Raw genomic sequence first — 144,179 nt, 5'->3', positions numbered from 1 at the left:
AAAGAGAAAAAGAGAGAAGAAAAAGAAAAAAAGGGAGGAGGAGAAAAAGAAAAGAGAGAAAATTATATATATATCTATATATCTATATCTATATCTATATATATATATATATATATAAAAAATAAAAAAGAATAAAATGAAGAATAAATAATTAAATAGAAAGGTTTGGGTTTCCAACTTTCTAGACAGTACAGCTTAATATCCTAGCGTATTTTTTTTCCTTAATTCTCTAAATTGCCTTCATTAATTCTAATAAGAGATTATATAATTAAAATAATTTGCTATTTACATACTATATGTTCATATTAACTTTTTGAGTCCATTCCACATATTTAAAAAGGGGTGTCCAGTCCTTTTGAAAGTCTTCCATATTTTTATCGTTTAGTTGGTCTGTTAGTTTTGCCATTTGTGCCAAGTTTAGGGATTTAAGTATCCATTCCTCCACAGATGGGATTAATTCTTCTTTCCACTTTGTGGCATAAATAATTCGGGCCAAAGTAATCGAATACAGTAGAAGTTTTCCATAGTTTTTTTCCAAATCTTTGTTCATAAAGCCCAATAAGTAGAATTCCGGTGATTTATCAATGATCATTCTAGATCTTTTTGTCTGTCTGTCTGTACACACACACGCACATGCACTGTCGATATAAAATTTTAGGCAGTGCACTTTTTTCTCTTGTTTTACTCCTTGCAGAACTCAGATGAACTCATCTGGTGCACAAAAGCTGAAAGAAATCAGTAAGTATCAGTGTGTGTAGACCTTTAGCTTCTAGTTACTACTTGACAACAAAGACTGATGTTGACATTTGCTGAGGCAGGATAAATTCTGGGCAGCAGAATTCATGAAGTACCTTGAAATGTGAAGCATGTAATGCACAATAAATTGTAGTGTGCTATCAACACACACAGCCTAGCTCAAATGTATTTGTCATTTACAAAAATATTTTGGCATTACATCACCAAGCTGAAAAAGCTCATTTTTCTCTTTGATAAGAATGTTCATGTTTACATTTTTTAAAACAAATACCCCCCTTATTTACTCTTTATACCAATGTACTGTATGCATTCTTTCAGATAAACTGAGAATATATATCTATTAATTGCTATCAGCTTAGTACTAATTTAAGTATCATAGAATATCCGAAGTTTTCTATGATATGATGAGTTGGATGTAGATTCTCATCCTTCACAATGGCTCCTAACCTGTTTTATGACAAGTCCTGCAAACTATAAATTAAATTGTTGCATCAAAGGAGCTGTTAAACCAATTTAACACTGCAGTCCTATACCGTTTATGTCTTATGAGAAGTAAGTCCTACAGATTCAGTTATGCTTCCTCCCTTATTCCATCCTTATTCCTTAGATTGCAGTTCAACTATAGCACATCATGCACAACAAACATATTCTGTCTTGGATAATTATTTTTAAAACTTCCAGAAAGGTGGATTTCAAGGCAGTGTTTGTATCCTTGCTTAAAAATACTCCTGTATATCTGAACTTCTAATTATTGAAACTACTGTACGTTAGAATCTTCCTTCATACTGAGGACAGAATGTTCATCTAGGAAAGACCAGAGGAAAAAGATGAATTGTTAATACCATCAGCAATATATGTAATTGCAGATTGAAGGCAAAGTTGAACTTGGCTTGAGATAAGCAAAATGAAAGATTTCAAAGAAAGCAGTCTTGCATACAATATCCCTCTGTCCAAAGATACGTTTCTTTTTGCAACTCTCCAATATTTATGTTTAGTACTAAGCAAATTTTTATTATATCCAACTATCAGGATTAGCAAGCATAAATCTCTGCACTTCATGGATGCCCTTGTTTGACCCATGTATGTGATGTCACCCAATAAATGCAGAAGCAAACTATGACAACTGAGCTGGAGAGAAATAGAAGACATTTTCATTATGAATCGCATGCTGAATGCTTAGTTCTTTCCTTAATGGAGTTGTTTTGAGATGGCTGGCAATGCCTTGCAATTCTGTTCTTTTGCTCAAATGTTGGCAGCAGTTCTGCAGATACCACTGGGGGCATTAATTTCTCTTCCTACTTATTTCTTTAATCCCTGTACCAACTTTTTCTAGAGAAACTGAAATCTTAGCTATTTAGAACCAAATGAGAAGGTAGGCAAATTTAGCTTTTGGTGACAATTTGAAATGAATGCACAATATAATCGTAAAATAGGCCAAAATGAGTTGCTACACAATGGAAAATGCACAGGCAGAAACCCATTAGTTTCAGAAAAAGTTGCACCTGAAGCAAAACCAAAAATATCCTAGCTTTTTGCTCCTGGTGGAAATCCACAAGGACTAGAAACTGGCTATGTACCAGCTTTATTTAAAAATGTAAAAAGCTGCACAAACTTTAAAGACCGTAAATAAATATACCTGTAGCAGAATCCATGCAACTTTACTAAGAAGTTAATCTCAACAGAACTTTTAATTTGGTGCAGGATTGTACCTTAGGCGGCAGCTGTGGTTCTTATTTTTATTTATTTATTTATTAAAATTCTCTCTACCTTTTATCTTTTAAAACAGTGATCATTTATTTTGACTTAACCCATTCTTTATTTTAGTGTTTATTATTTATGTAATATGTTTGTATAAGCCTTTCAACAAAAATTATTCTTTAAAACGTACAATACGTTATTGATTTCTCTACTTTGGAGGCATTCGTTGTAAGTTGTCTAGAGTTTGCTTTTTGTTTTTAAATAGAAAAATGGCATAGAAAACCCTTCCATACTTCCATCAATTACAAAAGACCAAGCATTAGCCATATTGGGGCTAATGTAAGTAAAATATTAATCCAAGGAAAAAGCATTATGAGAATATTTCAGATCAGAACTTGCAGGGGTAAATTCATTTCAAAAGTTGCAGGATGAAAGGCAATCCAGCTATCATGTTTTATTACGTGAAAGGCACATCCTGTTCCAGGGTTAGACCATCTCCAGTTTCTACTTATCTAAAAAAGTAGCTGATACACATAATGCATTGTATCTTTTTCAGGATGTGCTCTCATTTCTCCTGTTGGAGATGTTAACAAATCAGCATGCCTCATTTAGCATATGTATGTGTGAGGAAGCTGTTTGTTGCCACTCCTACTTCCTCTCTCTCTCTTCCTCCTTCTTCCACTGACTGAGGAGGCAGCATGCATGCTGCTCTCTCTCCCTCCGTTATGGCCACATGCTTGGGCCTTGAAGAAGGATTTTTTCCATTTTCTGCGTGCAGCTCTTAGCAGCTATGTGGGCTAAGAGTTCATTAAGTTTAGAGAACAGAAGAAACAAAGAATCTTCATTTTTCCACCAAAGATGGATGTAACTGAATAAAATCAGTAAGACTCTTTTTACTTTTAAACCTACTTTGTCTAAGTGTGTGATTCTTTATGCTTGGGAGGGCTGAGTGTATAAGATCAGTAACTTGTATTTCTAACGTGCTCATTAAAGCTATTTAAGATAATATTCTTTTTCTGTGCACAGCTTCTCCACTGTGTTAAGCTCTGCTCCATTCAGTGGTCCTAGCTGTCCACTAATGGCTTCATCTCCTACACCTGATCTGAGAAAAGGCAGATAATGCCATTGCTTTCTGCTGTCCTTATTACTCACCAAAGATCTAGTTGTCTTTTATAAGTGAATAATGAAAGCTGAGGATCCCCTGAGTCCTGCAGCGGGGTAATCACCAGTACATATGACAAGAATACCACTTTTTGTGAAATTTCTAAAAGAGACATGCATGCTCTATTCCCAGCATTACAGGTTCAAACGAGTATATAATAATCAGGAAACCTTTCAGTAGGGAGGATTTGGGGCATGTCAGTTAGAACATTGGTGGTATTGAACCTATTTTGAGATGCTTCCTGATCTTTTAAGCATGCTGTGGGGGATAGCTGGCAAGACAGCCATCTTCTTCAGAATTCATTTGAAACCATCATTTTTAATCTAATGAGCTCCTCCAGCAGCATTTCAAGGTTGATATTTTGGGTGGCCTTAAAGCTTCCATGGCTTTAACAGGACACAGCAACTAGCTCCATGCATAGAAACCAAGCAAGTAGGGTTTCTCCACCCACTAAGGTATTGTTTGAAAAACAGGAAGAATAAATAGTAAAGACTATATAAAAAGTGGATGGTTCATATTATTCTCCAGTTAAGAATACCATCACTGTTATGGCAACAGTCTAGAGGCAAGACTGGGGGTTTTAGAAGTCTCTCCTTTAAAGAGCCCCTTTTTAATCTGAATTCGGCAGTATTAAATGGATCCATTGGCAATGATTATCCAGCTGAATATGTTTCCTGAGTTGGTATTAATTCATCATTACTTGATTATACAGCAGTGTCAAAGAATACTTAAGTTTACAGTTGCAAATCAATTTGACAGGGATCATTTCCCAAACATGAGCCTACTTTAACTGAGGCAGCAAATAACTATGTACGAAACAATTTCCTTTTAAATCTTTAAACCGCCCCCCCACCAAAAATAACCAAAATCCAGAGAGGCACATCATCCAGTTTGCAACCGATTCACCTGATTATCTTTTTCATCCCAAATGGCAGACAATCTCACAGCAATAATGCTGTGGAAACGATGTCAATAATCCATCCTGACTTTCCCCAGTGGCTCCCATTTTGAATATGGAAGGACTGGGTTTAGAAGTAACGGAACACAATAAAATTAAGCTTTGCTCAAGGGCTCTGAAATGTAATGGTCTCTCCAGCAAAGTAATTTCAAGACTTGGGAAGAAGGACCTACATTCAATTGCACTGTCTTCAAGCCAGTTTAATTCTTCCCCAAAGTTTTATGAGTTATACCAGTATCCTGACTCTGAAGAACCTGTTTTCGTTTACTAGATAAGCTTTTCATCATGCAAAGCATCTTATATGATTATTCCAACATTATGCTTAGAATGGCCCCCACCTGGTCATGCAGAATGGGCATGCTATGAACCCTGTCTGCAAGAGAATTCCATCTGGCCGGGTCCAGGAGGCGGGCCTTCTCTGCAACAGCTCCCGCCCTTTGGAACATCCTTCCCCTGGAAGTGAGGTTGGCCCCCTCTCTTCTGGACTTCAGGAAACGGCTGAAGACCTGGTTTCGTCACCATGCTTGGAGTGGGGAGAGGAAGAGCCACTCTTGGGGCTGGTTGGTTCCCTAGTCCTGCTGGGACCAGCCTTATCCCTTATGGGCTGAATCTGATCTGCCCTTATTTGGATTTTACTGTATTTTATATTTATTGAAATATTGGTATTATTTATAATATTATTGAATTTTAAATTGATTTTACTGTGAACCGCCCAGGGTCCCCCATGGGGGGGAGATGGGCGGTGATAAAAATATGATCAATCAATAAATAAACGCTTACACTGTTGCAGTTCACTGTTCTAATGGTTCAGAACTTTTTCAGCTCCTCTGTGCTGAGTGCCATGATTTGATTCATCTACACTATCATAATAGTATGATGAATATAGGCACTTTCTCCAACAGTTATTAATTCCCACAAGGCTTATCATCCTAATCTGAAACAGCAAGGGAGGCAAGTGCTTGTAGTAATAGCCATGTGTGGAACAGCAGTGCATGACATTTTTTTCAATTAAGGGTGGATTATTATTATTATTATTATTATTATTATTAGCATCAAGGATCACAGAGTACATTCTGGTGACACATTAATTTCATGGGGAGTGTGGCCTATATTTCTGAGGCCATTTTTTTTCATGAGCTGGGGATTTCAGGGGCAGAAGGAGTACATGAAGTTTTGCAGAAGCTTAATGCATTGATTTGGCTCCACTGCTAGCTTTTAACAAAACATAAGCAACACAGGTTGTCAAAATGTGTGGGTTTGCTACTGAAGTTTGGTACCGCAATCTAGAGGTAGGTCTGGGACCCTGAAAATGGGGTATGGCGGCTGCCTACCCCGATTTAGCGATTTACAAGTGAGATATATTTGAAATCGGTTAGAACTGTGCAGGGAAGGGAAAACCACCCCTTTCTTCTGCTTCATCCATTGCAATGCCAAATAATCCAATGGTTGAGACCCTCAGCATGCATTTTTGCAATCTCCAAGGTTATTCCAGTTGAGATAATCCCATGACATTTCCAGTCCTGTACTTAAAAAAAAAAAAGAACTCTTCTGCAGTGCTCATATATTTTCCCCTTCTTTGCCCTAAACCCTCATAGTGTGATATACCAAAGATTGAAATGAGCTTTTCAGAAAGTAAGGGTCATAAAGTACTGAGACAAAGTATTCAAGTGTGATTAGGTGACTATTAGTGCTATTTCATATTCAACCTTTTATCAGTTATAGTTTCAAGACCCTTTTATACTTATTATTGCTAAAGAAAGTGTCCATCATCTTATATATCTGTAATTGCTTTCTTTTTTTCCTAAGTAGAGAGATTTCTTTTCATTCTCAATATTCACTCTGTTATCTGTCTATTTCTCCAGCTGGTCAAGATCATTTTGAATTTTGTTCTTATGTTAAAATCTTAGGTATCCTGTCCAGTTTTGTGCCATCTGCAAATCAAGTAACTAAAGAAACTATTGGAGAGTAGCATTCCATTTGATACTTCCATCCAACTGATGAGAATCCATTGCTGGCACCCTTCAAGTATGGTTTTCAAACCAGTTATGGTGCCACTTAATGGACTAATTATCCAGACCATCCTTTGTTATCTTTGGTACTTCCACAAATGCTTTGCTGAGATCAAGATATTTGATGTTCACAGCATTTCCAAAATGTATTACAGAATTTCCCAATCAAAAATTGAAATAAAGTTAATTTGATAGAATTAATTCTTTACTTAGCCATTCTGACTTCTACTAATCACTGCATTATTTTCAAGGTGCTCATGGATCAATTTCTTTATTATCTGTTCTAAAATATTTGCAGGTATTAATCAGACTAAATAGTCTGTCGTGTCCTGGATTCTCCTTTCATCCATTTTGAAAACTGAAATGATTATCTGGTATTTCATGCATTTTCCTTGGTTTCTCTAAGTTAATAGAAGTTCAGGCAGTCCCTTAGCAAATCCCTTTAATATTCTAGAATTCAATTCACCTGGTCCTGGAAATGTAATTTATTCAAGAGAAATTGGTACTTCCTGATTTTTTTTTCTGTCAACCTCAAGGTGCAATCCTTCCCCTTCAGTCTCAAATCCCTGCAATCCAGTAATCCTGCATCTCACAACTGGGCAAAGGAAGCAAAATAGGACTAGATTGGTCTTTTTGTTATGTTAGCGTTTTGCCAACTTTACCAGGCAGCTGCTATTCTGTTTCTTTTCTCTTCTTTTTGTTTTAAGTATATCTGAGAAAGGAGTCAGATTGGTGTAGTGCTTAAGGCACCAGGCCAGAAACCGGGAGACTGGGAGTTCTAGTCCTGCCCTAGGCACAAAGCCAGCTGGGTGACCTTGGGCCAGTCCCTCTCTCTCAGCCCTAGGAAGGAGGCAATGGTAAACCACTTCTGAAAAGTCTTGTCATGAAAACTGCAGGCACTTGTCCAGGCAGTCGCCAGGAGTCAACAGTGACTCAAAGGGACACGTGCACACATAAAGAATAAAACTGAAGAAGCCCATCTGATTGACTTGCCAACGTCTGCCAGCCTCATGCTCATAATGAACTTTAGTTTTCCTGATATTTAGCCTTGCTAGAATTCCTAATATTTTGCCTTTTTTTTAGGACCTTTAAGGATCTCGCTTAAAGCTCTTACTGCTTTTTCTTGGCATCACAATGGACTACCATTTTACACATATACAGTGCTATTTTGTGTATATGGCACCCTCTCCCTCATTAGTCCATTAAATTAAAATTGAGGACTTAGTTGTAATTACAAATGATGTATTTGTTCTGAATAAATTTGAGATAGTGAAATGCTTTTTTTGGGAGGGGGTGCCTTTGAGTCAGTTTTCACTCCTGGTGACTGCCTCAACAAGTCCCTGCAGTTTTCTTGGCGACATTTTCAGAAGTGGTTTGCCATTGCCTGCTTCCTAGGGCTGAGAGAGAGTGACTGTCCCAAGGTTTCACAGTCTCCCAGTTTCTAGCCTGATGCTTTAACCAGTAGACAAAACTGAAAGTGAAATGCTATAGACCAGGAATAATTTCCATTATGTTAAAGATATTGAATGCATGGAAGTAACTGATTACTGAGAAATCACCAGTATCATGAATACAGCTATGACTTGCAGAAGACAATTAATGATGGCTATTTCACAAGGACAACTGATCTGCCAGAAATAACCTTTTTCATCAGAAAACTGGATCTTGGTTGGGAGAAATTCAGCCATACATATGGAAACAGCTTGATGCATGAATTCCACTGCTTTGCATCAGTGACCACTACTCTCCATTTTGCCCCATAGTGGAGCTGTGCCACCTTTCTTCCCACTCTTATCAATATAAGTTAAGGGAGAGAGAGAGAGAGAGTCCTGTGGCCCCAAACATCTTGCATAGAGTCACACATTATTTGCAGCACTGTTGTGAAAGTGATATCTTGCTATCTTCCAGCTCTGGTAACATTCCCTTATGCCAAAGTACACCACAGCTGGCACATTCATCTTTCTATCCTGATCATCTTCTCTCCTCTATATCCAAGGTTCAAAGAACATATTCTGTGGAGTTCCATCATTCTTGTTCTATGGTAGTTACCTCTGTCCCTTGTGAAACACCCAAAGATAGGCAACATCCGTATGCAACAAGTGCAAAGTAGAGAATGGCTACCTAGTTCTTTCTTCTTTCATAATTATGAGCTCCAAACTGTTCTTCACAAGCTTTTTTTCCCCTTTTAGCTTGGGGGCCAGATGTGGAGAAGCTATGAGATTTTGTATTTTTTACCTACTTGACGTAGAGAGAGTTATGTTGGAAAAGGACCGAAGAGGAATTACTGAAGCAGCTTCTTTGAGTGTACTTTTCCTCTGCGTCCCTGACTGTACAAGATCTGGAATGGGGAAAATCATAGAGGTAAAAATCATAGAATTTATATAAAGGATACTTTGAATCCAGGTCATGCCATGTATATTCATGAGAGCATCAAACATCACTTGTAAATGGCAGCATGCATTCTGACTGAACCACAATAATTAAAAGAAAAGGTAAGGCTTCCCATAATCATTGAACTGCAAAAAAAAGAAAAGGAGGGGGGTGGACAGGATTCCTTGGCCTTTCACATTTGCACATGTCACATGTGGGAAAAAGAGATTGGGAAACTGTAATTCTGCTACAATCTTATTATGAGAGCATTGACTTTTACAGCATTCTTGATAACAAAATTAGAAGGAGAAAAAACCCAATAAACTTTTCATTTTTAAGTGTAATTGATATTGCAGGGTCTGAAGTGATAAAGCAGGTATCTGAAATTCCGAGAAGAAGAAGAATGGAATGAAATTCTGTTCTAATCACCAACTTAATTATTCTTGTGTTTAGGGCCTTTTCTCATCTTATAAAGTTATCTCAGTTGTTCCATGATAGCATGCTTTATAAACAACAGAAAAAACTGCTGTCTCTTCTCTTCTCTTCTTCTCTTCTCTTCTCTTCTCTTCTCCTCTCCTCTCCTCTCCTCTCCCCTCCCCTCCCCTCCCCTCTCCTCTCCTCTTCTTCTATTCTATTCCATGCAACATTAAGAAAACTAGTTTGCTTATATCCTTTGGCATTTTCATGTGAATGTGATATGCGCCCCAGCAGATATGGATTAGAACATGCTACATAAAATATTGGAACTGAGATATGTTGAGCAGAAGTCAACACTAGTTGTGATCTCTGAATGAAGTGACTGATTCCATGTGGAGCAACCATCACATATATCCTTTAAAAAACTATTTGTATTGCTTTAATGCAAAAAAAAAAAAAAGGGGTGGGTGGGTGGGAAACAGGGAAACAAAATTTGGTACAAAAGAAAGAGAAAAAGGAAAAAAAATATCTTAATGAAAAGCAACAGACAACAGTATATATTTAAAAAAGAGTAACCATTCCATTTTAAAACAACAAACTAAACCTTGATTGAAGAAAACATATTGTCCAGTTCTTCCATTGTATCAATAAGGAACTCATTCAAAGTCTGACAGACGACGCCTTTCTTCAAGTGTACGTTTAGTATCTGGTACGCAAGTGTCTTCTCAAAAACACATAACCTCCTTTTTCTTAGCAACAACCCAGGCATGCTAGACCCTGAGTTCCACCTCATTTGGATTCCTTAGTTTTAACAGATAATTTTATTACTAAATGGAGAGGTTCTATTAAGCAAAACTAAACCAATACATGTTTCATAAAAAGCTCTATTAACTCTGGGCTATTGTCAGGCCATGGCAGAGCTAAGGCAGAGGGACAAGAAATTAAAAAAAAAAAACCTCATCTGTGAAAAAGGATTTATTTTGGTAGTCAGCCTATTATATCCAGTGTGGCCAGATATTTAAGTCCAAGTGAAATTCCAGAATACAGGAGAGTTATATCGTTATCATGCTTTAAAGTGCAACCAACAGTTGAACTGGAAGGGAGATACAAGAAACTCCCACATGAGGATTGGCCTTGTCTGTGTAAATTATGGCTTATTTTTGCTTAGGTAAAGGTAAAGGTTTCCCTCGACGTAAAGTCCAGTCGTGTCCGACTCTAGGGGGCGGTGCTCATCTCCATTTCAAAGCCGAAGAGCCGGCATTTGTCCGTAGACACTTCCGGGTCATGTGGCCAGCATGACGACTCAGAACGCCGTTACCTTCCCGCCGAAGCGGTACCTATTGATCTACTCACATTGGCATGTTTTCGAACTGCTAGGTGAGCAGGAGCTGGGACTAGCAACGGGAGCTCACCCCGCCGCGCGGTTTCGAACCGCCGACCTTCCGATCGGCAGCTCAGTGGTTTAACCCACAGCGCCACCGCATCCCTATTTTTGCTTACACTGTATTTTTCATAAGGGCGTTCGAGCACAATATTTATTCCCATTAATAGGTATGTTTCCACGGCTTTCAGATGGATTCTATCTTCAGTATCTATTATCAGATAAGGATGATATAATTTCATTAAAATTTCTAAATATTGAGATGACTCCTTATTAGTATTGATATTTTTACTGTGGCTCATTTTAAATAATTTAGCCAGTTTTATGTTTGCATATCTTTGCCCACTGATTGCAGTAATAAAGAACTCAATGAAGTATATACATTCCAAATTTTAAGAATATAGTTTAACAACACATTAATATATTTAATCTGCCTCTTTAAACCCTTACTGATTGTACGGAAAATTTCTACCCAGAGAGCATGACCAAATCATGTTCATTAAAGTACCTTAAATTTTATTGTGTTTTCTGCATAGAAAGGTAAATAATAATTTCTTTTCAAAAATCCACTTAGGACCCAACAGCACCCCAAAACATTTTTTGATAAATTGGTCCCATCCTAAGAACATAAGAAACCTATTCTACCTTTTTTAAAATTTGAGACCATTGACTTGTTACAGTTGGATTCTTTATTCCAGCCCTCTTATAAAATTATCAATATTTGTATATCCTGAATTCCTTCTGCTATTTGTTTTCCATCCCTTAAATTAACAGAAAATCTGAAAAGACTCCAAGCTCCAAAATATTGTCTTTGGGACCAATTTCCCAAACCAAAAATGTACACAGCTTTGACTAAGCAGTGTCGAAACTAAAGTTCCAAAGAAAAGAGCTTTCATTCTAGTCCTAGTTATTCTTCTGCAAAACAACTTAGGGCCAAACTGAACTTGATCCAGAATATATCATTACAAAGCACATTCCTCTGCCTCCTCCCACCTTTTAAAAGTCAATAGCAGAAAAGCATTTTCATGGGATTTACAAAAGGTAGGAAAGAAGATAACCTTTCCTGACCCCTATTATGCAAAAATATTAAAATGCTCCTCGCACAATTTGTGCCTCAGATCCTGCCAAGAGTAAATTTGGCTGTTTTCCTGCCAGTACATCCAGCTAATATTCATCTTTCCTCAGAAAAAATTGTTGCTGGGTGATTGATTGATTGATTGATTGATTGACTGATTGATTGATTATCAACCAGTGTTGACTCCTAGCAACCACATAGATAGATTTTCTCCATGACATGAAATTACACTTCCTAAACTTCACAGCAGAGATGGGTAACTTGTAGGCAATGGGTGAGATGCAGCACTCCCAGCGGCCCATGTTGGCATCCAAAGCCCTCAGAGATTTCCCAAGATGGGTAGGACGAAAAGATCCCCCCTTTTTGGCATTTGGAGGATTTAGGTAGTTAAAAGATAAAATGAATGCCATAAGCATCCTCTTTTGCATCTGGAAAATGGACATACCTCAGACTGTACTTACTTTTCCTAGTCTGGAGAGTTTTGAATCCCCCAATCCCTAAACAATGCAAAATCCACCTATTTTCATGACGATATGGCATCATTATAACTTCCAATGGGCAGGCAAAAAAAGATTATCTGCTCCTGTTTTTCAAGGTGTTCTTGGAGTCTGTTCCAGTTTTTTTTTTTTAAATTTAAAGGCTGGCAGATATTGTACAATGTCAGGTTCTCTGAAAAGCCTCTTTCACAGTGTTTTATAGAAAGGTTGTGTGACCCTTTGTCATAATGGTTTTAAGGTATGATTCTGTTCCACTCTAGATTCCATAATGAAGTTATGAAGTTACAATATTTCTAACAATTTCATTCCCATGTAAAGTCTGGCAGAACTTTAATCTTTTGGTCTAAAAAGCTCACAAGTACTGACTCTGCTTCTTTTATAAGCTCTCAGTAAGCGCCAGATATATGCTTCCCTAGCTTTGTTAGTCAAAGGGTAGAAAATTTTCTAGCAGGAGCGGTATCATAATGCCAACACATGAAATTTTATTTCTAGTGGTTGAATGTGTTCAAATTGCATATTTATCTATAGAGCATATAAGGGATGAGATCAAATAAAAGAGCCAAATTCTTCTGAAATATTACTGGCAATAGCCTAATGTTGTTCGGTAAACATTTGCCAGTAAATCTCAAAGAATTTCACGTAAAAATGACAAATTCATCATATAATGATTAACAGATAAAGGACCCAGTTACAAATTACTTAGTGGTTTTGAAATCCTTCTTAATCAAATATGAAATATTAATTGCATTTTTTTTTTAAAAGCCTCTCTCTTTCACACACACACAGACACCCCAAAATGAAATAATACCTTGAAACCTGCAAGGGCAGGATTTACACTGATCTGTACCAATTGAGTTTATCTTAATATTACCAATAGAATCAAGTCATCTTAAACCTAGATTGTAAATAATGTAGACTGGCTTCTTTTTTATGTGAACTGGGACAAAGGAAAGGAAGTTTTGGCTGATGAAATATGTGAGGCAGATTATCACAGCTGTACTGTTGAGTGGCTATGAAGATCCATTAGTTCATTAAGTCTGTTCCTCCCCTCCAGCAGGATATAGAGGAATTAAACTGATTCACTCTTAAGCAATACATGAAGGAAGGAGGAAGGGAAGGGATTAACGGTTCTGTTACCCACAAGCATTCAAAAATTGTGAGTCAAGCACTCCAAAATTATAGGATTTTAAAAATTAATACCCTTTTATTAGGTTTTAAAGCCTTTAGGTTGATTCTTCTTTCTCTCCCCCCAGGCTTATGTACATCTGGAGGGTGCTAAGCTGAATTTTTAAAAGGAGACTATTCTGAAATGGCATTCTCAATTTAAGGACTGGCATCACGAGCAAATTATTATGCCAGCTTTGTGGGTAAAATGGATAAAATGTTATTTTTAATATTGTTTTTAATTTGAAACATTTCTGTCTTGCCTTTCCATTGCTAGGCCTTCAGAGCAATTTGCCACGTAAATTAAAACAATGAGGTGGATCCAAATTTAGTCACAATTAAAACAGCATCATTGAAATCAATTTAAGCGACTCATGAGGTCTACTTTAAGAGGCACATTAGCATGATTCCCCCAATAGGTGTGGAGCACAAAAGTACATTGGCATGTCTTGACCAAGTCATATTCTACCTTGGTAATGTAATGGTAAGTATATTGGAAAGACCTTGGGAAATGGGCCCAGACATGCTGCCTAGGGAAGGGTCAGATAAGAGACAGCACAGCCCGCAGATGGATAGTGGGTGGGTCAAGAGGCTCAGAAGGGACCTCCCTAGTTTCTCAGACTATAAAGGAGACAGTGGGAGGACTGTACTTTCAGACTTGCAAGATTCTGTTAATGTAGCCTTACAATAAAGTAGAATTACCTCATCTGGTCATGTTTCCTGTCTGGTATAGCTAGTAACTTCAGCAAAGAATCATTACCTTGTCGTGGTGCTGGAGCTTGAGCACCTCAGTGATGCCATGAGCTAAACTGTGAAGGGCCACCCAAGACGGGAAGGTCATGAAAAAGAGGTCAGACTAAATGCAATCCCTGGGGAAGGTAAGGGGAACCCACCCCAGTATTCTTGCCGTGAAAACTAAATGGAACAGTACAACCAGAGATATGTCAGTATACCATCGGAAGATGAGACCCCCAGGTCAGAAGATGGTCAAAATGCTACTGGGGAGGAACAGAGGATGAGTTCAACTAGCCCAGACATGATGACGCAGCTAGCTCAAAGCTGAAAGGACAGCTAGCAGCCAACGGTGCTGGTGGTGAACAGCGAATCCGATGTTCTAAGGATCAACACACCATTGGAACCTGGAATGTAAGACCTATGAGCCAGGGCAAATTGGATGTGGTTATTGGTGAGATGTCAAGATTAAAGATAGACATTTTGGGCGTCAATGAACTGAAATGGACTGGAATGGGCCACTTCACATCAGATGACCACCAGATCTACTACTTGGACAAGAGGACCACAGATTCTTCACCTCCACTGCATATTCCTTAGGAATATTAGTGAGCTCATATCTAGCTGACCTGTGGGTCTTCCCTAATCTCTTTAGTCTGATCCTAAATTGTGCAAGAAGAAGTTCGTGATCTGAACTACAGTCAGCTCCAGGTCTTGTTTTTACCGACTGTATAGATGTCCGCCACCTTTGGCTGCAAAGGATGTAGTCAATCTGATTTCGATGTTGTCCATCTGGGGAAGTCCATGTATAAAGCCATCTCTTAGGTTGCTGGAAGAGAGTGTTTGTTATGCACATTGAGTTGTCTTGGCAAAATTCTATCAGCCTATGTCCTGCTTCATTTTGTTCACCCAGGCCATGCTTACCTGTAATTCCAGGTGTCATTTGACTGCCCACCTTAGCATTCCAGTCTCCCGTGATGAAAATAACATCTCTTTTAGGCGTGTTGTCCAGTAGGTGCTGCAGATCCTCATAGAACTGCTCTACTTCAGCTTCTTCAGCATCTGTGGTTGGGGCGTATATTTGGATCACTGTGATGTTAGATGGCTTGCCTTGAATTCGAATTGAGATCATTCTATCATTTTTTGGATTGTATCTGAGCACTGCTTTAGCTGCTTTACTATTAATTATGAAGGCTACTCCATTTCTTCTGTGGTCCTCTTGTCCACAGTAGTAGATTTGGACAAATACCAGTGTCTGAGCCTTATTCAGAGGCAGGCAGCGCATGACATAAAGCTGAGAGTCATAAACTCAGCCTCACCGAGCCCCACCGGACGACAACGAGCCGCGGGAGGAATAGACGGCGAGAAGACCAGCAAGATGAAGCCGGAGCGACGCGGGCAAGGAGGGCGAGCCGCACGGCAAGAGACAGAGGAGGACCGACCAAGGCCAGAGGCACCGCGGACTCCCGGAGCCATGGACGCCCACCCCACCCGACCCGAGCCTCAGCTCCAACCCCAAGGGGAGATGGCGACGGAGGCAACCCGACCGCGGGAGGGAGCAACATGCCTTCCGAAACCAGCGGAGGACCCCGCGCCCCACATCGCACCCCAGCAACGGGCGTGGAGCGACAGCCCAACGGCGGTCAACACGGAGGAGGACGATGGAGACACCCAGCAGACGACGGAGGAAGCGGACCAGCGGCAGAGGGAGGATGAACCCCGCCGGCAACCCACTCCCCGCCTGCCCTGAAACGCGTTGCGAGGCAGGCGGTGGGACAGCAGCGCGGACCACCTCGACGGAACGGCGAAAGCCCCGTAATAATGGCGGCAATCAAACTCTCGGGCGGCAACGGAGCCACCACGGCCGCGGCACTAGTGGACTCGGGGTGCTCAAAAAACCTCATCCACCCCTACCTAGTCGCCAAACTCGACCTCCGCTGCTTCCCCCTCCCCACGCTGCTGGCATTCCACCAGCTGGACGGCTCTACAGCGGGAGGGAAACCAGCCACGCTGCAAACCGAGCCGGTCACCCTGCAAATGGGCACTCACACCGAACGCACATCGTTCGTCGTCACTCACATCGGACAGCCCATTGCAGTCCTGGGGATGCCATGGCTCGCGACAAACAACCCGCGCATCAACTGGGAGACCCGCACCTTCACATTCGGCGACGGCGAGTATCGGGCACCAGTTCCAGCGGGCAGAACCAACCCCACTGTAGGACAAGCGGAGGCGACTACACAGGACAACGCCGCTACCACAGCAGACCTACCGGAACAATACGTCGACTTCTCCGAGGTCTTCGGAGAGGCAGAAGCTGACCAACTACCCCCCCACCGCAAGACGGATTGCCGGATCGACCTACTGCCTGACGTCCCCTTACCTAGACCAAAGATCTACTCGATGACCCCGAAGGAGATGGCAACCCTCCGGGAGTTCATCGATAAAAACCTAGACAGGGGATTCATAGAGCTAGCATGCTCACCGGTCGGAGCCCCCGTCTTATTCCGGGAGAAGAAAGACGGCACCCTACGGCTCTGCACCGACTACCGGGGCCTAAACGCGGCTTCCCTGTCCAACAAATACCCCTTACCCCTGGTGAAGGACATGCTCGCCCACCTGTCCACGGGCAAAGTCTTTTCCAAACTGGACCTTCGCGAGGCATACTATCGCATCCGAATCAGGGAGGGGGACGAATGGAAGACTGCGTTCAACTGCCCCCTAGGCGCCTTCCAGTACAAAGTGCTGCCCTTCGGACTCGCGGGGGCCCCTGGGGTGTTCATGCAGCTCATCAATGAGGTACTGCATGAACATCTGTTCAAAGGGGTCCTGGTCTACATCGACGACGTCCTTATTTACACAAAAACGCACGAGGAACATGTGACCCTAGTCAGGCAAGTCCTCGACAAGCTCAGAAGGGCGCAGCTCTATGCCAAGCCTACAAAGTGCGAGTTTCACAAAGCGCGCCTAGACTACCTGGGGTACCGAATCTCCGGGGACGGCATAGAAATGGACCCCGCAAAAGTCGAGGCGGTGCTAAACTGGGAGCGCCCCCGCAACAGACGCCAACTCCAGAGCTTCCTCGGATTCGCGAATTTTTACAGGTCATTCGCCCGGGGGTTCGCAGAGATAGCCCTCCCCCTAATGGACCTCCTCAAAACCAAAGGGGTGGGGGACACCCGACGCGCCAAGAACCCGGGCACAGTGTTGAATTGGACTCCCGCGTGCCAGACCGCATTCAACAAGCTGAAAGCGCTGTTCACCACGAAGCCAATCCTCGCGCACCCGGACCCAGAACGGCCGTTTGTGGTCCAAGCCGATGCCTCAGACTTCTCCCTGGGGGCCATCCTGCTCCAAAAGGACCCCACGGGACTCCTGAAACCATGCGCCTACCTGTCAAGGAAGTTCTCCGAGACAGAAAGGCGATGGCACGTCTGGGAGAAAGAAGCCTTCGCGGTAAAATCAGCGCTAGAGACATGGCGACACCTACTCGAGGGAGCCACCCAACCATTCGAGGTCTGGACCGACCACCGGAACCTCGAGGCCCTACGAACGCCTAGACGCCTTAGCCCAAAACAGGTCCGATGGGCCCAATTCTTCAGCCGCTTTAATTTCCAGCTGAAGTTCATGCCGGGCAAAAAGAACTTCCTGGCCGACGCCCTCTCCCGACTGCCCCAAGACGAAGAGCCCGCCCCAGACACCATTGGGACGGTCCTATCCGCCTCGCAACTGGGGATGGCCGTGACCACCCGAAGCGGCGCTCGGAGGCAGCTCGACTCTACGGCGCAGCCGACGGCGGGACAACCTGCGACCGGAAGAAGCAAACCGCAACTACCAGGGGGAATGCGCACGGACCTCGCCGCCACCCTCAAAACCGACCCCTGGTTCCTGGCAAACCCCAACAAGGTAACGATGGCACAAGACCTGGCATGGGGGGAAGGCAGAATCTATGTCCCGGACTCGCAACGCCAGGCGATCTTGCATAGGTCACACGACGCCAAACAAGCGGGACACTTTGGGTTCCTCAAGACCCTACACCTAACACAGCGTCAATTCTGGTGGCCCGCGCTCAGGCGAGACGTAAAAGCATACGTAGCGTCCTGCCCAACGTGCGCTAGGGCCAAACGGGCACCAGGCAAACCCGCGGGGCTATTACAACGGGTGGCAGAACCCTCCCGCCCATGGGAGGAAATCTCTATGGATTTTATAGTGGACCTCCCACCCTGCCAGAAGAAAACGGCCATTTGGGTGGTGAAGGACTACTTCTCAAAGCAGGCCCACTTCATCCCCTGCACGTCGGTCCCATCCGCACAACAGCTAGCCAAACTCTTCCTCATCCACGTGTACAGGCTACACGGATGTCCCGCACGTGTGGTGACCGACAGGGGCACACAGTTCACCTCCAAATTCTGGCGGGCCTTCCTAAAGCTGACGGGGACCCAACAGGCCCTATCTACGGCCTGGCACCCCCAGACGGACGGAGCCACAGAGGTTCTTAATGCCACCTTAGAGCAATTCATACGCTCATATACTAACTATCACCAAGACGACTGGGCTGAACTGCTCCCGTTCGCCGAAGTCGCATACAACAACGCCGTCCACACGAGCACGGGGAAAACTCCGTTCGAAGTAGTCTCGGGGCGCGACTTCGTCCCCATACCGGAGCTACCTCAACCCCCGGAACCCCAGATGGACGCTAGCAACTGGGGACGGAAGATCGCGGAATCATGGCCAATAATCACGGCGGCGCTGAAGGATGCACAGGCAGCCTACAAAGAGCAGGCCGACAAGCACCGGCGCCAACAACCGACGTTCCAAGCGGGGGATATGGCCTACCTATCCACCAAGTTCCTAAAGTCACCCCAACCCTCGAAAAAACTGGGGCCTAAGTACATCGGGCCGTTCCGAGTCACCCAAATAGTGAACCCGGTAGCAATACGCTTGGACCTGCCACACAACCTACGGAGACTCCACCCGGTGTTCCACACCAGCCTCCTGAAACCGGCAACCACCTCTCGATGGCACCCAAGCACGCCACAGCCCTCACCGGTGATGATCGACGGGCAACACCACTTCGAGATAAGGGACATACTCAACTCCCGCAAGCAACGAGGAACTCTACACTATCTGGTCAGGTGGAAACACTTCCCCCACCTGGAATGGGTGGCGGCGCACAACGTTAACGCGCCTGACCTGACCAGAGCATTTCACCGGGCATACCCCGACAAGCCACAACCAAGGTCAGCAAGCCGTCCCCTGCAAACCCCCCCCCCGCAGGCCCCCCCCGCCTCCCGTGCCCCAAAGAAAAGGGCCCCCCCCCAAGCCCGCGACTTGGGTGGACCTCCCCCCCCCGGGACTCACTCCCCCCGCCCCGGGCCCACGAGGCAGTGACAAGCGTTCGCCAGCACCCTCCCCCCGCCCCCCGGCCGCGGGGGAGTGGCAAGCAAGTCAACAGGGCAACCTGGGGGCAACGCCCAGGAGCTATAACAAAGGCGATGCACTTTAAATAAAAAAAAGAAGGGCCCTACCTGGAGCTGATAAGCACCCGACCAGCCACGCCTCTCTCCTCGCCGAACTGAGCCAAACAAACAGGGTGTGGCTGGAGCATGCGCACGCCAGGACGTGACCCGGGCATGCGCACTATGGACACACCCTGGGAAGGCACGTGGTAGAGGGAGGAGCAAAGGGAGGGGCGACAACTACTCCAGCGGGAATTTCGAAAAAAAAAAAAAAAAAGTGCCGTTTGACAGCTCCACCGAAAAAAAAAAAAAACCAGAAAACCGGGGGGGAGCACTATTCGGACAGGGGGCAGTATGTCATGAGTGCCGTTGAGCTGAAGTCATCAGCGCAATGGCACACATGACAATAGCAAGGAAACAGGAGAAGGGGCTCAAGATAAGTAGCCATCAACCCACAACGACTAACGGCCAACAGACAATAACTAAACGGATCACGGAGCACACCCAAGCCATCAGCGCCAATACAACGGAGATCGCCCAGCTGACAGCAATCACCGGATGAATAGAAAACCCGATGATGGGCGATCCCGGAACGCCAGCGGGGCCTCACAACCCCTCACCCACCGGCAGGGCAACGTATTGGACAAAGGGGGGTGACGTGACCGCGAGTGAGGGGGCGCTGACCGGCGCGGGGTATTTAAACCCCGCACCGGCGCGCTCCTGTCACTCTCAGCTTTTTTCTTCCGACGCTGTAACTGCGCTGTGAATAAATCAGAGCCTGATCCATCGAACCAGTGTCTGAGCCTTATTCAGAGGCAGGCAGTGCATGACAATATGGCTGTGAGAGCTGGACCATAAGGAAGGCTGAGCGAAGGAAGATAGAAGTTTTGGAACTGTGGTGTTGGAGGAAAATTCTGAGAGTGCCTTGGACTGCAAGAAGATCCAACCAGTCCATCCTCCAGGAAATAAAGCCAGACTGCTCACTTGAGGGAATGATATTAAAGGCAAAACTGAAGTACTTTGGCCACATAATGAGAAGACAGGACACCCTGGAGAATATGCTGATGCTAGGGAGAGTGGAAGGCAAAAGGAAGAGGGGCCGACCAAGGGCAAGATGGATGGATGATATTCTAGAGGTGATGGTCTCATCCCTGGGGGAGCTGGGTGTGTTGGCGACCAACAGGAAGCTCTGGCATGGGCTGGTCCATGAAGTCATGAAGAGTTGGAAGCGACTGAACGAATAAACAACAATAGCTAGTAAGGCTGACAGGTAAGCAGGCCAGAGACAGGGCTGTTCCTCACAGAAGTGATTTATTACAATATCTATACACGTCCCTCAGTCACCAGACACTGGGCAGTTTAATATGGGACATCCAAAAGAAACCATTGTTTGGCAGGAAAAATAGCTACTGTTTGCCTTTGTATTAGTATGTAGGAATGACCTCAGGAGACAGGAGGAAGAGCCTAGACAACTGTCATGTAAAAGGTATCCCAGCCCATAGAGGCAGAAGGGGCATGGGAAAGGTTTCCTGGTTTTCTAGAAAGTAAAAGTAAAGGAGGGGAGAGATACTTTCAGGCTTGCAAGATTCTGTTACTGTAACCTTGCAATACAGATAGTGTTAGTACTCAGTTTGTACTTCTTGTCTGGACTACCTCGAAAGACTGACATCAACATCATGAGACTTTATCTACAGAAACAATTATCAGGCCATCTTCCTGCTATGGAATTAAAAAAAAAATGAATTAATTTTATCAAGATTAATCAATTCATTAATTAATTGACAACATTAAGAGAGTCACAGAGTTGCCCATCATAGATGTTTGTTCTCCACATAAATCTCAATGGTTATGCTGTAGAGTTAGCTGAATCTAGATGAACTTAAGACAATTATAATTATAATAATAATAATGCTTTACCTTTCAATTCTTTAGTATATTTTTCTTTTCATTTATGTACTGTTTTTTCTCCAGATCAACATACTGCATCTATCTTCCTTTTCATTCTTATGATAGTCCTGTGAGATAGTCTGAGTTGAGAAATAGTGACAGATCCAAGGTAATCCAGAGTTCTCCATGGTTGGGTGGCTTTTTTCTATATGAAGTTTGACATATTAAACTGGATGGAGGAAATATGGCCTTGCTAAGTCTGGCCCTCTGTCCATGTTCAGTACCATCACCCATAATATCCTCCTAGTCCCTCTTGATGGAATTTGGTCTTCGGGGCACTATTTTACAGTGTTATGGTCTTTCTTGTTGGGCAAGTTCAGAACATGGTGTTGGGGGATAACCGTTCAACACAGAGGATGTTGACCAATGCAATCATCCATGTTCAACAACTACATCCTTAAGGGCCTAGGGTTCATATACTAATTACTTTAATCAGAACCAAACTATTAGCTTAGACAGAGAATGTACAACTACTTTCTCTACATCATCACCTAAATAATGGCTTGGTCAAGAGTTTGAGGAAAATGCCCAAACTACATTATGCACATTCATTTTCCTCCAACTTGTATCCATGTACTAATCTGTATATGCAAGAGAAAAGGGACCTCTTTTTATATAATGGAACAAGACTCCTTTCTCATCCTATAAGGTTAGCTTTCAACTGGCTACTGAGTTTATATTAATTGGACAATTAGGATAAATCACTGAATCAAGGCACAATTCATTTATTTAAGGTTAACAGCCCTCACACAATCATAATTTTCAAAGTTAAGTGGCATGCTCACATCCTGGTATTTTATTTTTTTTTTAAATAGGAAAGTATCCATGGGAACTGATAGAGGTTCCTCATATATTTAAAAGGTCACCCTGCTCATTCACAATGATATAATAGCTGAGGACAAAAAACCGAAATAACCACTTCAGTGACTTAATTGAAATGGATTGTTTGTGAGAACTCATCTGGTGGATATTGGAAAACACTTTGATAACAAGCAATTTAAGTGTAACACTGACTTTTGTTTTGTTTCGTTTTTCTGTGTTTGGACAATCAATAGAAAGATGCAATTGTAAGTATGAAGAGATCTTAGATGCAAAATCAAATCATCTTCAAGCTTAATGCTGCTTCTGGTTTGTTTTTGAATACAATTCAGACTGTCCAGGCTTGCATTTAAGGTCCTCCAGGTTTAAGAACAGAAATGAAGAACCTGCAATTCTTCATATTGCTGAAACATAATTCTCCACAACTTCATCTAGTTTTTGTTTTTTTTTAATTTGGCTTTCTCATGGTTCAATATATTGTGTGAAACCCAAAATGGGTTGTTTCAATGACTAGGTTAAGCATGTTGCATAGCCTTGGTGGACTTCGGGATGACATCCCAGTATGGAAACCTTCTTCCCAGAGAAGTTCCCTTAACATCTCCTTTGTCATCTTTCAGATGCAGATGAAGATCTTTCCATTCTCCCAGACTTCGAAAGATTTAATTTCTGAGATGGATGTTGGTTTAAATTGCTGCTTTTAATACTGGCATTTGCTGTATCAATGTCATTTGGCCTGATATGGATATATATTTCTTTATATTCTTGTTAATAAGGACTGGGAACTATTTTCATTGAAGGTCAGTACTTTTTAATCATATAGAGCAGCCAAAGCCACCTTCAGGCTTTACTGATGGATGGACGGATCCACTGCATATGGATTTACAGCTGAAACAGAGCTATGTGAGTTTGGATTGGCTGAATAATCTCATATTGGACAAGTAGGCAGCCAGGTGGCTCTGCAACCCACGGCCACATTTCAGAAGGCCTCTACAGGTGATCTCTGACCTCTTATAAACATTCTCAGCACTTCCTCAGGAACGCCAACTATGCTGCAAAAATCCAGACCACTATTACATTGTGGGTTAGAATTTTCTGGATCTCTTTGCTGCCATCTAGTGGTCCTTTGTATATTTGCAGCCCACATATATAGCTCTATTTTTCTATCAGCATTCTGCTGCTTGCAAGGGGAAATGGGGGTGCTGGAAAGGAAAAGAGAAAAACCAGAAAAAGGAGGAAAAGAGAGACTGAATGACCTGCTCCACTACATGCTTGAGGAATATACTCCTGTTATAACTGATCAACCTTGAGGGAATGTGATCCTTGATAGAAAGTTCCCCATCCCTCCTACTTTGAATTAACATCATTCTCTGTAAAAACATAATGCAGAAGAGGAAGGATGGGACACAATTAGAGGAAGGAGCTGTTGCAACTCATTTATATTTTAATAGCCACCATTCTAAGCATATACAGTATTTTCTTTTTGGTAGAGTTATGCTATCTGGATTGGAAAACGTTGCACACTCTGTAGAAGGCAGCAAAGAGGCAGAGAAAATCAACTTTGCCACCCTCTAGCAGTTGTCTGGATAGTTCCAACTTTGATCTTTAGGACTGCTAAGAGCTACTGTGTTTAAAACACTAGTAAACTCTGAAGTTTGCAGAAGCATAAAGGACAACCAGAAAACCAGAAGCTGGTTGGCAGCAGACCTGAACTGAGACACTCCTGCAAAATTGTGAGGATGTACTACAATATTTTGTTCTCAGTTTTGCCTTCTTTGTTTCTTTTTACAGACTTGAATCTCAGGATAAGTTTGGGGATTTGAGATACACCTGTGACTCCCTTCTCTTAACATTTTTTTTTTTCTTGTCAGAGCTTCTCAGGGTGGTTCAGTATGAAACAATATTTAGGCAAGTCATCCCACAAAGCCACATCAACTGAATTATCTCCAGCTCTTAAGACTTCTTTGAAATTTTGGCCAGGTGTCTTAAGACAGACCTAGTCCCAGAAATCTACTAGAAAATAAGTAACATTGTTGATAATTTCTTTCTTTAAAAAATATATCAGTGTCTATTTCTTGCCCTGTAACAGTTTTATATCCATGTACTAGAATGCAAATACTAGAGTTCTTTTACTTTCAAAATTGTTGTGAACACATGACTATTATATGTTTATTTTTCTTATTTTTATTTGTTGGGTGGGGGTGTTGCTTGCTTTTCAGTACGGCCCATGACCAATATGGAAATAACAAATAAACCACATATTTAGCTGTGAGGCAGTCCCTGTTGCCCTGAGGAAAACTGTTTTCAATGACATGTGTTGTTTTGAAAGCCCACTCAATTAAATTAATGTCCTTCATTTTGGACTCTGTATAGGAATTGAAACAAATAAGCAAATATCATCCAGTTCAGAATGAGTTGTAGATTCTTCTCATCTGTCTAAATTAAAAATCACCTAAGCCAAAGCCCTTACCTTTCCAAGTCATATGTCAGTATTAAATGACCAGGCTGCACTGTAATTCTCAAAAGTAATTACCTTTAGCCAATTTTCCAAATTAACGTTTTGGCCTTCCCATCAGTTCAAACCTTGAAAACAAACCCACAATTCAGGAACCAAACAATATAAGTTTTTAATCCCACTGTTGTGGGTAGCCAACCTGCTTTCACAACCCCTTAACTCCTTTGGCATATTTTCTTGTCAGACAGGCTTATATTTTCACAAACTTTGATTCCACACCTTCACAAGGAAGCACCTTTTCTAGCCGGGGGAGGGGGGATCTGTTTCAGGAAAATATATATGTTAGAAAGGATAGGTCAAAACAGAAATATTCTTTAAGATTAATGTTTATTTTGACTTTGTATGGATAAGTCAAATATTTTGTGTCTGATATTTATTTTCTCTGAACAGTAATTATGTGTTTTTAAAAAATGAAGTGGGCATTACATATCTTTGCCTTACTCTATGTTCCATGGTGTATCATCCACTAAATATACCATTTATTCTCAAACAGCATATTTAGTAATTAGTAAATTCCAATCAAAGTAGTTCTCTGCTTTACTTCCATCATATATTGTTATTAACTGCATTTGGGAACCAATCTTCAACTCCATATTTGTACAAAAGCTCCATCATGAAAGCCTATGCACTTTATCATATATTTTCTCTACATCAACAAATGCACAATTAAGTGTCTCACATCCTTACATTTCTCAGTGACCATCTGAAGAGTGAAACTCTAGCCACACTGCATTTCCCAAATATTGCTCATGGTCACTTCTTCTACCCTTTCAATCAGAATTATGCTAGGCAGATTTTACAAACTAATTCCCCCGTAGCTTTTGCATTCATTTTGAGTGCCTTTCTCTATGTATAAGGAAACAATAATGACATTCTTCCAATTGTCAGGTGCAGATGCAGACTTCATTTACACATTAAATATCACACAGCCAGACCATAACAAACTTCATCATTATTTTAACATTTCTCCAGTTACACCATCTACACCTGCAGCCTGACCATTTTTGACAAAAAATATTTATTACCCCCCCTTTTTTCCCTTTTTGGGATAGTTACATTTTTCAGCATTTGTTTCAGTTCTACTGTTTGATATGGCCGTACCATTCCCATACAAATCTCTAAAATACAGCTTCCAGCATTCCCTCATTTCTATTTCATACCAAAAGGTTTAATCAGTTTTTTTTAATTCCATCCGATCTGATACAGACCCCTTCTCAGTCCTCTTCACACACTTTGATTTTTAAAAATTTCCACCTAAATGACCTGCTCCTTGCTATCTTTGACTGTTGTGGTGCTTACAATGGTATCATGCTGAAAATGTGCTTTTAAGGCTAAACTAAGTACTTTCCAGCATATCCTCATCAGCAGTAATAATAAAGCATCTCTTCATTTAAATGAAGTTTAAAAGCTGCCATTTCTTTCTAAATTAGGTCACACACAGTCAAATTAAAAAATAAAAACAAGAAAACCACAATATCAGCCTTAGCAAGTATATAGGCTTGTGATTATTATTATTTTTTCTTAAACTGCTGTAGTTATAAATGACAACTTCAGAGCAGGTGCTGTTTGCTAGAACTCTGTGTATTTCCAAAGGATGAGTAGCAGCCCTGCACCTGTAGTAATTAAATCGGGGTAGAAATCTTCCTTCAGCCTCTTGGGTCAATTTTTGATTAAAACACTACCTTAATTGCTATTTTCTTTTTCTCTGTATGCACATTATATCTCATCCTCAGTTTTTGCAAAACTCATTTTCTTATATGCCTTTTTTCACCATCATCCATATCCTGTTTCATTTCATCATTCTACCAAGCAAACCTTTTCATATTTCCCATTAGCACAGTATGACAGACTTCTGTGGCACCCTGGGACATAATTATCTTCACTCTGTCCAAATAGCTTCCATATCTTCTTTTCTTAAATCCACTTCCCATTCATCTGTTGGGGGATTAATCTGTCTTCTTATGTTTTTTTCATATAGGACTTGCATTTTCTTGTCCTGTTTGCAGTCATTCTTGTGTCCTTGTTTCATTTATTCACTTCTTTCCTTTTCTCCCATGTCCATTTTTCCCAAGATATATTCTTGACACTACCAAAAAAGTGATCTGTCCTGCATCTAGAATTTCTCATCACCCTCCCATTTCTTTACCAGAAACAATCCAATCAACCATGCTTGTAGATTCATATTCATTTGCCATGTGGAAATATGAATAACATATGATTAAACTAAGTGTTCAAAGCGGTGTGGAATGCATTCATTCAGAATATTGCAGTTTTTCATAGAATTCTCCTCTGATTCTTTCACTATTACCACTCACTGGGGTGGTACAACATGCAAATACCACCAAACTGTGGATTCCTATTTTCATACATGTCCACAAAAAACCAGATGGCACCAATTCATACTTACTGACATACATTTTAGGCAGATCTGAAGCAGGAAAGATGATGTAGAGAGTAAGGAAGATGACCTTCAGGAAGATATACAGGAACCATTGCCTAGGCAAAAGGAGCTGAACTATTTTTTAAGTCCAGAACAATGAGGTAGCATTTGGAAGTAGCTCAGGCACATGCCTTCTTAATTCACTGAACTGTAAGTAAGAGGAGTACAATTAGACTTGCAAGATTCTATTATAGCAAATCTCAGTTAAATCTATATCATATCATATCATATCTATCTATCTATCTATCTATCAACTATCATCTATCATCTATCTATCTAATTTATATGGCTACTCATCTCACACAAAGCAACTCTGGGTGGCATACAATAAAACCAACAATAAAACATTTTACAAAACCTATTAAAACACTGAAACATAACTGAAAACAAGATCATGAGAAGGGAATATATCAAGATGTTATACATGATGCTACCAGTGTGGAGGCTCCCTGTTAACAGGAGAATCCCAGGCCTGTTAAAAGAACCATTTTCTGTCTGGTCTATCTAGTAGGGTTGACAGATGGTTTAGATCAGTGTTTTTCAAACTTGGCAACTTTAAGATGTATGGACTTCATGCTGGCTGTGGAATTCTGGGAGCTGAAGTCCACACATCTTAAAGTTGCCAAGTTTAAAAAGCACTGCTTTAAATTCATCAGAAGCACACTTGCTGTACCTCTTGGTGACTTCTTAAAAAAGAAGTTGTATCTTTTCCTGGTCTCACATGGTAGCCATACAGGTCCAGAAAAATACACATTTGAGGTAGGGAGATGTTAAGGAGTTAGTGACACGGTAATACATTTAGGGCAATATACCACAAACACAAGTTAAAGCAAAGCTAGTTTTAACTCAAGGATGTTCATACTATGTTATGCACACTAGGATCTCTAGGGATTCCCTTGCCAACATTCTGTTCCCTGCATCCTACCAAGTAGGAAGAATATTCCACGTACTGACAAACACTTGGGATGCTTCAGCCATTTTTCATTGTTAAAAACAAATCCCAAAGCAGATAATGAAATTGGTAGTCCTTAAGATGCTACAAGGCACTTCTACATTTATGCCACAACAGTTGAACATAAGTACTTTTTTGGAAACTACTTCAAATGAATAGGCAAGCAGGGTAGCAATGAGCATTTATCTTTAGCTTTAGTAAAAGATATATAATTCCGTTGTGTTGTATGCTGATTACAACTGCTATGTTTTTCTCATGGATAACATTTTGTTTTATTTCTGCATAGCAGAATGAACACCATTTCTGAAGGTATATAAAATCCTAAATCAGTTTCTTTCTTTTCTTCTCTCTCTCTCTCTTTGCTCTTAGTCTATTAACTTTAGCTCCCAAACATGATGGATCATAAATTCCATTATATTTATACAGTAATTGGCAAGAATCCTCTTTTATCTGCTTGGCACCTCTTTGTTTGTGCTTCACTTGTAAAGACAATGTTGAAATCATCTCTCCCTGTATTTACTTTTTCTTCAGTTCTATATGAAAGAAAAAAAAAGACAATAACAGCATCAACAACAACACGAAAACATCATTGTATATTTGGGACCAAGCGTACAATATGCAATAAAGTTAGACAAGTTCCCAATTTTCATTCATGATCCGTAAATATTAGATAGATGTCCATAAGTACAGCTCTGTGTTTGAACGAAAAGGCAGCTGTATGTGAGGCTTGATCTTGCCTTCTCTTCCATGAGAAATCAACTGATCTCTTTGGAAACTCAAGGGGGAATCATCAAAGTGTGATGAAAGGAAGAAAAAGGGACAATAAAATAATCCACTTCAAACTGGAATTGAAGAACCAGTGCCCCAGACTGCCTTTTCATTCAGGCAAGCCCTCACACGAATCATGTGTAAATTGACCAATTATGAAAACAGGCTGGCAACCATTCTGCAATCAGCAACATTTTCTCACTGCCACCATCACACCAGAATCATTGCCAGCTACATCCAGAATTTGGTTGTTCGCACAATATAGATCCATAACCAAGGATGTGAGACTAGTGACTGGTCAATGTAACTTGGGCATCTTTTTTAAAAAAAAAAAAAAAGTTTTAATGCTTATTTTAATAGGCAATTCAATGACTTTTCCTCTAAAAATACAAATTTCTTTGCATGTTTTGATAGAGTTATGCATCATAATACTAAGGGAAATTCAGGGACAACTGAGAACATTTTGTATAGATAGAAATTCACAAATCATAGATCCCTTGAGCATTACAACATAGGAGTGTTCACATGGAAAAGAAAATGTTTTGGCACCAGACTGAGGAATAGTTAGCATAGGTACATTTAAATAATTGGATTGCATTAGTAATAATCTGAATCTGCTCAAAGTGAAATGACCTTAGAAGAAAGTGAACCAATCTCGTTCAGGATTTTCTCTAACACCGATGTCACTAGGTCCTAAAGTCACACTCCTGTATCATGTGTTTTCACTGCAGAACAAAGGCAGATAAAAATATTTTTTAAAAACTATGGTTTTTTTTAAAAGGTAAGCTGGGTGTCCAAAATTTAAAACAGATTTTTAAATTTTAAATTGGAATTTTTTTTAACATTTAGATAAGATTTTAAAACTTTGTTTTTGAAGTGCTTCATTAAAAATAAACATACTGTATCTGGAAGATATTATGAAAATAAGTTCTAATTTTATTGTGTTCTACTTGCTAAAGTGGAGTAGAAAGATAATTTAACAGAATGGCAAATGATTTACCTCAAAAACTGCAAAGAAGGCAAGCAAATAGAGAATTTGGATAAATCCAAAGGAAGGGAAAGAAATCAAAATTGAAAATAAGCAGGACACATCAGCTGGTGTTCCAAAGTTCCCCTGAGTAAGCCTAATCTTGACAACAGGCCACAAAAGGGACCATTTTGGGACAACAGTAAAAGTGTTTGTGGGCTTGCATTTAATGGACAAAATTTCTATCAAGAAATCCCCAAAATAAAATACATGCCTGTTGCAGTCAAAGAAGTCTGGATGAAGCACTTTAAGTCTGGATGAAGCACTTCAGAGGACAAATAAAAGCCCATTTTATTTACTTTATTCTCAGTGATTTATAGCATTTCTGTAATTGCCACAATGGTATGATGTGAGATTTAATCAACAGGTAGGAAGAATGGATACCATGCATTAAATCTAGGTTTCACTCTATGGATATGACAGTCCAGCATGCAAAATGCATATGGCACAGCAGACAAATGCAAGGCCTGGTTGCTGAAATGGAACACTACATTATGCACATTGCTCTTTCTTTGAAGGTAATGTATATATACTGTACATTCTTCTGGTTAGTAAATATTCTTATACCATCTAACTCTTTTTCTTTAAGACGCAATCTATCTTCTGAACAGGCTTCTCAAGTTACTAATAGAATTCTCAAAGTTGAATAAGAATGTAACAGTTGCTGTATTACAGTCCTTGATTGCACCTTTTTCTGTTCCACTTTTATCTGTAACATTAAACAAGCAGCAGATACTCTAACTGCACTGATGGTTGTTGTTGTTTTTCAGGGGAATCCATCCTCAAGATACAGAATTCTAATGGCTTTCCCCTTCCACCAGATTTATTGAACAGCAGTACTCCACATCAAGTATGTTAGGAAAACCCCAGAACTGCAAAATAAAAAAATAAACTTCCATCAAGAAACAGGCATAGGTAACTTTATAATAAAACCAATGCATTACAAGAAAAAACTGAAAAATGCTGAGTTTATTTATGCAACAGCCTCTCCTTTCAGTCTGGTTAAGAACACACTTTCTATCCATTGGGTTTCATCATTTCAGCCAGGATTCGGTCAATCCAACAAAGCAGGTAATGCAGGGAAATTACAAGAAAGAAATTAGAAAATAGTCTGTCAGGAAAAATGTGTTACTTGAGTTTTAATGAGCGGACCAATATTCTCAATGCTTTCATTATATGTGCTTGTGTGTCAACAGAAGATTGGGAGGTCTTTCTGACTGCAACAATTGTTGCATCAGAAATACTGAAGTAACTGATATAATTATGTTCTATAAGCATTTTTGTAAATGCTGATGTAGTGGTGAAAGCTATAATACAGTGTTTCTCAAACTAGGTAACGTTAAGACATGTGGGCTTCAACTCCCAGAATTCCCCAGCCAGCATGCTGGCTGGGGAACTCTGGGAGTTGAAGTCCACATGTCTTAAAGTTGCTGAGTTTGAGAAACACTGCTGTAATAAATTGTCAAAGTAATTCCAAACGTCTAACATGCAAGTTTGCAACCAATGAGATTGCAAACAAGTCCAAGATGAGAATGCATGTAACACAACAATCTTTATTTCAGTCCCAGACCAGCATAAGATGACATATAATTGTGCAATTATAAAACTACAACCATTTCAGCAGCAATTGAAACTTAGGATTGCTAATATAATACTGTACCTTTTACAGGTCTAAGTTGTAGTGCTAATGCCAAGCAAAGTAATAAAATAAGGGTAAGATATAATATAAAAATAATAAATGGTATGCTTATTTCAGTATCAATTTGGCTGGAAGTTATAGAATATAAGCATTTATGTAATGTTATCTCAGAATTTACAAAATTTGCCAACTCTCGTTCTCAACCAATCCCTGGTGAGTTTTATGAGCTGGAACGGAAAAAGAAACAGCTTTCCATGGGGCTGACGATTATCAGCCATCAGTAGCATTTGCAAGTATACCGGATCAGGGAGCTCAAGCAGTTTTGTAAAGATCAGAAGAGCCTGCTCCATAATTTCTTTTTTTTTGTCCTGTCCTAGAGGGGCACAGACATGACATATGAGGGATTTTCTTATAGCTTCCCTCTGTGACCGCAGAAGAGAAAGTCTTCAAATTCATGAATGTAAAAGCTGTGCTGAACTTAGGGACTTCTGACTGCGTGAGTTATGTCAGACAGCTTCCTAGTACCTCCAGTTGTAAGGATACAATGAATTAGGCACCCTAGCTAGATCAGATTGCTATTCAGTATCCATGCTGGATGCAAGTCTTTTTGTATCCCCAATAGCACTGGTTATCCAGGGCTAACCCTAAATGCACTAATTGCAGCAGAAATGTCTTCTTCAGGTAGATTGAAAACAGCATCAAGTATTGATGGGTGGGGGTAGCCCCACAAGAAGATAGGACATATTTTAGTTCTCATTACTCTCTCCTCTGAGAGCCAGTTTGAGGTAGCAGTTAAGACACTAGGCTAGCAACCGGGGGACTGTGTGTTCTTGGGTGGGTGGCTTTGGGCCAGTCACTTTCTCTCAGCCTTAAGAAGAAGGACCCCTTCTGAAAATCTTCCTGAGAAAACTGCAGGGGTTAGTCCAGGCAGTCACTAGGAGTCAAATCTGGCACAAAATGAAAAAATACCTCTACCCTCTACTCTCATTGTGCCTGACTGAAAGCATAGGGCCGCATTATTTTGAGACCTGGAGGGCTGATCTTCAAAATTTAACCTGAATAGGCTCTAGTGGTATGAAGCCAAAGCATCTGTGCCAGCGTCTGCACCAACCCCAGTTTCTGTGTCAACACATTGGCTTGAAATAACTTCAGAGCAGCTGACATATGGTATACCACCTTTAGATCTTAGAAGTGTAACTTGCAGCTGCAGTTATCAGGATATTTAGGGCAAAACATAAGGTAGACGCCTTTTTGCAGCCAGAAGAATGAAATGCCACCCCTAGGCACTTAATGTGTGCTGCTGCTCAGTTAGTATCCACCTCTACTCCATATATATGTCCTAGGTCTTCTGGTGAAATTCATAATTTTTGGCTTTTTGTCATTATTATCCAATATCTTGCAGAGCTGCATAACAGACTCTAGGGCTTTTTAAAAACCAATAGGGCTTCCTGGGTGAAAAAAAATTCCTCACCATCTGCATACACTAAAATATTAACAAATCTTTCCTTTATCTTAGCAGGATGGAAGTCCAAAGGATTTTAATATTTAACCAAATCATTTATATGGTAGTTCAATAAGAAAAGAGCCTAAATGCAACCCTGCTTAACTCCCTTATGGGTGCTAGCAGTTGCTGGTAATCATCCCTGTGGGCTGCATCTAATTTTCAACAATGTATTGTCATCTAAAGTGTATATCAAAAATAGCAGGCTTTGATCAGTCATAGAAATCTTCAGCTTTTTCTACAGAGAGAGAGAGACAGACAGACAGACAGACAGAATCAAATGCTGCCTTAAAATCAATAAAGTAAGCTGATGGAGCAAGTAGGATATTTCTCTCCTAGGTATGGCAGGACTAATAGAATTTGAAGACATATCCACATTAAAAGTATTTGATTACAAGCCTCAGGTAAATCACCTTGAAGTGTTCCAGAAACAAAAGTGAATGTTGCAGATATTATACCCCCCCTACTCTCACTTTGCAGCAGTTATTCAAAATAAAACCCTAACCCTAACTTTCTCAGAAATTGTCCAGCAGAGCATTATTTAGATTGTTTGCAGTGCTATTCTGGTGGCAATTTGTGAACCAAATTTTGAAGACAACAATGGAACAATCAGCACCAAAATTCTAAATACAGAGCTAAGGGCATTTTTGATACCTACCGTAAATCTTATTTCTGTGGCAGAATAATAATTTTTATTTCTGGTGTGGCTGGTTTGAAAGAAACTGGGTGTAAATACTGTACAGTATAAGTACTGTCTCCAACTCATTTGTTTGCTAATATTCTCAGGATAAGAATCAACTGCTGAAGGAGTACATTATGACATCAGCATCAAACAATTATCTCTCCATGATATCATAATACCAATAATGAATGTCAGGACAAAGGGTAATTGAGTCAGGAAACATATATTCAGGGATAGTGTATAGGAGTGTGTTTGTTGGAATCACTTAACCATTTGGATTCACAGATTACTGAAGCAGTAATCCAACTTTTAATAGAAGTAACTTTTTATGTTGATATAGGAAGAGGGTTTCTTCCTTTGGAATAATTCATTCAAAACTGAGGAACAATTCAGTAACTGAAATTGCAGGAAAACAGAGGAAGACACAGATGAAGACCTAAGTTCATCACCCTTCCAGTGAAAATGACATTATTAATTATTATTAAAACAATCATTGTTTATAAATAAAAATAATTAAAATTTATCTGCTTCTTTTTCAATAAATAATCTATTTTTGTTTATTAAAGAAAGCTAACCAGAATTAAGAAGATTATGAAAAAAAGGTGATGGTTGGGCTTCATAGTGAAAGTATCTTCCACCCCTTCACAATTAGTTGGAACCAGTGCAGCTCCTAATGATTTATTAATACATAACTCCTTGCATGATCTTAACAACACTTCCATTTGTTAAACGAGCATAAATTTGAGAAAAACCTGACTAAATGATTACTTTATAGGCATCCATGCATTGCTAATCACAATGACTTATTTATTTATTTGGTTAGTTAGTTAGTTATTTTAATTTAGAGGCTGCTGACTCCAGATGACTCTTGGTGACTTACATTAAAAAAGCAAGAGTAATTTTTTAAAAATAACATAGATTGTAAGTACCCAGAAGGCAAACTTTAAATAAGAACAAAACATCCTACAGGGGCTCAACCACCTTACTACCCCAAGTCCTGGGAAAGCAGCCAAGTCTCCAGTGACTTTCTGAACATTATTGGGAAGAGCCATATGGATCTTGGGAGCGGAGGGGGGGGATGCTATTCCAGAAGGCAGGGGCTGTGACAGAGAAGACACCCTTCCTAGATCTTGATAGATGGCCCAGTTTATGGAAGGGACCTGAAACACTCCAACTCTGCTTGATCTCGCTGGACAGATGGAAACAATCAGAGATAGACCATGACCAATCATGCATCACAGCATCACAACACTAGCTCTGTCATTCTGTACTTGCATTGCAACATCATATGTGAGTAAACACACATATTTTGTTCCTTGTTGTCCTTTGCCTCTCATGTAGGTACTTTCTAAAAATGAACTCTCTCCTCTGAGTCTGAAAACTATGTAGCTTATATCAAACAAGAGTAATGCCCCTTTGCATGCATGCAGGTGCAAAGATGTGGGGCTTTTATGGCAACTTGCCTGTTTTCATGCCTTTTGTGAAGGCCATTGACTTTTGCTAGAAGCTGTTAAAGAATCTTCCTGACTAATGAATACATTGCAATATAAACAATTAAACTGAATGAACTGTTAAATTCATCTTTTCCTTCTATTATAAGTTATGAAGGCTGGGACTGAGTTTAATCTGGAAACTCATTTCTGAGATTTTTGTGTATCTCTTTGATAATCCACTTTTTACAGTTTTCCAAGATTGCCCCCAAAATGGTTATGAGAGCATTAATGGGGCAAATAAAAGGAAGGTAAACATCTTCTTTACCTTAACAACTCTTGTTTGCTTTCAGCCATGTTATCAAAATGCTCTGAACAGGAACTCTGATGGGCCGACCATTTTAATCAATGCATCTGAAGAATTTACTGGGATAAACTCCTAATCCCTCTGCCTGATGTCTTGTTCCTGACTAGCTCCACACTTGTCTTACTTTATATGCCAAATAAGAACTTCTACTTCTTGGCAGCTTCTGCACCTGTTGGTGCTCCACCTGATCCAGAAACCCAATACCTGACATATTTGCATTACTGAACATTTAGCTGCTCTATAGTAATTCAGACTTTTATATTCAACATGGATATCAGATGGAGCTAGGATAGTTATGTGACATCAGGGACAAGACCCCAGGAATGCAGGGCTAATATTCCTGCTATACATGAATACTATAAATTATATATTATAATTTCTATGAAGTCTAATTAATGGGAGATTCTTACTTTCTCTGAAGAAATCTTTGTGCCAGTAAGAAATACTGTAGAGGTGAAGACTAGTCTATATGGGAAGAGAAATTCAATGATGCATGGGTCATTGAGGATCTGTTTTGTCAATTCAAAGCATAACTTTATAGGACAATATCCACAGTATCAATTATTCTGACCAAAGTGATAACTTCCATTGTTTACAATGGAAAAACATCTCATTCTCAGGAAATATTAACCATTGCTAAGCATTATGTGGTGTATTGGATTTGATGTGAAATTTTGAATGGTGTTTGGGAAAATGCTCTTTCTTATACGTATACCTTTTGAAGCAGGTCTTGGACCAACGCTAGAAGGGAAAGATGTAGGAAGTGACTGTATGGTCTAAGACCAACTTCTGACTTTGGCTGGGACTTTTGGTTCTCATGGCTTGCCTTTTTTATCAGCCCCTGATTTTGTGGATGGAATTGCTCATACAGCTAGCTATATGGTGATTTATGTCCAAACTCAGTTTGCCTCAAATAACTTGGCTATAGTATTACTTTAACAAAATGCCTCATAAAATGAAGAAAACATCTCCCCATCAGCCATTTCAAACCAAGAGCTCCACTCCAGATAATGGAGGGGGAGAAAAACTGGATGAGTTTATGAACTCTATCCTGAATAGAGAGGATGGGGTAATAACTCCTTCCCAAGTTCCGATGGATTAGATAGAATTATAGTAACACCTGACATATTGCTATCCAGCAAAAACAAATAATGTTCCTTGAATTAATGGGAACTTGAGACTGTTTCTAAACAGATGGACAGTAAATTTATAGGTTTGGAAACTAGCTTATCCTGGATCCATGGAGACATTAAGATAATTAAAGTTCAAGCTCTCAAATTCGACAAATTTGAAAGGACTGAAAAAAAATATTATTATTTGTCATGAAACCAGAAATATGACATTCGAAGAAAATGAACTAGCTCATGATAAACTCATTACAAATTTACCAACTGAGCTATTTAAAGTACATGGCCAACTCATCAGAATTAATTTAAAAATTAACACCTTTGGATGCTGAACAGCAGAAGACTTCATTACCTTACATGGATACATGCCTTCAGGAAATCTCATTGCTAGTTGTTTTTAAAGTTGAGATAATGAATGCTTACAGATTATGAGCAAGAGGGAATACTGTCCCTATAATTGTTAAATTTTTGAAGCCCAGTGCTATAGACCATTTTTTACAACTCTCAAGACAAGCTACCAAACTGAAGTAAAATGGATATAAAACCATGAGTCATCCAAATGTTCTTTTTTAAGTGCTTTACCTAAGGGAAGACTTCAATTTGGCACACACATTGGCAAGAAATAAGAAAGTTAAATACTATTTGTATCCAGCAATCTTCTACCTCTCTCTTGGAGATGAGATCAAAAGATTTCCAAGTCCATCTGCTTTTGTGGAATTTGCACAGGCTCTGCACTTATCTGATGAGTAATAGCCTTGCCTACTTTTTCATTTTTTCCATTTTCTTTAATAGTTGATGCTACTATATGCATTTTAGAAGTTTATTCCCTTATGTCTTTATTCTCAGGGTGAGCTGGATGGTGAGTAGGTGGGGCAGTAAGTCAAACTGTAAGTTTAATATGGATTTTTTTAAAAAAAACATTAACGTAATTGGGATAGGTTCTTTCTTTTTTGTTTTAATTTTTGCATTATATTCAATTTTTTAAAAACCCAGATTCATGTTCATTATTTAAATCTTTTCATTTATTTGTTATTTAATACATTTATCACTGTGCAAGATGCCTCTAATGCTGGGAAATTGATGAATATTTCTTCTACAAAGATGCATGGTACTTAAGTACTCAGCTGGAATGTGAAGAGACTCAGATTCTTTAAAAAGGACAAATTTTGCAACAAGCTGGAAAAATTACAGCCAGATATTATTACGTTGCAAGAAACACATACTCTACTAAGTATGTGTTTCTTTTTGAGGCCTAGTAGGAGCTAGACTGGAAAAGCCTATCTTAGTGGATGCTCAAATTTTAGCCGGGTAATGATTATCTTTCACAGTAACCTTGAAATCGATGTGAAATATCAACTATGGCAGAGAAGGATGCTTCATCTTTTATATAGCAAAGATAACTACAGTCACTATTGCTCTCTGATTAACTTTTATTAACATCCTTATTAAGAACACTTCTGAAATATTTCATAGATATTTCTCTAAACTACATTTTGCAAACCCTAATATATAATTTGTCCTGGAGATTTTAATTAAATTCAGAATTCTCAGTTAGATGGGAACCCTTTAAAAAATACTTTTCTCCAAATTGGAAAGTAATGCAAGCATATATATTGGAATTTAAGTTAATCAATTTTTGTCTTTTCAAAATCCAAAATATAGATAATATCCTTTTTTTCATAAGCAATTCTAGATGGTTAACTGCATATTTTTCTTTTAAGAGAGTCTTCTTTTGTGGAATATATTAAGAACGGGTTTTTAAAAATAAATAAATAAATAAATCGGGGCTGTGCCAATATGATAATTTTCCAAAATGCATTTAAGGCATCCATATGGAGATCATTATTGTTTCCTTCTCAGCAGAAAAGCAACTCAGGGACTTTAATTTTATACAAGTAAAACAGAGAGTTGAAGATTCATTTTTGTTATATGCCAGAAACCATGGAGACAATTCATGACAAGTACTTACAGCAGTAAAATGTAAATTGGGGGTACTACACTCAGAAATATTTGAAGACTCTGTGAAATACAGTATATTGACCAGAATATGAAGAATCAGGAGAGAAATCTGGGAAGTTATTGGCTTGAAACAACAAAATGACGTATTTTGTACCTGGAATTTAAGTCAATGATGGATATGTATTTACTGAGATGGACAAACATCAACTGAGAGAGAATCTATTATCAAGTTCATGATATTTTAAAATATGTATGTATTTATTAAGTGTATTATGGCCACCTACTCCAGAAGATTCTGGGCAGGTTGCAATATCCAAATATACAATTCAAGTTTTGTATTAATTAATGTACAATTTTAATTAATTAATATACAATTTTGTATTCATTTGTACAAATTGGGGACTTCTGTAACTGAACAGCAAAGTATTGATTTCCTGGGAAATATTGAAATAGAAGAGATTTCCCAAGACAATAAAGGTAAACCAGCACAACCATTGATACTACAAGAAATTACCAGGAGTGTACAATATATAAAACTATGGAAAACCCTTGGACCTGATGGACTTCCAGCTGAGTGGTACAGAACCTTCATAGAGTATTGGCTCTTATATTATTCGAGCTCTGTAATCAATCATTTAACCTCTTTATATCCCCTTTCACATTACGGAGAGAGACCTACTAGATATGTGAGCTGTAGACTAACCTTTTGATTAACAGGGATGCAAAAATATTAACTGCAACACAAGCCTAGGAGATTTCAAAAAGAAGTGCCATCTATAACCCATTCATCTGAGTCTGGATTTATCAAACATAGACAAGCCTATGACGATACCCACCTGGTGACTGATTTTTTGGATATTACAGCAGATAAATTGGAATCAACTGTTCTAATTTCATTGGATGCTGAAAAGCCCTTTGATATGATTCTGATTGAATTTATGAAGTGCTTTCCAAGAAGATGTGGGTTTCCAACACCTTATGTTCATTGGATTTCAGTTTGGTACCTTCACCCAGTGGCTAGGGTTACCAAAAATGGTTTTGTTTCTCAATATATCAAGTTATATTATGATATTCCTGATCTCCCTTAATCTTCAGTCTGGTTCTTGGACCTTTGGCTTCTTCTATGAAGCAGTCTCAGGAAGTTAAGGGTATGGTGATACTTGATACTGAATATAAATTGTTCTTACACACTGGCAATATTATGGCTATTCTGTACAATTATGCCATGTCATTACCAAAGTTGTACAGCAACTTGGTTTATGCTCTGATTATACTATTAATTAGAATAAGCCTAAGTTGCTGTCTTTAAACATTTAGAGACTACTGCATGAGGTTAGGATTTACAATTTGTACAGACTCTATAAAATACTTTTAGGTTTTTCTTGACATATACTCCCATTACAATATGTTGAATTTAAAATGTCTAAATCTATAGATGCAATTTAAGCAGATATAACTCGATAATTAAAACTTCCTGTAAGTTTCTGGGGAAAGATTAATGTTATTAAAATTAATATTACTTTGAGACTAATGTGTATTTTAGGAGGTATTCCAATGTTAAACCCCATTGGATATTTTACTCAGAAGGATATATTTATGAGAAAATTTGCATGGTTGACTAAAGCCCTTTGAATATCTTTGCCAATCTGAGGTTACCTTATGATGACAGCAGCTTTATCCTACCAGATTTGTACACTATGTCATTGGGCTTTTATTTTAATATCTGTATTCTTTTGGAATCAGACCTTTGATAATTACTACCTTCTTTGGGCCTACTTGGAGAGTAAGTGTGTAACATCTCTGAAATCTTGTCATTTTTAGGGTCTTTGCTTCAACCTTTGAAAGCTGCCAGGTACGGTATATTAGTTAATAATAGGTAAGCAGTTACGTTTTGATCCTACTTCACATGAAAACATAGATGTTGTGGAGTAACCATAATTTGAAAATAGTGGAGAATAGGTTTTCTTGGAATGTTTGGGGCAAGCAAAGGATCAATACCTTAAATCAGTTGATTTCTAATAGACCTTTCAAAGAACTGTGTTTTGAACATGATTTACCTACAACATTTGCCTGGCAGTTTTTTCAACGGAAACATGTACTAACTAAACATGGCCCAGTTGCTTTAATGGCCTCTGAGGCACCTGCAATTTCCTTAAAGGAGGCAGATCCTGGAGAAGAATCTATCTATGTGGTTACTAGCAGTTGACACCAACTTTACAGCACATAATAAAAAAAAGATGAGCAATGCTAGAACAAAACCAACAATTCAATTTTATAAGGAATTAAAAAAATAACATGAAAGTTAACATTAGTTATAGATCTGAACTGTGGAATGAAGAATTGGAATATCCAGTTTTGGAGAATCAGTGGGCCCACGTGTTAAGGAATGTTAAGTATACTTATGATTTAATAATGAAATTAATTTATCCAAAAATATTATTTTGTGTTTATTGGACCCCTCAAATGATAAGGGTTTGGGCATTAGATTTTTTTTTTATGCTGGCACTGTAAGAAATGAGAAGGCTGTTTAAGTCATATGATCTGATAGCTTCATTTTGCTTCCTAATCATTGCATATGTTAATACAATTCTGGAAAGAAATATTATATACCTTAATGTGATGTTGAACTATATACCAAAAATGAGGAAATTGTCATCTCATGAAAAGCTTTGGCTCTACTGGCATAATTTTATGTAACTGGAAAGAAATTTATCCTCCTGATGTTTAGGAAGGGTTCAGAGTATGAATCTGTCATCGGTTTTTGAAAAAACTTTGTGTTCTAAAAATGAAAAGGGGAACTGATGTTTCTAAACAATTTGGATATAACGATAGGCTCAAAATTGAGTGTATCATGTTAATTAATTAATAATTAATATTATACTGATGCCAATAGATATATAGATCTTTTTTCCTTTAGATTTCCCCCCTCTTTTTTAACATGTCTAAGTCTCTTTCTTGGTATGGGGATACCAAGTCATCTTGTCTGCCTCCTGAGGAATCTGTATAACAACCAAGTAGCAACAGTAAGAACAGACCACGGAACAACGGACTGGTTTAAGATTGGGAAAGGAGTACGGCAGGGCTGTATACTCTCACCCTACCTATTCAACTTGTACGCAGAACACATCATGAGACAAGCTGGGCTTGAGGAATCCAAGGCTGGAGTTAAAATCGCTGGAAGAAACATTAACAATCTCAGATATGCAGATGATACCACTTGGATGGCTGAAAGCAAAGAGGAACTGAGGAGCCTTATGATGAAGGTGAAAGAAGAAAGTGAAAAAGCTGGCTTGCAGCTAAACCTCAAAAAAACCAAGATTATGGCAACCAGCTTGATTGATAATTGGCAAATAGAGGGAGAAAACGTAGACGCAGTGAAAGACTTTGTATTTCTAGGTGCAAAGATTACTGCAGATGCTGACTGCAGCCAGGAAATCAGAAGACGTTTAATCCTTGGAAGAAGAGCAATGACAAATCTTGATAAAATAGTCAAGAGCAGAGACATTACACTCACAACAAAGGTCTGCATAGTTAAAGCAATGGTGTTCCCTGTAGTAACATATGGCTGCGAGAGCTGGACCATAAGGAAGGCTGAGAGAAGGAAGATCGATGCTTTGGAATTGTGGTGTTGGAGGAAAATTCTGAGAGTGCCTTGGACTGCAAGAAGATCAAACCAGTCCATCCTCCAGGAAATAAAGCCAGACTGCTCACTTGAGGGAATGGTATTAAAGGCAAAACAGAAGTACTTTGGCCACATAATGAGAAGACAGGACACCCTGGAGAAGATGCTGATGCTAGGAAGAGTGGAGGGCAAAAGGAAGAGGGGCCGACCAAGGGCAAGGTGGATGGATGATATTCTAGAGGTGATGGACTCGTCCCTGGGGGAGCTGGGGGTGTTGACAACCGACAGGAAGCTCTGGCGTGGGCTGGTCCATGAAGTCACGAAGAGTCGGAAGCGACTGAACAAATAAACAACAAGTTTCTTTCATTTAATCATTGTAATGTATCTAGGTTTTGTTTCTCACTGTACAATCACTATGTTGCTTTTGTCATTATTTTATTATTCTTTGGTGTTGTACTTTTTTTCTTCTATTTAATAAAAAGCAATTCCCAACTTTGGTTAATGTGTGGAGGGACTGTCATAATGTGGCTCTTGAGAACCCATAGGATAAGGGCCAGCTGACAAACCATACTGCAATATTAAAATTCTTAGAATTGTCTTCAAACCAAGTAGCAGCCATAAAGAATATAAACATGATATTCCGTAAGATTCTCTAAAAATAAATGAAGCATTGAAACTCCAAATCACTATTTACTCAACTGAAACACAAGAGATGGCTTTAAAAGTATGAAGCACCTTACCCCTCTCTTCCTAATGTTTAAAGTCTAACACTTTTTTGCTCTTTGTCTACTTCTCTGGCTCCCAAATATGGACCATAATGAGCTGGAGTAACTTGGATTGATTTAAGATCATCTCTTAAATGACCAACAAAAGTAAGATAGTAATCTAGTACAATATGTAGAAGACCCTTCACACACACATACACCGAAAACTCTGAAAGGACTATGCAGCAGATATAGACTGCACCTCAACTAATATCTTCTGCCCCACCTTTCCAAACCCATAACCTCAAGTAGATCAAAACTATCTTTTGCATCTTTTCACCCATTTGCAGTTATTTCAGCAAAATTCATTAAACCCTCTCCTTTAAACAATAAATGTTCATTTCTTAAGACATTTACAAATACAGTAGTTTTATGTTGGAACACTGAACTTTATTTGAAATTGTCAACATCAACACATACTGTAACAACAGCTACAGGAAAGACAAGTTGGTGTAGAGGGAAAAGAAGGGACCCATGCTTTGATATTTTGCATCAACTGGCCCTTAAGGCCATTCTGCCTTACATGTTTTATTTCATATTAACTAGCTTAACTTTCTTAGCTTCCCACAAAACATCCTGAGGATATGATCAGGTGGGGAGTCTGAAGATTAAGAGGTCTCAGGCTCTCATGTACATGAATGGTTTCCTAGGGTTTAATAAACAATGATTGTTAAACTTTTTAAGATCAGGAGCACAAATACACTCTTGAGGGGACAACATTTAAGGATAGAATGGAGGTATAGCTCTTCTGTCCTGGAATCTAAATACTTAGGTTGGGCCTGTGACACATCTGGTCCAAGTAGCTGGACACAATGCACCATGCACACTTTATGATCAGAAGATACACTCCAGCGTCCTCTTCCAGATTAATTTTCCAACTCTATACTTGCAAGCCATAAATAGGGCATCTATTGAGCCTCTGCTAGTTCGTGGTCTTCATTTGCTGGTTGGTCAGATCTGTTTTGTTTAATCAAACAGCAGTCATATTTTACATATTCCTTGTTTTAAATTACTGCCTGAAGGTGTTTTCAGCTATCTGTTGCCACTTAATCTTGAGCAAATTTCCCATGAGAAAACTTTTGAGGTATCTGTGTATCTGGGGGAGAGTCAAAGAAGTCAAAATGGTGGCTGCAACTGCCCAAAGCCCTGTCCTTTTTCACATACAATGAATTTTATAAAGGGGTGGGCTTTGAATATGACTGTCACCTTGATTTTTTTTTACGCTTCTCACATGAACACCCCTGGAACCCTTAAGATAACTTGAATAACCAATTGCATTAAAATGCATGTATTCATGTGTTGAATATAACTTCTTTTGTGAATTAACTATAGCCCTACATTCTCTAAAAAGTTTGTGTCACTTTTGATACCATCAGATCCAGATTAGACAAGATTCTATCATTTGTGATCTCACAATGACCATTCCAGAAGCAGCCTGGAAACTGACCTTTTCTGACTGAAAGGTGAAAGGTGCAAGCACCGAGTCATGTCTGACCCTTTGGAGGGACACCGCTTTTGCGATGTTTTCTTGGCAGACTATAGTGGGGTGGTTTGCCATTGCCTTCCCCAGTCGTCACCTTCCCCAGCATGCTGGGTACTCATTTTACCAAACTTGGAAGGATGGAAGGCTGAGTCGGCCTGAGCCGGCTATCCGACAGAGAATCCAGCTTCTGCTGGGATCAAACTCGGGTCGTGGGGAGAGTTTCAGTTGCAATACTGCCACCTACCACTCTGCGCCACACGGGGCTCCTTTTCTGACTAAGTTTATTGATGATAAGATGATGATGATGATGATAAACGAGCAAAAGCTTATGTCTTTTAATAAACTTTTCTGACTAAGTTTATTAAAAGACATAAGCTTTTGCTCATTTATCATGATCATCATCTCAAGAATATGGGAAGCTGACTTATCGAAACGGCTAAATGTTTATTTCCATTTTGCATTTAGAAATTGGCTCCTTGAAGATTTATGCAATCTAAATCTAGTGTGTGACTACAATTCCCATACAGTCCCCTGACAAAAGAAAGAGCAAGTTGGAAAGAAAGTCAACAACAACAACAAAAAGAGTGGACCGAAAGTATGGAACTGAACTAAAACTGTATTCTTAATCCATCTGCCTTCCTTGAAAGAAACAAATCTTGGTAACTGATGACGATTTATTCCATTTGTTTGGCATACTATTCAACCATCTCTTCTTATAAAGGAAATCTTGGCCCTGTCAGAAGAACTTAGTTTGCTACCTTTCACTGAAAGATTATAAAGTGGCCCTGGTGGCGATTTCCACAAGCTCCTTTGGGGCTTGCATGTGATGTTGCAACATACACAGAAAAGCATCACACTGTGATGACGCTTTTGTCAAAACTGACCCCACCCCTGCCCCGACTTCCCAGTGGACACAGCTGGGTTGAGGACAATTTACAGAGGGACCTTTGTAAAGTCAAAGGATTGATGGAGCAAAGCTGGATGTTGCTCAGAAGAAGTCACACCTGAAGAGCTGATCATCTGCTATTCCTCTTATGGGCCAAAAGCCTTACAGTATTGCTAATACTGTTTGCTTTATCAAACAAATAAAAAACGGCTCCTTTGTGCACAGCTAGCATTTGTTCTGCTAAAGGAAGCAAAGTAGGGAAGAGAAAAAAGAAAAATGTCACTGGATTGGCAGAAGTATATTTAATACTATATACCAAGTTCACAAACTTCCTTTACTGTACAACATTCCCTTCCAAAGTGAGTTTGGAGTTTTTCATTCACCCCGTAGGTTCTCTTCAAAGCCTGCAGCAATCTCCACTGCTTCACAGTCCCTTGTCCATATATGACTGTCCCATCAGCATTCAATCATAAGTTGTGGCGCTTTCTCCTCAAGTAATCAGAGTTCCTCCTGTTTTGTTAAAAAAAATCACAAATATTCAGTTTGTATATATGTTTGACTGTTCACTATCCACAGCAAAAATGGCAGATTCTCCCCTACATATTTTCAGTTCAGGGTGGCTGAACCTCACATGAGGCAGAGCAATGAGATCCAATGAGATCAAGTGTGCTGGTGACATGGATCTCTACAGAGGGGGCCAGAGGAAAGAAATGGCATGATGCAAATGATGTGAATTACATACTTAGATCACAAATGCATAAATGCATCATTTGCATGATGACATCATGATGCAAGTGTCAACATCCTGATGTCGTCCTTGCTTGTTCTGAATGCTGCTAGTAGTGGATCATGACATCATCTCCCCATTCAGAGGTTAACTGTGTTTTGCTGGCTGCTGATAGCAGATGGTACTGCCTATCTGTCAAGCCCTGTGAGTCTAGCAAACTCAGGAAACAAGAATCACTGGATTTCTGGAAAGATCTCTATTGCTAGTAGGGTAGTGCAAAAGAACTGTGAAAGCCTGCTAAAGCAATTTTTCAGATCAATTTATACCTAGCATAATTAAGGCAGAGTTACTCTGAGACCCTTTCTCATAGTTGTCTCCTGCCCTAGGCGGAGATTTCTCTTTTACAATGGCCCTGCTTCCTTCCCCATGTTCCTAGGGCCTGCTAGATGTGCCATCATATAATCAGCCACAGAGCACCACACCTACTGGGTAGGTCTCATGCCATATTTTGGGGAGAGATACAGTTTGGCAGCCTCCACTTCTGCAAATGAAAAGAAGCTCATGGCATTGGAAAGCTAGAGGGTGCCAACCCATGATCAGGATAAAAGGCAGGATATTTTCAGTCACTTCATAATTAAGGAAATTGCAAGAATCCTGCATCCACCAAGAGAAGTTCAACAAAACATTCAATTTTTTAAAAAAATAAAATTTGAAAAAGAAATCCTTCAAACTGGAGAATGGTTGGGAAAAAAACACAGGGGAAAAAAATAGTACAGCATCTTCACCTTTTTTTTATACTGCCCCCCCTACTCCCGGGATACCTCTGAATGTCAGGACATGAGGCAAATTTAATAAAACTTTACAGAAGGAGAGGAGTAAAAAATCAACATGGGCAGTTCTGCTTTCATAATAGCATACAGTTTTGCTGTGAATAAATCACAGCCAGGGCAAAGACAATGAAATCATGCCAGCACATTGTTTGCAAATAAAACATTAATCAAAATACCCAGTATTAGGGCTGTGTAAAAATTTTAAAATCCCAAAACAGTAATTTCAAGATCAAAACACTTCTGAATGGTCAGAACTTGTTTTAAGCTTGAAATGTTTAGAATGCAAGAAATGTTGCCTATCTCTACCCACATTATAATCATCTTTCCCTCCGGAAAGGTATTACAAATCCGATTTAAAAGGTAATACAAATAAGGATAAGAAAAATACAGCTTTTCCTTTGGCTTAACAAGAACATGTTTTTCTACAAATTGTGGTTAACATGAAACATTAAAATGGTTTCTTCAAACCATGGTTTCAAGTTTTGTATAGAAACCATAGTTGTGTGAGTAGAGGAGCGATCATAAGCCTGAAGTTTGCTCCTACTTGTTCTTCTTGCACTAGCATAATTTAACACAGCCATTCCAACCTGGATCCTCTTCAGGAGAGTAGACGTCAGTGACCCGAATTTCCTAGCCAACATAGCTATTGATGAGAATCATGAAAGCTGGAAGTCTACAAATCTAGAAAGCAGCCACAGTAGGAAGTATGGTTGAGCCTGATGTGTACATGTGGCCAGTATAAAGAACACCACTGATAGATCCTCAAGAGGAAGATCTGTTCCATTATCTCCTAGCAAAAATCAAAGTTTGATTCACTGTAACACTATTAAAACTGAATGGCCTTTTAGGTATTTTGAATATTTCAAATAAACACGAAGACCAGTGAGTACCTGCTTTTCAAAAGTTTGATGCTTTTCAGCTAGTTCAGATAATGTTATTACAAGGTCCTCCACACAAGTAAATGCAGATTTATGAATTCTTCCTGCACACCTCCCTCAGTGCATTTTCAACCCAGGTTTTTCCACATCATCTTTACCATCTACAGATGCCCAAATGCATTTAGCGCTGATCTGGAGCTCACTGGGAAGCACCTTCAACCAATCATTACTTTGCCTAAGCTAGCTGATAGCAGAGTATGAAGACGACCAGCCAGTCAGCACACATCTTTCTGCTCTACCACTTGTTCAGCTGATTGCCCCCCCCCCCAAATTCCCACTGCTCCATGAAGCCAAAAGAGGAAATAGCCTTCCGTTTGTGATGGTGCTGTCCTAGCAAGCCCAATACAGTGTTTTAGTGCAGTAAATCCTGATAATATAGTAAATACCAGCAATGTTCACTTGGGAACATTTCCCCAAACTAAGGTTCTGGGATGGGGCAGGCTGTCCAGGGAGAAAGCAAATATTCACAAACACTGGATTTCTTTCTGGGAATGTGAGATTCAGCCACGGCTGAAGCAGGAGGAGAGAGAGAGAGTTTTCAAAGGGTAGCCAAGACATTGAGTTCTTAGGATTTCACACCCTTTTACTGCTGTTTTGCTGTTGGAGTGGATTGGGGTGGTAGGGCTCATTATTCTGAAGTCAAAATTCTTCAACAAATGTGTGTCTTTCAGCTCTTTCATGTATTCCTGATATTGTTTACCTTCTTCCCTTTTACATTACTTCTGCTTGACTTCTTTCCTGCCCAATGAGAAAGAAGAGCTTTCTTTATTTAGAAAATTAATTGTGCAAGATAAGCCCAATGTTCAAGTTTCCTCAAAATTATCCAATAAAACCCGCCCAAATGGATATCAAACAAACGTCAAAACAGGTCTCAAAAGCTGTTTTTCTCACCAATAGCAGAAAAGACAATGATTTTATTCCTTAACTATTGGCCAGGCCCCACCCACCATTAACTGCTAAACAAAGCCCCCATTGCCACTGGACATCTAGAGGACACATCAATGGTGGTCAACGCAAAATGAGGGCCAGACTACCCAAAATAAAAAATAGGGAAATCTCCAGACAAGCAGGAAAGTTTTTGCATTTGTCAAAAGGCCTTTTGGGGATCTCAACCCACAAAGCTAACGTTATCACCTGTGCTGTCCCTTCACTGATTCCCTAAGGAGTACCATGACTCATTACTCTTGGTTTTTTAAATCTTTTTGTTTATATATTAGTGCTAAGGCTTAATGTGCTTTGGCCTTCAGTGCAATACATGAACCTAAACTCTGTGGACTGTAAATCAGTTTATAGGTGAAGTTACATTCAACAAATCATGGCTTAATGTGATGTATAAATGCCATCTTAATTTTCTACCTGCAGTACATGAGAAGCAGGCATGATTCCTACTAAGAAGTTAAGTCTGCAGGCCTGGGAATTCCCAAAGCCATTAATTCTAGTCCAAATCTTTGAGAATAGTCCCATGTAAATAATGGAGGATTTCATCTGGAAGTTGGGATCTGTAAAACATTATTTTGGTCTCCAAGTGCTTCTGTTTTCTGAATAAATGTCAGGCTTGACTTCAGCAGTTTAAGATACTCTTAGAAAATGAATTAAAAGAAAAAAGGATTTATTTTAACAGATCATTCACCATCTTCTGGCTGTTTGTAATCTGGGAAATGCAGGAAATCATTAAAAGAATTAATTAACCATGACATATAGTAAAGCAATTTTTTTATTATGCAACTCAGTTATTGTTTATTTATTTTACTCAGGCTTTCTCACAAATGTCTCTCGAGGCAACTAACAATAAAAAGGGTTTTCAAAAAAAGGAAGTGGGTTAAAAACCTATTATTGAACAGATAGCATCCATCCAACTCAGCAACAAACCAGCTTATATATGGAATGAATGAAAACTTTTTGACATGTCAGTAGAATGAGAACACAAGAGAACAAGGACTTCCAAGGCCTGAAAGCTGCCAGCATGAAGGCCAAATCTCCCATTTGTACAAGACCCTCTCTAGCAGCGGAAGAACTAAGAGAAGGACCTTCCCTTAAACTCTCCCATCTTTCAAGTCTTCCAAGTCACAAAGGGTTTACAGATCATAATCAGCACTTTGAACTGTGTCTGGAAAAAACACAAGTCAGTGGAGCTGTTTTAACCAAAAAGTCTTATGCTCCATGTTAAGGCCCTCAACATGCAATTCTTCGGATTTGAAGGGGAAAGGTGACTCCAGAACATATACAAGCGCACACATACCAGCCATTAGCAACTCCTGAAACCGAACAGTTCTTTTCCTGGATTGTGCAGCACCTACGGAGGGCAAGTCCATGATCCTGTGCAAAACTGCGGTTGATTTAAGGAGTAGTTTATGTGAGTGCTAACACTCTCTGAAGCATCTTTTCCCTTTCAAATCCTAAAAGCTGTGCATCCCTGCTCCTTATGATTCATCCCAATCAACTATCTGTCTGCAATCTTCTGAAAACAGGGTAATGTATATGATAAACCGAATGGGGGAGAAGTTGGAACACCTCTGGTGCTGAACAGGACCCTCACTGCAACATGACCCCTCTAAAGGAACATAAAGGAATCTCATGCAAGGTTACCAAAATATTTATCATACATGAGAACCCAAGAGAACAAGGACTTCCAACGCCTGAAAGCTGCCAGCACTGCCAACAGTGGAATATTGGAAACTGGACAGAAATTATGAAAAAGAGAGGGGTTGTAAAGGAGTTCTTTCCTTGTAACAAAAATCTCGGCACTATCTCTGAAATATGAAGGAAATCACACAATGTTGCAAAGAAGCATTCACCAATACCATTACTACTCAGCCAGTCTTATAGCCACTTTTATAAGCCAGGAAGTGCAAGAATGAAGCATCTATCACCTCTGTATAAACTTTAGAGTCCAGTTTAGCATGAATACAAGCAATTTGATCGACCAAGTGTGGTATGAATTGATTGCGATAGACTGCTGGGTGGTTCATGTCTTCCTCTTGATGGCCAGAATTCAATGGGCTTTTGCACATTGTTGGACAACTCAGTGGAGACAACATGGTGCCAGGAAAAAATGATGTATCCACTACAATCACTGCAACAGCATTGACCTTAAAATGTTCGGTTTGATTCTGTTTTTCATAATGTTGCTGTAGTCATTGTCCCACTCGTTTCATTGTTGGTTTTACTGACAGAAGAGGACACCCAGAAGAGATCCTGTCAAACAAGGGCACTACCTGATTCCAGAGGTCAACCACTACAACTCTGTTTGTCTGCCCCTCAGGTGTTGCTTGGTGCTACAAGTGTTCAAAGGTGAGAAGATCTACCTCCATCCATGCAATCTCTTTCAGTCAGCTATTTAAAATAAAGCCTTATCAGTACTTTTGGGTCCTACATATCTATTTGCTAATCTACTGGTGTTCCATAACAGTTCCTTCAATCTACAGGGACTGCCCCTCAGCCATTAGAGGTTGTCTAGACCAGGAAACTGACTCCACAGTAAGACTAGAATGAAGCTTTATTGAGATAGACTATATTAACAGAATCTTTCAAGTCTGATCGTGTTTTCCTCCCTTCTTCTGATACCCCAGTGAGTCAGGGAAGGGCCAGCCTTAGTCTCTTTCTAATACTATCTCCTTTCCCAGGACCCAAGGAATGCTTCTACACTTTTTGTTTTTGTAATAACTTCTATTTCCCTCAAGACCATCCACATGGCTTTCTGCACTGAGGCCACTTGAGTTACCTGAACTGGGATACTGCCTGGGAGCGTTCAACATCCTGTTGTGCTCTTGTTTCATAACTTAATGTGTCTGTTCTGACAGTATTCCTTGTCACCAGCAAACAAAGTAATCTGGATGTCACAGATACGCAGTAACCTACTAACCTGGGTTTTCACTTTCCTACTCACTTCGACAAGTATGATGTCCCTCACTTCCTGTCAACTGTCCCAGTAACTTCTCCAAACATAAGACCATTTTTGGTGTCTCCACTAATCAGTGGTCCCATAAATCAAAAAATGTCTAGCAATCTATGTTTAGATTGTTTGATCTATACTTGGTTTTATTTGGAACAGAAAGCCTATATGGGAACCTGCAAATAAGTGTAATAAAAGGGAAATGACCTTACAGAACAAACTCTGGTTTTTCAGCAAGCTTCAAGGCCTCATGCATGCCTGCAGCTGAGAGTTTACGGTTGATGTTCCTATATCTACACTGCAGCAGATTGCGGTAGGTGGTCCTCAGGTCCCGATTGAAGAAGGCATATATAAATGGGTTAATCAAAGAGTTGGCATAACCCAACCAGAGAAATGTCCTCTCAACCCACAAAGGGATGCAACTGCAAGAGGTTCCACAGATGAAGGGTCTAGCAGTAGAAAGTATGAAAAATGGCAGCCAGCATACAGTAAAGGCCCCTACAATTATTCCAAGGGTAGTGGCTGCTTTTTGCTCCCTTTTGAAGATAGAAATGTTCTTCCGTTCGTGCTTAAGGAGACGTGAAAAATTGGCACACTCTTCAGATTCCTTGTGCAGTTTCACTACGCCGTTTGCCGAAACCATCCCTTCGTGTTCGTTAGGTCGTGGGAAACCAGCAAATTTGTGCTTGGCTGCACTCTTCTTGGCAGCTTTGTAGATCTGATAGTACATGAATAGCATCACTGACATGGGGATGTAAAATGCAACAGCAGTAGAATAAATTGTGTAGCCAAAGTCTTGGCTGATTAAACAGACTTTGTCATCATTAATATTCTGAGCCCACCCAAACAGAGGGGGCAAAGTAATGGAAGCAGACAGCAGCCACACACAAAGGATCATTTTAGCCATGCACTTCCCGTTTTGTCTTACAGGATAGGTGAGGGGCCTGGTTATGCCAAGGTACCTAGAAAGATAAAAACAAACACCAAGAGTTAGTCTATGTCCGTTATCAGTTTGTGGAACAGAACCATTTATGACCCACATGGTGAACTGGAACAAATCATAATCTGATCAACTGACAAATCTCTCTCTCTCTCTCTCTCTCACGCACACACACACACACACACACACACCTGTGTTCCATATTAGCACACTTCTTTAAACACACACTTTCTAAATTATCAGACTAGAGATTACAAACTGCCTAACAGGGATTCTATCTTTCAGCCTGATGTTCCCCAAATACAAACGGAGAAGGAATCGAGTGCTCCACAGAGAGCGCTGAATTATGCTGTAGTCAACATGGATTCAAAGATTCATCGATATTTCTGGAATGAGCAATTTGGTACCCACCAGACTCCCTGCTCTGCATGACTATTTTTTACTTTTTTTTAAAAAAAGGGTAAAGCTGACATAATCTTTATTTACATGATTGCCCAGATGGGCCACATACACACCCCTAGAAATTAAAAAATGGGGAATGGTTGCAGCTTTGTCCCTTGTTTGAAAATGGTCCCACCTCTCCCCCCACAAAAAAAGAGAAAAGGAAAAAGTAAGATTGCAGTGAGCATTCAGAGGAGCTGTAGGGGTAACAGCGATCCCCTCCCATTTGTTTTCTGCTAAATGGAGGTTTTGTGCTTTTTTGTGTCCATCATGGAAGGCATTTTATGAAAGTGTCCAGAACATGCCCTTAAAAATCCCAATGTTCTCCCCAGTCCACAAAAGACTGCCTAAATCTAATATGTGTTATCTTCTTTTAACATATGAATGACCTTTGGCTTCATTCCACAGCCAATATAGCAAAGGGTAGTAGTTCAGTAGTACAGAACTACTGAAGCACAAGTCCAAGTTTCATCCTTGGTAAGCTGGAAAGTTCCTACCTGAAGCAGTCTTTTGTGGACTGGGGAGAACATTGGGATTTTTAAGGGCATGTTCTGGACACTTTCATAAAATGCCTTCCATGATGGACACAAAAAAGCACAAAACCTCCATTTAGCAGAAAACAAATGGGAGGGGATTGCTGTTACCCCTACAGCTCCTCTGAATGCTCACTACAATCTTACCTTTTCCTTTTCCCTTTTGGTGCAGGCGGGGAGAGATGGGCCTATTTTCAAACAAGGGACAAAGCTGCAGCCATTCCCCATCTTTAATTTCTAGGGGTGTGTATGTGGCCCATCTGGGCATTCATGTAAATAAAGATTATGTCATTGTCAAAGCTATTGTGGTGGGTTTAACAGAGATCTGACCGTTACAGTTAGTCCTTGATTTATGACCATTCATTTAGGAACTGTTTGAAGTTACGACAGCACTGGAAAAAGCGACTTATGACCGGTCCTCACACTTATGACCATTGCAGCATCCCCACGGTCATGTGATCAAAATTTGGGCACTTGGCAACCAGCATGTATTTACAATGGTTGCAACATCCTGGACACACATGATTGCCATTTGTGACCTTCCCAGCTGGCTTTTAACAAGCAAAATCAATGAGGGAAGCTGGATTCACTTAACAACCATGGGATTCACTTTAACAACCATGGCAAAAAAGTTGTAAAATCCAGTTCAGTCATGGGATGCCTCACTTAATGACCACATCACTTAGTGACCAAAGTTCTGGTCCCAATTGTAGTTGTAAGTCGAGGACTACCTGCATAAGAAAGCATTCTGTGTGATTGCTGGGGAATCTTGGCTTTGTCTCCATACCACTTCCTTAGAATAATTACTAACTTCTTAGACCAAGTTGCCTGTTGAGAGGTAAAATGTACATTGTATACTGGCTATTTCCCAATCACAGTACTATGCAATACATTTATGTACCATCCTTTGACAAACATGGTATACCTTATTAATCCTTTGTGATTATCATAATACTAATAATTAAATTTCCATAATGAAACATTTCTGTAGCATTTTTCAGTATGCAGCATGCTTTACAGTTGATAACTCCGTAACATTTGCAAGGCTGCTTAAAAAAAAAATAGGTGGAAGGTCCCCTGTGCAAGCACTGAGTCATGTCTGACCCTCTGGGGAGACGCCGCTTTCACATTTTCTTGGCAGACTAAAGCAGGGTGGTTTGCCATTGCCTTCCCCAGTCGTCACCTTCCCCAGCAAGCTGGGTGCTCATTTTGCCCACCTCGGAAGGATGGAAGGCTGAGCCAATCTGAGCCGGCTACCTGAGAGAGAATCCAGCTTCTGCTGGGACCGAACTCGGGTCGTGGGGAGAGTTGATGAAAGGATACATTTAAGTCCTGTACATCAATCCATTGTGGGATGACCCCATCCTAGTCTGAAACTGGCATCTTAAGTGACATCTGGCACAACAGTGATGAGCCATTCTGTCCAGCAGGAAAAGCAGGAGGTAGGATCAAGGGGCTATCACCGCTCTACCCAGAGCCAAGAGTGAGTGAGTGCACAGATGTCAGCTCCTCAAGGTAGACAGACTAGGAAACCAAAGTCATGCAAGCTAATACTACTTTTACTGTAAGGTAATAGTAACAGAATCTTGCAAGTCTGAATCGGCTTTCCCCCTTTATCTTTGCGAGAACTAGTGAGGGCTTTGTCTGAGATGTTTTCTCAGGTTACATTTCTGCCCTGGGCTCAGGTTTCTTTTATATGATCCTTGCCTTGGTAGCCACTCTTCCTCCTGTCCCTGAAGGTTATTCCTTCTTCCCATTACAAAAGGTTAGATAGCACTCAGTGTCCTGTGACTTCATCATCTATCATGGATTCTGGTCCTCCTTTCTTGCTGCCTATGGATTTCCTTCACTGTTTCCCATTTTGCTATCTGTCTCAGTATGATCCAGCCCTGATGCAAAGAGAATCCTGATTCAGCAGAGATTTGAACCAATGATCTCAGTCGTTAAGCCTAACGCTTCATCCTTAGATTAGTATTAATCTAGATTCAACCCACACCGAATTCTCTGTCCTGGAGTTTAGAAATTAAACTATAGTCTTGGTTAGTCAAAGATTCAGTCGCTGATTCCTTTCCCTCCTCTCCAAAATAAATATAGGTTCAGATCAGAGCATTTCCCTAAGACCAAAACAGGGAAGGAGGGCTCAGTTTCTCTTTTATTCTTAATAATTCAAATAATTATCTGATGAGCATACTGTGGATGTTCTTTAGATTAGAAAGGCTAAGCATATTGAATGCCATGTATTTTGGACTTCAGCTACAGTACACTGAAATGCAACCTTAAAACAGGAAATATTTCCTAGCACTTGAAAAAATGCAATGAGCAAAAACCCTGAGAAAACTGCTATTATGTGTACATTATTTATTTCTGATTGGAGCCCCTGGGAGTGCAGAGTCAACATCCTCTTAATTCTGATGGGTAGTCAGAATTATCGTTATTAATTTAGCCCCTGTTAGTCTCAACACAGTTCAGGAAACAAATTTCCTCCTGTGTTCATCTCCAGTTTGATTTGAGTTAATCCCTATTTTTTTTCAAAACGTTTCATCCATAGCTTTCAAATGAGAATAGGAAAGCTGAGGTTCTCCAGATGTTGGATGGCCAGAGTTCACAGGAGTGGTCACCCAAAACATCTTTATACTTTATGTATTTAATTATTGATTCATGATTGTATATCTCACCTTTCTGTTTATTCCAATTATCAAACTGGCTTAACTAAATACATTAATCTTTGAAAACATTCATCTTTGATACTTAAAAATATCAATCCAAAATGTGCTTAATTTTCATTTTGCTTAAAAGAATATATATATATATATATATATATATATATATATATATATATATATATATATATATATATATATATATATATTGGCATTCTCAAGCCACATTTCTTCCATGGCTTGGTTAGTTCACAACATTTTTTTAAAAAGAATGAGCAGTGGTCATGTGGTTTTTATACATTAGACAAAATGCACTGAAATGTTTTAAAATCACCCTTCTCCCACCAAAAGAAAAACACCAATATTATTCCTGATACTAAGTGCCATTTATTATGTTCTTTAAGAACAGGTGACTTTTGTAATGGTCTAAGAATAAAATTACCATCAAGAAAACTGCACAGATGCAGTTACCAGGAGTCAAGCTCAACTCAAGGGCATCCTTACCTTTTTTATTTCATCAGAAGTAAAGACAGTGTTTCATGGAAATAGCATTTCAAATAGTTACACATATTAATATGATTTCCACAGAAGCAGCTGGGTTTTTTTCTTGCTGCCAAAAATCATCCAGCCACCTTGAACTGCAACAACTGTTTGTCCTGGCTCTAGTGCTGTTGTCCTCAATTTTGCACAATGACATGATCAGCTCCTCTAAATTGCTAAAATTCTCACAATTCCCTATAGGCCCTTTTTGGATTTAGAAAAGCTCCCACACAACAAGACTTTCCTTGGTAGTCATGTTGTCTCACTTTCACTGTTGGTTAAGAGAAGAAAGTGATAAATGCCACCAGGTACAAAGCATGAGCTGGCCCCTCTCATGTTTTGATAGATGTTGTGTAATATTGCTACTTGTCTCTTGTAACAGCGCTCTGAATTTTTTTGTTGTTTCTCCCAGAAAGCTTTGTCTTTATTGACTTTGGCTTCTCTTTTCTTCTTTCGTCATTTGTTCTGACATCCAATTTGCTTTCTTCTATTTCTTGGTCTTTGGCAGTCTCTTTTCACATTCACCCTTAACAACTTGTTTGATTTCATTCTACGGTTCCTCTGGTTCCTATCAGTGAAGTTCAGAACTTCAAAGTGATGCCTGATGTTTGCCTTGAAAATGGCACATCTTTATGCTCAAGATCATATGACTCTGATCTTGTGCATGAGAAGTCCGTGATCTGTTCCACAGTCAGCTTTGGGTCACGTTTTTGCAACTTCAGCAACTAGATGTCCCAAAGGCTTTAATCAAGCTATGTCATAATCACCATTAGCATTCTGAAAGATCCTCAGCTCTTCCTCAGTAGCATGTTGAGAGACTCATCCTTCAGCACTATATTGTCAATTACTTTATATTGTCTATCCATGTCGTTTTCTTGATAACTTACAGGAGAGGTTTGCCACTTCCTTGCCCTGCTCAATGTGAAATGATGCCTTTGCTGTTGTTACTAAAGTGATCATCCACCCACAATATCTTTTTCTGCCTGCTTGCTATAGGTGGGCAGCTGGGATGACCTTCACAACTTGGGTGACCCTGCTGGGATTCTCTTTGCTGGATGGGGTTGCACTACCCCAACAGACCCAGTGCACAATCTGGGCGTCCTCCTAGACTCACGATTCCTGCTCAATGAGCAGGTGGCAGTTGTGGCTAAGAGGGCCTTTGCACAACTTCATCTTCTGCACCAGTTGCACCTGTTCCTGGATCGGCAGGCCCTACTTACAGTCACTCATGCCCTAGTCACCTCCATATTAGACTACTGCAATGTGCTCTACATGCGGCTGCCCTTGAAGAGTATCTGGAAGCTTTAGCTGGTACAGAATGCAGCAGCACAGGCAGTTATGGGAGCTCCAAGAATGGAACATGTTAAATCTCTTCTCCACGAGCTGCATTGGCTGCCTGTCTGCTTCTGGATCCAATTAAAGGTGCTGGTTCTCACCTTAAAGCCCTTCATGGCATGGGACCAGACTATCTGAGGACTGCCTCTCCCCAGTTACATCAGCCTGCCCCATCAGATCTTGCAGAGAAGGTATGTTGTGGATACCATTGGCAAGGGACCTGCACTTGGTGGATCCCAGGGGACATGCCTTCTCTGCTGTGGCACCTGCCTTATTAAACATGCTTCCCCTGAGATTAGAACTGCTCCATCCCTTTTGATATTGAGAAAGGCCCTCAAGACCTGGTTATGTGATGAGGCCTGGGGCTCCCAAGGAGCTGGAGACTTGCTTAGGTGGCTCCATTGTTGAGGGGACCATTTTTATCCTCCCTTGTTTAAGGTTTGTATTTGTGGTTTTTTATGATATTAATTATAGGTTTTTGATATTTTTATCTGCTGCTATATTTATTGTTTTTATCTGATTGTTGTACGCCTCTGGTGAGATGGGAAGCTATATAAATTGGATAAACAAACAAACAAACAACATTCTCTTGGCACACTTTCCTTGAACTCGTTGTTCATCCTTCCCAGGCATGTGCGCACATACACACACACTGCCACAATGAGACAGCATAGGACTTGAGGGGGTTCCTTGCTTTATTGAACTGCAATATCACTTGCGTCCCCAATTCTGGTGTTGATTGCATTTAGATCTCCTAGGTCCAGCCAACATCAATGTCACTGGAAAGCACCAAGCTGTGGAAAACTGGTTTAGTGTCATACAGAGTTCTATCCCAAGACTTGATGTCGATGAATAATTATGACTAGATTTTTTTTCCCAGCAGGTTTTTTTGAAAAAAATTCTTTTAGGTAAGCCTAGTAATAAAGCTTGAGGGCTAAATACACTCTCAAGTTAAGGTCAGGCTTGTGTATGGTACATTTCTAAAGTGCTTAGCACTGCAAGTTAATTCATTCAAATATAAAATTTTAAAAATGCAGCACTATGCTGACATAATTAAAATTATTGCAGTACAAACTTACACTAGTTTTATTAAATGTGATACCTACAATTGAAATGTATTAATCTGTATAAAAATATGCTAAGTTGTTCACTCCAGTAAGTCTATTTCAGCTGCAGATGATCTCTAAAGGCTAAACAAACATCTATCAAGTAGTCTTCAAACTATTATCTTCAATATGTGTATGTGTACACACACACACATATATACATACATATACATAATCTTTTAACCTTAAAAATTAAGATTGTTCTTCAGCTTAATGCAAACTGCTGAGTTGCTTCTCCTGGAAAATGTGCAGAAAGAGGAACACATTAATCAGCCATGTTGCCATCCATGGAGTAAAAGATATTGGGTCTTTCATATACCATCTTAAGAATAATTTTCCTTACAAATAATGGCAGAGGATAGCAACACTTTATTTTGATCTGTGATCTGTAACATTCTATATTCCAGTGCCAACAAGAGTAGCAAAAACATCTGGAGGTAGAAGAAAACATCTGCAAGAAAGGATGGACAGTCACAGTGCCAGCCCTATACACCCTGTCACTATTGCCAATTCCTCAAAGCAGACTGAAGCTAACTAGTGCACTGCCTCTGACTTGGAAATCCAGAGACACCCTATCGTTATTCCTTTCAAATGACCAATAGGAGACTGCAGAGAATAGTATTCAATTGGTGACCTACCTCCATCCATATTTATGTTATTGTTGTGTTTGTTTGTGATTCCTCCTCCCCCACCCCCCAAATCTGAGTGGTGGCTACAAGAGGGAGCTGCAAAGCCATAAAGGCATTTTTTCCTTACCTGCCGAGCATGGCGGCTGAACCTCTCCAAGCAAGGGGAGAGGCTGGCATGAGCCCAGAGCTGAAGACCAGTTGAAGCAAGAGTTCTGGCCAAGCAGGAAATGTCCTGTCCTCAACTTCTTCCAATTTTCAGTGTTTCTAAGGAGAAACTGTTTTGAATGTGATTTTACGTGTATCACAGGGCACTGCAGGAGACCTGAAAATCAGTTGGCTCGGCTGCTGGACACAGATGACAGCCTGAGATTGCCATGGTATGGAGTTGATTTTGGAGGTGCAAAGACTATCTGTGGGAGTGTCCCAAAGCAGCTGCCTCAGGCAGTGCGCTATAGATATTACATAACGGTAGCAAATTGTTAGTTACTTGATTTAATCATCACATCTTTTGATTGCAAGGGAGATAGAACAGGGTTTGTGAGATCTCCTGTCTCACATGACAAATTCCTTAGTTGGCTCTGAGTACATGGCAGAACACAATTTTGGGGTGGAACTGCTAGTCAGTATACTGCAAAATGTTTTGGGTTGTTTACATTGTTCCTCTGTTCCTGGAGACTTTATCTTGTCAAACCTGGACATTCTTCATTGTAGAACAAAATGTGCAAAAACCTGAACAAAGCCAATAGGGATTTAACTTCAAAGTAAATACTAGCTTCAGAAGAGGGATTTGCCTCAATACTTGTCAGCTTTGTGAGGTAGACAAGACAGGAAACATGGTCAGATGAGCTAATTCTGCTTTATTGTAACGCTACGTTAACAGAATCTTGCAAGTCTGGAAGTTTACCTCTCCCCCGTCTCCTTTACAGCCCAAGGAACTAGGGCGGGTCTCTTCTCAGCTTCTTGCCCCACCCACATTCCTGCTGCAGGCTTTTTATCTGACCATTCCCTTGGCTGCGTCTCTTTGCCCTGTCTCCCAAGGTCATTCCCACATACCATTATAATACTCCAGTAGGAGAGAAGGTAGTGCAGTTCCTCCTCCTGTGTCTGTTCTGTGCCATTCATTATCCTCCTCTCTCCTAGATGATGCAATTTGCATATTTTTTTAAAAGAATCAGTTACATGTAAAGAGGCATTTAACATCATAAGCAGTTCGGCCTAAAACTCTTCTGAAAGGCCTCTTGTTTCTTTTTTCCTTGGTAATCAGCTGCAGGAATTACAACCTTGTTGGGAGTATGTACGTATGTATGTACATATAACATTTCTGCATAACGCTTCATTATATCAGTGGGGTAGGGGACATATATAGCAAAAAACAAATACATCAAATAAAGAACATGACATATCCATTTCGGCCAATGCCTCAGCTCCCAAACTGCCAAGATTTTGGGAATATCTAGAAATGGGGATTTCAGAGAACGCTTTGCTGGAGAGGAGGATCACAAGGTTCACAGCTGAAGGGAAGACTTGAACACAGACATTGTGTCATGTTCACTGTTTCAATGTGCCTGGTACATCGTAACACTTCACATGTCATTTACTGATTGCATGTTTGATTTACAGGGAAAGGAGGTTTCCATTGCCCGGACTGTTATCTCTGGGCTGAGGGAATGGAATGTGTTTGGGTTTTCTCAAATGTTCAAGGTTGCTTTACCAGGATGGGTGAAGACGGTTACTGGCACCTGGGAGGGGGGTGATTGGAACGGCTGGGTGGGGGGAGGTGTTACGTTTTGAGCCGAGGGTTCTTAATTTGTATTTGGCGTGCTTTTGCTCATTCTCAGCTTTCTCTGTATTTGCATACTAACCCTTCAATAAACCAGATTTCATAAAGTTCACTTGTGAGTCTGGCTCTGTTAGGTTAGGCAGTCATTACATAAAGCTGAGAATCTTAAACCTTTACCGCTAACATCTATCCAGAGCAATCTGTGAAGAACTAAAGTTAGCGATGACTGAGCCTACTCCTTACTCGGGGGAAAGCGAGTATTCAGATGCTGGGGAGCCGGATTCCACAGCCAAGAGAAGTGGAAAGGCACCCACTCCGGAGTCGGAGGACTTATCGGGGGTTTCGAGTCCCAGTCCTGCGAATGAGAAGGCTGTGAAATCCAAAGTGGTTAAGAAAGCAGAAGAAGCGCCGACTGAACAGGTGATGTGGGATGAGGAGCAGGGAACCCTACCAGGGATGTCGAAGACGTCTTGGAAGCTGAGGTACCCGCTGTCCCCGAATGTAGCCAGGGCCGGTGAGAGAGGGTCAGAGGACTCTGGAACCCCTGTGAGAGCACAAGGGTGGGAAGCCAGGATACAATCCCTAGAAGAAATGATGTTGAAAATATCATTGGCTTTGTGGGACCCAGTCAGAGAGAGAAGGGAACACCATTCCCGACAGTCGTCCCCCTCTCCTCCCCCTTCCCCGGGTGTGAGGATGAGAGATCGGAGAAGGCATTAGGCGGGTTCACCATCTAGCAGTCCCAGACGGTCGTCCCCATCGCCCCCTCGGCATTCAGAGGACCGAGGAAGGAGAACAGAAAGAGGGGAGAAGAGACATCCTAAAGTCAGGATTTCGAATTTCCCCCCCCCCCAGATGGAAGATCGATGGGGTCCAAGAGAAAGGCTGGGCAGAAGGAGAGGAAGAAGAGCCCACTGGGTGCCAGATACAGGGAGTTTACGGTCAAGTTTGATGGGGACCCCACGAAGTTGTCATTTTTCCTGACAAATGCTAAGAGCTATATGGAGGAGTTTGGGACGCTGTCCCCTTCTGAGAGGGCTAAGATAAATGCTCTGGCCACCAAACTGGAAGGCAGGGCAGCTGATTGGTTCGTACAATTAACTGAAATGGAGGCCCTAGAATTGAACAAGTTCGAGGAGTTCTTGTGGGAGCTCAAATTGCATTTTGCTGACCCGTTGGCAAAGGAGAAAGCCAAGGTGGCCCTGAGGGAGTTGATCCAGGGATCAAGGTCTGTTGCGGACTACGCCTTAGAGTTCCAAGCTTTAGCCACAAAGATGGATGATTGGTCGCAGACGACTCTGATAGAAATGTTCAAGGATGGTCTGCGACCCGAGTTGTTGAGGTGGTCGTTGGGGAGAGCAGATCCCACCACCCTATATGACTGGATACAGCTGGCAGGGAACGTGGAGCAAGCCCATGCGAAGTTTGCTCAAAGCAAGAGAGGTCCCAAGCAAATGGCCATGATGAGAGCTGCCAAACCCATGGGCACCGCAGCCAGAGCAGGGCAAACGGTGTGGCAGGAGGAAAGGGAGAGCTGCTACGCGAAGGGACAGTGCCTCCGATGTGGGAAGGAAGGTCACCGAACGGCGGCATGCTTGAAAGGGAAACCTGAGGAGTGTCAGGGGAAATCGTCAGGAAAGTCACCCTCCTTCCCCAGAAAGATGAAGGCGGCCGTAGCTGAGGGCGAAGAAGAAGGAGTCCCGTATTTCGGAGAGGAGGGGGAGCCCGAATTACTCCAGCCGGTGGGAAACGCCAGCCACCTGCTCTAAAGGGCGCCGCTGGGCAGGTGGTAGAGGGAGGGCGCGACTACCTCTTGGTGAGTGGAAACTTTCCTACGTTGTCAGTGAAAGTTAAGTTGGGCTCCCGAACAAGAACTGTTGAAGCATGGGCGTTGGTCGATTCGGGGTGTTCCCGCTGCTTGATGCACCCAGACGTGGTGGATGCGCTGGAGTTGCCCACGTTCCCCCTAAAACATCCTATGATTTTTACCCAGCTGGATGGTTCTACTGCGGGGGGAAGCCAGTCACCCATTTTACGGGTATGGTGGCATTGCAGATGGGCAGCCACCGGGAAGGGCTGCCGTTTGTCGTGGTGCCTGTGGGAGGTCCTTTGGTCATTCTGGGGATGCCTTGGTTGGTCCAACAAAATCCATACATAAACTGGGTGCACCAGACTTTGACATTTGGGGATGGGTTCTATCAAATCCCCATAGAGGAAGACACTCCGCAGGCTGCAGTGGGGAGGGCAGCGGCGGTGACCCCACATTTCGCTGCCGCCCCCCTGGAGGGCCTGCCGGAGCAATACCAGAGTTTTGCAGATGTGTTTGGGGAGAAGGAGGCGGACCAACTCCCTCCTCACCGGAGAACTGACTGTGCAATAGAGTTGGTCCCTAATGCGCAACTGCCCAAACCAAAAATCTATGCCATGACGCAAAAGGAGCTGGCGGCGTTGCGTGAGTTTGTGGACAAAAATCTAGCTAGGGGTTTTATCGAGCCAGCTAATTCACCGGTTGGCGCCCCTGTCTTGTTCTGAGCAAAGAAGGATGGGACTTTGAGACTATGTACAGATTACCGCGGGCTGAATGCGGTATCAATCCTAAACAAATATCCTCTGCCAATCATAAAAGACATGCTAGCACATCTGTCTAAAGGCAAAATCTTCTCTAAGATGGATTTGAGGGAGGCCTATTTCCGTATTCGTATACGGGAAGGGCGACTGGACTTTACGTCAAGGGAAACCTTTACCTTTATACAGGAGGGGGATGAATGGAAAACTGCTTTCAATTGCCCTCTGGGTTCTTTCCAGTACAAGGTTTTGCCGTTTGGGTTGGCAGGGGCACCTGGGGTGTTTATGCAGTTAATTAATGAGGTTTTACATGAACATTTGTTCAAGGGGGTCTTGGTGTATCTGGACGATGTGTTGATTTACACTGAAACAATGGAAGAATATGAGTGTTTGGTGAAACAGGTGCTTGGCAAACTGAGAAAGGCTGAGCTGTATGCTAAACTCTCTAAATGTGAATTTCATAAGACACAACTTGACTATTTGGGGTACAGAATTTCTGATAAAGGGGTTGAGATGGACCCTGCCAAAATTCAAGCTATTTTGGAGTGGGAGCACCCGCGCATGCGCAGGCAGCTCCAAAGTTTCCTTGGATTCTGTAACTATTATCACCCATTCATCCAGGGGTTCGCTGAGATTGCATTGCCTCTTACTGGTTTATTGAAAACCAAGGGGCTGGGTGACACACGGAGGGTGAAAAACCCGGGGGCCTTGCTCAATTGGACACCTCAGTGCCAGTTAGCGTTTGACAAACTTAAGAGATTGTTCACTGCTGAACCTATTCTGCAACATCCTGATCCCAATAAACCTTTTGTGGTTCAGGTAGATGCATCTGATTTTTCCATTGGGGCTCTCTTGATGCAAGCTGATGCTGCCGGTTGCCTTAAGCCTTGTGCCTACTTGTCCCGGAAATTTTCTGAGACGGAAAGGCGCTGGCATGTTTGGGAGAAAGAGGCTTTTGCAGTGAAAGCGGCTTTAGACACTTGGCGCCGCCTTTTAGAGGGGGCTAAAAGTCCGTTTGAAGTGTGGACTGACCATAAGAATTTGGAAGCACTTAGCACGCCTCGCAAACTCAGCCCTAAGCAGGTTCGTTGGGCTCAGTTTTTTAGCCACTTCACATGTCATTTACTGATTGAGTGTTTGATTTACAGGGAAAGGAGGTTTCCATTGCCCGGACTGTTATCTCTGGGCTGAGGGAATGGAATGTGTTTGGGTTTTCTCAAATGTTCAAGGTTGCTTTCCCAGGATGGGTGAAGACAGTTACTGGCACCTGGGAGGGGGTGGTTGGAACGGCTGGGTGCGGGGAGGTGTTATGTTTTGAGCCGAGGGTTCTTAATTTGTATTTGGCGCGCTTTTGCTCATTCTCAGCTTTCTCTGTATTTGCATACTAACCCTTCAATAAACTAGATTTCATAAAGTTCACTTGTGAGTCTGGCTCTGTTAGGTTAGGCAGTCATTACACATTGTGTTGTTTCTCCCTTGCTGCAATGATACAGCACTTAATTTGCTGAAAGCACAAACTATAAACTGACAAACCTCTGTGAACCTTTGCAATCTGGGCTGGCTAAGGATATGTCAAATTGCACACGTTTGCCCACATGCAAGATCTCAACTGCCTGTTCATCCCATCCAAGGCTGACTGCTCCATGCCACCCAGATGTGGCCAGAAAATAGGTTTTAGGCACAACTGGTTTCCCACTCCCATCCCCATCCCAACCAAGTGATGCACATTTCTTTTGAATAGCACATTTACTTAATGGACCCATAAAGATGCAAGCTGGAGCAATCTCTCTGGAATACACACTAGAAATTACTTCCGGTGGGGACTACGGCAGACTGAGCAGTCGTGCCCACAGACTTAGCAGGTGGAGCTGACAACGTGGCAATTGTTTTCGGGCACAGGCAGGTTTTCCTGAAGCCCAGAAACATTCTCCAGATAAAGGAGAACACCTGGAATCATCCCATCTGTCCTCTAGACGGCTGCTTGCAGCCAGAAGATCACAAAGAGCATTTCACATTCGACTGGTAACAGCTAGCTGGGAGGCGGGGCTGTCATCATTTTCCAAGCCGTGCTGTAGCCTTAAAGGGACACTAAGACTGGCCACATTTCTAAGTCACCAATTTGTATTCTTTTAAAGCATAGGTACCCCAGGAGAGGCTTTCTACAGCGAGGAGAAGCTAGCATTCTTGGTGCTTATCGTTATTTTTGGGATTACTTTGTAAAAAAATTCTTTTTTAAGTTTTGGACTTCCAAAACTTAAATCCTTCCAAACATAAAGGAGGATTGAGAGTAAACAGTTGTCTTCCTGTTATTATTTTTGTGCTAAATTTGAAGATATTAGCATTTTCCTACAGGTCGAATCAGCTGATTTGAACCTTCAGCTTTCTGTTTCTACTTTCCCTTGGGAACTGTCTGCCTATCGCACTCTCGCTTGTGTAAATACATTCCGGAACTTTTCCATATCTTCGACTTTCGCTGGTTAAGCTCCTAGGGGGTGCCAGAATCTACTGTGTGAGACATGGAAGATTTTAAACATCTACCAAGCTTTTATGCAAGCTATTCAGGACATCTCGGAAAATATGAGGTCTAAAATGTGCCATCGGGTTGGGGATGTGGTGGATGAAACTGAGGAATTCAACAGTGATAGAAATGTTTCTTCTAAGACTGAGATCATGATTTCTATTGAGATGCTGGATGAAGATCTGATAGTGAAGTTGGAGAAATTTAAGGGAGAGGGTTCTGCAAGCAATAAGTGAAATTGACTTTCTGGTGGAATGCCATGAAAAAGAAGGGGTCATTATGTGTGGGAGGTTTTTTTTGAAGAGAAGTTGGAATTTCTGGGCAGTTGGGCTGTTTGATTTTTTTCAAGAGAAAAGCTCTGTGCACATTGTGGGGATATGTAAATGCTCTGGTTTATTTTGAAGTGGGATAAGGGTTAAATAATGTTTATCTGGATTGCTTTAAGGGTTTGACTGATGTTATTTGCTTTTAAGGATTTGGATTAAGATTATTAGGGTATAAAAATGCTTATTTGGATGGTTTTAAGGATTTAAGGCCACTGTTTTGAATTGTTTTTGTTTCTTGGGTTCATTAAGATTATTAAAACTGTTGTACTACTAAGTATAATGGCAGACAATTTATGTGCTTTTCACTTTGATTCTTATTATAGTAGACAGAAATTTATAGAATAGTAGTAGAAAGGGAATAATTACATAAGTGTTATCTTTTTGGTGGGAATTTGTTTAGGGGGTCTATATGAATTTTTTTCTTTATTTTAATGTAAGGGGGAGTAACTGTACCTAGTGATTTTTATAATGTGTTAAAGTGAAAAACTATTCTAGTAGGATTTACACACTAGAAATGTAAATCCTACTAGAATCTTTCTTCACTGCTTATTCACAAGACAAATGGCCCGTAAAGGATGGGCTGGAGCTCCTCCAGATTCTTGAATTTTAAAGCCTTAAAAAGATCTTATAAATATTACATATGGCTGTACATTTTTCTCAAAATCCGACTTTTAGCATCACTTCAATACTTAAAATTTCCTCCCCTTACTTTACTGCCATCTACTCTTATGCCTTTGTATGGAATGTCCTGCATTCTTCTCCTTAATTATTTCTATAATTGTCTAGAATTCTTTTTAATGCTCCGGGTAATGGATTTTTAAAAGCATTCTTGGTGTTCATATATTTCCTCCATTAAGGCCTGCTTTTTTAAAATTCCTTTATGTCTCATTCACATTTTTCTCCTTGTCACATTCACAGATTCCTTCCTTTCTTTGTTGGTTCCTTCCTTCCTTCCATCTATCCATCTCTTGATGACTTTTTGTCTTTTCTTTCATTTCATCTCTTTCAAGAACCTTTTTCCTTTGGCTTTCATTCCAAAGTTCATTATAATTTCCACTGGGTGACAGAACTGCTTGCACAGTAGGCTTTCCATTTGCCCTTTTCTCTCTGGGGAGTGGGGATGAAACGATGTTTAGTTTTAATTCCCAAGAGTGGTGTGCTGTCCTCCCACATCTTCAGCTCTGCCCCCAAGTTGCGGTTCTCTCATCTTCTTTCTCTGTGACTATTAAAATCACAAATGCATGTATCTCTGTACACATCTGCCTGTCTTTTACTCTTCACTGCAGATTATACAGAAGACTTCCCTTTAGGTAACACAAGAGGGAACATAAAATTGCTGATTTTGCCATGTGACAATCAGCAGGAGAACAGGATGGATGGTAGCCCAAGTGAGATAACATGCTGTTGGCAAGAAAAACATCCAACATTACAAAACACATTCTTTGAACACTCGGCTGTTTGAACAGCTGCTTTTATTAAGAGATTGTCTCAATGCAGTACTATTGTGAAACAGACGCGTACTTGCTCCCACAGCAGCTAACCAGGATTATGACTGTATTGTATATTTTGCCAGAAAGTTAATGAAGAGGCTGTTAGCCAGCCTAGATCACTTTCATCTGCCAGCACCACTGCAGTTAGAAAGCATCATCAGGAATGAATTTTCCTGAAATTAATAGTAGTAAGGAAAGTTTAGAATGACATTTGTCCTTGTAACTTCTTTGGGAACCTGCACCACTTGGACTGCAATGCCTCAAAAGCACATTCAGTCTTAAATTATGTTCACATTATCTAGTTTGTCCAAGCAAATAGAAGGGGAACCTTCTGCATGGTGATGCAGGGAGTCTGGAGCTGGTGTGCAAATGGACTGAAGAACATTCCTTCACTCTACTGCTAAATGAGAACAATAAATTCAGTGAAGTCTTCTCAGCCTCCCTTCCTCATGCTTGGACAATAAAACAGTAACCATGTTTACTTTCAGAAAATGAGTAATTTAACAGTGTTACATTCATTGCCTTTCTCCTCCTCAGAAGACAAAAAGTCTTGTTTGAGTCAAGTCTGACATGTCCATGTAGTTTTCCTAGCAAATCAGATGACATTGCCTTCTTCTGGATTTAAAAAAAATCTCCTAATCTAGCCCACAGCCCTAGGATTTCCTTGTGATCTTCCAACCAATTGCTAACTGGATCCAATCCTATTTAGTTTCTGAGATCGTTCAGTGTTGGCTAAGTGAGCAAGCCCATTAAATATAAAATCCAAGACTAAGTCTGTAATTTCACAGTCATTCATAAAAGCCCAGTTAAATAAAAATGGTTTTAGAAGATTCTACATGAGCCTGATCCCCAATAAATATCCATTAACCTCTTGAAAGGCTGTGGAAATTAGGCCATACAATCTTCACAATATTATACCACTTTTCCAAAATTTTCAACTCTTACAAACCATTTTAGGGTGTCCTTTAGCAAAGTTGGCTTGTTAAACAACCATTAACAGCCAGGATGCCCACATAACCACTTCCCTTCAAACATGAAAAGGCAAACGAAGCAATGATATCAAAGCAGACTCTATGCTATTTAGATATACTGTAAATGAAGCCTTAATGTGCATTTCCACCTGCATCCATTCCACTAAAATGAATCATGCTTAACTGTTCATAATTTAGAGAAAATCCATCTTATGCCACTAAGTGCTGATTTTAGATATAGAAAACTTACATTCCAATCCACTTTCATCTTTGTAACTTGAATGAAAGACTCCCATTTTAATTACAGCTACGTATATACAAAGTACATAATGATGGCACCAATTACTTTCAAAGCAGAAAAGTCCAGCTATTAAATCTTGAGTGGAAGGAACACTCCTAGTCTGTTCTTCCTCTCTGACAACCTTAGCAAGAGGCATTCTGAGATGAGTATCAGCTTTATAAGCCACCACCACCTCAATAGCATTCACACAGACAGCACTGTAAAAGCTACAGTCACTGTAAAAAGAACATACTAATTTCCCGATATATAATAAAATGCATAATTAAACGCTACATAACATCCAGACAATATAATCTTAATTAATTTCAAATCATCATGTCTCAAGACATCCTAATAATACAGATTATTGACTGTGAAAAGATGGAAATTTATGTTGTGTGCCAATATAAATACAGTTGTGTTGGCAGGGTGTGTAAAAATAGATTAATACACCTTTCTTGAAGTGATAATACCACCTCTCATTGAGTACAGCATCTTCTCCAGATGCATATATTAGAAAATCTGTATTATTTAATGGTGGAGAACAGACTAGGGATAAACTTTACTCAGAGCAACCTAGATTCAGATTACCTTCCCAAGAGTCATGCTTACTAAGCAAGAGGTCCTGCTATGTTCAATGGAATTTATTTCTGAATAAATACCTTTCAGACTGCACTTACAAAATAGCTTCTTGACCAATTTCACTCTCAGCCTGAGAAAAACTCATCAATCTAATGTCATTGCATCAGGAAGAGCTACAATTATGTATCCAGACATGACATACAATTCTGGTAAATGGTCCCATTTTTCTAGAGTATTACTCACTTTTTGTCCAGGCAGGGAGCTGGATTGACCTCCTGTAGCAAAACCAGCAACAAATCTTCGAGCTCTTTCAATTAATACATTTGATTATGCCATAGCCAGTCATTTCCAACATAATGCCTCCAGATTATCAGATTGTTTCTCCCAACACTGTTAAGCCCAGGACAATAAGGGGGGAAGGATTGCCTCCGTTTTCATAGAATAAAACCAAAACCATTTCATTTTTAGTTTATTCTTTATGAAATAAAAGCAAAACTTTTAGTGTACTTTTTAACCAGTTTCTCAGCTCTTCTTATGACATTTATTAAATGTCTCACAAATAAATGAGTACAGGAATTACCTAGAGCAGGGATGGGCAATGGGCAATTTTTTAAGAATGGGGGCTGCACTTAATATTTTCAGGAGACTCTGGACCACAATGACTTGATTGAGACCAATATTAGGGGACAATTTATTTTATTTATTATTATTAGTATGAGATTATTATATCTTATTATATATATACAAATCCCCTTCTCACCCCTATGGGTGGTATGTGTCTTCCTCAACCTCAGGTCCTCTACCAGAGGCCTGGGAGTTTGAGGGTTCTGCGCAGTATCTTAGCTGATCCTAGCACTGCACTCTTCTGGACAAAGAGCTCTGATGTTGTTCCTGGGATCTGTTGGAGCCATGCTCCCAGCTTGGGGGTCACAGCCCCAAGTGCCCCTACTACCATTGGGACCACTTTGGCCTTCACTTTCCACATCCTCTCTAATTCCTCCTTCAGGCCCTGGTACTTCTCCAGCTTCTCATACTCCTTCTTCCTGAGGTTGCTATCACTCGGCACCACTACATCTTTCACCACCACTGTCTTCTGGTCCTTGCCTACTACCACAATATCTAGTTGATTGGCCAGTACCTGCCTGTCCGTCTGGATCTGGAAGTCCCACAGGATCTTAGCCCTGTCATTCTCCACGACTTTCTGTGGAATCTCCTATCTGGACCTGGGAGGGTCTAGCCCATACACAATGCCAGCTACTTGGTTGTGTTGTTCAGTGTATGCTGTTCCTGCCTGCATCTTACACCCTGCCACTATGTATTGGACTGTCTCTGAGGCCTCTGAGGGCCCTGTCTAGTGTAATAGACCCCTGCTTCTATGGATCTGGTGCTTAGTGCCTGTTCTTGTGCTGCTATGATCAGTGCCTCAGTGCTGTCTTTTAGTCCAGCCCTTTCCAGCCACTGGTAGGATTTCCCAATGTTAGCCACCTCAGCTACCTGTTGATGGTATATCCTATACAGGGTCTTGTGTTGCCATGGCACTTCCTCTGCTTGATCTTCCTCCCATGCCTGCTGCTGCCTCAGGCATTCTCTCAACAGCTCATCTTTAGGGGCCATCTTACTGATGTACTCCTGGATGCTCTGGGTCTTATCCAGGACAGTGGCTTTGACACTCAGCAGACCCTGCCCTCCCTCTTTCCGCCTGGTGTACAGTCTCTGGGTGTGAAACCTCCGTGCATTGTGAGGAATTTCTGGGTCTTCACATCTGCAGCCTCCATGTCTTCCTTTGGCCAGCTCACTATACCAGCAGAGTATCTGATGACTGGCAGGGCATACATGTTTATGGCATGGATCTTGTTCTTCCCATTGAGCTGGCTCTTCAGGATCTCTTATCCTTTGGTGGTACTTGGATGTTGCTGTCTTCCTTGCCTCTTCATTATGGTTCCCATGTGTCTGTGGGATACCAAGGTACTCGTAGCTGGTCTGTATGTTTGCTATGTGGCCCGTTGGTAGTTCCATCCCATCAGTCTTGACTACCTTCCCTCTCTTTACTACCATCTGGCCAAATCTCTCTAGTCCAAATGACATTCCAGTGTCCTCACTGTAGATCTGTGTCGGGTGCATCAGAGAGTCGATGTCTCATTCACTCCTAGCATACAGTTTGATGTCATCCATGTAGAGGAGGTGGCTGATGGTAATTCCACTCTTGAACTTGTATCCGTATCCAGTCCTTGTGATTATCTGGCTGAAGGGGTTCAAGCCTGTGCAGAACAGCAGCAGGTTAGTTCTATATCCTGCCTTTATTTTCTACAACTCAAGGCAGTGCCAAAGAATGCTCTGCCTCCTATTTTGCCCAGATCAAGTAGGTTGAACAAGAGGGACTGACTGGCCCAAAGCTACCCAGCTGGTGGTCTCCCAGTTGCTAATCCAGGACTTTAAGCACTACACCAAACTGGTCCCCTTAGTTCTTGAGAGGCTTTTGAACCAGCAACTTCTGGGTTACAAGACAAATCATACACCTATTTTAAGTCCTATTCTTTCTGCCTCACAAAGGGGGGTCAGAAGAATTTTTAGGGGTGCAAAACTTGGAGTCCATAGATTGCCTTGCAGCCTCTATTGACCTTGAGCAATTATCACTATGGCTCTTTCAAGTTCAGCCAATGTGGCAATTGATCAGGGAACATGAAAGATGTAATCAAACAAGACTCAAGTTTCAGTTCCTGTTTGCACCTGATCTGTATCATACATGGGAAGGAGTTAGGAGGCCAATTAAAAGTAGGGTTGGATCAGTTCTTCTGAAGCAATGTAAGAGAAGGGTGGATAGGTCATTTCTTGACCACAGTGCAGTCTAGAGCTAAGTAAGGACCATGATTTATTAGCTTGTTTCACACGTATGGTACTACAATGTGACAGGATTTTTATTGGAAGTGAAAGCACATTCTTAACATAAAGTGGTGCAACAACAACAAAAACAACAAGCATTAATAAATTAAAAGCTAAAATTAACTCAAAAGTATTTATTCACTAATTAGGAATATGTAGCAGCCAGAATTACCATTTGAGATGAAATTTATGTAAAAGTCATCATTATAAAAAAAAAGAAAGAGAGAAGGAGAAGAATGGTATTTTCGGAAGTGATGCTTCCTGTTGCTATATCTGCAGTTTCAAAACATAATATTTTCTAAGTGCCAATTATTGCCATATGTTCTCATTAAAAAGCAATGACACACTAGCACCATCATAAGTAAAGAATATAGGAGCACAGTTATTGAGGAGGGTGTTGTGTATGTGTTTATGTGTGTGTTTTTCTGGGATAGAGTAGGGAGGAAGGAGGGAAGAAGTATGTGGGACTCTTACAATTTCAAATAATTGAATGAAATTCAAAGAACATGAAATGTACTTAGTATCTCATGGTGAAGTTAACCAGAAACTGTGCACAGAAACCAGGGCTAGAGAATGCAAGGAGCTGAACATTTTCTCTACCTACAGGACAGCATCAATCTTCCAATACTTCTTTAAAAGAATGCTATCATTTTTAAGGAGTGGAGAAAGGCTAGCTATCAGAAGGAGCACAAAATATATGGGCTCCTGGGCCTTTTTTCATTCTTGTCCTCCTGGATGAATACAGTTGAATTACAATGAAATGTAAACACATTTATATACACTGGGGATGTATACACAGCATTAAACTGTGGTTTGTCCATTAAACTACCATTTACAAACTACAATGCCTGGGTATACCCAACATGTCAAGCCAACATCAATCAAACTGTATGAGAGCACAGCACAATGTGTGAATATTCTTACTCCCTCCATTTCCCCCAGGCTTAACTTTTTCATAATTGCAGCTATAAAGTAAAATTGAATTCGGATGAAACACAGTAAACATGTTTACAGAGAAACATGTGGCAACAAAACCTACTTGAACTAAATGGATTAATTGTTGATCATAGCTGCTAATTCCTTTACCATCAGCTCAAGGAGCAACTTGATCCTCAGCCATCAGCTGTATTCATATCTACTTGCACAAAACTCCCCATCAAGTTGCCCCAGTCAGGACTCAGCAGCAAATTGTTTATCTCCTGACACTTCACAGCTTAGATTTCTTGGCTACACTTGGCAAAATATTCACAGACTGTAGAAAGTAAGGAAGATGACCTTGACAGAGATAGATCAGATCCATTCCCAAAGTGACAAGGGGAAAAACATGGCTAAGTCCAAAACAAGAAGAAGGTACATGCATGCAATTCAGGCAGACACCTCCCTAATTAACATGATTATTGGGGTGGGGTGGGGAGTAAAGCAGTCTTGAAAGATTCTGTTACTATAGCCAATAGGAATAAAAGTGGTTTTAGCCATCTTGTGGAGTGATTTCTTGGTTTGGTTTACATAGTGGGGCCAACACAGGCACAGCTTGGCTAGATTAGAATTTTTACGGTACACAAAAATGAAGCCATAGCCATTAACAATAGGTGAGCAGCCACTGCAGGGGAGAAAATGTAAATAACTTTTATGATCTCAGGGGTTAAACTCAGGCAGGGCCGCAACTAGGGGGGGCAAGCGGGGCATGTGCGGGCACCACACTTGGGGGGGTGCCAAAATGGGCATGGAGTCCATGTTTGCCCCAGGTGACACAGACCCTAGTTGTGGCCCTGAACTCAGGGCTTCTTCCTCTGGGCCTGCTGAATTACAAAATGGCACAGCTGCTAATTGTGAGATTGCTCCCCCCCCCCCCCGCCACCATTTTACAGTCTTGAACAGAGAATGAGTCAGAATGGACTACCTCTGATGAGGGAACAAGCATTATGCATTTTGTGCATCACCTTTCTCTTTGTCATTGCAACTGCAAATGAACTCAAGGTTCATTGGAATGCACAACACTATATCTGTGTGTGTGTGTGTGTATTCCTTTATCCTTGGAAAAATAAATAAGGATATTAAACTGAGAGATTATGACTTCTCCAATAAGTGACTTGGAGAGTTGTTATATTTTATGGCTGAGTAGTTGTTACATATTTATGTGATGGCCTGTCTCAACCCTCATATTGGAAAAAAAAGGGCATCTAAAGCCTCCTAAAGAAATTAACTACTCAGGATGTCTGTTTCTTTCTCCTTTTCTCTGTTTCTCGGCTGACAGTGGCAAAAGGCAGAGAGAAAACAGATATGCACAATTTTATTATTTACAATTATTTTACAAACTGAAGAAAAAGAAGCAGTTAATTACTAGTTTGCAGAAGGGACATGTGAATGAGAGGGGAGACTGAGTAAAAACTAGTACAAATGGGGAATTAGGGTCTTTAAAGAGAATAAAAGACTGGAGGGTGTGCGTTGTGAAAGGGAAAAATGAGAAAGACAGTTATAATTTGGAATCAAGGTAACTGAAGGAAATTTTGCTGTTGATTGGACATTGTGAGAACTGATTGCTTGACTGGATGGGCCAGGGGTCCAATGCAGCAGGGAGCACTCCTTGTGTTCTTAAGATTATGTAAGTATGAGTAACACGGGAATAGAAATGAGGATGACGGGGAAAAAAAGTCAATTGGTAACAAATCCAGTCACACAGAATCACTCAAGATAAATGTCTGAATGTATACATTCCTTCCCACCTTCCCTCACCTGAAGACAAAGCTAAGATCATTGTATCCAGAAACCCTCTCTTCCATCCCCAGTATCTTACAAAAACAAACATTAAAAGATGTTTAATTCCCTCTTCTTTGCAGGGTGTGTGTGTTGTTATAGCATTACCATTTGCAGCAAAGTGGAGCACCCAACTTATCAGAAATGGATTTTCATGGAATATTGGGAACTAGGACAGGGGGGTTAAGGCCATTTTGCCAACTTCAAGGAAATGAAACTACCTTGAATAGCTCCACTCTACTCCAGGTTCAAGCTTTGCCCCAAATCACAACTTAAGCTTATTCTCCTCTACCCAAGGTTAGATAAAGGTTAGATGACAAAATGAGATGGTTCTTGGTTTGTACCTTGCTCTCCTTAAGGTCACACTCATTGAATATACTTCATCCTGAAAAAGCCAACGGGAAGCTGCCCTATCTAGACATCTCAGTGCATGGTCTAAAGAAAGTAATAGTGCAGCTCTGTTGAAGTTGTAGAAGCCTGTACCTCAAGTGTATATCCTGTGTTCCCTAACAGAATGAACAATCTGAATTAACGAAGCTGTTATAGCCCTATGTTTCAACAAGAGAAGACTGTACATCAGGGACTGGGAAATTTCTGGCTTGCCAGACTGACCTGCCCAGTCTTCTAGGCATCAAGGGAAATGATGTTCTCTCTCCTGTCTACCGAACAGAGAAATGGATGTCCTGAGATTTTTTAAAAACCTTTTGGGCCAGGAAAAGCTTGGCTACAGACCCTGGACTGGACAGCATTCCCCATGATTATATGGAATGATTAGTAATGGTGCTGGCTGTCTTGTGACTTTAAGGAAGCATGAGAAACAAGAGATTTTAGCACTCAGCTAGAAAGATAACGACTTCACGCTAGGCTCGACTCCTAGTGATTTCATGGGCACATCCATGTAGTTTTCTTGGCAGCAGTACTGTCGTCCCTCCCAGGTAAACCAGACAGGAAACACGACCAGATGAGCTACCTCTACTTTATTGTTAGGCTACATTAACAGAATCTTGCATGCATGAAAGTACAAATTTCCCGCCCTCCCTATTTACCACCTAACCAGTTTGTTTCTCTGCCCATTACTCAGTTGCGGACTTCTCCCTCTTTCATCAATTCGTTCCCTAGGCAGCATCTTCCCCCATCCCGCACCCCCCACTCTTCCAAGGTCATTCTCACATTCCATGACAAGTACATATCTGGTTAACCATTGCCTTCTTTGAGGATATTTTTCCACTTTCTAATCTAGCCTTCAGATTTGCTATTGTCTGGTAGTCTCCCACCCAAATACCAACCCAGTCTGACCCTGCTTACCTTCCAAGTCCAGATAAAGTCACTTATTTAGATTGGCTAAGAGGAGGTGCTACAAATTCCAGATATGCCTCAAGAAATAGTGAACAATTTATGTATAAAAAACCTATTCTTTGTCAGCCTTTATATCAGTTTTTGCAAATCAGAAATAACGTACAAAGAGCTGTAAGCAGTGTAAATATTATTTAAAAGAATTACGATCTGGGAAAAACAGAAATCATTCTTGTCATGGATATATATACGTATGATATACGTGTGTGTGTGTGTATATACATACAGTGTGTGTGTGTGTCTGTGTGGGTGTATGGAATATTTTCAGAAGTCAAATATATGTATTTGTATAGAGGAACAAAAATATGAAATATTTTCAGAAGTCAAATATATGTATTTGTATAGAGGAACAAAAATATGAAATATTTTCAGAAGTCAAATATATGTATTTGTATAGAGAAACAAAACTGGGAAAGATTTAATATCTGACTGTCCAAAAGAGATTAGACATATTATATGAGTAGATAAATAATATAGCTGATATTAACTCTAAAGAAATATTGGCAAAATAATATGTTCCAGTTAGAATGGTTAGAATATATCCTAATGTACCTATGTATGTTAAAGATGCAGAAAAGGAAAAGGTACATTCACACATATTTGACAAGACTGACCTCAGAATTTTTAAAAATTGATCAGACAGTGTAAGTAAAAGATATAACAGGATGTGGAATTCCACTAAACCCCTGAACAGTATTTTTGGGAGCAATAAACAGTTAAGTCAAAATAAAATGTTGTCATGATCACATATGTTGATAACATGCATTTATTTTCTGTAAAAGAATCTAATCTAATCCAATCCAATCCAATCCAATCCAATCTAATGGGTTTTGAGGCCACCAAACTCTAAAAAACTCTGGGCGGCTTACAATATTTAAATACATAATTCAAAAAACATGACCACTCAAACAAAACTGCATCCATAACATTCCCAAAAGATTTGACAGGGGCTCCACAAGCACCCCAACCCCAGGTCTGGGAACACAGCCAGGTCTTAAGGGACTTGGAGAGTGGATGCCACATCTGTCTATTTCTGGGGGGATGTGGTTCCACAGGGCAGGGGCTGCAACAGAGAATCCATCTTCCCTCCCAAATGTTAGCCTACAGAAAACTGGTAAAATAAAGTGAATGAAAATTATAAATCTGTTTTATAAGAAATTAGTCAGCAAAGCCATTTCAAGAAAACTGGAATGTATTTATTCTATTTTGGAATCCCCAGGTAACTGGCCTCTGTTTTACCAATGCAATAGAGATATTCCATTTTGTGGATTAACTAAAATGTGTTTTATAGCTTCTTTGGTCCTTCTTTGATTATCAAATGGTTGCTTATGTGTTTAAGTATCAGAGTAAAATATTATTTGAAGAACATGACAAGCAGCATTTCAGGGTTAGGGCCACTGTGATGTCACTCAGTCATCAGTCTTCTCTCTTGAAATATTTAATAGGCTTTCTTCTTAAAATAAATAAATTGTAATTAATAATTAATATGTACATTTGCATCCATTTGTTTCCTGATGGGTAATTTTCCTCAGAAGATCACAATGATGTATGTCCTCCATAATCTTAGTAGAAGCACGTTTTTCGTGAAAATAGTAAATTACTTTTAAAACAACTCATACCTCTATCTAGTTTAAATATTTAATTGCTGACTGGAAATAGAGGTACAGATAAAGTATCTTGAATTACAGTGTTGACTCTGTTGGTCTTACAAGAGTTAAGGTGTTTGTTATCTTACTTTTTCTGGCATGTAAAACACAATGAAAGAAAAAAGAAAGCATTCTTTTTAAACTACCTGATTAAGGACTCTTTAGTATCCATCTTTGCCACTGTGACCAAGAATTGGTTGATTTCTCATTTTTACCAAGAAGTTGGCTTAGATACTATTTTTGCTTGTTTATGAGATAGAGGAAGGGCAGGATTTCATGCACTGTTACCTCTCTAGGTCTGCCCAGTTGATACTGGGCCATGCCCATGCATGATGCAAGACATACTTTTGATCTTGTTGAGTTCTTAGTGTTTTCTGAACTTGCCTATCTTCCTGAAGATGTTTTATAACCACACTAATGGTATGGTGTGAGGGGAAGTGGAGTATGTTGTGTGAGGGAGTGGAGTTTGCTGGCTATTTATATGTGGTAGCTGACCATAGCAAACTCCATTTCCTCCTGCACTGATTACATAGTTGGTAATGAAACATCTGCTCAGAGAACACCAAGAACCCAATAAATCAACCTTAAGCTATATATATTCTCCACAATGACATCTTGACCTAATGTTTTGTTTTATACAGGAAGATATTGAAATGGGGGTTAGGATATTGAACTTCCATAAACTTGATTAGAAAATTCCCTGTTTAAGTATACACTTTTGACAACTGCTTGTCAAAGATCTTTTCGCCATGTAGATTTTATTATATTTGTATTTTTACTGTATTTTGTATTGTAATAGTTCTGAATTTTAATCCTGCTTTATTGTCAGCCGCCCAGAATCCCCCCTGTAGGGGAGAGATGGGCGGTGAATAAATTAAATAAACAAACAAACAAACAAACTGCTCGTCTGTCTAAGATGGTATCCAAATGGGATACCTTTTCACCTAGGATTCTATTGATCTTTGGTCAACCTTTAAACAACAGAAATAACTTAGATGGTTGAGTATTCCTATATGTCTGCTTTCCTCAGGGGGAACTCATAAAGCTTTCCATAAAGCTCTCTCATTACCATGATGGCAGCTAAAATGATGATGATGATGATGATGTTGATGATGATGATCATGATCATGATGTCTTCCCTCGCTACTGTATCTGCCCAATTCTATCACGCAGATAAAACTGACTGAACATTCCAGCTGGGATTCGTTTATCAGTGGTGATTCGGGAGGTGATCTGGCTGTGGAGGATATTATTTTTAACCCCCTTGCCACAGTCAGTTCACATTCTGGTGCAGAAGTGATTGCCACCTGGGACCACTTTAGAGGTATATCTATTTGAATACTTTGCCCTGACTGCTTCATGGATCTGGATTATTTCCTGCAGGTGTTTGGGGAGTTTTCCAACAATTTGGTGGGTGAATCTGTTGAGGGGCTAGTTTGCTGTTGGCAACACAAGGTAACCTGGGCCCTGAACAAAATTGCCCCTGAGCTTCCTTTCTCTGACAGCCACAGGGGGTTGTCCTCTCCTCCCTCCTATTTAACATTTATTTGAAGCCACTGGGAAAAATTGGGGATCAGTATCAACAATAGGCTGATGACACCCAGATTTACCTTATTACCTCAGGCTAGAATGGTGATGCTGTTGAAATCTTGTCCAAGTGCCTAGAAGCTGAGGGTCTGGATAGCATCATCAACCCTAGCATGATGGAGTTATTGTTTGTCCATCAGGGTTCTCTGTCTGTTCCATCAATGTCTGTTGACAGGATGGCACTACCCCTGAAGGAGCAGGTTCATGATTTGGAGGTCCTTCTGGACTTGTGGCTCCTGCTAGAACAGCACTTGGAGCCTGAAGCCAGGAGGAACTTAGCCCAGCTTCAGCTAGTGTGTCTCATGCCCTTGTCACTATCCATTTAATTACTGCAATGCACTTCATGTGAGGCTGCCTTTGAGGACCATTCAGAAGCTGCAGTTACTTCAGAGTGCAACAGCCTGTGTGCCAACTGGCGTCTGCTAGTGGGAGCATGTTACACCAGTGCTGTGGACCCTTGATCGTTACCAGTAGCTCCTGAATGCAATTGAAAGTGTTGGTGCTAACCTATAGAGCCCTGCATGGCTTGGCGCCAAGTTACCTTCAGGACCACATCTCCCATTCAAATTGTCTTGGCCAGTTCAGTCCTGGGGAAATCTGCTTGTAGCTACCCACCTTAGGGATGGGAGGGAAAGGGGGGTGAGGCTCAGTGGGGCTGCCTTTTGTTGGCAGCACTGGTCCTTTGGAATGGCCTCCCAATGGCCATCCAGCTGGTTCATACCCTGTCTTCCACAAGCAGCTCAAAACAGAATTTTTCCTGAGGACTTTTGGGTCTGGATTCCATCATGGTTAGGCTATCATTCCAGTAACCATACGTGCTTTATTATAAAGGACAGTCCTTTATTTCAGAAAGCTGACCTTTAGATTTTTAAAAAATTATTTATTTTCTTGGTTTTGCTCTTGAATTTTCCTTTGTAAAGCAGTTATCAACATAAACATTTTTTTTTTATCCTTAAGAACCTCTTTCAGATTTGCCCCTTGTTCAGGTTTATCTTTTATATTTTTCTAGAAAATATGGTCACTGTAGTTATAATACAGGTTTGTTTATTACTTTATGTTTTAAACTGGCCTGGCGACATTCTATTTGTGTTTTTTTAATTGTATATTGTTTATTGTGTACTTTATTTATTTATTTATTTGTTTGTTTGTTACATTTCTACCACTGCCCATCTTCCCCCCAAAAGGGGGACTCTGGATGGTTTATAATAAAATTGACAATTAAAACTACAAAACACATAAATTACAATACAAACAACCAATAAACAGAAAATAAAATAGATATAAAATCCAAGTGGTGAAAGATCTCGTTCATTAGAGAGGGTTCTACAGTTCCATTTTATCTTGTAAACCTATGAAAGTCCTTCAGGATTGTGGTGGTCTATAAGTGTGATTAATAAATAAGAAAAAAAAAAGCATTTGTTTTAAAAAATCACATGGCCAATATTCAGCCCCTTTACTGCTGAATTTTAAGAGTCGACGCCGACTTGATGGCGTGGGATCAATGAATCAGTGAATCATTCTGAGATGCTAGGGGCTATAAACTGAGTGCAGGGAAGCTAATTATGGCTCACAGGCTGCCCATTCTAATACTACAGGAATAGAAGTGGCTTTAAAAAAAGAATACAACACAGACTGCAGGCAACTGCTACCGGTGGCAGTCCCATTTAAACCCACATGTTATTGTACACTGTAGGACTGGGAACAGTTGAGGGAAGATAATGAAGAGAAAGCCCACAAATGGGTTTCTCTTCCTCTCTTTTCTTCAAATGTTTTACGGAGTTCACTGGGTTTGCCCAAGAAGTATCACTTCCTAGATAATCCAAAAAAACTTGGTAAAAGGTTTTACATCCCACCCCACCCCACCCCACCCCACCCAAAGACTTTTTTAGCTACAGGGAACAAAGTGATCAAGGTGATGAGAGGGAAAGAGAGAAAATAGAATGGCCAACTAGCCAGGGAACCACAAAGGGCTTCCCCAGAATCATTTTGCCCAAGGCTACCCTGATAGCTATACTTTTCCTGGGACCAGCCAGTACAATCTACTAGGCCAGTACTTTGCCTCAGACTATTTCCAGGCCCATTTCCAAGCGCTGCATTTTATCTTGTAAGGCGTCAAAGAGCTTGGAACTGACTTACCAACAGGACTATGGTCACCTCTATCCAACTAACTAGAGCCTTAGGTCATTGCCCAAGCTTCTTCTCTAAAAGATTCCATCAATTCAAGAAACGTCTGGGGTACCCAAGAACAGCTTTCAGTGATAGCATCCAATTTACCAACTATCAACCCAGGAGAGACTTGGGGTTATCTTGTCAAGGCCAACTGAAACTCTTTTCATTCCCCTAGGCAGTGTAAAAAGAAAATTATTTTAAATCTCGGCCCAGCTTTATTTTTCCTCCTGAGTTTAGTTTTGATTTATTATATGCTGCCTCGATGTTGTTTTATAAGTTACGTTGTTTTATTATAACTCTTTTCTTGTGATTTTATACTTTATGCATTTATTTATAAATAAATAAATCAAAGTTAGAAGGCTGCCAATTCACAATGATTCTGGGCAGCGTACATGTTAAAAACAGAACCATCCACAAAGAACTGGGTCTCAGTTCTTCCTGAGACACTTCCATTTACACCAGGGAAGGGGGAAGTGGGGTTTGTTGGACTTACAACTCCAAACACATCTCAATCATCAGTAAGACATTTGAGGTAGAAGAAAGTTGGAGATAATGATTCCACCCCTCTGATCTACATAATCCACAATATACTGACACAACCTTAATTTTATTTATTTATTTATTTTAAAGTTATATCCATTTACAGTCCATCACAGAGTTAAGCATGTTAATTATCACTGTTTTCAGGAAACTTAATCATGCTTAACTGTGCTGAACTATGGCTCATATTTGTCCATATATAAGGAATGCAATAAAAGGTCATCCATGTAATGGATAAATAAGGCTAGAACAAACCATTAAATAAATATGCCTAAACCACCAAGGCCACCAAGCAGAACCAGTAAATATCTGTTAACTCAGGAACGTAGAAGAAAAAAACAAGAGTATAAACTTTGGAGAATAGATAGACAAAGGGTTTGAATTTATTCTTGTCTGCAATAAAGATTCTACTCTAGCCAAGCCATGTTTGAGAGTCTTCTTCAGGGTTCATCCATTCCCAAATAAGCACTTGTGTAAGCATCTGGAGAACTGAGATTTATTGCTAAGTCCTGGAATGAAACTTAACAATATTAACTCATCATTTCCAGAATATTCTGGGAAGGATGCAGTCATGTAATCAGTGTAACTGATACTTGACCATGACAAATATTTTCCTTTGAGGCGCCTCTCACAATGGCTGGAGAAGTCATATTGCAAGAAATATTGCAAGACAAATTTAACTTACTCTCTTCTCAGAAGTATTTGGGAAGAAGATAACATCATTCATAAGAAAGAGGCAAGTTTCGCTTACTTGCACTGATTCTGTAGCCCATTCCACTCAGTTCTACAATTTCAATCACACTGGGACAAGTTCATAGCAAAGGATACAACAAAGGGCAAAGACTTGTTATCAAGAAATCATTCCTGAAAAATATCGTGACCTTTCAGAGCAATAAGTGAAACCATAGCTTGCAGCCTCTCCTACTGAGCACAAGGCCTTGTCATCAGTTTATTAAGTGTTTGTAACTATTTTTAAGGGTTACAGAGACTTAGCAATTTGTTATATCCTGTGTTTTTCCTTTGTGGGTAAAAGAATGAGTATGTGAAGGAAAGAGGGTGATTGTCATGTTCCCGTTCCGATGTTTATGGTTCCTCGTAACGTTTCACATGTCATATCTGCAGTTGCGTGCCTGCCTGGCCATGCTGGTAAATTGCCTTTGTGCTGACTTGTGATCTTCTGGAATGTATGTTTGGGTTATCTCTGCTGTTCAAGGTTACTTTCTCAGGCCGATTCTAACGGTTGCTAGCATCTGGGGTGGGTGGTTGCTATGCTAGCCTGAGGGGAGGGTTCGCAACGGGAGCAAGGCTTTTTAAGTTTGTGTTTGGCGCGCTTTTGCTCATTCTCAGCTTTCTTCGTACTTTGCATACTATTCATTCAATAAATTAGTTTTCTCTAGTAATTACTGATGAGACTCCTTTTATTGGAATAGGCAATCATTACATAAAGCTGAGAATCTTTAATATCAGTCTGCTAGCATCCATCCAGTTTCCTGTGAGGAGTTTAATTAGCGATGACTGAAACTGCCCCAACCTCAACCACCAGCTCGGGGGAAAGTCAGCTCTCCAGAGGTGGGGAACAAGAGCCCATGGGACCGCGGAGAGAGGGGACTCTCACGCCAGGGTCGGATGACCTCTCCGAGGCAACGGATTCCAGTTGCGATACGGAGAAGGCAGTGAAGTCAGTGGTAGTCAAGAAGACGGAGGGACCCTTGTATGGGTCGCCACCAGCCCCAGCCAAGCCGGTGTATTCCTCGCTGTTTCCGACCGTGCAGATCACCAAAAGGACAAGAGCAGTGACACCAACGGAGATGGAGACGGAGAAATCCCAGCAGCTGGAGGCGAGGATGAAATCCATAGAGGATTTGTTGGCAAAGTTAACCTTTACCAGGGACACTCAGAAAAAGGAAAAGATGGGAGGTGAAGAAGGTAGTGACTCTCCTGACACCTCCGCGTCCCCAACCCCCCCTCCCCCCATAGACAAACAGGGAAAGCAACGGAAATATTGGGGGGGAGGGCCCCCGCCGAGCAGGCCTCCAAAGAAAGCCTCCTTACCTTCCCCAAGTAGGGAGCAGAAGGAGAGAGGACAGAGCCGGGAGGGGGGGAGACGTGTGAAACTTCGACTGGCAGAGGCTCAAGAAATAGCGCCAGAGGTGCAGGAGGAAGAGCCACCACAGCCACGAAAGGCTAAGCACAAAAAGAGACACGATAGCCCAACCCGGGTCCGATATCGAGACTTTAATGTGAAGTTTAATGGGGATCCTACAAAGCTGTCATTTTTTTTGACGAATGCACACAGCTATATGGAAGAGTTTGGGAGCGTGTTTCGTTCTGAGCGGGCTAAGATTAATGCTGTCGCGACCCAACTAGAAGAGAGGGCAGCAGACTGGTTCGTGAGACTGGTTGACATGGACGCTTTGGAGTTGGATTGCTTTGATGATTTCATGTGGGCAATGAAAATGCATTTTGGTGATCCTCTAGCTGAGGAAAAAGCAAAGGTAGCCCTAAGGGAGTTGGTTCAAGGCTCCAGATCAGTCTCGGATTATGCGCTGGAGTTTCAAGCACTCTCTGGCAAAGTAGAGGATTGGTCTGCCACCACCCTTGTAGAGATGTTCAAAGATGGACTAAGACCAGATATACTACGATGGGCAGTTGTACGGGACGACCCAGCAACGCTGTATGAGTGGATACAATTGGCTGCAAAGGTTGAGCAAGCCCAAGCTAAGTATACTCAAACTAAAAGAGGTCCCAAACAACAAGCGATGGGGAAACCTACAAGGCCAGCAGCTACTGCTAGCAAACCAGTGAGACGGTCGTGGCAAGAAGAAAAAGAAAGCCGTTTTGCCAAAGGATTGTGCCTGCGGTGTGGTAAGGAGGGGCACCTGGCAGCTGCATGTCCCCGCAGGAAGCCAGAGGAACGGAGAGACAGATCGGGGGGGAAATCACCAGTGGCACCGAGGAAGCTGAAAGCGACAGTAGCAGAGCTGGTGGAGGATGTGGACTTGTTTTATGGTGGGCAAGACGAAAAAGAAGCCTCCCAACCGGCGGAAAACTCCAGCCACCTGCTCTAAAAAGCGCCAAAGAGCAGGTGGAAGAAGAGGGGCGCGATCATGTCTCGGTGAGTGGAAATTTCCCAACGTTAACCGTGAGACTTAAGCTCGGTTCCCCTACAAAAACTGTGGAACTATGGGCTATGATTGATTCTGGATGCTCACGTTCCTTAATGCATCCTGATGTAGTAGCTGCTTTGGAGTTACCCACCTTCCCGTTGAAACGTCCCATGATTTTCACCCAATTGGATGGATCTATATCGGGGGGAAAACCAGTCACCCAGTCTACAGCGTTAGTGGCTTTGCAACTGGGTAGCCACTGGGAAAAGTTGCCCTTTGTAGTTGCACCGGTGGGTGGTCCCTTGGTCATTCTGGGGATGCCTTGGTTTGTTCAACAGAACCCTAGTATAAACTGGGTACACCGAACTGTTACTTTTGCAGATGGGTTCTATAAAGCCCCTCCTGGGGATGAGGAGGAGGAGGATACCAATGTGGGGAGGGCAGCAGTGTCAACGCTGCATACCCTCGCTGTACCATTGGAAGGGCTACCGGACTAATACCAGGACTTTGCCGATGTGTTTGGGGAGAAGGAGGCAGATCGGCTGCCGCCTCATCGGAAAACTGACTGTGCCATTGAAATTCTTCCCAATGCCAAGTTGCCCAGACCAAAGGTATATGCAATGACCCCAAAGGAATTGGCTACTCTGCGTGAATTCATAGACAAAAACTTACAGCGGGGCTTCATAGAACCAGCCAATTCACCAGTGGGTGCTCCAGTACTCTTTAGATCAAAGAAAGACGGAACTTTAAGACTATGCACGGATTTCCGTGGGTTAAATGCAGTCTCCCTATTAAACAAATCTCCCCTCCCGGTCATTAAGGAAATGTTAGCCCACTTGACGGGGGGGAAAATCTTCTCTAAATTGGACTTAAGGGAGGCGTATTATCGCATTCGCATTCGGGAGGGGGATGAATGGAAAACAGCTTTTAATTGTGCATTTGGGGCTTTTCAGTATAAAGTGTTACCGTTTGGATTGGCTGGGGCACCTGGGGTTTTTATGCAGTTGATAAATGAGGTCTTGCACGACCACTTGTTCAATGGGGTTTTGGTTTATTTAGATGATGTGTTAATATATTCAAAAACCATGAGGGAACATGTGCAATTGGTTAGGCAAGTGTTAACCAAATTGAGAAAGGCTGACTTGTATGCCAAGCTATCCAAATGTGCATTTCATCAAACACAAATTGATTATTTGGGGTATAGGATTTCAGATAAAGGCATTGAAATGGATCCTGCCAAAATTGAGGCTATTTTAGTATGGGAGCCCCCACGCACACGCAAACAACTAAAATCGTTCCTCGGATTTGCAAATTTTTATCGTCCATTTTTAGAAAAATTTGCTGAGATTGCCTTACCCCTAACTGAATTACTCAAAACAAAGGGTGTGGGAGACACCCGCAAATCAAAGAATCCAGGGGCACTCCTAAAATGGACGCCTGCTTGTCAACAGGCGTTTGACCAACTCAAGCGACTGTTTACCTCTGAACCAATCTTGCAACACCCTGATCCTGACAGACCATTTGTGGTGCAAGTCGATGCCTCAGACTTTTCTATTGGTGCCCTCTTATTGCAAGGCGATGAGCAAGGACAATTAAAGCCTTGTGCTTATCTGTCACGTAAATTCTCTGAGACAGAGAGACACTGGCATGTTTGGGAGAAGGAGGCTTTTGCAGTGAAAGCCGCTTTGGAGAATTGGAGGCATCTATTGGAGGGGGCAGCACACCCTTTTGAAGTGTGGACTGATCATAAAAACTTGGAGTCCCTTACTGCCTCTCGTAAGCTCAGCCCTAAGCAAGTGCGATGGGCTCAGTACTTCAGCCGCTTTGATTTTAAACTCAGATTCATTCCGGGAAAGAAAAACTTTTTAGCTGATGCACTGTCGCGCCAACCCCAGGATTCAGGAACAGCCCCAGATGTGGTGGGAACCCTCTGGACAGATTCCCAAATGGCACTAGCAGCAGTCACTCGCAGTCAGACGCGAGCGCAGCAACCTGACACCCCTGCCGGTCCTAGCGCGATACATGTATCCGTTCCTGCAGATTTGCAACAAAGGTTTCTGGCAGAGTTGAAATCGGATACTTGGTTGCAAAACAATCAGAGCGAGGTTACTTTGAAGCAAGGTTTGGCATGGAAAGATGATCGCCTCTATGTGCCTGTAACCTTGCGCAAAACCGTGCTATTCAGGTCTCATGACGATAAAACAGCTGGGCATTTTGGCTTTACAAAAACTATTCATCTAGTGCGTCGACAGTTCTGGTGGCCAACCCTCCGGCGAGATGTAAAAGCCTATGTCAAGTCTTGCCCTGTCTGTGCTACTGCAAAACGAAAAGGGGGGAAACCCCAGGGCTTTGTGCAGCCAGTGGCCAATCCCTCCCACCCCTGGGAGGAAAACTCTATGGATTTTATTGTGGATCTACCTCCTAGCCAGAGAAAGACTGTCATTTGGGTTGTTAAGGATTTTTTCTCGAAGCAAGCTCATTTCGTCCCTTGTGCGTCTCTACCATCTGCACAACAGCTGGCACGCCTCTTTCTAGTTCACGTGTACAGATTACACGGTAGCCCCGCCCACTTGGTGACCGACAGAGGAACACAATTTACTTCACGCTTTTGGCGGGAATTTATGAAACTATTGGGCACTAAACAGGCGCTATCCACGGCTTTTCATCCCCAAACGGATGGGAATACTGAGGCGGTTAATGCCACATTGGAGCAATATTTACGTGCTTTTGTTAATTATCAACAAGACAACTGGGTAGACCTCCTGCCATTTGCTGAAGTTGCTTACAATAATGCTGTGCATCAAAGTACTGGGGCGGTGCCCTTTCGTACTGTATTCGGCCATGACTTTGTCCCTATTCCTGAATTGCCTCCACCGTCTACTTCGCCCACCTCCCCGACCGATTGGGCCTCACAACTGGCAGATTCCTGGCCAAAACTACAGCAAGCTTTAGCCGATGCTCAAGCCACTTATCAACGACATGCCAACGAAAAAAGGGCACCACAACCTCTCTTTCAAATAGGGGATAGGGTATACCTTTCCACCAAATACATCAAATCCCTTCAACCATCCAAAAAACTGGCGCCCAAGTTCATAGGTCCATTTCCTATTGTTGCTCAGATTAATCCTGTTACCTTTAAGTTGGACTTACCTCACAATCTCAAGCGCTTACACCCTGTTTTTCATTGCAGTTTGCTTAAACCATTCGTGGAGTCTACCCATTGGCATCCTGAGCCGCCTGCACCTCCCCCCATAATGATTGATGGTCAACAACATTTCGAAGTCAAGGAAATACTAGACTCTAGACGGTTCCATTCCACTCTGCAATATCTGATTTGCTGGAAGCATTTCTCTCATCCAGAGTGGGTCCCTGCACAACATGTGCACTCTCCCCACTTGGTTGCTCAGTTTCATGCTGCTTACCCTGATAAACCTGCGCCTTAACAATTAAGTTTTTTCTTTGTGGGGGGGCGGTATGTCATGTTCCCGTTCCGATGTTTATGGTTCCTCGTAACGTTTCACATGTTGCGTGCCTGCCTGGCCACGCTGGTAAATTGCCTTTGTGCTGACTTGTGATCTTCTGGAATGTATGTTTGGGTTATCTCTGCTGTTCAAGGTTACTTTCTCAGGCCGATTCTAACGGTTGCTAGCATCTGGGGTGGGTGGTTGCTATGCTAGCCTGAGGGGAGGGTTCGCAACGGGAGCAAGGCTTTTTAAGTTTGTGTTTGGCGCGCTTTTGCTCATTCTCAGCTTTCTTCGTACTTTGCATACTATTCATTCAATAAATTAGTTTTCTCTAGTAATTACTGATGAGACTCCTTTTATTGGAATAGGCAATCATTACAGTGATATTCTTGTGGACCACTTCTTCAATGCAAATTTGAAAGCTTTTCAAGTTTCATTGTCATCCCAACAATGGGAATCCTAAGCCATTATGCAAGGGCATCACTGCAGTATATACTATTTTTATAAAAGTTCCCATATTTCATGTGGTTCTTCCCCATCTATTCTCACACCCACCCTATGGACACTTATTTTTGGAATCCTAAATCCAGTAAAACGATGCAGGTAATCTGCAATTCCACTGAAATTTGCTTCCAAATAAATGTCTTGAAGAGCACTGGTGCACCTAATGAAGGATCCTTTGTATCTATTTATATTGGGGTGGGGGAAGAAGGAAAGGGGGCAGAGCCAATTCTTTACATACAGCATTTATATATACTATCAGAATCCACATTTATAAGAAACGACTGTCCCAAATCCCATGTCACCAGGACAGAAGGACACCACCCCAAATTATTTAAAGCTAGATGTTGACAAATGCGACTTGCTGTCTCATTCCCCATGGGATCGAGGGAAATGTCATGTCCTCTCCAAGTACTGTATACCTGTTCATGATAAAAGGTAAAACATAAGCATTTCCCAAGGTTACTTTGCCCGAGGAATTGCAGTTTATTTATCTAGATCTTTGTTGGCAGACCTGCCTGAAATGTAGCTTCAAGGTGGCCTGAATAGGGGACAGCAATAGCAAAGAAAAAGATTTATGCAAAGCAGAAACAGACAGCTACATAATGCCTGAGCCCTATTTGGAATATTTTGAAAAAACACTATATAAACTGATGTTCTCTGCGTGAAAGGTTCCCATTAGACCATCAGGGCCTGAATTTTGTTCCTCTATAACCATCACTACCTTAATCTACATCTTATGTGGGACTACTTGAGTCATTGCATGAATTCAGCTAACATGTGTGTTCTTTGCTATGTAAATCACAGCTGTGGGAAAGCCTGAACGCTTATAAAATCAAGGTGGCAAAGGAAGAGGTTTTAATTCTTTCCCACCCTAATATTCCCAATGCAAATCGCTTTTCTAAATCTATTTGCATTTTAGCTGAAGACTGATAGCAAAATAATTAAACTTCTCCTCCCCGCCTCCATTTATCCCTCCCCACCTGCTATTCAACAAAAGACTTTAAACATTAACTATGCATTAATTGCAATCATATAATTAACACTACGTTTAATTTGGCCCTGTTTTGATTTCCTTGAAATCACATGAGACACAAGGTAACTTCTTATATTCTTAAGCTTATAAAGAAACTCTATAGTTAACAATGAAACCAGAGATACAATGGATCTCAGTCTCCTGAGTGTTGGTCCACCAACAAGAATAAGACATCTAGAGGGTTCAGGAAACTCCACTATTTGCAGAAGTATGAAAAAAGTGTTTAAAAGAAAAAAGACTCTTAAGGTAGGAGAGAATCCAGGTACAGCCCAATGAGAACTGAGCATACCCAGCAGACACATAATACAGATTGATCATTGTGGGGGGAAATGCAGACTTCTGAAGAAGGAATGGAATGGATTATTGAATGAAAAGATTGCAAATAGCAACACTTGACTGCATGTCCATCCTAATCTTTTCTAGGGAGAACCATTCAATACAGCATTTTTCTTTCTATCCAACATGAAGTTTACTAAAACCGTTCATATAATAACTTACAAAGGAAACCACTACGAGGTATGGAAATTATTTCCTGGATTCTAATACTGACATTGATAAAGAAAGACTATGGTAAAAAAAAAAAGCCGGCTAGGATAATATGTACAGGTTAGAGTAATATCACACACCCGAGAGTCTTGGTCCATCATAAAGCTTTGCTCAGTTTTGAAACCTCTGTATCCTCATGTCTTTGAGCTGTGGTACTTAGTCTGCAGACGCCTGCCTGGAGCAACAATTTTCACTTTGTCTCTCACTCACACATACACACCCCTTGTGATATTAGAAGAGAAGACAATTAACCTTTTGATAATCTGCTTCTGTTTGCTTAGCAGCTAACAAAAAAGACTGCACAAACTCATGGGAATTTTCTGTGACAATTTCCCATTAGCCAAGGTGATTATAAAGGCAACCCTGCATCAAAGCCATTTTTTTGTATAAGACGCTTTTCCTAGTTCCCCAAAGGCTAACTCATTACTTACCTTCTTTGCATCATCTCTAGTACCATTCCAGGCTGGCTTATATCCCAATACTACGTCTCCCTTGACGCCCATCTACAACTCAATTGAAATGAAAAGGCAAAAACTACAGCTAAATATCCAAATTGCTATATCAGTTGGAATACTCCAGAAAGATTCTCTTTTCAAACTGAGGAGGGGTGTAACAGTAGTGAAGATATCCCCAAAGGGCTAAATTCATAAATAAAGGTGTAGTAAGGATCCTTCCATTGTCTCTAATATCTTTCTACATTGGCTGATGTCAGGAAAAAGACACCTTTCCTCCACCATGTACATCTGTTCCAGATGAGGCAATCTAAAAAAAAGAATATATTCCCATCCAAAGGGAGGGGGTTAGTCAAGGCAAGTCAGAAGCATCGCTAGGCTTCATAAGCAGGAGGAAAAACTCGTAATCTGCAGTGCTGAGCCATGGTGCTCCAGAAAGTCCAAGTTGCTGTCCTGCATACTTTGTCACAAAGTCAAGAATGTAATGTCCAGGAACCGAGTATCCCTCCTTTGTTATGAACTGAGATGACACAAATTCATGAATTCACAAATGCATGAATTCATGCATTCTGCTAAGCCATAAATTGTGGTTCATAAGTCACAACAGTGGGGTTCGCCCAAGCCACTAAGCTAAAGCCAAAGAAATCCAGCATACTGTGTTAGTTAAGGTGTTGGGACTACAAGCAAAGAGTTCCCAGGTTCAAGTCCATCCTTAGCCAAAGAAGCCCAGTAGGTGACTTTGAGCCAACTACTTTCTCTCAGGCCAACCCCCGTCACAGGGTTGGTGTTGTGGGGAAAAGCAGCCTTCTTATACTCCTGAATGAAAGGCAGGGTATAACTCTAAGAAATCTAAATAAAAAAAATAAACAAGCCTAAACCCAGCTACTTTATAAGCTTTGAGCATGCAAATCTCTCCAGGTCATCTAATCACAGTTATTCCAAGATAAAGAAACAAGACTCATAAAACTGTGAATTTTTGGTAATAAAAAGGCCCCAAATCAAGGAAAAGCTACACTTTCTCCTCAAAGCAGGGCTGCACGGGGGGGGGGGGGGGGGCAAGCAGGGCATGTGCTCCAGGTGCTACGCTGGGGGGGCACCAAAATGGGCACAGAATCCATGTTTGCCCTGGGTGACACAGACCCTAGTTGTGGCCCTGTCTCAGAGCAAGTCAGACTAGGCCTAAAAGTAAATGGTGACTTCTCAGGGCCCTCAAGGCATCCATGAACTTGGGTGAAGCTTCCAGAGACTTTAAATAATATTATTAGTAACGTAACAGTCTGACTAGCTGACAGTCACTGAGTGGCAAAAGTTTGATTCAGAAATCGCATCTGCTTCTAATTTAAATCTTGTACCCCTTTTTCCAGCATCTCTTTCAGTGTACCAAATTTCCTGCCTTCCATTTCTCATGCTTAGTTGTTAGTGGTACAGTAGTTGCATATTTACATGATGCACATTTCTGCTCTGAAGATCTTTTGCCACCAAGCGAGACCTGACATGAATTTTTGAATTCTTACAAAAAACAAACTTGACCTTGGACTTCACAACCCAAACTGATAAACAGTATAACTTTGTCAGTATAAGAAAAAAAAAAATGCCTGCTCAGGCAAGAGGCCTTCTCGTTTATTTTATAGATACTAGCAAGGTTATCTTGTGAGATGGAAGCTTTGTTCAGAACTCATAGCATTGCTGGCTTCCACAGGGGCAACGGTCCTGAAAACACAGGATTCTGGATTGGGTGAAAACCAAAGTGCACAATGATATGAACAAAAGCTTCTCTCTTGCAGACTGTTGGTGCTCAATGGTGACCATCTGCAGGAGCCTCCATCATTTGAGCAATGACCCCAGGGCTTATCTGGGGTGGTGACACAGTGAGGACTCCAGATTTGAAAGCCTGAAAGGGGATGGAAAGAAAAGCAATGACCATCAGGAACCTAATCACTAATTTCAAGTGCCAAGTAAGGACTATGCAAACCCCAGTTGGCCATAGAAAGGCCTGAAAAACAATAGACACACAAATGTCCAGAGCTGCATTTTAATGCTTTAGGCATAAGGCCTTTAAGCAATGCCTTTTGTAGAAATTCCAGAAAGCTTTTTATCCTTTGTCTTGACTAAGGAAACACAATGTTCTGGACAGAAGCAAACATCTGTATGCCAAACAAGCAGTCTACAGACAGCTGAATGGATAGAAACCAGGCCACCCAATGAGCATATTCTAAGGGTTTACATAATTGTCATCCTTTTAGCTTCAGAATGAATTGATTTGATTACACAATGGACCGGGTTCTAACAGGGATTTAGAATGACCACCTCTCATTTCCATAAATCTAGAGAAAATCAATTAGCATGACCAATTATAGAACCAGTACAATTATTTGTCTCTTTTCTATTAAAATTCTGAAGCATTTTATTTGGAAGTAAGAGAAGCAGAAATACACAAAGCAGAACCTGTTGATATTCTTGGGAATCAGACAGCACCACTATTACCAGGACTAGCAGATAGCTGCAAGTGGGAGCAAGGGGATAGACTTCTGGAGGCCTAGATAATGAAGCTGAATAGATCTGGACTGGGGGAGCATTCCAGCATCTGAACCAACTTGCATCTGGATGACTGACTGCCTTATTAGAAGCAGCTGCAACAGATCTAAACAGGAGAGATACCTCTGTTTGCAAGTGGTGACTGCTGCTCCTCTTGCTTATGGTAGCTTGTGAAATACTTTGCACTGAACAAGAATCCCTGCTCCACACAGCTGAGACTCTGTGGCGATCAGTGACACCTTTCTTTATACAGGAAGATTTACCAGATACACCTTGACCACTGTGCTGAGAGCTTCAGTCCTCCCAGGATACTAGTGGTATCCTTAGCGGGGCAATCTATGAGAGTTTGGGAACTGCAATACAGTCCCTTGAACTACTTCCCAAGGACTGTAAATGGTATTGTGGTGATGTCATCGGGCTTGGCATTTTTCAGTCCTTTATTGGTGTTTTGGGAGGACGGGTGGGTTTAAGAATGAAAATTGGATCCTGAGGTTTCTGGAGCTCATTTATACCAATTATGGCTATTGGGGGGGATTTGGAAAGGTGGGTTTAAAGGATGGGAATGGACACAGATTGCTTCCTAGGGGCCTCCCACCCTTATTTGCAACCTGCCACCAAAGTTCAGCTATTTTACTGACAGGAATTAGGCTTTGGACGTATAGGTAATGCCTGAAAGGCTTGTAGGGGGAAATGTGATACAAGTTAGTTCTAATTGTATTGAAAATACTGGGACTTCAGCACCTACCAAAGAATTTAACTTGTATAAATTCCTTTTTAATAGAACTTGATATGCAGAATTATGATTTATGGATGAAAAATTCTCTCAAATTTTAATGTTGACCTGTACCTATTTAGTTCAGTGGGGCCCAGAAATGCATTATATCAACCAAGATTTAAAGTGGCAAGAGAGTTTTGGGTTACAGTTGATGCCTCTAAACTTGTAAAGCATTTAGAATTGTTCTAATTATCTAACTGTGTACCGTATCAGTAATAATAAAAAGATGGGTGGGGGGAGAGAAGTTAAATAAAGAAACAAAAACAACTTACAAAGACAGATATTTTCACCATTCACATCAAGGAGTATCAATCCATTCCTTCATATGCCTTCAATTCTACAGTAAAGCAACCAGGACCAAGCAAATTTCCCAAACTTCTATTATCAAGAAATGCCACTCATCTTTACCTGGAATACTTTTTGTCTTACATTCCAAACCCAGTACATTTCTCAAGGGTTTCAATTAAACCTGAGTTAAACTGTATTATTTAAAGCAGCTTCATGAATTTCTGATACCAAGGTGATGAGCAAGGTCAGTCCGACTTCAAATTTTAGGGAGTCATTGTGGCATTGCTGTGATTTGGTGTGCTTTTTAACCTTCTTGAAAGACTACATCGTTTTTTATTTAATGTTGATATGTCTTATTTATTAACTACTTTGATTTTTTTCTCATTTTGAAGAGCTAACATGATCAATTATTGTCAAAATTGGCTGCTGTCTAATTTAGATGGCACCACCGTGGTGGGGTACACACCTGGCCCACAGTCCATGGGTTGTCTGTCCCTCTTCTGTCTAAACCCACATACCTTCTATAATTGTTCACCAGCTGTGTGTTTTGTTCAGTGTTCATCAAGTGCTTCCATCTACAATGGTCCCTCCTCAAGATTTCTCTTACTTCTTGAATGAACTGTACCCTAACTGTATCTGGCCTTCCTGGATTACACCTCCTGAGTCCCTCTCCTAACTGCTTCTCCTCACAAATATTGCAATTGTCGTATCAGACTCTTGCTTTGCTAAGAGCTAGATTTAGCTACCCTATGCCCTGCCCTAACTAAAATCTTGATCTTCATCTATCTGGTATCAGTTTAATTTTTAAATAAAACCAAACAAGAGATAACAGCAACAACGATCTGGTCTGGGTAGGTATTTCCACTTTTTTGTGTATAAACATGACTTCCTTATTAAACAGCAGCTTTATTTAAGCATTTACCCAATCTGCATGCAGAGAGGCACAGAGAATGGGCTCCATTCCTTTTCCTTTGTCCAAGACTGATGGAGAAAGTCTGCAGAAAAACTGTAGGCAGATTCAGCAGAACAGATTGATAGATTCCATGCAGATGTTCCTTGTTAATATAGTTGGTTTCTTGTTAAAAGAGTCACGTTTGCCAAACATTTGAATAGGGCTTCCATCTCTGTTTCAAATGGGCTCCGTGCTTAAAACAAACAGCCAAATCATATATAAAAATGCATGAAAGAGCTGGGTCCGTTCTCAATTTAAGGGGATGATTAAAGCGCAGGGTTTTTGTTTTTATTTGACCGTTTTACTGTTTTATGGTTGTTTTATAGTTACTGATTTTACTGTTGTTGTGAGCCGCCCAGAGTTAAGATAGGCAGCCATATAAATCTTTTAAATAAATAAATAAATTTCACACATGAGTGCTAGTGTAAGGCCATTAATCATATTAATATATGTGTATTAAACTAAATGTGGCACAAATTCACTCCCAGATTCCATCTCTACATACTGAATATATACAGTATATTAATACAAAGCTAGGTATACAGTAGCTTCTGCTGCTTCTGATACACAGACACACATCTTAAGCTTATAGCTCTATATAAATTCTTTACAAGCCCAAATAGGGTGCACCTTTTTTGCCCTGCTTTTTTCAAAAGAACCATTTCCTAAGGCAACTCACAGTAAACAATATAGATGTATACATGCAAAAAGCAATACAAATAATACCTATGCATTATTAATGCACCTACATTAAAACCATTTTCAAAGCTGTAGGCAGCAGTCCTGTGCGTATTTGCTCAGAATTAATTCAAATGAAGATTGGTTAGAATTATTCCCAGGTAACTGAGACACGGTATGATGAGCAATTACACAATCCAGGGTCTGATATCTTCTTCCTCTAAAAGGTACTGGTTTATGCAGGCACAAAAGCATTTCCCACACAGGTTAACTCCTGTCATTTCTCTCACTGCAGAAAGCAGGAGCTACAATACAAATTCAGAATTAACCAGAACTCCCTGCAAGTGAACATTCTCCAGCCCACCCAGAAGGCAGCCTTTCAGCCAAGGATTACATAGCAAAGGTCTTCCTTTTCCCCTTATCTTCCATTCTCAAATCCAGGAAGGTATCATTAGCACTCCATTGGGCAGGATAGCCACCTGTGGCTGAAAAAGAAGTCTACCATCCATAACATTTTTTGTTTACAAAAGGATACCAATTTGCATAAATCTTGCACACACTAATGCATAGGTATGGAGGCCCACCTAGAAATAATTATAGTCATTTAGACAGAAATGTAATACATGTCATGCAATACATTTCAGAGTCAAGAAGAGTATGATTAGGTAACGTGGCAGATCTGCTTAGTTGGTAGTCCAAGGGCTAACTGCTGATAAACAACTTCGAAGACTGTTTCTTACAAAAAAACCAAACTTGGACTGGAGAAAATCCTTTAAAGATCAGACACCTTCACACAGAAGTCTGACTCTGAAAATTCGAACAGTGGATTGTACCAATATGTATGTTTTTTATTATTGTCTGCATTTTCATTCTGTCTCTCTCCTCCATACGCATGATAAAGCAATGCAACATGCAAAAGCAACACATGAAAACAGTTCAGAAAAAGCAATGACCTGCACAAATCTGGAACTTTGCAGATGTTATTTTCTTCCTAAATAACATAAAGAGTCTTGGCAGGCCTCTTTCAGGAAAGAATGTTGCCGATTGGAAGGTCGGCGGTTCGAATCCGCGCGACGGGGTGAGCTCCTGTTGCTAGTCCCAGCTCCTGCTCACCTAGCAGTTCGAAAACATGCAAATGTGAGTAGATCAATAGGTACCGCTTCGGCGGGAAGGTAACGGCGTTCCGTGTCGTCATGCCGGCCACATGACCATGGACGGGTCTACGGACAATGCCAGCTCTAACAGCTTAGAAACGGAGATGAGCACCACCCCCTAGAGTCGGACACGACTGGACTTTACGTCAAGGGAAACCTTTACCTTTACCTGTCATACTTATCTTGAATCCCCAGAGGTAGCTGTTCTTATAGTAGTCATAGTTGTTAATTTCAACAGAACAAACACAAAACAAATAGTTCTATGGGCTATCAAGGCATCAAATCTGTGGACAATGTAGGGCATTAAAAATAGAAAAGCCTTAATTTCATCCAAGCTACAACACTGGGGAAAGGAACTGTAATTCTTTTCACTCACAGTAAGCATTGTCCTCCACAGCTTTCAGCATTACCCCACCAAAAAAATCAAATTTCAAATACTATTGATGGTGATAAACCATAATATTCCCATAGGAAAAAAAATACAACTCTGAATTGTACAAATAAGACAACTGGGGAAAACCCTCCTTTGTACTAGTGCTTTTCCAAAAAATGTGAAGAGAGATAGAGAGATATAAATAGTCTTCAAGTCAGTGTTGACTCCGGGTGGCAGCCTAGTCCCTGCAGTTTCCTTGGCAAGGTTTTTCGGAAGTGGTTTGCCATTGCCTCCTTCCTAGGCTGAGAGAGACTGGCCCAAGGTCACCCAGCCGGCTTTCATGCCTAAGGCAGGACTAGAACTCACTGTCTCCCAGTTTCTAGCCCATTGCCTTAACCACTAGACCAAACTGGCTCTAAAAAATTACCTGAATTAATAAGTACCAGTAAAAATGTACTGCTGATAAAAAATAAGGCACTACATTTAGAAAATTAGTAGATCTATACACACAGAGAAGCCACTCTCACTCTCACCCACACATAATCATAGGGAGACCTAAATTCATACCCAACCCCCAGAAATAGAAGAGGAGGAGGAGGAAGAAGAGGCAGGACAAGGTAAGGTATACCTGGATTGGGAAGGGAATGGGAAGGGTAGACAAAATGGTAGGGAAGCACAGCAGGGAAAGGCAGAACTGGATAGAATATGGAAGGGAATCGGCTTGCCCTCCATGGGTAGAGAATTTGTCACTTATGATGCAGAAGAGGGAGAGAAGCGCCTGCCATCACTTCTATTTCACTGCAGGAGAAAGGATTGTAGAAAAAGGCTTCCAGCCCATAGGCCCAGGTGAGAAACTTCCTGTCAGGGTCAGCCTCGCTTCGCAATAAGACACAGACTCACTTAATGGGTATTAAGGATTTCTGGTTTATTGGAATGATAGCTGACAGAACGAAAAACGGGAACGGGGTTGGTGGTGTGGAGATGCCCCCTTTATACCCTCTTGTATTGCCCCGGGCTTCCCCACCCTACATTGTCCCGATCCCTCTTGATGGGACCCTTGATGGCTGCCTGGGCGTTTTCCCAGTGTCTTCCTTTGTCTCCCAGCATCGGTTGTGTCCTCCGGGGCACCAGGTGCGGCTTATCTCCGTTCCTCTGACGTCCTTCTTTTCAGCTGCCTATGGGTCCATTGGGTGTGGGTGCTTTTGGGTGCTTGTGTTAATCCCTAGGTTGATTATCTCCTTCCTCTATTTCTTAATGATCATGATCTACGTTGTGAGGCTCTTTGTGCCTTGCAACGAGGTCATGACATGCTGCCCCCCCAAAGATGTTCTTATGGTGCTGGTTTCTCTGGGTATGCCTTGTGGAACTGTCTTGCTAGTTGTCTTGCCATGACGTGTCGTGCCTGGACCCACTCTGGGTGTGAGAAATGTTTCCATTTCACGAGGTATTGTAGCGTACCTCTTTGCTTTCTTGAGTCCAGTATTTCTTTTACTTCAAAATGTTGTTGGTTGTCTATCATTATGGGTGGGGGCGGAGGTTCTTCCGTATGCCATTTGGATGTGCTTGTTGGCTTCAGTAGTGCACAATGAAACACTGGGTGGACCCGCCTCAAGTTGTAAGGCAGTTCCAGTTTGAAAGTAACTGGGTTGATTACCTGTGTGATTTTGAAAGGTCCAATGAATTTCGGTGCCAATTTCTTCGAGGGTTGTGAGGTCTTTATGAACTTAGTGGAGAGGTAGACCCTATCTCCCACTTTGTAGTTCAGTGCCTCCGCCCTGTGATTGTCCGCATATTTTTTGTACGTGGTTTGTGCGTCTGCTAGGGCCGTTTGGATGATTGGCCAGGTTGTTGCCAGCTGTGCCGCCCAGTTGTCTGGTGAGCAGGGCAGGGTTTCAGGTTGCGGCAATTCTGGTATCGGTACAAAGTCCCTTCCGTAGACCACCTTAAATGGGGTGTGGCCAGTGCTCTGGTGTACCGCGTTATTATAGGCCACCCCTGCAAAAGGTAGTAGGTCTACCCAGTTGTCCTGTTGGTAATTTATGAATGCCCTCAGGAACTGTTCAAGTGTTGAGTTTAGGATCTCTGTACATCCGTCCGTGTGTGGATGCCACGCAGTGGACAGTGCTTGCTTGGTTCTGATTAGTTTTAAAAATTCCCGCCAAAACTTTGACATGAACTGTGTGCCTCTGTCGGTCACCAACCTGTAGGGGGCGCCGTGGATCCTGTATATGTGTGTTAGGAACAAACGTGCCAGTTGTTGTGCAGAGGGGATAGTTGCGCATGGGATGAAGTGTGCCTGTTTTGAGAAATAGTCTTTTACCACCCATATCACTGTTTTTCTTTGGCTGGGTGGGAGGTCCACAATGAAATCCATGGAAATTTCTTCCCATGGGCGGGAGGGGCTGGCTACTGGCTGCAGCAGCCCTTGGGGTTTCCCCCCTTTCCGTTTGGTGGTGGCACATGTGGGGCAGTTGGCCACGTAGTCTTTTACGTCTTTTCTGAGGTTTGGCCACCAAAATTGCCTCCTCGTTAGGTGAAGGGTTTTTACAAACCCAAAATGCCCTGCAGATTTGTCATCGTGCGATCTATGTAAGATCTCCCCCCGCAGTGATTCGGGCACATACAAGGCTTTCCCTTTCCAGGCGATGCTGTCTTTAAAAGATACATGGTGTCAGTTGTTTTGCAACCATGTATCTGTCTGTAGTGCTTGTGTGAGTCTTTGTTGCCAGTTCGGTGAAATTGAACGCCGGCTCCGATCGCTCCCTGCCGTTCGTGCTGGCGTGCGCTGATTCCTTGTCTGGCTACGCGTGACAGCTGGGCAGCCCAGCTGTTTCTCGGTCCATACTGTCCCCACGATGTCGGAGGCTTGCGTGTCGTCCTGTGGCCGTCGGGAAAGGGCGTCTGCCAAGAAGTTCTTCTTGCCTGGTATGAATTTCAGTGTGAAATTGAACCGGCTGAAGAACTGAGCCCATCGCACCTGCTTCGGGCTGAGCCATTTTGGCGTGCTGAGTGCCTCCAGGTTCTTGTGGTCTGTCCAGACCTCGAAGGGGCATGTGGCCCCTTCCAGCAGGTGCCTCCATGTTTCCAGAGCTGTCTTTACTGCAAACGCCTCCTTTTCCCATACGTGCCATCTGTTTCGGAGAATTTGCGGGAAAGGTAGGCGCAGGGTTTTAGGTGGTTGTCAGAGTCCCTTTGAAGCAGGATGGCTCTGATGGAAAAGTCGGAGGCATCTGCCTGCACCACAAAAGGCTTGGTGGGGTCGGGGTGTTGTAGCACTGGCTCGGCTGTAAAGAGGTTTTTTAGTCTCTCGAATGCCGTTTGACAGTCAGCTGTCCAGTTTAGTAGCACCCCCAGGTTTCTTGATTTGCGCGTGTCCCCCAAGCCCTTAGTCTTAAGCAGGTTAGTTAGGGGCAAAATAGTCTCTGCCAGCCTTGGCGTGAACCCCCTGTAGGAATTAGTGAATCCCAGGAGGCTTTGAAGTTGTCTCCTCGTGCGTGGGCGCTCCCACCCCAGTATGGCTTGGACCTTGCTGGGGTCCATTTCTATCCCTTTAGCTGAAATCCTATACCCTAGATAGTCAATTTGTTTTTTATGAAACTCGCACTTGGAGAGCTTAACAAACAGCTCTGCCTTGCGAAGTTTCTTGAGCACTTCTTTTACCAAGCGTTCGTGCTCACGCTCCGTTTCTGTGTAGATCAATACATCGTCGAGGTAAACCAAAACCCCCTTTAAAAGGTGGTCACGCAGGACCTCATTAATTAACTGCATAAATACCCCCGGTGCTCCTGCCAGTCCGAATGGAAGGACCTTATATTGAAACGCCCCCAATGGGCAGTTGAAAGCAGTCTTCCACTCATCCCCCTCCCGTATCCGTATGTGGTAGTAGGCTTCCCTTATGTCCAATTTAGAGAATACCTTACCCTTTATCAGGTGGGACAAGATGTCCTTTATTAAGGGTAAGGGGTATTTATTTGAAATGCTTGCTGCGTTTAATCCGCGGTAATCTGTACAGAGCCGCAGTGACCCGTCCTTTTTCTCGCGAAAGAGGACTGGCGCTCCCACTGGAGAGTTTGCTGGCTCGATAAAACCTCTCGCCAAGTTTTTGTCTACGAAGTCCCTTAATGCTGCCAGCTCTCGCTGGGTCATGGAATATATTTTCGGTTTGGGTAGGGGTACCCCCGGGACCAGTTCAATGGTGCAGTCCGTCTTTCTGTGGGGGGGGGGAGTTTGTCCGCCTCTGTCTCGCCGAAAACGTTGGCGAAATCCCCGTATTTGGTTGGCAGTCCCTCTGGCAGTGCCGTCTCTCTGTGCTCCGCAGTCGTCGTCGCCCCCCCCCCATGGCTGCTTGGGGAACCCTGTTCCCTGAAGGTGCTTGGTAACGCCCGTCAGCAAACTTAATCTCTCTGGTTCTCCAGTTGATGACTGGGTTTTGCTGCACGAGATTGGGATCCTCAGTATGAGTCGGGGTTGCCCCACCGGTGCCACAATGAAAGCCAATTTTTCCTTGTGGCTGCCGAGCCTTAGCGCGGTTTCTCCGGTGTATTGGGTGACCGGGCCCCCTCCCGCTGCAGATCCATCGAGCTGCGAGAACACCAGGTGGTGCTGAAGTGGATAGCAGCGGAGGTTAAGTGCGGCTACCAGGTCTGGGTGCATTAGGCTTTTGGAGCAGCCCGAGTCAATTAGTGCCCAGACCTTTTCAGTTTTATTTCGATGGGTGAAGGTAACACGGACGTAGAGGGTGGGGCATTCCTCACTCACCCGTTTGTCGTAGCGCCTGTCACTGTCCTCCACCTGTCCTTCGGCGCCCCTTAGGCCAGGTGGTTGTCGTTTCCCGTCGGCTCGTCGGGGTTGCTTCCCTCCTCCTCTGAACTGTAGGGGACATGTCTGCATCGGTACTCCCCCTTCACCGCTGGTCACTTTCTTGGCACTGGGGTTGGTGCGGTTTGTGCCCTCCTCGGGCTCTCTCTGGGTGTCGTTTTGGGGCATGCGGCTGCTTTGTGATCTTCCTTGCCGCATGTGAAGCATTGCCCTTTAGCGAAGCGTCTGTCCCGTTCCTCCTTCCATGGTTGGGGTCTCACCCTCGCCTGCCTTGCGCTGGTGCGTGGGGGTCTCGCTGCCTCCATCTGCTGTGTTTCCCTCCTTGCGTGGAGGAACGTGTCGTGAGCGTTCTCCGCTTCCCCTGCCAGCCGGATCCATCCCGTCAGGGAGCTGGGGTTGTCGCGGCCGAGTGCCCACCGGAGGACGTTTAAGTTGAGTCCGTGTTTGAACTTCTCAATCAGAGTCAATTGAGACCAAGTGTCCACTTTTCTGGCTAGGGCTTGGAACTCCATGGCATACTCTGCCACGGAGCGCGGGCTTTGTCTGAGTGTCTCCAGCGCCCTTTTCGCCTTTTCTTGCTCCAGGGGGTCCCTGAAGTGCAGCTCCAGCGCCTGCAGGAATTCTGTGCTGTCCTGCAGTGCCCGGGCACCTGATTGGCACAATTGGACGTACCAATCGGTGGCCCGACCTTTTAGTTTTATGGCCAGGGCATTGACTTTGCCCCTTTCAGTTCTAAAGCAGGGATCCCATTCTTCGAGGTAGTACCTCGCGTTTGTCAGGAAAAAGGAGAGTTTAGAGGGGTCCCCGTCAAACTTTATGCCAAAGTCCTTGGCAGCTGTCCTGGTTTGGCTCCTGATGCCCTCTGTGTCATGCCTCGGGCTCTGCGGGAGCTGCTGCGGGTCGGGTTGTCTCCAGTCTGTTTGCGGTATTTGTGCCTCTCTCTGGGTCTCCTCGCAAGTTCGTCGACCCGTCGCTCGGGGGGGAGGGCAGGGCGTTCTTCCCCGGTCGGGCTCCTGGATCCAGGCTCCACTGTCGCCGCCGCCGCACGCCGGGTCATCCCTCCGCCTCTCATCCTGGTGCGTCTCCAGTCATCTGGTGGGTTCCTGGGACCGAGCGCCGCCGCCGCCGAGGTTGTCCCGCCGTCTCACGTCCGGGCGCGCCTCCGATCGGTGGGTGGGCTCCTGGGGTCGGGCTCCGCCGTGGTCACCGCTGTCCGCTGGGTATCCGCCCCGTCTCTCGTCCCGGTGTGCCTCCGGTCGTCGGGTGGGCTCCTTGGGCTGGGTTACGCCATCGCCGCCGCCCCGCTCGCCCCGCCGCCGCTCGTCCAGGGGTGCCTCTGCGCTGCCTCCGCTGCGGGGTCCCTGCGCTGCCGTCAGCTGTTGCAGCATCAGCCGCATCGCCTGCATCCCTTCCTCCAGCGCGTCGAGCCTCGCCGCCGTCCACGGCCTCCCACTGGGGTGCTCGCCGCTCCGCTCGCCCTCACTGTTGGCCGTTGTGGAGGACGGATCTTCCCTTGGTCCCTCCGCAGTGCCAGGCGTGCTCTCGCCTCCGTGCGCCCAGGGTGGCGGTTCGTCTCGCGCTTCCTCCGGGGTTGCCTGCGAGCCCAGAGAGGGTCCCCTTGTCTCGCCCCCGGTGCCCCGCGGGCTCCAGGGCGCCGGGGTGGGTCCCTCCCCCACCGCTTTCCCCCAGCTGGGTCCCATACTTACCGGGGCGTTGCATCGCCCAGACCTCAGCTGCATCCCACCCTGCGGGAGCGGGGCTTCGTCGCCGGGCGCCGAAGGGTTGCGCCGCCTCGTTTCCTGGGTTTCCATACCTAGCTGGGTCTCTCACAAGCTTGTTGGATGGGTGCTAGGTAAAAAAATTTTGGGGTTCCCGTTTTTATGTCAGGGTCAGCCTCGCTTCGCAATAAGACACAGACTCACTTAATGGGTATTAAGGATTTCTGGTTTATTGGAATGATAGCTGACAGAACGAAAAACGGGAACGGGGTTGGTGGTGTGGAGATGCCCCTTTTATACCCTCTTGTATTGCCCCGGGCTTCCCCACCCTACATTGTCCCGATCCCTCTTGATGGGACCCTTGATGGCTGCCTGGGAGTTTTCCCGGTGTCTTCCTTTGTCTCCCAGCGTCGGTTGTGTCCTCCGGGGCACCAGGTGCGGCTTATCTCCGTTCCTCTGACGTCCTTCTTTTCAGCTGCCTATGGGTCCATTGGGTGTGGGTGCTTTTGAGTGCTTGTGTTAATCCCTAGGTTGATTATCTCCTTCCTCTATTTCTTAATGATCATGATCTACGTTGTGAGGCTCTTTGTGCCTTGCAACGAGGTCATGACACTTCCACAAGGCAGAAGCTGAAGCTGCTCTGTTTCAGGAGCATGGGCCTCATTTATATGAGCAGAAGAGGACCTTCCAAGGTTATTTACCCAGCAGGACAAAGTAGATAGTAAATGGCAATATATCATATTTCAGATGTAAATAGGGCAAGAAGGAGAAGTAATCATGAATAGAAATCAGTTCCTTTTGCCTACTGAAGATGGGAATCTAATTGAAGAAGAAATGTCCATTCCTTGTTTAAAAAGTCCTAACTGTATCAGCAAGGCTACTCTTGGGTAAATAGGAATATAAGCACTTTCCACTCTAGTGGATGGATTATTAGTCATTAATTCATTTGCTAGATGTAGATCCTGCCTTCCCTCCATTACAAATGTTTTGATAACGATTTTCCATAATAAAAAATCCTTTCTTTTTATCCCCACAAAAAAATTGGGCTGAGAAAGAGTGGAAGGCTCAAAGTCACCCAAGGAGTTCCCATGGCTGAGACTGGATTTGAATCAAGGTCACCCTGGTTCCAATCCAACACTTTAACCACTATACCACACTGTCCTTCAACTTGTTATAAATTGTATTTAAAGTGTAATATTGTTGAGAGCTATACACAACTAGATGCTATTAAATCGACCAATATGCTTCTAAGGGAATGCATCACTTAGGGTTCTCTCTTACATCCTGGGATCATCAACATGAAACCTCTGGCTATGCACCAAGTACACCCGTTAGCAGTCACCAACTGTGTTGCCCAACAAACCACCTGCCCTTCTCTACTTTTTTTAAACCTTTAAAGGTTCCCTTTACCTCTCAAGAAAATTGAAAGAGAAGCTGGCAAACTACAAAACAAAGTAACAGCACCTTTTTATTTGAGCATCTACTGATATGCTCTGAAAACATCAAATGGGTCCTCTGGCTCAAAGCACTGAGAATCTCCAGCCAACAGCAAGCATGCCAGATCCATCTGGGCTGTGTATAAATCAGCCCTGAGACTGGAAAGAAGCACCAATATCATTGCTAGTCTATAAATAAATAATCTGAATAGCTGTATTGTGATTAATGCTTCCATTCCAGCTACCTGGAGGGCAAACTGTATCAGACTCTTTAAAACTATTCTCTGGGCTTTAGAATGGTGCTACTATGTGCAAGAATGGGCTTCCTTTCAGAATCTTGATAGCCCCCATCTAAATGATAAACCAAGCACATAAAGTCTCCATGGTGTGAGGTTTTTATTTTAAGGCCTAATTTCAGAAACTCACAGCACAAGCCATGATGGATATGCGAAATTCTTTATTAGGTCTTTACCTCAGACTGTCAAAGCCACAAATGGCTCCACTTCCTCCCGCCCCCCCTTTGTCTTCCCGCCTTTTCTTTGTCCCACCCCTTCCTCTGCATTGACAGCTTGCATGATGGTCTCTCAGTTGTGAATGGGGTTGCTGCCATGTGCTCTCTTCTTATCCCTTGCCCCTTCATTGCTTGTAGTCTCTCCTCTATCCTTCCTTCCCTTTGATGTGTAAGGTTAGAGCACCCAGGTGCAATTAACCATTGCCCCTGGGTTCTCCATCCTTACATGCCGCCTCCCTGCAGAAAGATGGCCTCCCCCCCGTTTCGTCCCCTGGATACAGAGGCACCTGGCAAAAAAAAAAAGAGCTAATTAGGAGGTACATATGACAAAGCATTCTGTTTATGCTTTGTCATATGTACCTATGTAGCTGTAGTGGGATATTGCTTATGGAACGCCCTGACTAGGGGGGCACTCAGACATTGTGGCTCACCACCCACTCATTTTCTGTGTCTGGTAGGTGTTTCCAGCGTACTAAGTATTAAAAGCCCCCCTGACATAGTCTGGAGTCTAGAATTTCTTGTATCTCAAAGTGCTGTTCACCATCAATCAGTGTGGGGGTGGGTGGGGTGGTTTAGGGTGCCATCGCGTCGACGTTTGTACTGGTTTAAGAAGACAGCAATGGAAGACTGGGTGAATATTGTACAATGTTTTTGGAAGTCGGAGTTGCACTGTGACATTGTTGATAAGTCGCATGATTGGAAACGGGCCGACATACTTTGGGCCAAGCTTCTTCAACGGCTGATTCAATTTCAAGTATTTCGTAGAAAAATAAACCATGCCTCCCACTTTTAGGGGCCACTCAGTGGACCTCTTTCTATCAGTGTATTTTTTGTTATCGGCCTTGGCATCGTCAAGCGCCTTGACAATTGTAGGCCAGCTGTCCCTGAGTTGTGCAATCCAATCATCCAAGGAGAGTATTTCGGTGTGGAGTTGTGGGAGTTCCGGGATGGGCACTAAGTCTTGTCCAGTGGCGACCTCAAATGGTGTAAATCCTGTGCTCGTGTGTACTGCATTATTATATGCTACCTCGGCGAATGGGAGTAAATCAACCCAATTGTCTTGCTGGTGGCTGATGTAGCAGCGCAAGTATTGTTCGAGGATTTGATTCCTCCGTTCACTTGCCCCGTCAGTTTCTGGGTGGTGGGCAGAGCTTAGCCCTTGGTCGACACCAATTAACTTGAGAAATTGCTTCCAGAATCTGGAAGTAAGTTGTTCCTCTATCGCTTATGATACGTTCAGGAGCACCGTGAAGGTGATAGATGTGGTGAATGAACATCCTGGCCAGTTGACTGGCTGTAGGAAGTGTGGCACATGGGATGAAGTGAGACTGTTTTGAAAAAAGGTCAGTGACCACCAATATGACCGTCTTCCGTTTGCTCTCAGGGAGTTCAACAATGAAATCCATGGTGATTTGTTTCCATGGGCGGCTTGGACTCGCCACATTTTGTAAAAGGCCTCTAGGCTTGCCTCCGATACGTTTAGCTATGGCACAGATGGGGCAAGCTGCTGTGTATTCCTCCACATCTTTCCTCAAGGTCGGCCACCAAAATTGTCATCTAACTAAATGAAGGGTTTTCACAAATCTGAAATGTCCCGCCACTTTGGCATTATGGCAACGCTCCAGGATGTTCCTTTATAGTGTCTCTGGGATGTACAACTTCTCACCCTTCCACCACAGTCCCATCCTTTCCACGAGGAAAGTTTTATTGGAAGTCAGCCAGATATCTTGTTGAAAGTCGAGTTGGATCTTGGCTCTCAAGTCTTTGTCCACCTTTGCTGCTGCTGTTTGGCTCCATGTAGTAGCTGCCAGCCCAAATTGGGTATTTGGGATGATGGAGTCAACTATCTCCTTCCGTAAGCTGTTGTGTTGGGGTAAGCGAGAGAGGGCATCTGCCAAGAAGTTCCTGCCTCCCGGTAAGTATTTCAGTGTGAAGTTAAAATGTCAGAAAAATTGTGCCCATCGTATCTGCTTGGGGTTCAATTTCCGCGGAGATTTTAGAGCTTCTAGGTTCTTCTAGTCCATCCAAACCTCAAACGGGTGAGAAACCCCTTCTAGTAGGTGCTGCCATGTCACCAGTGCCCACCAGACTGCGAATGCTTCCTTCTCCCACACGTGCCAGCATTGTTCGGTGTCTGAGAATTTTTGTGAGAGGTAAGCGCACGGCCTCAATTCACCAGCATCGTCCTTCTGTAGCAGAATGACCTGAATTGCCACGTCCGAAGCATCCGCCTGGACTACTAGGGGTTGTGTGGGGTCAGGATGGCGTAGAATCGGTTCTGATGTGAACAATACTTTCAGTTGGTCAAATGCGTTCTGACAGTCAGAAGTCCATTGGATGGGAGCTCCAGGCCTCTTCGCTGCCCTTGAGTTCCCTCACTCCTTTGTTTTCAGGAGGTTGGTCAGTGGTAAAGCCACCCGTGCAAACTGTGGGATGAATTGTCAGTAAAAGTTTGCGAATCCCAAGAAGCTCTGTAGTTGTCTCCTGGTTCGAGGAGGTTCCCAGGTGATAACGTCTCTGACTTTAGCTGGGTCCATCCCAACTCCATCGCTGGAGATTCTGTATCCCAAGTAATCCAACTGCTTCTTATGAAATTCACACTCCAATAACTTGACATATAAGTGGTTATTTAGCAGTCGCATTAAGACTTCATTGACAAGTGCCACATGGTCCTCCATTGTTTCAGAATAGATGAGGATGTTGTCCAAATAAACGAGGACACCCCAGTATAAAAAGTCATGTAGAATCTTGTTTATGAGATGTATGAAGACACCTGGCACCCCCTGTAGTCCGAACAGCATCACAAGATATTCAAATCAACTAGCTGGCAGTTGAAGGTGGTCTTCCACTCATCACCCTCTCTTATATGTATCCGGTAATATGCCTCCCGTACGTCAAGTTTGGTGAAAATCTTGCCCTTTGAAAGGTGGGTCAACATATCCCTCATCAGGGGAAGAGGGTATTTGTTTGAAGTGCAGACCACGTTTAAGCCTCGATAGTCGGTGCAGAGCATAAGGACCCATCCTTTTTAGTCCTGAATAGTACGGGTGCAGCCATAGATGAAGTAGCAGGGTGAATGAAGCCCCGTCGTAAGTTTTTATCGATGAACTCGAGAAGGACTTCAAGCTCTTTGGTGGTCATGGGGTATAGTTTTGCCTTGGGTAGTTCTGCCCCCGGGATAAGTTCTATGGCGCAATCTGATTTTTGGTGGAGTGGTAGCTGGTCTGACTCAGTTTCGCCAAAGACATCCTTCAAGCATCTGTATTGTCTGGGAATGTGGGGTCCCTCATTTGCAGTTTCCTTCTTAACCCATTCCTCAAGTGCTCCCGTGAACTCAAATTGTGTGTTCAGTGGCCCTACAGATAATTGGTTGTGGCCCCCATTGGCAAAATAGATTTGTCCTGACCTCCAATCTATTCTCGGATTGCGTTCTTGGAGCCAGGCGAGCCCTAGGATCATGGGGTGGTGAGAAATTGGGGTTATAAGGAATCTCAGGACTTCTTTATGCTTCCCCACCTGCCTAAGTATTGGCTCAGTACAATATTTGACAGGGGCCCCTTTCATATCCCCCCCATCCAGCTGGGTGAAGGTGACGGGGTTGTCTAACTTATCCACCCATAGCTTTAGTCTGGCTACCATCGTAGGGTGTAGTAAGTTGCGCATGCACCCTGAGTCTAGTAGTCTGGCTATTGGGATGGGGTCCCTGTCCTAACAGTCAGGAACCACGCTGAGACGAGGAATAAGTCTCTTGTGTTTCATTACTGCTACATTAGACAGAAAATCCTAACAAACTGAAGAAGCATGAGAAAACCCATACAGATAAACCCCAAAAGTCAAGGCGGTTCTGTTCTGTGTCTCTTTGAATGACTGCTCAACTCCTCACTACTACGCATGCGTTTTCCCCCCTGGATAGGGGCCCCCTCCTGCTCACCATCAGTGCTCATGACAGTCCCCACCTCTTAGTGTTTTCAATCGTGCATGCACCAGCACTACTGGGTACTTCCCACTTATCATGGGGTCCTTGCACCCATCTTTCCATGCCTGCCCTTCGACGCTGTTTAGAGCATGCTCATGTTTCCTGATGGGGAGTTCATCTTTGGTAGAGGCTTCGGAGTCCTCATATGACTCATGCCATCCCCTCTCAGAAGCTGCCGCTGCCGGTGTCTTGAGTTTCTTATCTGGGGCCTTCGGGTTGCTTGCATTGATCTTGGGCTGCCCCTGCCTCATAAGGCCTGGGCAGTTGGCTGCTCGGTGTCCCTCCTTCCCACATTGAAAGCACAAGCCTCTATGTGCTCTTCGTTCTTTTTCTTCAGCCCATGGCCGGTCCATCACCCATCGTCTGCTGGGGTCTTTTGTAGTGTTGTAGCGCCATCCTGTGACATATGATAGTTGTTGGCGTCGCACTTGGGCTCGCACTTCCTCTACCTCTCCTGCTAGGCATATCCAGTCTCTCAGCGATTTGGGGTTTCCTCGCACTAGGGACCACTCTAGGATCTCGAGGCATAAGCCTCCCTTGAAATACTCAACCTTTAGGGACTCTGGCCAGTCAGTTAGCCTTCCTGCTAGAGTTTTAAACTCTATAGCATAGTCAGAAACTGATTTGTTCCCTTGTCTTATGGTTTGCATGCTGGCTCTGGCTCTCATTGTAGCCAGTGGGTCCTCAAAATGTTCTTTTATTGCCTTCATGAAATTTTGAAGGTTTTGGAGTTCAGGAGCTGCTGCCTCATGTAGTCCCTCCAGTCATTCAGCTGCCTCTGACCTGAGGCGCCTCGATACATAGCACACTTTGGCATCCTCTGAGCAAAATGTTCCTTCAGATTCACTCATAAACCCTCTGACATGTGTTAGAAAACATGCGAGTTGCTTGTGGTCTCCAGTAAATTTGATATTGAGGCCTCTGTCCCCAAAAAACTCCTCCCTCCTCCCTGCTCAGCCCCCCCCCCCCCATGATTGGTGGTTCTAATTGCCAAGTGCCTGGGGTGACTCCTCCCCAGTCTGTGGGCCTCCTTGCTGTGTCTGGGCTTATTCCGTTTTCTCCTGTAGAGGGCACCCATCTCCCTTGTAGCTCAGGGACAGCTGTTGCTGTTCCATTTTGAATGTCTGATGTTCTGACTGCAGCCGGCCCTCTCTCTTTGCATGCTTCATGTGCCTCCCTTGGGGTCGGGTTCACTGCTTCTTCAGGGCCTTGGGCCATCTCCCCCAAGGTGGGTAATCCTCCTTTTCTAAGCGTCTCTACTCTAGATACCTGGCTGGGTCACACCCCTCTCCCTATTGCTGCCGTGCCATTCGCTTCAGCTCCGTTCCTTAATTCAAATCTCCCACCTTCGGTTAGCTCCACCCTCTCCTGCATTCCCTTCGCTCACACGTTCCCTCGCCCGAGGCTTGGGGCTCTCAACTCTCATGTATTCTGCCATCCAGGGCTCAAGGTCCATGGGTCCCAGGGGTTCGTTGCCACCCTCTCTCTAGCCACGGGCCCCCACATCTTGCCTGCAATCACTCCTCGCACCACTCCCTCTCCCATTGCTGCTGGATTCCACATTCTGACCTCAAACCTCTGGAGCAGGCATTCTACTGCCCCACATAGGGCCGCCATATCTTGTCCCAGCCTCATCACTCTGCTCTCTGATCCCACTGGTAAGCCTCTCGTTTTGGGGCCGGGGTTTTCTGCTCTTCCTGCCTCTATGCTCATCCGCAATGTAGTTTCTGGGGTATGCAGGTTGCTTGGGAACGTTTCACTCAGTGGGGTATGTGGAACTTCTAATCATCTCGGGGTTTGCTCTGGGTAGGCCTCTGTGGTTCTGTAGTTTGGCCTCCTCCGTTCTCCCCCCGTTTGAGGTGATCGGCCTTCCAGGGTATCCGCGGTGTCTCCCCATGTCGTTGTCTCATGTGGGTCAGCGTTGGGGCATTCCGTTCCCTCCGGTAAGGCCTCCATGCTGTCAGTTGTGGCTTTCTGTGAGGTTTTTATTTTAAGGCCTAATTTCAGAAACTCACAGCACAAGCCATGATGGATATGTGAAGTTCTTTATTAGGTCTTTACCTCAGACTGTCAAAGGCACAACTGGCTCCACTTCCTCCCCCCTCCCTCCTTTGTCTTCCCGCCTTTTCTTTGTCCCACCCCTTCCTCTGCGTTGACAGCTTGCATGATGGTGGCCTCTCAGTCTCTCAGTTGTGAATGGGGTTGCTGCCATCTGCTCTCTTCTTATCCCTTGCCCCTTCATTGCCTGTAGTCTCTCCTCTATCCTTCCTTCCCTTTGATGTTTAAGGTTAGAGCACCCAGGTGCAACTAACCATTGCCCCTGGGTTCTCCATCCTTACACATGGTGATCTAAGTAACCAGCCACAGATATATTCAGAGGCCTAAATTGAGAAAATTGGACCCTGGGTATGGAAAAGAGAAATTGTAGGCTGTCTTATAATTGATACATGACTTGTATGCCTCTAGCAAGACAGCCAAAAAGACCCCTATCATTGCTTTCATAAAATATATGGCGACACTAGACTACTGCCTTTTATTGCAGCCACCTCCCTTTCCCCCTTGGATTAGTTTTTTACTTGCTAAATGGCCTGAAATTCTTCTTCAATAAGCTACAAGTGTGTATTATGCAAATATATTCCAAGCCATTTTTCTCTCTTGTAAATGTGCCCCCTAATATTTTAAGTATCACAAATTGTATTGTTTCACAAGCATTCTAGGCCTTCAAAGTGGAAGAACATGACACAGCTTTGCTGTCCAAGTAAACTAAATGCCCAAGAAGTACATTACAGCCAATACATCTTAGCTTATCAAATGTGTTTCTGGATATACTGGATATACCATGAGCCATGACAAAGAACAAGAAGCCTATACCTCTCTCTTATAATATACCTGAGTAATATAAAAAGATTGTCCTCTGGAGCATGAGTAACTTGTATTACACAGAAAGAGAGAACTGGGTTTGTATAAGAAATGACCTGGTACTATGGGAAGGAGAAAAAAACACACTTATGTCCTCCCAGACAAGAATCTTCAGTGAACAACTGCTGCACCCACTGTAATTAATTAATTAATTTTATTTAAGCACCATCCAAAATCTCTCTGGGTGGCTCACAGTATAATAAACAATTAAAAGACAAAACAAGATGGGACACAGTCACTCTATATAAAAATGTAGACACAAACATATCCAACCATGGGCTCCGTCCATCTTAGCTCAAGGTGTAGGAGAACAAGATCTTCAAGGCCTCATGGAACACCAAGAGGATGGAAGCCACCTGGCTTACAGGGGGGATCTCATTCCAGAGGGCAAGGCACTGCAATATAGAAGGTGTGCTTCCTGATAGATGGCAATTTGATCAAAGGAACTCAGAGCGCATTGTCAGCCCCTCTAGGTAAACCCAATTCTGAAATCAACTCCACCAGAAGGCTAAAACTACTTTTATTGAAATTGGCTTTAATAACAGAATCTTGCAAGGCTGATTGTGCTATACCTCCACCTTATCATTCAGTGAATTAGAAAGGTATCTGTCTGAGCTTCTTCCGAATGGTATCTGCACATTCTGGGCTTTAAAAATGCTTCAGCCCTTTTTGCCTAGGCAGCAACTTCTCCATCTCCCCATCAAGGCCACCTTCCTTACTCTCTACATGCACCTACTCTGCCAGCACACAAATCATGGGAGATAGGCAGTAGCTCAAATAAACTGGCCTTAGGCCATGTAAGGCTTTATAGGTGATGACCAGCACCTTTAATTGCTTATGCAAATGTGTTTTTGCTTTCACTGCATACAGTCAGAAATCTACAAAAGGCAATCTAGCTGGTATTTTGAATACAACTTTAAAGACTTTAAAAATATATGTATTTTTTTAATAAACAGCAAAAGAGTTATTACAAATGGACTACAGGTCCAGATGGATTTGAAATAAGATTTTGAAATTAATTATAAGAATCCTTTCCATGGGAAAAAGCTGTTGTTTTGAATTCTTTTTTTAAAAAAAAACCATGATAGGATGGAATTTTGAAGGTTGGACACTAGAGGGAACTAGAAGGAACTAAAGATTACAATAAAAGAACACCACCACTTAAATTTGACTTACGAATACAGAATGGAGCAAAATACTTTAACATTGGACATACTGAAGGATATTTGTGAACAATGGACCCAGAAGTTAATTTTAAGAAGTCTGCCATTATAGATAGACTGTGTTTGAAAGATAGACTGCATTTAAAAGATGTTATGGAACACGTTTTACTGTAAAAGACTGAGACTGATCTGAAAGTGGATTTAAAAATTACAAGCTACAAGAATGATATGGAAAAAGATACTACACTAGATATACGAATGAAATTGGCTGATGTCTGAACAATTAAAATGAATGTAGAAATAACAAACGAAAAGAGTGACCTGGATAACTTTTTTATATTGGATTTACAAAAGTGACTTGTTGAAGTTTTGAAGAATTTTGTGAGAAGGGATAAAGAAACAATGAAAAGAAATAAACTTTTAGGACATTATTTGAAGGGATTAAAGATGAAAATTGTTAAAAGTAAAAAGAAGGAATATAAAGTTAATTTATTTGATCATGGTTAAAATAGATTTGTTCTTATTTCTGGTAACCTTTAATTGACTTTTGCTGATCAGGACTGAATGATGACGTTTTAAGGATTTGTTTATAGATAAGAGATTGATATGGGAAGAAGAGATCATTTGTTGTATTTTAAGAGAAGGTGATAAATTACTAAAATTGTTTATACTTGTTGTGATGAAGGGGGAAGTCATTTCTTTATATATTTCTTTTCTTTTTCTTTACTATATTCTTATTTTTTCTTTCTTTCTTTTCTATTTTTCTAGTTTTTCTTCCTTTTTTTCTTTTCAGCACTTTCTATTTTTTCTTTTTATTCTTTTATTCTTTTCTTTTTAAATTTGTATTAGTTTTTATCTTTTTAATTGTGATGTTTAATAAAATTATATTTAAAAAATGAACTGAGCAGGACTGGCTTCTGTGTAGACAGGCAGAGAACTCCATACTCAGTTCATCAGATTTACTGTTTTAAAATGTTTGATAATCAGCTGGACATCAGATTTAAAAACAAACACATTTTAATAATTCTGGTTGTAAAAATGCAAATAGCAAGCCTTCCATGTTCATCTAGACACTAAGAATGTGTATATTTTGTCCCTCCTACACAAATTTGTTTAATACTCATAAAATTTAACTGCAATTATATTGAACGCAGTGAACGTTATTTCTCCCTCTTTATTTACGATTTAAGATCAGCAATACAAGCAAGCAAATAAAATCATAGAGTTTAAAAAATGGTCAGATTTTGTTTGATGTTAACTATAGCCTCATCTTAACTGCTGCCATGATAAATTTGGCTACTGTATAGATGGTTTCACGATTTGAGGCTGAAAGTAAAAAGAGGGCATAAAAATCATCTGTTCTCCCAGGGGCATTTAATAAAAGCGGAAGATCTGATGTCCTATCAAAGATCCTTATAATAGAAAAGGACCTGTTGGATTGTATCGATTTCCGCGGAATCACCAGGGCAAAGGTGCTAAGACAGAGGAATCTTGGCATACCTGACAAATAATGTGGATGGGAGGATTTATTTATTTCATTTATTTATCCAATTTGTATGGCTGCCCATCTCAAACAAGTGACTCTGGGTGGCGAACAATCATAAAATCAATTAAAAACCACATTACACCACAATACTAAAAATTAAATACATACAGCTGAGGAGTCCATTTGGGACCAACACAGCAGCCGAGAAAAATATTACAATCCATAGATGTTAACCTAACCAGGAAATGGGGCCTTCACACACTCAGGACCCTAGTACCAGGCACATAACCAGGATGTTGTGCCTGGCCCTGAAAAGTCCTTTCCTCAAGCTAAAGGAAGACAGCTTGCAGGTTGTAGGCTCCCAGGACCCCATGTCTAAGATGCTTCTGGGGCTCTGAGAGAGTGAAATGACTTTGTATTCAGTGTCATTTAACTTCTGCAGCACCAGCTTTTCATCTGAGCATTGTCCGAGGTTCATAAGGAAATAAGAGGCACTCCAGATGTTCTTCATTTCTGCTCTACTGCCTTTGTTCACAGTGAAAGGTAATCATCAGCTCGTTTAGCAGGAGCAACTCTGTAAGAAAAAAAATCTGATCTTTAACCAGGATGCCACAATAGTCTCCACGTCCTATGTTCAATTTGGGGCATTCCAAACTCAAGCCTGGTACTATGTTGGGGGTATCCTGTGGTGCAGCAAATAAAGACCTTAGAAACTCGGTTTCTATTATCCCTAGGGTATTTTTCTTCATATATAGCCCAACCTCAGTATTTGGGCTAGTGTTCGAGCTTCAAAAAGCTTTAGCACTAGAGGTATCAGTTCACCTCCAGACTTATTTCTGAGTAGACGAGAACAGAATTACACTATTAATACATCAAGCTGGCAATTCTTTGCATATCTGCTAAGAAATAAACCTCATTAAAATCAATGGGATGTTTGAGTGGACACGCATAAGACTGTGCTGCAAGATTTAACAGGGAGAAAATCTACAAAGAGCCTTCGGAAATAACATGGCCTTATGCGTGGATCACCAGCACATGTTCTAGACTGTCTTCCTTGTGCCATTTTCCCCCAGAAATCTATTTTTTCCCTGAACTGGCAAGTTCTGTGTCAATGGGAATTCCACTATGGGAAAGAACACACTGTTTACATAAGGAAGGAAAATATTTATTTATTTATTTTACTCTTGGCATAGGCGTCTACAGCTTGCCATCATAACACCAAAATGACCAAAGGTGCATTCTGATGTCACATGCAAGCCCTACTGTTTTGTATTCTCATCACAATGTTGCATAGAAGAACATAAGGAGTGGGAGTTAGTGTTGCAGCACTGCAACATAAGCTTCGTCACTTGCCTTCCTGCAAATGCCTATGTCTCTTTGCACTGTAAAATTGACTAAAGGATTATAAATCTGACTAGACTGAGTTCATGAAATCTGGTTGTGAAACTAATTAGTGAATCCATCAAGTGTTAAGGTAAGGAGAGAGTAGGTGATCCGCAGTCAGTAAAAACCACACAATGTGCCTAAGGCCTACAAAAATGATTTAAGTTACACGCAGTACATGAAAATATGAAAGGTAACAGTAAAATCAAAATTAGCACATCCTAAAATTAAACATATTTAAGATATTATTACTTGTCTTTACTTTATTATTACTTTAAGCCTTTACTTATTCCCTGAGATGACTCATTGAAGAATATAGGTTCGAGAAATACCTTTACAACCCTAAATATTGGGATTATTACCACAAGCCTACAAAGATAAATGCAACTAATGCCTTCAAGGGTCTTAATGTGGCTCTAACAAAAACAGATGGATTTCTTTTCTAAAAAAAAACAACCTAAATGAAACGTATAGAGTGTTGAAGTATAACATTTGATATAGGTTTTAAAAAAAAGAAATGCATTTTTTTTTACTGGGGATTTAAAGGCAGAACTAGCAGCAGCTGGAATTGACAATTGTAGTGGTGCTGGTCCCCAAACACACAGCCTTCCTATCATCTCCTTCATTTTCTATAAATGGGAGAAATGTGCCTGGTGTTAGGGATATAGAGCTATTTAGATCCAAAGCTTTAGCGTATTATCTTCAGTGGTCCCTTATTCCTTTACAGCGGGGCTTCTCAGCCAGGGTTCCGTGGCACCCTAGGTTTCCGCAAGAGGTCACTAGGAGCTTCCTGGGAGATCATGATTTATTTAAAAAACTACTTCAATTTCAGGCAACTTCACATTAAAGAGGTAAGTTTCATTCTTTATTTTTAGTTCAAGAACACTATTAATGCATATATGCAGGCCTACAACATGAGACGAATATAATAATTTTGTAACTTCTGGCCTATATTTGAGTGTGAATGTGCAGGGGTTCCCTGAGGCCTGAAAAATATTTCAAGGGTTCCTCCAGGGTCAAAAGGTTGAGAAAGGCTGTTTCACAGTTTTAGAGAAACCTAAACAAGTACTTACAAATGAAATGAAGACCCAGAATCCCAGCATCTCTTTTTCACACATCAAAAATCTCAACAGATTTTCTCAGGTTCCATTTTATTTCAGATGACTTCATATTTACGGCTTAAAATTAAACATCAATCCAAAGAAAGAAATCTTGCCAATATATCAGAACTCCTCTTCTTTCAGGATCTATTTAAAGATCTTAAAAGATCTGATATTTCAACATCTATTTCTATAATGAGGGGGGCAGTACTGCAGTTCAGAAATCATCATTCAAACTTCTAGCCATATATTAGGAGTCCTTAACCACTTCTAGGCAGCACAGATATGTGGTAATTTACTAAGAATTTCATCCCACGTATCATATCTTGGTATTTACTCATTCCAAACAATCTATTTCTCACATATGCTATCTCATTTCATTATTTATCTTTTAGTTAAAATACAAAAATTAAACTAAATTGGTTATCTTTGAAACTAGCTGTATTTAAAATTCTTTGTTGCACACAGCTGAGTGTTTCATTCCCCTAACTTTCTTTTTAACTAAGAAGCAGCTTTTAAGGGGGGAGCATGTGTCTGCCCTTGGGGTACACTAGATTGAGTCCATGATGGTTTTTCATTTTGCAAAATTCAGTCCTGCCTCACCCATCCAAACACAGACTGTTTAAAAAAACCCTAAATTCATGCAATTAATATCTTTAAGGTATTTTAGTCTTCTATTAGACTAAAGAAGAAACTGAACATGTGTTTGGCTGATTGGTGGCAACAGGAAGCATGGCTCCCTTCTGACATCTCTCCCAAAAGTTCGTCTAATTTGATAATTGTGTTTTACAGATGCTTTCAAGTAAGGGGCAAGGGATATATTCCATGAATTCCCATCTTAGCTCATACACAAGAAATTCATGGCTAAGGTACTGTAAATGCCTGAACAGTATTGCAATCCTCCTATTATAGTGAATATGAATCATAAACTGAATATGAATCAGCTGCATAGTGTGGCTGAAAAAAGGCAACATAATTTTAGGCTGCATCAATGGAACTCAAATTTCCAAATCATGAGAAGCGGTTATTCCACTCCATTCTGCACTGGTCAGCCCCACTTCGAGGACTGGGTCCAGTTCTGGACATGATACTTAAAAGGATTAAGAAAAAAGAAACAAAGGAGATCAGCAAAGTGATCAACAAGGATGATTTGGGTCTAACACCCACTCTACCATTATGGATTTCCCCACAAGAAGCGTATAGTAGGAGAGAAAAAACAGGAATTTGCAAATGGCTAAGATATTTGGACCTAATAAAATTTGAAGGGGCTATATATAAAATGAAAAGAAGAGATGAATTGGAAAATGAAGGACATCCATGCCAATGGTTTTTGTATTTTCAATTAAAGGAACAATTTAAAATTGATGCCCAAAGTTACAAATTCACAAAAGATTTAACCTGGTGGGATAATTTAGTTTATGCCAACAATGACCACATGATTTCCAAAATATATAAAATGTTATTACAAGTAAGAATGGCAAATGTACAAATTAAACGATTTATGATTAAATGGGAGAGAAATCTTGGACATCACATTGACTATGATGTTTGGGAAGAATGTGGACTAAAGGGCTGAAATTTACTTTAAATTATAATTTAAAAGAATTTTTTTACAAAATGATGTACATGTGGTACATTATTCCAGACAATATATCCAAAATGTTTCAGAATACTTCAAATGTCTGCTGGAAGTATAAAAAAGAAACAGGAACATTTTATCATATGTGGTGGACTTGTAAGAAGGCGAAAAAACATCTATACACAATATAATTTGTAAAATGTTGACTAAAGAAATTAATAGAACACCGGAACTCTATTTATTGGGCATCAGGGACAAGGATTTGGAACCCAAACATGGAAAACTTTTACGATATTTGATCACCGCAGCTAGAATTACGTACGCATCAAAGTGGAAGGAAGAACTGACCCCCTCAATGGAAGAATGGACATTTAAATCCCTGGATCTGGTGCAGATGGCAAAACTTACAGACCAGCTAAATGATAAAAATGTGGAAGATTTTCAAAATGACTGGACCCCCTTCTTCAACTATGTAGAATCGACCCCAAAATTAACATAAATGTGTAAAATATATGAATATAATACAAGATGTAAATATTATGTATTTGACTTATATAATCTCAATAGAACTGTAGAATTGTTGTAACCAAATTAGTGAATTGTGAAAATAAATTATTTAGTTAAGGTATAAAATTGTACCACTTAGGGAGTTGGAAATCCATTTCCTTTCTTTTAAACCTCTTCTTCTCTTTCTTCTTTCTCCTTTCCTTTTTTCTTTCTCTTGTTTTTGCATTTTATGTTTATTGTTGATTTGTCATTTTATGTTTGTATTATTTGTGTAAATAATTTAATAAAGACTATTTAATTTTAAAAAAAAACAAGGATGATTTGTGGACTCTTAAGGAAGAAAAAAGTGCAGAATGTGGCTTCTTGAATTCTTTCCAACCTCCTTAAAACTTGTCCGTCTCTAGGTCTCTTGACCAGGAGGGGAGCTGAGAATGGAGAAGTCAGCAATACTCCAAGCTACAGAAGTGCATCAGGAAATGTTTATGGATTTTTTTTCTCCACAGCTTCAAGCCAGGTCTGGCCTATTTTTCAACTGGATCTTTCATTTGACCATTTCTCCCCGTAGACTAAATTTGGCCCCACTCTGTTCAGTCTTTGGAAAGTTATCCGATCCTCTTTGTATAATTTATTTTCAACATTCTGCTGGGTTGGAAATAATAGATGGAGAAATCATGCAGAACACGGCTTAATTCTTTCAAACCCTTTTATCTGCAATAGCCATAGGAGTATTCGGTGTTTTATTCTGATTGCCTTTGTATCTGTGTGTGTGTGTGTGTGTATTCTCCTGTCATACAGCATCTGCATGTGTTTCTGGGCACATATTGTACAAAAGCACAGGATGGGCTCAGTATTCACTATTCTGAGTCATAATGGGGGGGGGGGCTTAGAATGGAGCAATCATCAACATTCTGAATTGTTGCCCAACCACCTCTCCCACAGGGGTACATTGGAGGATTTCCCCCCCCCCTTTTTTTTTCTCCCTAACGCCCAGACTGATCCAGCTCTTTTTCAAACTCAATTGTTCTTTTGCCAGCTTCTCTCCACATTCCAAATTTGGTTCCATATTGTTCTGTTTTCAGAGTTATCCTGCTGACAAGCCCTTTCCATAATTTCTTTTCAATATCTTGTTGGGTGAAGGGTACATGATAAATATCTTCCAAATATCTGCAAAGGAACCTACAGAAGAAAGTATAACTTTTCCTTTATTATCACAGAGGGCAGGGCATGGAATAATTAACTAAATCCCAGGAAGGCAGATTCTGATTGACTGAAAAAAAACTTGTTCAACAATGGAACCAATTCCTGAGGGAGGCAGGGGGATCTACTTTGCTTGATATGTTGGAGCAAAGGTAGGACATCCTATTCTTAGGAACACATTAATTTGAATTTCTGCACTGAGCAGAGTTGGAGTCAATTATCAGTTCTATGATTTGTTGTCTCAACAGTATACACAGAGGACAAAGTGGGAAAAAACAACAACCAGATGTTGAAGGTTATGGTTCAGACAATCAACTTCTTCTGAGTAACAAGTCAATTTGGTGTTGTGGTTAAGATGCTGGCCGAGAAACCAAGAGGCTGTGAGTCCCAGTCCTCCCTTAGACATGAAAAACAGCTGGGTGACTTTGGGCCAGTCGCTCTCTCTTAGGCCAATCCACCTAATAGGGTGATCGTTGTGGGAAAAATAAGAGGTGGGAGCTTTATGAATACCACCTTGACTTTATAAAATAGAGGCGGGATATAAATCTAATAAATACTGCATGACAGAATTGTCCAGAGAGCATAGTTCTCTTATTTCTAAAAAAGGGGTTGGTTCTTATCAGATAGTCTGAGTACATTCAACCCCAGAAAGCCCCCAGATACGTGGATAAAACCAGTCCTGCTCTACAACACATCTTCCTCCAATCTGGAGGTAAGGTAGCAGGGTCAAAATATCTAATCCCATGTTTCTACAAAAATCAAGGCAGTGGTTTTCAGATACTCTATCAGGAGTTTCAGATCCTACTTTTGCCAGGAGCCCTAGCATGTCTTCCATCAACTGTATTTCACAGGCATTCTAATGTGAGCAACACACAAAATTCCTCAGGGGTCCAACAGATATCCCTCTTTTTTCTGCTGAATTATCTGAGGGTGCAGCCTAAAACACATGTCATGCTCTCCCTTGTGACAGGAGAAACACCCAGGTCATCCAGTCCCTCCTCCCAAGCTTTCACTTCATGAAGAAGGTATGGGCTTTTCTTTTCATTGTATTTTACTTCACCTCCACTCCAATACAGACTAGAAAAATCTCTGCCAACTAAGAAGCATGGCCTACATGTATGGCTCCCCTGGAAGGAGACTTGCTCAAACACACACCTTATATTCTGAAATGATGAAGAAGGACAAGCAAGTGTCTAACAAGGTAGACTTTGCCCACAGGTGACAGCAGGGTAATATTTAAATTTACAAAAATTCTGTCCAGGCCAGGCCTATTGTATTTACAGTGCTATAAACAAGAAGACTAAGGAAGTTTGATCTTCTTCAAAATTCTCCAATTTTAGACATGCGACAGCATTTGTAATCATAACAGCAGCAGAGAATGTGAAGCTGATCATTCTGAGACTGCACTAAGGCACTGTCCTAACAACCAGGAAACACACTGAGACAAGGAACTGGTCTCTAATATTTATTGCTAGTACTTAACAGGAATCCTAACAAACTGAAGAAGCGTGGGAAAACCCAGACATATAACCCCCAAGGGTTAAGGCGGTCCCGATCTGTGTCTCTTTGAATGGCTGAACAATTCATCAGTGCTACGCATGCGCTTGACAGTCTGGATGGGAGCCCCCTGCTCGCCATCCTTACTCATGACAGGCACACTGAAATTAAGAGAAGAAGAAGCCAGGAAGGTTATAGTAACTGATCTTTGTGAGTTCCTGAGATGGAAGTGGTCAATTTGTGGCTAAAGAGTTGTTCATAATTCCAGGGTGAATTTCCAAAAGGGCATTCAGCAAATCAGCAGGATGATTAAGAACAACAATCCAAAACTTGCCATTTTCTTGATTTGGCTATATGACGGTGTTGAAGAAACTGCTATTAACACGGTCTACTATATTTGGATGTACAGGACTCTTTGAAGATTAAAGATTTGGGGGGGGGTTCATAGAATGGTACACTATGTACATTTCTAATCACTGCACTGCAAAAAGATATTGTAAAGCCCCAAAAGGTACAGAAGCAGGCAATTAAAATTATTTGGAGGCTAGAGCAACTTGCATATATATGAATGTCCACAACATTTGAGACTCTGTGTAGCTTGGAAAGAAAAACCTAATGGGATTTATGACATCCCAGTGTGGAAAATATGAAGAAAGAGACATTCCCTCATCCTCTTTCTTACACAGCAATAAGGACTTGAGATTCCCACTGAATCTCAATACCGAGGAAATTTAGGACCAATAAAAATAAATACTTCTTCACCCAATGCATAAACTATGGAATTGATTGCCAGCAGGTGCCAACAAAGGCCACCCATTCAGATGGTTTTGAAAGAGAACCTCATCTTGAAAGACAATTTATCTTAAATAATAGCAGCTGTGGGATAACAGGAGAAAAGGGCTCTTCCCCTCGTCTCCTACTTGGAAACTTTCGGGATACATTGGACTGGCAACTCTGTCCCCTAGAATAATGGACCAGATGGGCCTTTAATATCATGCAACATTATTTTTATATTCTCATGAGAGAGAGAGGAGTAGCAATACGGGTGTTTTGTGGAGGAATCAGGAATTATAGAAAGAACTGTTATGGAAGAATAGACAGGGGTTGAAGGATGACATATCCTAACTACATTCTTGGGCTGGACTGGACTTTTCTAGACCTGTGTTTTAATGCCTTCCCTGACGTTGTTCCTTGTCAAGTAACTGCAACCTGACTTACTATGGAACAACTGCAATATGGGAAATGAGGTTACCTCTGCAGTAAGGTGCTTTCAAGTCTCATGTCTGCCTGCCTCATTCCCTATATACTCCTGTGCTCCTTCTTGCCCTCCAAAATTCTGCTGACCTGGTTTCTAGAGCTGTGAAGCATCCTTGTTTTGCATAGAAACCCTTGGTCATCATCATTCAAGACCTGCAAACGTGTCCAAGACTGGCTTCCTATCCCAGAACAGAAATTGCCCAGGGCTGTGGAGCTGAGATCTACCGAGCTTTTCCTCCACCCACGGAGAGACGGAGGAAAAACTGACCATCCATAAACCAAAGTGGCCTTTTAAAGCAACCCTCTTATCTTATAAGAAAGAAATCTTAATTACCATTTCTTATTTACACAAATGAGAGTAACTTCACAGTTAATGAAAATGCCTATTTCAAATGCCAACCTTTGATGACATTTTAAATCTTTTCTATTTAATTACAAGAGTTTCTGAAAAGTTACCATTGCAATCCAAAATATACAGAGGCCAGTTACAATATTAAAATTCTATTTCAGGATGATGAGTCATTTTATTCATTATTATTCTTCCTAGGTCCAGTAAGGAAAGTCTCTTTCAAATTTAGCTTAACCCCGAATGATTTCATGGGCCCATCCATACAGTTTTCTTGGTAACCATACATAAGGGTATGTAAGTATGTCTCTCAGAATGATTTGTCAACTTCCCAATCTATATACTTGGGATTCCTTGGCTGCCCCCCATCCAATTTCTAATCAAGCCTGACCCTGCTTAGCTTCCACCTGTGAAGCCTCTTGCTCTGAGAAATCCTTCTAGATAATAAGGTTCTGTCCTGTAGGGGATAATAATATTCTATCCTTAAATACATGATCCCTGTGAGGGATTCAAAATGGCTACATTCTGCCTGTAAAGGTCATGCTATAATTTACACTGGCTTTGTGAGTCTTATACAACATTTCTGAGGGTATATAACCTGTAACCTTCACTAACTGATGGAAGCCAAAAGTGGCCATATGTTGGCCCCCTTCCAATATGCCCAGTAGCTATCTCCCCAGCAGCTGAATATGTTCAGTTTCAGTGTAAAAGAGAAGTGCACAGAGAGATGAACCTGCAGGGAATGCCTCCACAGGAGTAGAAAAACTACGCAAGAAGCTCACTGTGTATACAGCCAAAGTAATACAGAAGCAGTTAAAAATCTTCTGTCCTTAACAATAATGAGAAATCAGCTGAATTCAGATGGGAAGTTTAATAGTGGAAAGAGGGAATGCGTGGACTCATGGCGACGGCTGTGGCCACCACCTTGGTTTTGTTTTGTTTTGTTTTTACTTTACCCGGAGGACACCCCTGGTGCAGATATTTTCCTATGTTAAGGCATCTATTCCTTCATTTTTAAGGCATCAGGAATCTTTTCACTACCCAGATCTCTCCTCCTTTCCTACCTCTATTGTGTCCTCACTGTCAAAACTTAGATAGAAATTCCTTTGCAACAAAAGAACCTTTTTTGTTTGTTTGTTTGTTTGTTTGTTTGCTCAGGAAACCATAAAGCATCACTCCCCACTCCTTTCCCAATCCAGACGGCCACGGCCACCGACCGTTTTTCCTAGCCTGATGTCCTCCAGATGCAGCTACCCTAATTCTCAGCCAGAATGAGTTTCTCTAATTGGAAGAAATACCAGGATGAGGAAGACTGGTATATCGAATCCCACACTACAAATTGTAAATTAGGTTTAATAGTATGCAGTATGTTGGATAATACACAAATCTATCCTGTTTCATCATGTCCTCAAAACTCTCAGGATATGTGCAAGAATTACAAACAGCCCATTTTACAGCGTTGTGGGACAGTGAAACGATTTCTGTTAACTGACCATAAATGGCTAAAACAGATATTTCCTTGCACATAATTCTCAGAATTACTGCATAACATCCTTCCCCAAACTGACACAAATCTCCAAAATTAACAACAAAAAGACTTCTGAACAAGCGAGGATGTCAAAAACACTCAAAGATTTTAATGTTATTTTAATGGCATCTTATTTTTTTGCCGTAGCATATATGGAAACAGCAAAAGAAGAAAAAAATCAAGGTTGCACTCTTCTAGACAACTAGGCAGAATAAAACCTGTTGATCACCAAGCACCTGGAGGTGTCTGTTCCTGTGCAGAACCAAGCTGATGGACCTATCTACTTGAGAAGAAGGATTCTGTACACAGTAGAGCTGTCCTAACAGCCAGGAGCCACGCTGAGACAAGGAACAGGTCTCTAGTGTTTTATTGCTGCTACATAACAGGAAAATCCTAACAAACTGAAGAAGCGTGGGGAAAACCCAGACATATAAACCCCAAAGGTCAAGGCGGGCCCGATCTGTGTCTCTTGGAATGGCCACCTAATTCCTCAGTGCTACACATGCGCTTTACAGTCTGGAGGGGAGCCCCCTGCTTGCCATCCTCACTCATGACAAGAGCATATCATTGGGCAGATATCCTGTTTGCAACAATACAGTTTGATATTCAGGAGACAGCTTACACCAGGCTGTGGCTGTGCTGGTAGGACAGTCTGAACCACAAATTAGCCAACCACATTTCATCTGAATGCCTTGTCAGCGGGTGGATTCTGAGTGACATACACCGCCAGAAAACTGGGTTAATGGAGTAAAGGTGATTCAGGTGGCCATGGAAAAGGATGTTGGGTGAACATAGCTACTATGGAGGGTTTCCCTCCTTCCTCTTTTCTTCACATCAAATATCCATTTTTTCACCTGACTTTACAGTACAGTATCTATTCTTTACAAGTAAAGATAAAGCAACTCAAAAGAGACCCCTGCTGGACTGTTTACAAAATCTATTCTCAACTCCAGTCAAACAATTTACACTTCCATTCAAACTTTTCACACCTTTTGCAGGTAATCTCTCTGAACTCCCCAACCTCATCATAAGTTCATGTTCTTCAAGACAGGCAGGTAAAGAAAACTAAGATAAATAAAGTTGGCCTCAGTGGCAAAAAACAAAGTCCAGAAGTTTGGGGGGAGAGACAAGACTGATGGTAGGAAAACCACTTATCAAAAGTCCCCGTAGATTTCTGGAAACAGAAATACCAGGAATGGTTCCTTAGGTACAACCTCTAGAAAAAGTTGAAGCTCTTGTAGCCTTCTACAGTTTGTACCAACTCAGACATTTCCTGTACGAACTTGTTTTGCCTCTACAGGTGTTCAAAGCTACCATATCTTTTAATGAGGGTGAATTGAGAACAATTACTCTCTTTTCAGTCACTCCTCAGAATAGCTCCTAAGCCCTTCACACAGCCTGAAAGTGGTTCAAAACCTATTTTACTGGTGGCATCCAGCTTTTAAGTGTATTTAAAGCAGATTTTTTTTTTTGCCATAGTTTACCCCAATACAATTCTAGGTAATCCTTAGGTAACTCACAATCAGCTGGGTGTGTGTTTGTGTATTTTTTTTTAAAAATCTTAACATCGCACCAATCATAAATACACCATAATTACCAAGTCGTGCAAAGTGGGATGGCTATGGTTAATTTGTTTAAGGAATCCTAAATGGGCATCGTTTCCAATCCTCTGCACTGAACCGCCTGACCAAGGGTCAAGATCTCGCTCGTTTACCCCTTTATCCAACTTCTCTGAGCTTCTCCTGGTGTTTTCTTTCCCACCGAAAAGCGTAATTTTTACGAAAAGGATTTTATGAACAGGAACGGGCGCCCTTCGGAGCAGCGCGGCTCAGCCCGAAAGAGTTTCACCCACTCCAGCGCCGCTCGGCTGCGCGCCGGTGAAGGCGGCGCTCCCTTCCCGCAAGCCAAGTTTCCACGTGCCCCCGGGCGGGCCCGGCCGACCTGCTCCGCCGGAGCTGCGCGCCCTCCTCACCTGTCGATGCTGATCACGCACAGGGTCATAATCGAGGCGGTGCAACACATCACGTCCATGGCGATGAAGACGTTGCAGAAGACGCTGCCGAAGATCCACTCGCCGCCGATGAGGTCGGTCACGCTGACAAAGGGCATCACGGCCACGGCCACCGACAGGTCGGCCAAGGCCAGCGAGACGATGAGATAATTGGAGGGCTGCCGGAGCTTCTTCACGAAGCAGACCGAGATCACCACCAGGCAGTTGCCCGCGATGGTCAGCAGCGTGATGAGCGACAGGGCGGCTCCGATCACCACTTTCTCCACGTTGCCGTAGCTCAGGATCTGCTCGCCGCACTGCGTGTCGTTCCCGGCGTCGCCGAAGCCCGGGCTGAGCGCACTGGGGCCGCCGGTGCTGCTCCCGCCGCCGCCGCCTCCTCCGGGACCGGCGGTGACCCCTTGCAGAAGTTTCCCGCCTATCCCTAACCGGGGCGGATTCAGCGAGCCAGAAATCATCCTCGCGCCGTCGCCGCCGCCCAACGGCCGGGGAGGCTCCGGCGCGAAGGAGCCCGGGGTGCTGCTGACCAAGACGGGGCAGCTGCTGGTGCCGCTGCAGACGAAGACCATATTGAGGAGGGCTACCCAGGAAGCCCACTGCCGCCACCCTGCATGCCCGCCTCTCCACGCGGCGGCGGCGGCGGCTCCCAGCGCTCCGGCGTCCCCAGGCTGCTCCCGCCCACGCAGGGAGCCGCTCGCTCGGCCGCCGAAGCTGCGCCTCTGCCCGCTTCACCTGGGGCCGGAGAGCGAGCCGCGCGCAGAGGCCAGCGCCACTTCCCCACCTCCGAGGGCTCTGGCATAGTCTGCGGGGCTCCCTCCGGCGGGCGGCGGCGCGGGCGCAGAGCGGGGCGCTCGGCGAGGAGATCCGCCTCCACAGGGGGCAGTGCGAGCTCGGCGTCAGCCCAGCGTCCTTGCCCAAGCGCCGGCGGCCAGGGTCGGCCGCGGCAGGACCTCGCTGCGCAGCCGGCCCCGGCGCTCGCTCGCCTAAACTCGACGGCGACAGCCGGAACCTGAAGTCGCGCCAGGAGCCGGGAAGTTTGGCACAGTGGAGGAGCGCTCTTGCGGGCAGCCCGTCGGCGCAGGCGTTCTGCGGGAGCGCTCCCGGGTGGAGAGCAGCGCCGGACTAGTCGGTGGCGCTCGGGCGTCTCTCAGCACCAGACAGACCCCGAATCGGGGGCCGTTTCCGTTCTCGACCATACCGAGCGTGCGCTTCAAAACTCCGGAGCACCCCTAGAGGGCTGCAGACAGACACAGAAACCCGCCGTTCCCCGCTGCCCTCCGCTAGCTGTGCAGAGTTCTGCAGCCACCTACGGGAGTCCTGGTCTTCCCAGTGATTTATAGCGGATTTTCTTTCTCTTCCTTGAATCGGGTGGTACCAAATCGTGCGGTCCGCACAGCCGAGCTTTCTGGTGGCACAGGCGACAGAGGAGCGGTGCGGTCTCGCAGTTTGAATGCGGGAGTTTCAACCCGACGATCTGTGGGTTCCCTGGCTCATTTTTCCTCCCACCCAGCACCACCTGCGGGTGGGAAAAGCACACACCCCCCCCGTTGCTCATAACGTTGGGCTAGACGGGGTTGGCCATCTTTGGGCGCGCTCCCCCACACCATCCTGCTCCCCTCCAATGCGGTCACTTGGATGGGTTTCTTTAAACTGTAATTACAGATCTCCTAAGGGGTCTCCAGCCCCTTCCTCCAGCTCTTCCCCTATTCCTGGAGCCGCCACTGCAGTGCAGAGATGCTGGGCTTTTTAGAAGAAGTTTATGAAGACAGAACAGACTGACAGACACGGTTTGGAAAAACAGCTGTCTGGTTCAAGTTGAAAAAGATTGGTCTTTTAGGATATCAACAGACCTGTGTTAAAATAATAATTAAAAACCCTTATGTGGGTGTTTCAGGATAGCTAGACCCATGTAAAAAAAAAATTGGCAACCAGGGGAAAATGCACAATCCAGATGGAGTTGCAATACATTTCCTGCTTCACCCAGCCCTGCTTCATCCAGCTCCCCGTCCCATGCCCCGCTGACCAGATAAAATGTGGGGAGGGATTGACATAGGGTTATCGTAGGAGATGGAGAGTCCTAAATTTGAAAAATAGGAAAACGAAAAGAAATATCCTGGGTGACAGGCCCACTCTGTTCATGGTAGGTACCTGGTCCCCAGCCAAAATAGGTGTAGAGGACAGTGCCTAGTTATTGAGCATGCGAAGGGCGATCCCACAGCGCTCTGAAGCAGCCAATGGGAGCTGGTCAGTGACCACAACATCAGAGAGGCCTTGTGGATTGTCTCTATAGCAGGATTTAGGTCAGAAGAAGGAAAACACCACTTCAACAGCAGAACAACTAAAAACAACTTTGGACTGCCTCTGCAGTGGATTGGGCCCCTCCAAAACGGTGAGCAAAGTGCCTTTGTGCCACGGGGAGGATGCGTCCACCACTCAGCCATCGCTGGATGGTGACTGTCTTCTACATTACGCCACCACAAATGACTGGATGCCAGTATGGATTCTGTAATGTGGAAATTACCTGACTTGAGTGCCTGATAAGATCCGAGGTGTGTGCTGATGATACTTTGCTCTGAAGATTCTTTTCCTCCCCCATGAAAGGTAGGTCAGCCTTACAAGCTCATGTTCAAGGGCTGTCGACTGTAACATCTAATAGAGAATGAGTGAGCCTCAAAAGATCAAGCCTACTTCACACACAGTGGAGTCCATTCACACAGCCAGTGCATTGTCCAGTCATCTTTCTGATCATGGTATATCACTGATGCTGATAGGCTTTCTGTTTGTTCACAATAAATCTCTAGTCTGTATAACCTCACAGAGATCTCACCTGATGCATGTATAAAGGGTGTAACTAATCACAATGTAGTCTGCCATTCATGCACGCATGCACGCATGCACACACACTACACAGCAGATCTCCAATACCTTCTTTGGTTCCATAGCAGGCAGAAATCCAATGGATGTAGCTATTCATAGGAAGGGAGCCCAAGCGCTATCAACCAAAAGACATTGTGCAGCAAACCTATCTTCCATCACAAAACCCCCACAGAAAATTAATGGGCAAAGGCAAGTAAGGCACAATGATCACACAGTAAAAGCCTGATCTGGGAGGACTCCAAATCTGTGAGCAAAAATCTTCATTTCCTTCTACTGATTGCAGAGTTTACGTCAAGAGATCAGCAGGAAAAGTTAACGAAGGAGCTCCAAAGATTAGGCCAAAGGAGATTGAAAGTGGAAGATGTGACTTCTAGGTTCCCTATGGGATTTGCTTATTAGGCCCAGGAAACTGGATTAGCAATAGGGCTGCCTGTTTCATTTCATTTCATTTTATCATTTTGGGGTTTTCTCAGCCACAGGACCACAACTGAGGATTAAGCTGTGCTGATCAAACCTTACCTGTGCTGTTTAAGATTCAGTGACCCTTAGATATTTTATTAAACTGGAGAGGAGGGGCAGGCTCTCTAGAAGGTAATGCAACATACTTTAACTTTTTTACAGCGTGATATGCCAGATCTGCTGCACTGGGGTGTCCACAGAACATGATGAAAAAGCCAAGATGGCTTCATCTGCTGTGTGCTTTGCACATACCATAGAAACCAGGCAAAACTTCAATCACACCATCCTGCTCTGCTAGGACTCTCATTTGTCCCTCAGTCCAACACTGATTTCAGCAGTTCAGGTAGTAACAACTCGGCCTTTTGGCTAAGATCAAGTATGTAGAATTTTTTTTTAAAAAATGATTTTAAAAAGTTTGGTGATCAAAGACCACGCTTTTAAACATATGTCATGTACATTAAAAAAGGTGCAGGGCTTCGATTCAATCCAAGATAGTTGTAGCAGCCATCTTGATTTTTTTGACTCCCCCTGCAGACACTTCTGCTTTTGAATCTGTCCTGTCAAGCCATTCTGAGTGGTTAATGGAAATGCATATGCCATCATCTTACCCTTACTCCATCCCATGAAATTCTTTAACCACAATCTATACCTCTTGAAGACTAAGCAGTTTCATCTGAACTCAGAACGTGTCCCATTTCCATTAGACAAACGGTGCCCCTTGTGGCATCAGATGATTGCACCATCTAATATAGGTACTCCATTGAGTGTCTATCAGCGTCTCAACTTCAGCGAGTTTAAGATGTGTGTGGACTTCAGTTCTCAGAATTCCCCAGCCAACATTCTGGGAGTTGAAGTCCACGCATCTTAAACTCACTGAAGTTGAGAAACACTTGAGTAGATAAAAAGGCATGTGTAAACTGGCTGTTTAAAACTTGGCAGGTTAGAAGGTAGTCTTTACTATACCAAGTGCCTCGGGGCACGGTGGTGACCAGGCCTTAATTATTTTTGATGGATTTTCGTCAAGTTAAGTAACAACAAGAAATTGTGACAATATCATTACTGCACCCCTTTCACATCAGAATGTGATTTACTGGTGTGTCTCAACCAACACCAGGATCTGTACAGTGAAGAACTAAAAAAAAATTACTGCTACAGTAGTAATTGGAGGAACATGTTTGGAGAAGTGGTGAGTCCATTGGTAACAAAGACGCTTCCTCTGGATGGGCTGGAAGAGCATTTTTAGAAGCACAACATCTTTCCATATTTTCTTTCAGCAGTATTTTTTGAGGGTTTTTTAGATTTTATATGACTGTTCCACTGTTTAATGTATTTGGTCATTGTTTCTTTTTCACCTTGCGGGCCATTGACCATATTAAATACATTTAATCTGAATTTGAAGGAAAGGGCTTCCTTCTCAAATGAGCATTCAACTTCTTTGGGCCTTTCAAAGAACTAGCCAATGCCTAAAGTCCTGGAAGAAAGGCAAGAAATGATGGAACAACAGTTAAGCGCTGACTGCCCCACCACTACATCAATATGGAGATTGCTTTCCATCCTAGTGAGCTGTACTAAGTTGGAGTGCAGATAAGCCCTGAGGATTTCTCATCATCTTATTAACACAGCATTGGCTAATGGATTTGACTTACTGTTGAAGGCCGCATGTTTCATTTGTTCTGCACTGGTTGTCCTAAAGGGTTGATTTATGCATCCCTTTAATCTCTTTCCCTACTATTTGTATCCCAAGAAAAAGTGTTGGTTGACATAAAATACTCATTCCAAATACCCATCAGTCACAGAAAATAACCAAGCCAAAGATCAACATGTTGTCATTTGCATCTTGCGCAGTGCTGCAGACTTATTCTTCCTTGGCCATAGCTCAGGTCTTCGTGTTCATTAATTGAATCCAATGACAATCTAAATGTAATCAGGGGAGCTAAGGGATGGAGCAGACAAGTCAAAAGCCAGAATAAAAGGGGGAATAAATACATTCTAGCTAAACCAGTGTTTCTCAGTTTGTCTCCTTCAAGGTGTTTTAGGAATGCATGACCAATTCTGGGAGTTACTGTTCCAATGCATATACACAAAGTAGGAGTCTGTGCTTCCCAATTTAGTATAAATCTTCCCCCACCAAACATCGAGGTGCATAGTTCCCAAGGCTGGTCAACTTTGATACCTGAAGCTCAAAATCCTACAGCTAACAACACCAATGACTTAGGAAGGCTTTTCTTCTTCGCACAGAAAGGACTGGTACTTTGATTTGGATCCTGATTGTGAGCAGAGGGTTTGGTTCAACGACCAACCTTTCTCCTTCCTAATTCTAAGATCTCTTATCCTTCTGGGAATTAAAATGCAACAATAATACACTAAATAACCTTTTTTTTTTTTTTTGGACACCCACAGCTTGACTCCGTGAAATGTAAGGCTAGTCCACTTTTCTAAGAGGTCATGCTTATCTGTTTCTGTAGAAGCATACAGGTTATACAGATGAGTAAGAAATGAAGATGGAGGCAGGCAGTGCTTGCTGCAAAAGAGCATTCATTAGACACTCCAGACCCAGAAAATCTAAGCAGGAGGCTTTCTGTATGTTTTCTAGTCAGACCAAAAACTTTGAAAATGTTTAAGCTACACCTTTATTCCTCAGAGCTGGCCTTCAGAGGCCATGAGTCATTCTTAGCTAGTCTTTTTGTACAAAGGGAAACTTAATCACCTTCCATAAACCAGACAGTTATGGATGCTGAGTTGTCATGGGCCCACACATTGAAAGATATCAGACTGTGGCTTGTTGTTATTTGATATATTGTATGAACCCCTCCACTGTGATTTGTAAGGCATAATTAATGGTTTGACATAGGGCTTGGCAACCTTTTCAAGATAAATCCACTGCATGGTTTCATACTATCCTGCAGGCATCATCATCATCATCACCATTATCACCATTATTAATCAAATAGCTGAAATCTTAGGAGGGTTCATACTCAGATTTTGGTCATTGAAAAAGTAATAATCTGTGAGTTGTCTAAATCTATCTAAGAGTATCTTGTGTGCTGCTACAACCACAGGTACCGCATTGCTAACTCCAGGCTTTGTATGTTGTGTGAACCCACCAATTAAGGTTCATTAAATAAACATGGTTAAGCAAACTATAGCTTAGCACACTGTGTGTCCCAGTCATAGAGGGGAAAGAGCCTTATAGGCTGTCTAATCCAACTCCCTGGTTGAGGCAAGATATCCAGAACTAGAGAACATCCCCAGATGATGATTTGTTGGCCTTGTCTTGAAGATGTCATGTAAAAGTTAAGCATTCAATCCCCTCAAAATCAAAAATCCCCTTTGTTCCCTTCCAAGTAACAACTCAGCCCCTTCCCCACCCTGTTTCCAAAATATGCAACCTTACCACTACAAGCCTCAAGTTTTGCAAGGCGTTTGAAACAATATAATTTGTTAATTAATCCTGCAAGTTTATGAAATGCTTCCCCAGTGCTGGCTCTTAGCATATAAACTCAGTTGCACTTTACAATGCTGGAGAAGAGAACAGATCACGGTATGGGAAAAAAATGTCAATTTTTTTCCAGATAGCTGTTCTCTTTCTCATGCCAAATGTAGCTCCCAGGAGTGAAAACATTTACCATCTCCTGCTCTTTCCCAAATCAAATAAAGTTCTATAAAGTATAATCATTATAGACAGACTGGAATTAAGAGCTGGGAGTAAGCCACTGGACTTACATTCCCTCCATTATCTTCACCGAGGCAGCAAAAGCAGCAAAAATGATGTCTAGTAGCCACAGGAAGCTCTGGCGTGGGCTGGTCCATGAAGTCACAAAGATCGGAAGCGACTAAATCAATAAACAACAACAAAAAAGCCACTGAAAATGGCAGAGGAAATGGAAGGATATATGTCCTCTTTATCTGAGTGATGTCTCTTTGGAATCGGAGGGGTAATGAATAATTAAACCCAAGAATAAAATAATAACTAAATCTCTGAATCTTTCAATTCCATTGATGCAAGGTTGAATTTAGTTAACTTTTTACATGAAGTATTTTCAGATGAACTTGGCAGATCAGAATTGAGATGGTGTGGTACCAAAAATACGTGTGACTGAATTGGCCTTGAACAAGACAAATCCATTAGAAGCCTTGTAAAAGCACAACCTTATTTAATGTTTTCTTGGAATTAAATCCTATAGCTTTTTGGATGCTAAGTGGGCTTCCTCAGTTAGAAAACCTCCTTCTCTCTATGGACAAGATGAAGATTGAGCAGAGGTTGCTGCTGTTGGAAGAGATGGGTTAAAAAAAATAATAGTTTTTCTCTCCTTTCAGTCCCTACCTCGCATTCCAGAAGTCGCTTGGTATTCTAGAACACATGGGGAGGTGTCAGAAAGGAGAAACAATAAAAACTATTTCCCTCTTTCTATAAATGGAAGCTCTCCAACTCCTTGTGAGTAGGAATGAATTGAAGTTCCCTACCACTGTGTTCAAAGGCGTTATCTGAGCATAAGATTGTAGCTGAAGAATTTATAACGAAGAATTATAATTTCAATGAGCTCCACACAAGGAGAAGAATTCAGCTGTTTGCATTTCAAATTATCAAGCATAATCAGAGATTGCCTTGGGGTTTGGCAAGCTGAAGGAAACCAAGGGAACCAAGCTGAAAGGAATCACAGGGGTGGAAGATAGCTTAGAAGTAATCTATTCCAACTCCTTGCCCAGCACAGGATCCACTAGAGCAGTGTTTCTCAACCTTGGTAACTGTAAGAGGTGTGGACTTCAACTTCCAGAATTCCCCAGCCAGCAAGCAGGCTGGGGAATTCTGGGAGTTAAAGTCCACACCTCTTACAGTTACCAAGGTTGAGAAACACTGCACTAGAGAATCTCTGAGAGATGACCATTCAGCTTATATTTAAAGACGTCAAGCACAGAACTCAGCAGTGAACATGGTGGCCTGTTCCAAAGGCTCAGAGCTCACCTAGTCAGAAAGTTTCTGCTGGTGTCTTCCTTGAATCTGCTTTCTTGTAGTTTTAGAGGACCACCCTAAATTTGGTGGCTTGGTATTTGAGTGTATGGTTTTCAGTAAAACTGAACAAATTTAACTGTGAACAATTTTAACTTTTCCTATATGTTGTTTTTGGCATTAAGTACAAAAACCAACTTCCATCAATTAATTTGATTTTTTTTCTCAATTCCCAGTTTGATGTCATTTGTTCTAGATAAAAAAAATTCAGCAGAACAGTTTTGCTTTGCTAGTTTTTACAATTCTGCACAAAGCAGAAAACTTGGCCAGACTGCAAAACTGACTGGCATGGGAATATTGAGAATAAGATACAATAGTTCCCCCATTTCCCATTACAAAGCTGATTATAGAGGCTACTGCCATGCACAAAAATTATCCTTTTTTCCCCCTCTCAGTTCTCATTCAATTTAATGAATAACAATTTGCTTTCAAAATTAGTATAAAAAGAGAAGAAAATCTTGATGAAATTCTCAAGGATGGAATGGGAGTTTTTGCTCTTACATGGTTATAAGGTGGCCAGTGGGTGCATGCATGTTGCATCTTACATGGTTCAATCTATTCATCAATCTGCAGCCTCCCTGACTTCCCACATACCCATTAAATCTCAAGACATCATGGGGAAACTCTTTCTCTGGGTTCTTTTAGATAGTGAAGTATAAGCAGCCAGGGAATCTTTCAAACTGATGGACAAATATGACCAGCAGCAATGTCCTCCCACTTCCAACTATCAAGTAACCTCCAAAACATCTCCAAGAAAAGTTCAGAATTAATTCTCAAGCACTGTGAAAGTAATATTTTTGCTTTGGTTTTTCCTTTTTTTTTTTTACAGGAGAAGAAAACAAATTGCAAGACAGAATTTATCCTGGCTTTTGTAGAGACTGGGTGAGCATTTTTCCTTGCTGGTTATCCCCATGCTGGAATGCACACTATGAAGGTCTATGGGGACTTGATTCAGGTTTACACTCCACATACCCCACCACCCCCATATTACTTCCCAGGGAGTAGATCAGTAATATAAGAGTTTACCTAAATGATAATTTGCCTATCACTGTTCCTTTTGTGCTGCAATTGTGCTCCTGAAGTAGAATATCAGATATATTCTGTGAAGCACTCCAGCTCATGAAGGACAGCAATGAGGCTCAACATGGTTAATTCAGTATACTGAAGGTGTATTAAATCAGCAACCATCCAGATGGCCCTTACCACTGGCCAGATAATTGAGACAGCTAGGAATTGTAGTTCAGCAATATCTGAAGGTCTAGGTAGAAGATATGTACCTGAACTAAGCAGAGTGCTGAAAGAATATTAAGTAATGAAACAGCAGAACATTGTACTGGGGGAAAAAGTGCTCATAACCAAAGTTTTGGTTGCCGGGGTTCAGAGTGTGGGTTTAGCCCAGGTATCGAATGCTAGCAGACTACTTCATTTTGTACTTGAGGGAACGACTAGATTAAGGAATACATAAAGTTAGGAGAGCCTCACTTCTATCTAAACTACATCTTGAAGGAAGAGAAGATTGCAATGAAGTCTGAAACATGGGGAGAAAAGGAGAGAAAGATACCTTCTCATTTAAACAAGAGACTTACAGGGGTGTCTGCTGGGTGTAGTCAAAAAAATCAAGATGGTGGCCATGACAGTGTGGCTGAAGCATATAAAAAAACAGGTGGAACTCAAGCACACACCCTGGAGATTCATTTAATAGGCTACATGACAAACAGCTGTAAGGACAGCCTGTGAAGACCCTTCACCTCATCTCTCTCCTACAGTGACCTTGTGATCAAACAGGTTCACAAGTACAAAGGGATGAGGCATTCTGCAACCCGTGTGCTTTCCATGATATGCGGCATATAAATAGTTGAAGCTTAACTACTGGTTTCAGGTACTACACAGCCACTGATAACTTTCTTAAGGTACTCTGAACAATTAGTTTACTTGGTAGGTACATGAATGTGGGAAGATTCTGGCGATCAAGAACTTAGCATTTGTATCAGCATAATCCATGGTCTATTTAACTGATTCCCAGTTTTCAGCATTGGACAGGTGGATAGTCTTCTCCCCATCATACTGTTACTTGACATTAATGTACTTTATGCTCTTATCTCAGTGTCCAGCCGTATCATTTTATATTCTTCCTGTCATGGAGGGTAAGCTATTAGTTCCTATGTTTCATTTTCCCCTTTTCGTAGCGTTTTCCTCCCCACTTTTCATTTTTAAAGGATAACAGCCTGATTGTTACAGTATATTTTGAAATGATGTAAACTCATGCCATTGTGAGCAAGAAGCACTCCAAACAACCAACAACTCACAAGCCTGTACTATTTGTGGGAGCAATCATGTCTAAATATTTACCACTGTTACCACTTAAGTAGATTCCAAAGTTATGTCACATTTTAGTATGAAATTGACTCTCAGCATAGAGAATTTTTGTTTGACTTGTAGTAGAGCTGTTACAGCTGCCTTCTTCTCCTCTGCCATCTCTGGGTTTGGTGCAAATAAATCTTAATGTTGCTGTGTAACAGAAGGAGGGTGATAAAACTCATCTATCCAGCTCTGTCAAAATAAATTGTAGCAACTTGACAAATAGTTTAGGAATAAAGGTTTTACTGATATAAACACATTCTGACTCAATATATTGGAATGTGAAATCAAAATCTCCCTCTGGAGCTGGGAAGTCTCTCTTTTGTTGGAAAACAGGACAAGCCATGAAAAGAAGTGTTTGTAGGCAAGGAAATTGTATTATGAAAATAGCCGATATCTGTGGTAAGACAGATCCTTGCCATTTTTGCCACAAGGTGTTGAAAATTTTGTTTCTCAAAAGCAATTAATTGAACTTTTTCTTCACTGAAGCATTCCAGTTTAGCATGCCATGGGAACCAAAAAGCTTAACATTTTGTCGGGAAATATTTAATTTTTCCATGAATGGCTATTAAGAAAGAATAGCCATTTAAAGTTTCAGCGCACAATTCTGAAGGAGAAGGAGAAGGAGACACAATAGCAAAAGGTTCTGTGCACATATGCATAATAAAAAGGCAAAATAAATTATTAACACAAGCCCAGCATGGAGCAGAAAGGGATTGAAGCCCCAGGGTTACATTAAAATCTACAGGCACTCAAGCTTTACGTAACAGCTTATGCCAGATACGAAAGTCAGTTTGATGAAGATCAGCAAAACAAGTTTCTGATGAGATAGGACAGAAAAGAGTTCCAAAGGCAGCAGTTCTGTTTAGTCATACACTTACCCAGCCAAGATTGGTTATTCCATGGCTGTGGTGATGGCAGTCATCCACAGACCCTCTATCTCATTCTATATGGTAGATACATGGATCCCATTTTTGAGCACTGAGAATTCTCAGAAGTACTGTCATGAGTTCCAGCCCTTGGACTTTGCAACATGGGGCAGAAGATGCTGATGAAGACTCCCCTGGAGAAGGTCAGTAAGTCCCATGCTTAGGCTCTTCCCCTTTTGAGAAGCCCACTTTCCTCTCCTCCTCCAGCAGAGCTCCATCCATCCAGTCTCATGGAAATTTGAGGTTGCAAAATCTGGTGGGAGCTCCTTTAACAGATCCTTCAGAAACAATGGAGTTAACTACAACCTGGATCCTATGTTGGCTTTAGGGTGTCATAGACTATGCTGAAAATTCAAATGGCTCATATTAGTAGAAAATGAGGTGCATATGCTGGTGAAACTCTCTTCTTTTGAAAACCTCCATATATGCTGCTGGAGGGCTGAAGGAGCACTGAACTCTCATGTGCTCGAATGTACAGCAAGTACAATTTGTCAGGTGCTCTGGCCTCCAGCTTCATTAGGCTTGCTGATGTTCTTAGCCTCCCCTTCAAATCATCAGAGAATGTGTGGAGAATAGGAGACAGCTGAATGCTTGACTTTGTTCTCTACTCAGTTCATGCATTTACCTAGACATCAAGTCCCAGGTGACTTTATGAGCTTGGAGTACTTTTCCCTACTGTTATTGGTTTGTTAGCTATAACTCCTCCTAGGCGGATATCTAATTACAGTTATCGATGCCTTATAACCTCCAGGTTGGATTACTGTACCATATTATGCATGGGATTGCCTTCCAAAATGATCAGATTCTGGGATTATCATATAAAGCCACTCCAAATGTATTATTTGCAGCATGGGGTAATTGGACAATGTCCTCTCTATCTCATTATTCTTTGACAACAGCTAGATGCCTAAAATTATATCTAGCCTCAGCACCCAATCTTACTATCACTTTCTACTTTTTCCCCCTGCACATTTAGATAGTGTCACCCATTTGTTCCTGGCACTTCACTCCCTGGAAGTTGGGCCCTTCATTCCCTGGAAGAATCAGGTGTCTGTATTTCCCATGCTTCTGGTGCAGCTGGGAATGCCAAAAGCATTGAGCTGCCAACCACCCCTATTCCTGGTTTGATTCTTTTCCACTCCGAGGAGAAAATGGGGAAATGCAACCAATCTGGCAATGTCCCTACTTTCCAAAGGGTCAGAAAACAGCTTCCAACCCTCAAATCACATCCTTCGGTGTGCCTGATCAGAGATTAGTCAGCTGAGACCACAATTACCCTAGTTACAAGATATCCTATAAGAGGCAAGATGAATTAAAATTGCACAGAACTTGGCAGGTGTTGGGGAAGCTGTGGAGATAGGATGGCTCATAGTGTGGCAGGGATATGTGCCTCTAAAGAAGTTGAGATGAACACCCACTGTCCTGAGATGTTTCTCAGAGGCCCTCATCCTCGTGTTCCCATTCTTTGAGTGCATGCTGCACACACCACTGCAGATGTAGCATGGAGTGATGCTCTAGCCAGCACCCTGTTACCCAGATAGAAGACCAGAACTGCTCCATTTATGGTACTATTGAGCCATTTCCTATCTGCCTGGAAGGGAAGTGATTGTTTTCTATAAACGATTCCCTGCTACTATTCCCTAACTGGGCATGAGTTCTGAGCTTGAGTTTAGTTTTGTGAGATGAGCTATGCTCAGATTTCCCAATCCCTGTTAAGCACAGAGGAGGAAAAAGAAAGAACTTTATCTTTCTGAAAGCTGGTATAAATGCTAGCAACCTGTCTTGCTTTTGCCTGATCAACAGATGTACCAACCGGCGTTATTTGCAGCTGCTCTAGGCAGTAAACCACTGAACTGCATGTTCCAGCATCTGTTTTGGCGGCTTAGTAGATGATCCCTTTCACTTAGGCTGGCCTGTCTATGAGATCCTCCTCAACAGGAAAAACATCTTATTCTTATTCAGCCTTGCTTAAAATTCAAGGGCTTCTTGCACTCTGGTAATCCCCAAGATCCCTGGATCTTGGACTTCTTCTTCTGTCAGATTCCACCCAAGTGGAATCTTAGGAACAGATCATAGGAAGCAACACTAAATGTAATCAGATAGCATCTGTTTGCCAATCAAAAGTCCATACAAAAGATATTTATGTTTTAAAAAAAGGAAGGTAGGAAGGAAGGAAGGAAGGAAGGAAGGGCTTACATTATATGTTAAGTCACAGCATGGAAATTTTCATTAAAAGAATGATTGGAAATTTGGATTAAAAGAGTTTCCTAAAGAACTTAGATTTAAAAAAAAATATGCACTCAGGGAAAGCTGCTTACAGATGTTCCATATGTTTGTTGTTGTTTATTCGTTTAGTCGCTTCCAAATCTTCGTGACTTCATGGACCAGCCCACGCCAGAGCTTCCTGTCGGTCGTCAACACCCCCAGCTCCCCCAGGACGAGTCCATCACCTCTAGAATATCATCCATCCATCTTGCCCTTGGTCAGCCCCTCTTCCTTTTGCCCTCCACTCTCCCTAGCATCAGCATCTTCTCCAGGGTGTCCTGTCTTCTCATTATGTGGCCAAAGTATTTCAGTTTTGCCTTTAATATCATTCCCTCAAGTGAGCAGTCTGGCTTGATTTCCTGGAGGATGGACTGGTTT

General features: G+C 41.9%; 1 protein-coding gene across 1 annotated transcript; it reads right to left on the bottom strand.

Annotated features, from left to right (window-relative positions):
• Positions 1-50,645: 50,645 nt before the first annotated feature.
• HTR7 (5-hydroxytryptamine receptor 7) lies at positions 50,646-130,654 on the bottom strand. Its single transcript, XM_063307421.1, has 2 exons — positions 129,870-130,654; positions 50,646-52,952 (listed from the first exon to the last, which is right to left on the bottom strand). Exons 1-2 carry the CDS (start codon positions 130,472-130,474, stop codon positions 52,199-52,201), a joined length of 1,359 nt encoding a protein of 452 aa, XP_063163491.1. The 5' UTR covers positions 130,475-130,654; the 3' UTR covers positions 50,646-52,198.
• Between the last annotated feature and the right edge of the window lie 13,525 nt (positions 130,655-144,179).

Source organism: Candoia aspera, chromosome 6, assembly GCF_035149785.1.
Source record: "Candoia aspera isolate rCanAsp1 chromosome 6, rCanAsp1.hap2, whole genome shotgun sequence".
NCBI classification, from domain to species: domain Eukaryota; kingdom Metazoa; phylum Chordata; class Lepidosauria; order Squamata; family Boidae; genus Candoia; species Candoia aspera.
Note: the sequence above shows the minus strand (reverse complement) of the source record. Positions and strands in the feature narration are given on the sequence as shown.

Coding starts and splice junctions, on each gene's coding strand:
- HTR7 (XM_063307421.1), bottom strand. CDS start 130,474: ATGGTCTTCGTCTGCAGCGGCACCAGCAGCTGCCCCGTCTTGGTCAGC. Junction 52,953..129,869: donor TGCGTGATCAGCATCGACAG/GTGAGGAGGGCG, acceptor TTATCTTTCTAG/GTACCTTGGCATAACCAGGC.